Source organism: Falco cherrug, chromosome 1 (genome assembly GCF_023634085.1).
Source record: "Falco cherrug isolate bFalChe1 chromosome 1, bFalChe1.pri, whole genome shotgun sequence".
NCBI lineage: Eukaryota > Metazoa > Chordata > Aves > Falconiformes > Falconidae > Falco > Falco cherrug.
In genome coordinates, this window is record NC_073697.1 from 94,663,152 (window position 1) to 94,784,692 (window position 121,541).

The 121,541-nt window shown below is 50.6% G+C and overlaps 5 protein-coding genes across 13 annotated transcripts; 2 read left to right on the top strand and 3 right to left on the bottom strand.

The window, feature by feature from the left end:
• Positions 1–34,121: 34,121 nt before the first annotated feature.
• On the bottom strand, positions 34,122–48,070 carry MVK (mevalonate kinase). Of its 3 annotated transcripts, none has more exons than XM_055708355.1 (10): positions 47,915–48,070; positions 47,667–47,814; positions 46,516–46,663; positions 45,085–45,240; positions 42,018–42,121; positions 40,933–40,978; positions 40,058–40,148; positions 39,465–39,581; positions 36,145–36,298; positions 34,122–35,799 (listed from the first exon to the last, which is right to left on the bottom strand). In XM_055708355.1, the coding sequence occupies exons 1-10, from the start codon at positions 47,990–47,992 to the stop codon at positions 35,648–35,650; spliced, it is 1,194 nt and encodes a 397-aa protein (XP_055564330.1). In that variant the 5' UTR covers positions 47,993–48,070; the 3' UTR covers positions 34,122–35,647. The 3 variants fall into 3 exon arrangements, with proteins under 3 accessions (XP_055564330.1, XP_055564349.1, XP_055564339.1); XM_055708364.1 differs by having other exon boundaries at positions 35,719–35,843; XM_055708374.1 differs by lacking the exons at positions 45,085–45,240; positions 46,516–46,663; positions 47,667–47,814; positions 47,915–48,070 and adding an exon at positions 43,738–44,027.
• A 79-nt stretch (positions 48,071–48,149) lies between these two features.
• Positions 48,150–52,981, top strand: MMAB (metabolism of cobalamin associated B). Its single transcript, XM_055701842.1, has 9 exons — positions 48,150–48,352; positions 48,431–48,507; positions 48,620–48,713; positions 49,068–49,125; positions 49,997–50,069; positions 50,449–50,546; positions 50,874–50,938; positions 51,956–52,015; positions 52,408–52,981. Exons 1-9 carry the CDS (start codon positions 48,150–48,152, stop codon positions 52,493–52,495), a joined length of 816 nt encoding a protein of 271 aa, XP_055557817.1. The 3' UTR covers positions 52,496–52,981.
• Positions 52,982–58,113: 5,132 nt separating this feature from the next.
• On the bottom strand, positions 58,114–82,983 carry UBE3B (ubiquitin protein ligase E3B). Of its 5 annotated transcripts, XM_055708331.1 has the most exons (29): positions 82,846–82,982; positions 82,019–82,174; positions 81,850–81,954; positions 81,142–81,311; positions 80,929–81,049; positions 79,537–79,596; positions 79,044–79,148; positions 78,847–78,943; positions 78,247–78,332; positions 77,501–77,583; positions 76,467–76,572; positions 75,689–75,809; positions 74,878–75,055; positions 74,301–74,470; positions 72,546–72,713; positions 71,552–71,723; positions 70,668–70,786; positions 69,912–70,026; positions 69,409–69,508; positions 68,694–68,813; positions 68,178–68,354; positions 67,975–68,085; positions 67,240–67,377; positions 66,745–66,810; positions 64,294–64,352; positions 62,499–62,681; positions 61,966–62,077; positions 61,508–61,600; positions 58,114–61,023 (listed from the first exon to the last, which is right to left on the bottom strand). In XM_055708331.1, exons 4-29 carry the CDS (start codon positions 81,300–81,302, stop codon positions 60,832–60,834), a joined length of 3,213 nt encoding a protein of 1,070 aa, XP_055564306.1. In that variant the 5' UTR covers positions 81,303–81,311; positions 81,850–81,954; positions 82,019–82,174; positions 82,846–82,982; the 3' UTR covers positions 58,114–60,831. The 5 variants fall into 5 exon arrangements, with proteins under 5 accessions (XP_055564306.1, XP_055564291.1, XP_055564298.1 ...); XM_055708316.1 differs by lacking the exon at positions 82,019–82,174 and having other exon boundaries at positions 81,850–81,933; positions 82,846–82,983; XM_055708323.1 differs by lacking the exon at positions 82,019–82,174 and having other exon boundaries at positions 81,850–81,933; positions 82,750–82,881.
• Positions 82,984–83,011: 28 nt separating this feature from the next.
• On the top strand, positions 83,012–95,951 carry KCTD10 (potassium channel tetramerization domain containing 10). 3 transcript variants are annotated; one of them, XM_055708385.1, is made up of 7 exons: positions 83,012–83,141; positions 84,761–84,974; positions 89,470–89,639; positions 90,468–90,557; positions 91,250–91,302; positions 92,024–92,219; positions 92,811–95,951. In XM_055708385.1, the coding sequence occupies exons 1-7, from the start codon at positions 83,139–83,141 to the stop codon at positions 93,027–93,029; spliced, it is 945 nt and encodes a 314-aa protein (XP_055564360.1). In that variant the 5' UTR covers positions 83,012–83,138; the 3' UTR covers positions 93,030–95,951. The 3 variants fall into 3 exon arrangements, with proteins under 3 accessions (XP_055564360.1, XP_055564363.1, XP_014140426.1); XM_055708388.1 differs by having other exon boundaries at positions 90,471–90,557; XM_014284951.3 differs by lacking the exon at positions 83,012–83,141 and adding an exon at positions 84,062–84,215.
• A 1,103-nt stretch (positions 95,952–97,054) lies between these two features.
• On the bottom strand, positions 97,055–120,916 carry MYO1H (myosin IH). Its single transcript, XM_005445158.4, has 31 exons — positions 120,764–120,916; positions 119,674–119,789; positions 118,511–118,709; positions 117,916–117,996; positions 117,287–117,466; positions 116,147–116,245; positions 115,704–115,817; positions 115,011–115,082; positions 114,320–114,439; positions 113,901–113,968; positions 113,454–113,559; positions 112,826–112,906; positions 110,900–110,991; positions 109,259–109,353; positions 108,976–109,022; positions 108,664–108,744; positions 108,101–108,206; positions 107,721–107,838; positions 107,315–107,428; positions 106,320–106,396; positions 105,691–105,759; positions 104,959–105,043; positions 104,235–104,394; positions 103,285–103,368; positions 102,753–102,846; positions 101,888–101,943; positions 101,259–101,394; positions 100,446–100,513; positions 99,922–100,019; positions 98,843–98,942; positions 97,055–97,903 (listed from the first exon to the last, which is right to left on the bottom strand). The coding sequence occupies exons 1-31, from the start codon at positions 120,887–120,889 to the stop codon at positions 97,880–97,882; spliced, it is 3,066 nt and encodes a 1,021-aa protein (XP_005445215.2). The 5' UTR covers positions 120,890–120,916; the 3' UTR covers positions 97,055–97,879.
• Between the last annotated feature and the right edge of the window lie 625 nt (positions 120,917–121,541).

Here is a 121,541-nt window from a genome sequence, read left to right on the forward strand (position 1 = left end):
CTGGGGAGGCATGGCGATAATGATTGAAATCAATATTTTTGCAGGAGAGAAATAAAAAGCCTCATCACGGCTATCGGCCAGAACATTGCAGAGGGAAAAAGAAATAAGACATCTTGGCCGGTGGTGCCACCCACCCATGCCATCCCGGCCTTGGGCTCTGCTTCCTTTCCTGTCGCTGCTACCTGGCACTGAAACCTGCCCACATCCTCAGCAGGGTGTTCCCCGGCCTATTGCCTTCAAGGCAGGTAATGGATATAAACCAGAATTTTTCTCCTGTTTTTTTTCAAAAGCTGCTTTCTCCGCAGCACCTTGGTTTTCTCTGACAGCCCAGCCAGCAACATCGGGTGTCCCCAGCCCCCCTTGGGCTGGGATTGCCCTTGAGGGACCATCCTCACCAGCTGAGCAGGGCTGAGAAGGAGGAAGCCAAGACTCGGTGACGGAGCCAGCGCATCCATCACCACTGGCACTGCTCTGCCTTTGTGTGCTGCTGAGACCGTGCAAATCAGGCACTGTGCACCCCTGAGCCGGGCTCCACTTAGAGCTGGCCCTGAAATCCCTCCTGGAAAAGGCATAGCCCTCCTGGGCAAGAGCCTTGCTGTTCCAGGATAACTTGCCATCAGTTTGCCAGAGCCAAGGGCCTGGCGGGAGTCCTGGCTGGGGGCTGCCAAGCCTGGTGGATTGGCAGGACCACCCCACCTCCGGTAGCACCCTGCTTCTGGAATCCCACTCCCAGGACTGTGCTCCCAGCATCCCACTCCCAGCATTCTGCTTGCCACAGCCCTGTCACGCCACCACCCCTTGCCACTTTATGAGGCCAATTATCGCTCTGAAACTAGCACGATGCCCAGGTGTATGGTCCCAATTAGTCCTTGCTTAAAAACAATTTAAATGCCATTATAAGTTTTCTGTTTCGGAGCAAGTTACCATCAGCTGCCGCTGCCTGGGGATGGCTGCCTTCCCCACTGGGCACCAGGCAGGGTGGCTCAGGCCTGGGTGATGAAGGTGCTGCTGGAGCCCGTAGCTGCCTTTGCTTGGGGGAAACTTCTCCTGAACCCCACATCCTCACTGCAGGGTAGCTTCCCACCCCTGAGCCCCCATGGTGGCACCGGCCATGGTGGGTATGATGGTGCTGAGCACCAGGGTGGTGTCCTGCCTTGGACTGTCCCCATCCCCATCCCTGGGGCAGCAGGTCTCACAGGGTGAAGGAGCCAGAGCTGGTGCCGGGCACTGGGGTGCAGGGAGGACGCTGGGGGCACATGGGGACACCCTCAGTGGGCTGGTACCAGGATGGGGTGTGGGATGGCTTGGCTCCCTCTGCATGCCATGGCAGTGGGAACAGGGAGGAGGGGGCAATGCCGGTTGATGCTGGGCATCACTGGTAGCTGACAGTTAGGGGAGCTGGTGGTGTCATGGTGTTGCACATCGCTGAGCTTTCCGAGTGCTGGCAGGTGTCCTCCCCACCGTGGGGCTTTGATCCACACGCTGAAAGAGCAAAGGCAGCCGCCTTTGTGCCCTGGGAGGCTTTGAAGTCTCCCAAAACGGAGTGGGGGGCACTGGGGGGGCAGCTGGCCCTTCCCTGCCAGCCCAGCCCCCCTGCAGCCCCACTTTCTCTCCCTTTTTATTCCCTTGTTCCCAATTAGGAGCCACCTCCGGCTCATGCAATAAAACCTGCAAACTTTCCTGGAGAGCCCCAGCTGGGGCGCCAGGGGCTGTGCTGGGGACCGTACTGCTTAGGACCCCCCGGGGGTCCCAGCATGCTCCCCGACCCCCCCCCCCCATGGCCACACTTACCCACTACCCCCTGCATAGGACCCCCAATTTGGGGTTGTTGCCTGCTCCAGGGACCCCTCTCCTGGTGACAGCAGGCAGATCCCTGCCCAGGTGGGTGACAGTAATTAGCTCTGTCCTTAATTCTCAGTCCATTTTATCTTTTCCCTTCCAATGGCAGGAGAAAAGAGAAGCTCTTTTCCACCACCCACCCCCCACCCCCCACCCTTCCCTTTTTGGTGGTCTTGCTCAGACCCGGGAGGGTGAGCAGAGCCCAGCGGGTACGTGTGAGCCCGTGTTTTTTTTGTGAGAAAAATGCACATTGATCATTTCTGGGAATCAGACTGTGTTTTTTTACTCTGAAGCATCCATTATACACAGCTGCTTAATTGACGAGCGCTGCCTAGTCACCTCAGATGCCGGAGTAAAACAGCCTAAAAGCTCCAGCGCAGAGGAAGTCCGCGCTTTATAAATTGATTCAGTGGGAGAGAGAGGGAGCGAGCAAAAAAAAGCATTAATTACAGATGCTTCTGTGGGCACTGTTTTATGGCAGTGAGACCAGGATGTGGGCAATTCTCCTAAATGTGCTGATTAGACAGCACTTCATGTCTCGGAGCACATTAAATGGGCTCTGTAAAGCTATTAAAGATGCAGCGCCATAAAGAATTGACGAGAGTGAGCGGCAGCAGTGCAGCCCCGGGCTCCTGCCCAGCTCCTGGCTGCCGAGCTCGGCAGCAACAAGTCACCGACAAGTCACCAGTGAGGCCGGTGAGTACCGGAGCCAGGGTGAGCCAAGGTGGTGGGCACCGATGCTCCTCCCTGGATTTCCATCCCTGCTGACACCACCTGAGCTCCCTCTCTGGACCCTGCTAGGATCAAGGGGCTGGGGGCTGCCTGCGTCCCCCATGTGGTTCTGTGGTTCCCATCAGGTCCCATCCCTGCTCTGAATTCTTCAGCTCCCCACTCCAGGCAGCTCCTCTCCCCCAAAAGACACCTGGGGCCAGGGTGGTCCCTCTGCCAGCATGGCCAGAAGGGCAGGCACCCCAGACCCATGGTGGAAGGACTCAGGCAGAGCTGCAAGGAGGCAGGAGCTGGTGCTGCTCCACCATCACCCGGGCACTGGGGAGACTGGACTGCCTTTCCCCAGGCTGCTTCTGCCTGCTGTGGAGCTGGGCGGGCAAGGGCAGGTTTGGAGAGGTTTGCTGCCAGCCCGGGGGATGTCACACAGGGGACAGGAGAGGTGTAGGGACATCGTGCTGCATCCCAGCCACTGCGTGTTCCAAGGCCCTCTCTGACTGTCCCCATCCCTGCAGGAACAGTCCCCACTCATCCCAGTCTCAGGTGCTGGGACTGAGCCTGGCTGCACCACCCTGGCTCCCTCAGGGTCTCTCCTGGTGTGAGCCAGTAGCACTGGAGCATCGTGGCAGTGCTGGCTATCAGCAGCCCTTGGAGCATCCCTGGAGCATCCCTTCAGCCAGGCTCCTTCCCCCCTTGCCCGGCGTGCCCATGGTTGGAGGACAACAGCCCTTGAGCCCAAGTGGGATAAAACCACGGAACTTTGGGTGCTGCTCTGGCTTCACCCACAGTCTCTGGCCACCCCACTGCAGGCAGGAGCCAGCAAGGAAGGATCCATCTGTCCATGCAGCTCCGGGATCCGCATCCAGCAGGCCAGCATGGCCCCCCTGCTCGGTGGGCGCGGGGCTGGCCGGGCGTGTGATGTTAACACAGCCCCGCCGCGCAATCGCACCGGCAAATCAATTTGTCAGGACACAGCTCACCAATTAGCGTTTGCTGGGAGTATTACTCATTTGCGCACTGCAGGTTTCAGGGAATTAATCAGGGGCTCGCCGGGTAGCCAGGACAGCCAGGGTGGGAAGGGTGATGCCAGCACCCGGCACAGCCTGGCATTGCCGACAGTGCGAGCTGTGCCGGGGGTGCCAGGTGCTCTCCCTACACCCAGGGGGAATTTGGCCCATTGGAGGGGCCCTCAGAGGACACCCCAATATAACAGCAATCCTGTCCCCTGGAGCTGCACATGCCCACCAGCACCACACCAGGGCCAGATCCTAGCTGCCTTGAGGTGCTGGGAGAGCGGTGGGATGTGGAGTGGAAAGAAGTGAGCCTAAGGCAAAGCAACACTTCCCACGTCATCTTGGGGAGGTGACGCTGGACGGTGTCACCCACCCTGCACCCAGTTTGGGGAGTGGGCATGACCCCAGCCCTGCTGCACACCTGGCAGCACCGGGGCAGGCAGGTACCAGTTCTGGTGCCAGGGGCTTTCGGCAGCACATGGGCTGTCCCGGGCACGAACATGAGCCGAGCCACACACATGTGAGCAGACAGGACAAGAATTCACAATCAAGGCTATAAAATAAAAAAGTGCTGAGCCATGCTGCTCGCTGCTGCAGGGGGATGCCAGCAGCCCTGTGGGATCCCCTGGCTCCCAGCTCTCCAGCATGGGGATATGGGCACCCACTGGTCCTGGGACAGGCACCTCTGTGCCAGGGTGATGCTGGAGCCAGGCGGGGAGCCCCCAGCCCTGTCCCGGCCCCTGCCCCAGCCGGGGTTCCCCAGGCTGCCCGTGCGCGGTGTGAGCAGCGTGCCCCAGCCCAGCCGGCCCTCTGACGGATAATCGATTTCCCTGAGCCAGGGAGAGACACGCTGTCCAAACGCATCAAGCTTTAAATGCCAACTTTCTTAATACGATTTTACAATCTCCTATAATTGAGTCGCAGCAAAACTTCCCCCTTCCCCAGCACGGTGGGGGACAGGTTCAGCCCTGCCCAGCCTCCCCTCATGGGTGCATCCCTCCCTGCTGACCATGCTGTGCTCTCCATGGGGGTTGACACCCCTCTGGGATGAGCCATCACCTCAGGGTGCCCTGGGGTGTCAGTAGCCACCCTCTGCCAGCACACAGCCCCCAGGACAGATGCACACCTGCCCTGAAACAGCCACCCCCATGCGCAGTCACCCAATTCCATCTCCCTGGGGTCCGTGCAGCCAGGTGAGCACCCCCCTGCCTTCCCCATGGGGGCTGGCCTGGATCAGCCCCCAGGAATTATAAATGAAGCCCAGTGGGGAGCAGTGCCACGTCAGGGCAGCGTACCTGGGGGGGATTGTGCCCCTCCGTGGGGCTCTATGACCTCTCCTAGGGGCCAGTGGAACAGTGCAGAGCCCGTCACCAGCTGACAGTGCTGAGACCCCAACACCTTTTGTGGGGGACCAAGAGTCCTGGCAGTCCCCCGACACCATGCAAACCCCAGGCTGGGGCTGGGGGCTGCAGGGGGCCCGGCAGGGCCATGGGGCTGGGGCTATGCCATAGGGAGCCCCAGCACTGCTCAAGGTTAAAGCCAGCAATTAAGGGCTGGGATTTGCATGCAGCAAATGACTCCAGCTAATTACAGGTTTAAAAGGGAAAATAATCGGAGAGAGGATTGTTTGCAAAATTGGGGCACTGCGGAGGAGCGGGTGCTCTGCTCTGCTCTGCTCTGGAGGTTGTCAGCCTTAACCTGGCCAGCCGAGCCACCCCTACTGCACATCTGGGGGCAGCACATCTGGAGATAGCACATCTGGGTGGCCTTGGCAGGAGCCAGCAATGTCTCAATGGCCCCAGGCACTGGACTAGCAGGTCAGGTAGCCCTGAGGGGCAGAGGATGAACCCCCAGCCCTGGGGGGGGGCACTCCTTGGAGGGTCCTGGGTGCCCCCCAGCTCTGGGACAGGCACCCTGGGCATGTTGGAAGAGTGGGAAACCCAGCTATGGGGTGATCTCTGACTCACCCACCAACCCACACCCCTGCCCCCCACCCAAAAAAAAAAAAAAGGCACAAATGCCAGGGTGCTGAATTGATTCATTTAATTTTCCCTTCTCATTTGATCAAGAGCAGGGTGACATTTGGCAAAAGTTGCTGATGAGGGATTGAATGATTAATTGTCATGACAACCATTCCTGGTTAATGACAGGGATGAGATTGTGCCGGCATAAAAGACGGAGAGTGGCCTTGAGTGCCTCGGTGCTAAATTACCAGGCATGTCACTGTTTGTGCTTTTGGTAAAACGTGGCCATGCGTTTCTAATGAGAGGTTAACTGTGTCCCCAAAGTAATTACAACTGATTGAAGAGGTAGTTAGTAATTAGAGGATTAACTGTAATGAGTCTCACCTGCAGTGGTTGCCATAGTTACAGTATTTTAGATGATCGGAGTTAAAATAGGATGGAGGATGTAGTGCCAGGAGAGGTGGCTCTGCCCCCTGGGGTGCATCGGTGTGCCATGGGGTCCTCGGGGGGTGTTTGGGTGGGCGGGGTGCCCCCTGCCCCCACCACCCCACAGCACAGGGTGCCCCATGGCCTGATGCGCTGCAGCCCCATGCACTGGGCAATGGCCTGTGCATGGACCCTGTCCCCCCAAAGCCCTGGGATGCCCTGAGCAGAGCATCACTCACCAGCCCGCGGCACCTTGTGCCGTGCTGTGCCATACCCAGGCATGGCACAGCCCCACAGCAAGGCTGAGCAGCAGGTGGGAGCCCCGGGGCTAGCTCTGCCAGCAGGCAATTTCTGAGGGCAGGAAAGTCATCAAAAAAGCTTAAATCTCCAAATTCCTGACAGGCCAGGCTCATGCTATCTGGGAGCCAGGAAGAGGGGCTATGGATGGGAATACGGATGTTCCACAGCACTGCCAGCGGTGGCATCCACCAGGGTTGGTCCCATGACCCTGGATGCACTGAGGGGCTGCCTCAACTGCCCAAATTGAAGCTGTTTCAATCCTACTTATTCCCCTACATCCACTGATGACAATTTACAGGACCATGTAAAACCTCCAAGTACAGTATCTTTAATTATTCCATCCATAAATGATAAGTACCATTCATTTCAGGGCTCTCATTACGAATTTATACCCCTGTTTAATGTGCTCACTAACATCAGACATCCCACAGCTCACAGAGAAATATTGAACAATCCTTTCTGGAAGAGCCGAGCAGATACCGCCGGAGCTATTTTGGACTTGGGAAGAGAGATGGGCAAAGCGGGGGGTATTGGTTTTTGAAATGAAGAGAAAAACCCCCTCCTTGGGGGGGCAGAGGGGCTCTTGGCTGGGATCCGGGGGTGGGCAGCTCCTGGGGTTCAAAGCTTTTTGTTCCGATGCTTTCCAGGTGAAATTCTGCCACTTTTTTTTCTGAACATGCTGATGGTTGAAAACGAACTTCATTTTTAGATAAGTACAAAAATAGAGCTTCATATTTGTGTGTGTATACACACACGCATCTATGGGAAAGCTTTTGCAAAGGCTTAACTTAAAAAAGGAAATCCCCAATGTCTGCATTTCAGAGCAAACACAATGAGTTGGTTTGACCCCAAACAATTTTTTTTTCCTGGATTTTTTTCCTGTGCAAATGTCCACATGCCCCAGTGTCAGAGCAGCCCCTTCCCAGTTCTCCTTTGGGCACTAAAACACACACACACACACACACACACCCATTGCTTGCTTCCCCTGCAGGGTGGCATGACCTGGGCCAGCTCAGTGGGCATGGCCGTGGCAGTGGCAGTGGTGGTGGCATGGCCACAAGCACCGAGCAGGGGCAGGCATCACGCTCTTGGTGCTGCCAGATGGCCTTTGCATCTCTAGCTTAGCAGGCTGTGCATGACTCCCTCCCGCATGGAAAGCTGGGACTGCTAATCCAATTTGGGAAATTTTATATTTTTCTGCTCCCAGCAGCTTGCTGGGGCTCCCACTACTGTGCAGTGCAGTGCTGGTGCTGTGCAGTGCAGTGCTGGTGCTGTGCCATGCAGTGCCAAGGTCGTGCTGGAGCATCCCCAGCTGCCAGGACCCTCTCCACACGCAGGTTCCGTGGCTGTGCCAAGGCTGTACTGGGGCTGTGCTGGAGCATCCTCAGCTGCCAGGACCCTCTCCATGTGCAGGCTCCACGACTGTGCTGGGGCTGTGCTGGGGCTGTGCTGGAGCATCCCCAGCTGCCAGGACCCTCTCCATGTGCAGGCTCCATGACTGTGCTGGGGCTGTGCTGGGGCTGCGCTGGAGCATCCCCAGCTGCCAGGACCCTCTCCATGCGCAGGCTCCGTGGCTGTGCCATGCAGTGCCAAGGCTGTGCCAAGGCTGTGCTGGAGCATCCCCAGCTGCCAGGACCCTCTCCATGGCAGGCTCTGTGGCTGTGGATCCTACAGCTGAACCCCCTCTTTTGTCACCTCTCCTGGGCTCAGCTGTTGGCCGGGGCATGCGGCCGGGCTGGCTTTGCCTGCAACTCCTGTGTAATTAAAAAGGCTTAGGGAGTGCGTGCAGCCACCGGGGACAGGCCAGGCTCCAGCGTGGTAAAAGTCATGGAGATTAGGGAGATTAAAAAGAAAGTTAATCATGGATGGGCAGGAGGGGTGAGAGCAGGGATCAGCCTCCAAATTTCAGGGGAGCAGCGGGGATGGGGATGGGGATGGGGACAAGGTAACCCAGGTGCATTTGCCCAGCTCAGACTTATTGCAGGCAGCTTTTCTTTCCCACTCCAAACCTGGGGTTTATCCAACCTCCAGGGCACAATTCAGGGGAGAGCACCCTGCCCCTCTTGCACCCTGATGCCCCACCATGCTGTGAGACATCAGGTGTCCATGCCAGCATCCTCATCCCCATCTCCATCCTGGCACTGCTGCAGTGCGGGGCTGAGGACAGTGCTGAAGCCCCCGGTGTGCCACCAAGTCCCTGGCACACGTCTTGAGCATGCCAAGGCTCAGCCGCCACCGCCGCGCTCCTGCCAGCCAAGCGGCTGTGCCGCACCGGAGGCGTCACGGCAGATTTTCCTCTCGGCACGTTGAGTCTGTTTTTGTGGGTAAAACAGCAACACAGCGGGAAAAATCCGGCAGGCGGGCAGCCCCTCGCCTTGGCAGGCGGGATGGCTGCCCGCCAGTAGCGTTTTAATGCCATTACACCACAGATACAAGCTCTTAAGCATTAAAGATGGCTTTTATGGATCATAAAATCTATTATTACCGCTCGCCACAGTCACTGGAGCAGCAATTGGCAGTGCAGTGGGGTGTGGGTGCTGCGAGGACTGTCCCCTCCTGCCCTGTCCCACCGGTGGATGCGATGCCAAGTCTTACGGGTGGGACCGCAGTGATGGGGGTAAGAAGGGAGCATCATCCAGCCTCCCAAAACTCACCTCCATCAGCTGAACTGGTGTTTTCCAGCCATCAGCGATAGGTCCCCATCACCCCGCCTGGGCACAGCCCCTATCCAGCACCCTGGGGACACCACTGGGTGCTGGGAGGGGGCAGCATTCCCTGACCCCTCTGGGGCAGGGTCTTGTCCCCAAGTTTTCGGCAAGGACATGTCTTTCTGGAGATTTTCAAAGCCATCTGAAAGCTGCTGGTGAGCCTGAAGGGGAAACATGTCGCGTTTACTGCAAATTGAGCAAAACCCCCCGCTCAAACGTAAAATAATTAATGGGAATATTTGTGCAAAAGTGTTAGGTTTTTCTGCAAATCTTAAATTTAGGGGCAGATATTACCTGCCAGGGCTCCTTTAAAGAGGAATTAATAGTAGCTGTTGTAATTGCCTACGAGGAGTAGCCTTCTGTGAGAGATAAGCTTATAATAAGCTGTCATTGCTGGATGGCTTTAGAGTATTAACAGGTAAGTTAATAAACATGTATAATTGGGTGTCCCCTCGCCAGGGACACCTTGGTGCTGCTGGTCTCTGTGGTGAGTGGCTCTGTCGGGTTGGCTGGGTGAGCAGGATGGCACCTTGTACCCAGCACCCAGGACCCTGCACCCAGCACCCAGGACACTGTACCCAGCACCCAGCAGCCTGTACCTTGCACCCAGCACCCAGGACCCTGCACCCAGCACCCAGTGTGCCCACTCCACACCAAGCCTGTTAATTACCGTGCGGCTCAGGCTGTGCGAGGTACCCCTTTGGCTAAGAGGATGCTAAAATCCTAAAAAAAATATAAAAAATGTGCCGAATTTCCCTGTTCTGCCAGCTAACGGAGCACAAAGCTGGCTCCCGCGCTGCCTGGGCTGCCATGAAGGTTAGAGAGTGAATTATTGATGGTGTTTGAAAGCAGCGCGCGCTGGGCAGCCGCCAGTGCACTTTGGCTGGGCTGTGGGTGGCTGTCACCTCACCGCAGGTTGTTAACCCTTGGGGATGGGAGGGTGAGAGCCTCGGTGGGACCAAGCCAAGGCAGAAAGCCCCTGCAAGCAGCACACAGCCGTGGTGGGGGGTCAGCAGTCGCTCCTGGCTCTGCCCCGGCTCCTGCCCCGTCCTGCATCCCCAGCACAGGCTGCTCGCTGGATCTGGTGCTCACTGAGCGCAATGCTCCCGGAGATGATGCTTGCTGGATGGGTTGCTTTCCAGTCTTGGTTCTCACCTTGGTGGGTGTGATGCTGGTCAGATGCGATGCAGCGTGCCTGGCTCAGCTCTCCTCCATGGCTCAGCTCCCACCTCTGCCCCCAGCTCCCCTACCTGAGCATCCAGCACAGCTGAGGGTCTCAATTATTTTAGCAACAGTTCTCATTGAAATTAAAAATATAATTCATGAAAACCCTTCTGCTTGTGTTGGGCTTTGTAAACCCTCTGTGCTTCCTCCCCCTCCTTTTTAATAAAATCTAAACTGTGAAGCTAAACTACTTGACAGAGTTCTTTAAATATGTGCAAATATATATTTGCACTCATTTTTTTTTCCCGGAGGCTCTTCCATTAGGTAGTATTTGTTGCCAACATTAATTTCATTAGATTTTCATGGCATTTTAATAGGAGTCCCAGTGTTTTTTTGCATATATTAGCATGCACAAGGAAGCGAAGATCGACAAATTATAGTAAAGTAAAAATCCGTTTTAGAGGCAGTAAAGGGAACTTCTCGGGAGCCGCCTGTGAAGGTGGTGAGAAGGGGGAGAGTCACGCTCCCTGGCCATGCCCCATCCCTCTGTAGTATTTCGGGGCTCGTATCCCAGCTGGGCACCACGCGCTTTGCCATCGGCAACCGAACGTCGGCTCCGTAACCTGACAGCCACTTAATGAAGATATTTTCAACCTGATTGTCAGACGTGCACACGGAGCCTGATTACAGCCAGAGACCCGAGTGGAAGAGCTCACAAATTAAATATGTGTTGATTATGCAAACTTGATCTCGTGTTTATTTCTCATAAATAAAGCATGAGCCGAGGTTCAGCTCTCCCGTGCACGCTTCCGAGGGCGAAATTTATTGTATGCAAATTGGGCACGGGGCTGGGAGGAGAAGTAATCAACTGTTTATCAGATGGCATATACGATCAGCTTGGAAATAATAACCAGGGTAAGAGTTTTACATAGATTATGACGGAGATTATACGGTCATCACCTTAAATTTATGGTCCTGAGGACAGGTGGACACGTGTGGCGGATGCCACCTTCCCCGCGATGCTGGGCGAGCGCAGGATCCGACATGCCCTCAGGCATCGTGTCCCAGCAGCGAGCCCAGGATCTGCAGCAGATTTAGGTGTATTTTATTGTCCATAGGGGTATTTTAGTGTGCATAGGGGTATTTTAGTGTTCATAGAGATATTTTACTGTGCATAGGGGCATTTTATCATGCATAGGTGCATTTTGCTGTGTGCAGGGGTACTTCACTTGGTGCTGTACCATTCCCAAGGATCAGGGAGGAGGGCTGGGAGCTGGGCTCTGGTGCATCCTGTACCACCCGGTCCCTGTGGACTCCATGCAGAATGAAAAATGGCATTTAAAGTTTTCAGAAAAACCCGATCTGGCAGCCTGTGTGGTCCTGCCCGGCGGTGCCACTTCTGGGAAGGTTTGGGAAGGAACCTGTGATGATGATAAATGCATACAGGGTGATTTTTTTTTTTCTCCCCACATCATTTTATAGGAAATACATGTTGGAAATGAAATTGAAATGAAAATGAATAAATATTTCATAGAATACAATTACCGTGGCTCAGGACCAAGACAACTGCAGCAGATCCTGCTGCACACAGTGCGCTAGCAATTCAGCAGCAACGAATTGCTCTCTCGGCTTTTAATCTGCTTTTTTGCTAACACGAATGATCTCCCCAGCCCCCAGTGGGGATGTGCCCATGGTGAGAGCTGTGGCAAGGGCTGGATGTGGACATCACTCATCACCCTGGGAGCACCCTGGGTGCTGCCAGGCCGGGATGGCAGCACTGCAGGCAGACTGGCTTCACCACCAGATTAAAAAAAAATAATAATTCAAGTTAAATCCAATTCTTTGCCATAAAAGTGAGAAAGGGGGGAGGAAAACAGCAGGGGACCGGTGAGGAAGAACTCAGATTCAATAAAAGGTGACTTGCTGTCCGCCCTTTCCCTGCTGCTGCTGCTGTGGCTCCATGGGATGGTGACAAACATCCCTGCTGGGGCCAGAGGCTCCATGCTGGGGCTCTGGGACATGGCAGTTTTCAGCCACTGCTGGTCAATGGAGAAGAGAAAGGGCTTTTTCCAGAGCGCAGTGGGGAGCGAAGGATTTATAGGAAGCAATTTGGTGGCAAGGTTCTATTTTGTTTGTTTGCTTTCTTGGCCAGGGTGGGGTGAGGCTGTGAGAGCAGCCTGGGTCTGGGGAGGGTGCGATCGCCAGCATCCTGAGGGGCCCTTTTGGGACCTTCACAGACCTTCAGCTCAGCTGGGGTGACACGAGCCAGTGTCACCTATGGGTGCCCTAACCAGGGCTGGCCAGCATCCCATGGCTCCCAAAGCAGTATCCTCATCCCTCTTCCCTGGAGCCCAGGAGGGACACTCTGAGCTGTCTCCCGGACTGGACACCTTGCTCGCACATCTTCCCCATCGCCAGCCTTCAAACAGAGGGGGAACCACGGAGTCCCCCCTCCATTCCCCGGCAGGCTCCCCGAGCCAGGCCCTCCCCGTGTTCCTCGTCAGGGGTGTGCTGGGACGGATGTGGTGAGCAGACGTGGGGATCAGACGCTGCCTTTGATGCTCACGGCAGGCAGCGGCGCGGCAGCACTTTGCCTGATGGCGGGAGGCAAGTGGGAGCGTGGGGCCGGCGGCAGCGCTTTGAACAGGCATTACAGGGAAAACTCAACAAAATGGCACAGCCGCGGCAGCTCGGCAGCGTCATGTTTTCCCAAAGCAGGAATAAAACAGACGCGCAGACAGTACTTTGCAAACAATTTAATTTGCCTGATGCTTTGATATAGATGAGGATACGGCGAGGCAGGCGTGGAGAGAGATGAAAAGCTCCGCTGGATGCGGGGGGTGTCTGCACGGTGTGCAACGTGCCGGTGCATGGTGTGAGATGTGCCAGTGCACAGCGTGCGATGTGCTTGCTGGTGTATGGTGTGCGATATGCTGGTGCACAATGTGCGATGTGCTGGTGTACAGGGTGCAATGTGCTGGTGCATAGTGTGTGATGGTCCAGTGCGCAGCATGCAATGGGCTGGTGTATGGTGTGTGATGTGCTGGTGCAGAGAGTGCAATGTGCTGGTGCACGGTGTGTGATGGGCCAGGGCACAGAGTGCAATGTGCTGGTGCACATTGTGTGACATGCTGGTGTGCGATATGTGATGTGTCAGTGCACGGTGTGTGATGTGCCGGTGCATGATGTGTGACGTGCCAGTGCACGGTGTGTGATGTGCTGGTGCATGGTGTGTGGTGTGCTGGTGCACAGAGTGCAATGTGCTGGTGTATGGTGTGTGATATGCTGGTGCACGGTGTGTGACGGGCCAGTGCGCAGCATGTGGTGGGCTGGTGTATGGTGTGTGATGTGCTGGTGCACAGAGTGCAATGTGCTGGTGCACGGTGTGTGATGTGCTGGTGCATGATGTGTGACATGCCGGTGCACAACATGCAGCATGAGATGGGCGACTGCCCATCTCCATCTGACACCAGAGTGACGCCAGCATGTCCCCAAGCTCTTGCAGGACCAGGGCTGAGCCCAGCTTCACCGTGGGAGGCAACGAGCATCATGTGCTGGTGCTGGTGACCCTGCTCTGGTGCTGCTTGGGGACACCCTCTGTGTCACCCAGCCCTGCCCAAGACCCACGCTGGGCTGGGGCTGTGGGAAACCTCCTCCCCCAGCAGCCAGGGAGCTAAAGAGACAGGGCTGGGAGAGCGTGAGGAGCGCGGCTGTCAGATATGGGGCACGCTGAAATATTAATGGAACTAACATTTCAATTACCTTTTATCTGTACAGGCTCAGGCTGCGGCGAGGGGGCTGGGGCGGCCCCCCCCGTGTGCTGTCACCCAGACATTCATGCTGTGCTGGTTCTTTTTATTGGTTTTCATCACTTTTGACATTGCCAACAATGAACCTTGAAGTAAATTTTCAGTAGTGACTGTGTCAGTGGAAAACTGTCTCCCCGTCATTTTTCTAAATTAGGCAATGATTCGAGTCCTTGGGGTGGGAGCGGGAAGAGAAGTGATGGGGCTGAGGAGGAGGAGGGGGATGGCCATGGGGAGCCTCTTCCTGACCTCCCCGAGCCCAAGCCCCAGGACCCTCTCCCCAGTGGGATAAGGGGCTACTACCTCCCTGCAGCCCCCCCTCGGCTCCCTCATGATGCTGCAAAACCTGCCCTGAGCAGCACCCAGATGTGCCGCAGCACCAGATGTGCCCTGAGTAGCAACCAAATGTCCCCCAGTACCAGATGTGCCCCAGAGGTGGGGCCGGCAGCAGAGCCATGGTCCAGCCACCCACCCCGGCCCTGGTCCCCACATAGCATCTTGGAACCCCCTCCCCGCCATGCTGGCAGACGCCAGTGATCCATCACCCCCGTTAAGGTGGCAGTGCCACCCGTCACTGGGTGCGCGGCTGCTCCCCAAGCCAGGGCTGCCTCTTGGCTCTCGGCATTTTCTTGGGTGCCTGGTCCACTCTAGCTGTGGTGGCTGCTCTGCGATGCTGGGAGGGGGGCTGGGCCCTGGGGACACCGTGGGGACACACAGCCTGCCACCGGGTCTGGCCACCGGACACGCTGGGGGTACCTGCCTGCTCCCCCAGCATCTCTTACCCCCCATCTGGCTCATGATGCTCTCAGACCCTCTCCTGGGTGGTTGCTGGTCCTGGGAGCCCCCCAGCCTTCGCAGTCAAGGTCCCCCCTCTCCAGCCACACCAGTCCCCATCGAGTGCAGCATCGTGACACTGGGATCAGCCTTCCAGCCTGGCAGAGCCACTCTGGTTTCTGCGCGTGGTGCCGGCACGTGGGCACACCTCTGCTGAACCACGGCCCCTCCTCGCCCCAGGGGGAGACTAAGCAGAACTTTAATTTTAATGTTCATTGAGCATGTAAAGGGGAAAAAAAAAATCAATTTAATAACCTCTCTTCACAAACAGTGCCTGGAGGCTGCTCAGCAAACGCGGCTTTGAGAACTTCAGAAAGTCTTTTTGTGCTGTTATTTATCGCGGGGGATTAAATGGAGCCGTAAGCGGGAGCAGCACTGCTGTCACCACGGCTGAGCCGGCTGCGCTCCAGCCCCACGCTGCCGGCATGAGGCACCCGAGCCGAAGCCCAGCAGGGGCAGAAGGACACGGAGGGGTGCAAGGGCAAGTACGTATAGTCAGGAAAAACTCACTCCGAAGAGATGCTGCTCCTGCGCCACCCGGTCCCTGAAAGCATCTTCAGGGGGGGAGCTGGGGGTGTGGTGGGGACCAGTGGATCTGGCAGGAGCCACCAGCTTTGTAGACACCCAGGGGAGAATTTATTGTTGAGCTCCCTGGGGTTTTAGCAGTCGTGGTGTGGTGGGTGTCGTGGCAGTGGGATGGATGCCACGATGCTGTAGTGGGTGCCGTGGTGGCACGATGGGCGCCAAGGCAGTGTGACGGGTGCCATGGTGGTGTGATGGGCGCTGTGGCAATGTGATGGGTGCCGTGGTGGTATGATGGGTGCTCTGGCAATGTGGTGGGTGCATGGCGATGTGATGAGTGCTGTGGGATGCTGTGATGGTGTGATGAGAGCTGTGATGGGTTCCCCTCCTCCTTGGTGTCAGCAAGGTGTGCTGCCGGGTTTTATCAAAAAGAAAAAAAAGAAAAAAGAAGCCCCCCCCCCCCCCCCCCCCAATCCCTCAAACCTCCATACCAAGGAATCCTTAGTGAAGGAGCAGGGGCTGCCAGCAGCATGGCTGCGGGCCCTGGCGGTGTGGCTGGGAGGTATGGTGGAGCCCCATGCCAGGGCTAGAGCAGACAGCTGGGGACCCTCCCCGTGGCAGCCAGGACCCCGTGGGGATGGGAACCCTCCACCAATGCAGCTCTGCCAAGGAGCCCCATGGCAGGATGAGTGGTACCACAGTGGGACCAGGGCTGCCAGGAGGGGGTGGGGTGGGCAACTGGCACAGCCTTGAGCCCCTGTCTTCCACCCTGGCGAGTGCCTGAGCAAAGCAATCACTTCCTCTGGATCTGATTTGGGATGATAATGATTTTGCATTTAAATAATTCCCCCCTCTCAGTGCTGGCTCTGCTGAGTCGGGTGGAAACGTTGCATCTTATTTCTGGCTCTGGTGCTGCCTCCCTCTCCTGCTCATTAACGCCGCTTTCAGCACCCCCGGCACCGGCACCCTCCTGCCCCAAGTGCATTGTAACAACTGTTTGCGATCAGCTTTTGATTGCAACCCTTTTTATCTTTACATTTCAATATCATTACACATCCTAGCGTTATTAAAATGACATCAATTATTCAATTTCTGCTGCTGGGAGGGTGAAGGGAAGGCGTCGCCATGGCTGAGCAGCACCCACCCGGCCTCCTCGGCAGGATTTACAGTTCCCATGGGATCTGAGCCCCGTTAACCCACGCTTTTGGCCTCTATGGAACCAGTGAATTGCTCCAGTACTGCCCTCAAGTTCATTTCCAGAGACAATTTGCAGTGGGAATGATTTGAATAAACTTTCTCTTGACTTTAACAGCAATTTTTCCAGCCCAGCACCTGGCAGCCGCCCTGTTTTGTTGCTCCGACAGCGGGAGCGAGCAAAGCCCTGGGCTCCATCCTTCCCAGGCCAGCATCCAGCCCCGGCACAGGGCGATGCTGGGTGTGCTCCAGAGCTTCCCCATCACTTCCAGGGGGAAACCCCACTCCCACCTCTGTCATCCCAAGGGTCTCCACCCCACGGTGCCACCAGGAAAGGGGCTGTGGTGGATGCCACCGCCAGCCCCCCCCTCCCTGCGCTGCCCCCTCCCGCCCCCATTCCTGCCTGGCAGTTCAGCGCGGGTGACACGCAGATGGATGGTCCCTGTCATCGCCCCCGTCCTGCCCCGAGGAGGTGTCACTGTGATTTATGGCACTATCTATGGCGGGCCGCTGTGTGTGCCGGGGGCTGGCAGCCACGCTGTGCTGCAGGGTGCCCAGGGGACACTGCCAACCCAGGGACCCCGCTGGGCACTGCTTGTCCCTGGGGTCAAGTCTGGGGGCACTGTCCCTGTGGGTGCTGCAGGGACGGTGGGTGCTGGTGGCTCTTCCCGTGGGGTGGTGGATACTGGGGCCGAGATCCTGCTTGAGGTGGGGTAAATAAATCATATTTTTGGGGGAGCTAAATAAGGGAGATCATCCCTCCTCACCACTGAGCCTGCAGAGACCAGGCACTGGCTTCTCTGCTGGCTGCTATAGGGCTGAGCCCAGAACAGCCTTCCCTAGGGAAACAGACAGTCCCTGTCCTCTGTGCAGCCCCTCCATCTCACCAGCCTTTTCCACTCTCAGGGCTGAGATTCCTGGTGGAATTGAGAAGAAATAGGTGGGAATGCCACAAGGAGCTCACCCAAAGGACACACAGAGGCTGAAACATCCCCTGGATGCTCCAGCCCACGGCCAATCTCAGGCACCTCACCTGCTGCTCCTCCACATGCCCCCCATTTTATTTTATTTTTGTGACTGAAGCCGGGGGCAGGTTTGGCCGAGATCTCCGATATTGGTTCTTTCCCACTGGGAGAACATTTTGTATAAAATTCAAGAGAAATGGCTGCAGCTGGCGCTGCCAGCCGCACACCCAGGGCTACTTAGAAATTGCCTCAGTTAAATGAAATTGAAATAAGATCAGGGACGTGTTTCACATGCAAAAGGTGAGCAGCGGCATGTGGGTTCCCACCGGCCCCTTTCCACCACCCAGCTGGGGGGCAATGCTGGGGTCCTGGGGACCCCAACCCCACTCCCCGTGCCTGCTGGCTGTTGCCCCTGCATTGCCACCTCCCCCACAAAGTGGGGGCCCAGATTTCTTTGCTTTCAGTGATTTTTGCCAGGCACAAGTATGATTAATACATCAAAAGGCTGTTTTGCTTTGCTTAACAATATTATATGCTTAACCGCTTCATTAATTGAATCATGGCAGTGTTTGTTTGTTCAGGTTGGATTCATTGTACAAGTCTATTTTATTTTGACTACTTTTGTGTTTTATTAGTATCTTTTAATTCTGGCTCTGCCTTGCAGCAGGGCTAGGGAGGGAAAGCAGCTGCTGATGGACACAAAGTAGCTTTTTAGCTATGAAATCCTGGCTTCCGGGTTTGCTTTGGCACCTGAGGATGGGACTGGCCCAGCATGGCAGGGATGGGACCGCCAGCGCAGGCAGTGCCTGCTGGCACACTGCCCCTACCTGCACCGGCCTCCGCACGTGGTGCCATCCCTCCCTGTCCTGCAATTGCCAGGTGAGTGCTCTGGTCTCAGGTGCCCTCAGTGTCCCCAAGCATCCCGCTGCCCTGGGCATCTCTGAGCATCCCACTGCCCTGGGCACCCCTGAGCATCCCGCTGCCCTGGCCATCCCCAAGCATCCCACTGCCCTGGCCATCCCCAAGCATCCCACTGCCCTGGGCACTCCTGAGCATCCCACTGCCCTGGGCGTCTCCAAGCATCCCACTGCCCTGGGTGTCCCCAAGCAACCCACTGCCCTGGGTGTCCTCGAGCATCCCACTGCCCTGGGTGTGCCCGAGCATTCCACTGCCCTGGGCATCTCTGAGCATCCCACTGCCCTGGGTGTCCCCAGTCCCACTGCCGAGGGAGCTCGTGGCAGCCCCAGGTCAGGAAGATCAAGCGACTCATTTCAGCTCCTGCACCAGCTGCCAACATCCTTCTTGCCTTCACAGGTGGCAGATCCCACTCCAGGGCTGGGAGCAGGGCCAGCACGTGGTCATCCACTGGGGACATGCTGGTCAGGGTCCCCTAGAAGGGCATGGGTGGGCTGTGGGGACCACAGGGATGACTTGGGGAATGTGGGTGCCCTGTAACTCCAGTTCACTTCCCAGTGTCTCAGTCCATCTGCAGCCCTTCCATCACAGGCTGGAAACCAAGAAACTCAACCAGACTGGGCAAATGGTCCTGGGGGTCCTCCCCAGAGCACCCACTGATGTTTCCCTGCCATGGGCGCTGCAGCAGGGCCTCTGAGACCCCCCTCAAGCTCCCTCCCGCCTCCGGGCTTGCTCTCCCCCTCCTCTCCCAAGGCTCCCCTTTGCATGGCTGAGTTCCTGTGCTGAACTGCACAAAATCAGATTAAGGGCAGCAGACAAAGCTCCGTGCAGGAATAAACATGATGTGAGTGGGTCGGGGCTGCCAGAAAGTGGGAAGAGCCCCAGGAGCAGAGTGGCCGCAGCAGGAGCAGAGGCGGCTCAGCCCCACGACCCCTCACAGGTCCCCATCCCACACTGGGCAGAGTGGGGACACAGGGATAAATGCACAGAAGATGAAGGTAGAGCCTTTCCGAGTGGCTAAGTCGTTTCTGGGCCCTCCTGCCAGCCGGAGAAGATGAAGTGATCTTGTAAGAGTGATGGAGACAGGGACACAACCCTCCGTGCAAACATGCCCTGGCTGAGCCCCGAGGAGGGCAGCTGGGGACACAGCACGGGGACAGTGACCCCAGGGCAGCGCACAGTGAGCAGGATCACGTCCTCACACGCCGCAGCAAAGCGCTGCAGGCTTGGCCAAGGCGCTGCTTGGTTGGATGCTTTATCGTTCTCGTTGCAATGGGTCCCGTTACATCCCTGCTCTGGTTTTCCTCCCGCCGCCGGCATCTCAGCCGGGCTGTGGCTGGGGACAGGCTGGGACCAGGCGCCTGGCCAGGCTGGGCGATGCTGGGAAGTGGAGGGACCCCCAGCCCCGGCCCCGGGAGGAGTCGACGGGATCTCTGGAGAATCCAGACAGCAAATAATCTGGCTATGAAAAGAGCTGCTGATGCCTCATTAGCAACTTTGAAAAGCATCCGGTGTAAAAAAAACGATCTGCCCTTGTATTTGGTGTTTTCTGCTCATTCCTCCTCTTGTCCTTGATTAATAAGGACATTTGCATGTCAATTGGCTCCTGGCTCCTCCAGAGCTGGAGCTCTGGTCTGTCCCCACCTGAAGCTCCCCCAGTCTGCACCCACTGCCCTGACAGGCCTGGGTGCCAGCGCCGTGGCCCGGCATGGCCCGGCATGGCCCGGCATTGTCCAGCATGGCACACGGAGCTGGGACCCATACCTGCCCTGTGCTCTGCCGTAACTGGCTTCAGCCACCAGCATCCGCAGGGATGGGCCGTGGGGCAAGGAGAGGGGGCAGAGCCATGGGGCTGGCACATGGGGCAGGGTCATGGGGCAGGGACACGGGGGTGGGCTCCGGGGCAGGGACGTGGGAGCGCAGCACAGGGCTGGGATATATGGCAGGAACATGCAGCTGGGGCACAGGGTTGGGGCATGGCACTGGGACCCATGACAAGGACAGGGAGCTGGTACACAGGGCAGGGACACAGGGCAGGGACACAGGGCACGCCGGAGAAGCCCCCAGCCCCGCGGTGCCCGGGCTCTGGTGTGCCGCTGCTGTGTGTCGCCCGTCGGCTGTGCAACGCTCCCCTGTCAGAGCGCAAGCGGCTCTGCGACGCCGACTCTGCTGTTTATCGTACAAAGGCATTTACAATTGTTTGAACAAGTTCCCCGCTCCGCGCCTGTGCTCCCCCGGGACTTCATTTTCAAAAACAAATGCATTTGCTGAATGCATATGGAAAAGTGCCTCTCAGTCGGGCAATCCGTCTGGCTGTTTGATGTCTCGTTCCCACATCATGTCATTTTAAAAGGTAACATTTTGTTAATGGAAAACATTTTGTGGCTGTTCCCTCTCTCCCAGCCTCAGCGGATGTGGGACAGGACAGGGGACCGGCCATGTGCCACCGGGGATGACCACGTGCCACCACCATCCTCGCCTGTGCCAGGTGCTCTCACCATGATGGTGGGCTGTCCTGGCCCCGTGCACCCACGCCAGCTGGCCTTGCCTGGTGGCAAGGTGGGTATCTGGGGGGCTGGGGTGGCTGATGGCACCGCTGTCCCTGCAGACCATGGGACCCCTGCACCACGCCGCTCGGGGAATACTGTCCCACACCCCTCACCCTGCCTGGCAGGAAAGCAATGGGGGCATAGATTTCCAGCGGGGAGCAGCAGTACAGGGAAGAGAAGGAGGGGGAAGCATGGCCCTGACTGCAGGTGCCACAGGGAGCCATGTCCCCTGGCTGCAGTGTGGAAGGGTGGCTCCAGGGGACACGGTGTCACCAGCACCCTCCCACTGGGTAAGTATGAGCCCCCAGGGTACAGCCAGGGCACCTTGCGGGGGGCAGAGGGGGGCTGCTCCTTTGGTGTCCTACAGAGCTGGGGGGTCCTCACACAGGTTGTTCCCCCCAGAGGCATGGCCAGCCCCCATCTGTACCCCAACCGCTGCTGCCACCACCTGCCAGCCCTTCGGTGATGGTGGGAGCCGGCCCCAGGCACGGAGCCACTGGCCGCGGGGATGGCCGGGTGCCAGCGCTGCCGCCGCTCGGATGATGCTGATTTTAAAAACACGGCGTGTAGCAGAGGGCGATGCTATCCCAGCACAACGAATTCCCCCAGCCCCTGCTAATCGTGAGCGATTGCTTAATTGGCACATTTCTGCCTGGCTGGTGTCTCTGCCAAAGAGGGGGCCTCACCGCTCCTGGCAGCCACAGCCTGAAACCTTCCGTGCCCTCGGCTGGCAGCGCAGGTCACTGCTGCCTGGCCTTGGTCACATCACTTAGCCTTGGAAGGGTCCCTATGCCGGTGTCACCACTCCTTGCCCGCCCTATCCCCTGGATCCACTTTTCCTTGGGCACATGTGATGCCGGAGAGCCGGCAGCGGGGCTGGGCATGCCGGTGGCCAGATGCCGGCTGGGCTGCGGATGCCATGCATGGGGGTGATGCTGGCGCGAGCCCCCGTTTGTGTCGTTCCCAACCTGCCACAGTGAATCAAAGGATCTGCCACGCACGCTGCAGCCCTTTCTTCTCATATCACTCACACCACTTCCATGCTACATTGTGACAATGGGGTATAATTAAGGTGTCAGCATATCATTTAGCCTTTTCAATATAAAACCAGGAGACAGGCTGGGAAATCTGTAGTCTTCTTTAATGAGGAATGCAGGGGAAAAAATAGGAGAGGAAGAGGAGATAGCGGCTTGGCAAGGGCAAGACAAAAGGCCCCTCCATGGTGCAGGGCTTGGGAGCACGCAGTGCCACCACTGGGCACTGCCGCAGCCCCGATCCACTGCCACGGGTGCCTTTGCTCCACTGGGGCCACCCAGCCCTGTGGCCAGAGGGCAAGGGGAGAGGGGACCTTGCCAGGGTCAGGCACCCCCAGGGCTCTGGCAGCATCCCTGGGGTGGCTGCATCACCTGGAGAAGGGGGGCTGGCAGTGCCATTCAGGGCACCGGTGGCTCCCGATGCAGGGCACCGGTGATTCCCAGCAGCTCCCACCTGGAAGTCATGTTCAAATGCTGCTCCCAGCCCGCGGGGGTCCTGCAGAGACAAGGGGGACATGCAACAAGATCATGGCACGAACAAGTGCGACCAGCTCCTTGACAAGGAACAACCACGAGCTCCTGCTGGTGCCAGTGCGGCATCAGGCTTAATCAGTGCTGGATCCACCACGTTGCCGACAGTTTGCACAACCACCATCCTGGCCCCATGAGTATTTTTCCCAAATCCCAGCAGTCATTACACAGGGTGAGCCCAGCTGCATCACTGTGCCGAAAGCAGGGTGCCCTGGCTCCCCCGCACCATCCTGCGGGCACCACACCGCCCCAGGGGCTGGCTGCAATTCAGAGGGCTGGGAGCAAGTTCAACACCATCAATAATCCCGTGATGGCTATAGAAAGCACTTTCCCGAGAAATAAATTCTTGCTGCATCAAAAGCAAGCTACAAATCAATGCGCAAGTCACCCATTCCTAACGATGAGAACCCATCTCGCTACAGTGGGAGGTGCTACCCGGGCGTGGGGGGGATGTGGGGCCGGGGCTGTGCCCCCACACTCGCCCCACAGCCGTGAGCATCACCTCCCTTCGTAAGCCAGGTATCAAAAGCAATGATGGGGTGAAATGAGAGCAGGATGAAACCCAGCCAGCACAGTGGCCACGTGCCAGCCCTCGGAGCCATAGGCTGGAAGACCTGGCTTGCAAACTCTTCGTCCTGCTACTAGCTGGAGCTGGGGGTGGTTAGGGGATTTTTAATTTTTATTTATTTCTCTTGCATAACGATCCTTGTCAACTTTTCTATAGGGTGCATCCCTGCACCGGCGGCTGGGCCCCCTCCGGCCCCCGGCTGTGGTTCAAAGCGGGGCTGCGGGGCTGCCGCCACCGCCGTGGCCCCCACACCCTCCTGCCTCCATCTCGGCCTTTGTCTGTGCCGGCTCTGGCTTTCAGGGCAGTTTCGGGAGATGGATGTGCGGCCCCGCCGAGCAGACATGTTCCAGGCGAGATCCTGGGAAGAGGTTTCCTTAGCAACAATAATGAAGTGAGAGCGAGAGAAAAGCTCTCCCAGCTCCGCACCCTCCTCCGGGGACTCCTGAGCAGGTTTGGGTACCCCCGATAGCACAAGCACCGGGGCTGAGTGCCAGTGCGGGAGCAGAGCCGCCACCGTGGGTCCCAGTGGCAGGATTGGGCCAGGGGGGTCTGAGCTTTGCTGCCCAGTGTGTGCCAGTGCCACGTGTCCCGGGCAGCCAAACCGCAGTGGCCTCAGCACCACCTGAGCATCTCTGACCACGGAGCAGCTCTCGCCTCCCAAATCTCCAAGCTGTGTCAGCTCAGGAGGATGGAGATGTGCTGTGCACAGGGCCGGGGAGGAGCCGCGTGCACAAAAGCAGCTCCAGCATCCCAGCTCTGGCAGGAAACACCAAAATGTGATGGGTGACCCTGTCCCCCAGCAATACCCGGTGGCATGACCCTCCCAGCAGCTCCTGGAGGGATGCTTGGGGAAGGGGTATGTGCTGGAGCATCCTGCCAGACTCAGGGTCTCCAAGCATCCTTCACCAGTGGCCACCAGCACAGGACCAGTGGCTGTGCCAGTGGGTGCCACAGCAGTACCCAAGCGAGGATGATGGTGGGACAGGTGCTCCCCACAGCAGCCCCGGCAGCGCCTGTCAGCAGCACACCACGCCGCCTGTAATTGCTAATCTGAGTTTTTAATTATCTCATTTGAATTGTATTTCTCCCCTTTCACCTCTCCTTTAATGAAATCACAGGTGGGCCGCCCACTGATGGGATGAATCGGTGGCGGCGGGGGGTGCACAGGGGTGCCGGGGCTTCATGCAAATCCCCTCCGTTGAATTGGGGTGGTTCAATGGGGCTCAGCCAGGGGCTGCTGCACCCCAATACTTAGCCTTGCAGGGAATTCAATCAGCACCTTGTTAGTGCCGCGCTATCTCCATCCCCCACCCCCGCTCCCTGCAGCACCCCCAGCTTTTGGGGGAAAATCCAACCTCTTCGGGCTCTTGTTCAGTTTGGCATCACCAGGCTGGTGTCCATCCTCCGGGAAACTTCTGCTAAAGCAAGGGACAGGGGGTGGCTCTGCAGGGACACCCCTTGCCCTCTGCCCTGGGTCCAGTGGGACCCCTCAGATCCCACTGGGATCTTTCCCCCCACTTTGTCTGCGGCAGTTTTCCAACGTCACCGTGGAGTGGTAGCAATGCCCCCTCCTCCCAAGCCCCGCCGGCTCGCCGGGCGATGGCACTGTGCCTCGAATCACAATTACAGTAAATAAATCCTATTAGAAGGACTTTTACTACCGCATGCGCCTCATTACAATATGCCCAAACCCCCGGCTCCTGGGATCACCATTGTAATGAGGCCGCGATGGATGGATGCTGGAAAATTAATGCTTATACAAGTTAATTTGTTTTTATTAGCACGCGTCGGCTGGCAGAGGGGATGGGGGGGGGTGCCACCCTGCTGGAGTGACGCAGGGATGGGGACCCCTCCGTGGCCGTTGCTGTGAGAGCAGCATCCAGGCAGCGAGCTGGACCACTGCATGCCATCGTCCCCCCCTGCCATTGCCCGGCTGCCCTGGGCCGTGGGGACTCCCCTGTCCCACCCCGGGGTGGAACGGGCATCCTTCTGGCAGATGGTGGCGAGGAATGGTATGTCGGACGAGGTCATGTCTCATTAATAAAGGCTAATTAAGAGGAAACCATCAAAAAGAGGGGATGGATTCACACTAAATAATCCACGCCGGTGCTAGCCGGTAATTAACTCGTTAGGGCTGTGACAGCTCCTATGGCCCGTGCGGCACCAGGGCGGTCACCAGGAACTTCCCCATCCCTGTCCCCTGCCCCGCAGCTACCAAATGTCCCCTCGCCCAGCCCTGCGGCACACATATTGACAGCCATACCTGCGGGGACAGCTGGGCCTTCCTCTGGCTTGGAAAATATAGATCACACCGTTAATAATACATACATTTATTAAAATTAAACCAGCAGCAGATATTACATCCAGCAGCACTAAATTATGGATAGACCTCATCCCCAACCTTTGTTTTTAATTAAAAAGCCCCTTTCAGTAATTCCATTACAGCAGCAGCTTATGTTTTCTTTCTCTTCCCCTCTTTCAAGCGCCAATCTGGCAGCGTTTGGGTTGTGCTGATGAAACGTCTTTGAAGTTTCATGAATTGCTGATGTAATTGAATAAAAATAATATTTAGGGGGGAGAGAGGAGGGGAGGAGAGAGAGACTTTTCTCTAAACCTAAATCCTAATGAAATCACCTTACCACGCCGGGTAGAGTGACAGCGAGACGCTGGATTTGTGCATATTCCTGTAATCCTAAACCCATTAGCTGGGAGGCTCCATGCGAACCACATGTTGCGGATTATGGATGGAAAAAAGGCTCCAGCAAAAACCTGAATTCCCTTTAATTGCTGTGGGGATGCGCAAAGACGCGGGACCCCCCCCGATGGTGGGAGATGTGGGGCTCAGAACCCTCCACCTCCCTGTGGCCACACTAACAAGCCCCTCGCAAGCACTTCGTTAGCACTTTCCTGGGGAATCAGCTGGCCTGCAATTAAGGTGGAGGGCTTTTCAATTAGTTTTGCAGCATGCCGTTATTAATGGAAATATTGATTTTGCATAAGTGCATCTTTCCACCCCTTAAAAGAAGATTATCTTAAAAGAAGCTGGAAGGCAGCAGCGGGCGCCGGTGTAACTGGGAGCACCGTCACTGTCCCCGACACCCCTTGGCAGCACCGCGCCGCCTTCCCTCACCTGCTTATTAAAGGTTGATGGAACCCAGGGGCACCCACGCTCTGAGGATGCCCCTGCTCATGGGGAATGTGTCAGGGGGGTTTGGCTGGGTTCCCCCATTGCAGCTTCCACCTTGCGAGGTGACAGCCCAGCACCTCCCTGGCCTCCTGCTCCTTCGTTGTAATCGCCCTTAATGTATTGTACTGGCCGCTGTTAACCAAATGATAATTGCAACATCGATCTTGCAAATAAATCACCGCAGGAAACCCAGGCAGCTGCATCTCAGCATGGAGGTGAAGGGCAGTTCAGCCCTGTGCCGGCAGTGGGGCTGGCACAGCCACGATGCCGTCAGGGCCCCGGCCGTGCCCTGTGCTGGGCTGTGCCGGCTGCCCCTGCGCAGGGATGCCTGGCTGGAGGTGATGCTCGGGCAGGACCTGGTGCTCCAGCAGGCACCGGTGGCTCCAGCTGGCACAGAGCAGAGCCCGGGCACCGCAGCACATCCCACGAGTCCCTGTACCGGGAAGGGGACCATGCTCGCTGGGACCAGGACGACAAACTTGCCTTTCCTTTCTTCTCTCTCTCCTAATTTCTTTCTTCCCAATTTAAACTCCTCTCCAGGATAATGCAATAAAGACATGAAGCACCTAATTTTCATTGGGGGACAACAGACGCAATGGTATATTTACCCAGTCATACCATTATGAAATCCTACAATTAAGGCTTCAATCAGATAAATGCAATTACATAATACGATCTTATACGATATAATTAAAAACATCTGCAATCAAACTGAAGCCGATGGTACAGTAATCCTTAATCACAAATTACCCACCAGCAGCTCCAGTAGAGAGGCTCCATCCCGGAATCTGGTAGGATGCGGTGGCAGAGTTACGGTCCCCCCTGGGCACAGCCACCGCAGGAGGATGACAGGAGACCACGGGTGGCCGTAGGGAGCTGGCAGGATCCTCTAGGCCAGCTCATCCCATCCCAGCCTTGCCGTGCCCCAAAATTCATCCCACCTCCCATTTAATCCCATGAGCCCAGAGCCACCAGGGCTTGAAGTTCCCTGTTCCCCACCTCAGACCCAGACTGAAACCCCACCGGTGGTGGCCTGGGACACCAGCTCGGCAGGCACCATGTCACAGAGAGGATCACCTGGGGGTGTCCTCAGCCCTGCCGGAGGCTCAGGCTGGCAGCACCATGCCTGCACAGCGACTGGGGATGCTCCCTGGGATGTGCAGGTGGGAATGGGCTGGGCATCCTGTGATGGTTTTGGTTGCCCTGGCCACGCCAGCACCAGCAGCCTGGTGTTAGTGCCAGGATGGGCTGAGCCCCACTGGAGTGGGGCAGGATAGTGGCAGGGCTGCATGCCTGGCCCTGGCTGTGTCCCTGTGCCGCCGGCTGGCACCAAATGAAGACAAATGGGCTGGGTGACACATCAGCATCCATTAACAGAAGAGCCATGCCGGGGAGTGCTGGAGAGACATGCCAGCACTGGCAGGAGCAGTGGCAGCTCCCGGGCTGGTGTGAAGAGCACCGCAGCCCCAGGCCTGGCACCCCCTCTGTGGGTTCCAGGGATGCTGAAGGGCTCAGCTCCCACACCAACACCTCGGCTCTGCCCACAGCTGGAGCCCGCCCGGGGCTGTTGGCAGGGGCAGTGGGAGTTGGTTGGGGTCCCATCCCCTCCGCTCACACCTTGGCAGCAGCATCACCCCTAAGTTTTCCTTTTGGAGGTTGAAGCAAGCGTCAGCCCAGTCTGTTTCGGGGCACAGCACACCTCTCCCCCCCGGCAAGCTGTGGGAATCCCACGTGTTTTTGGCAGATGTGCACACCACGAGGGGAGTTGGGGATGAATGGAGCCCACCACAGGAGGAGAGAGAGAAGCAGGGTTTTAAAAAGCCCACAGAGTGAGCGTTGCTCTTTTGGCCCTTGCATTGGAACAGCCCCCCGTGCGAGAGGATGCCCATGGCTGTGTCTGAGCAGCCATGCCAGCTCCCCTCCGCTCCCGGCCCCGTGCCGGCGGTGGGCTGGGGGCAGCCGGAGGGGCTGCATGGTCCCAGCAGCACGGTCCTGCCACAGGTGCCCCCTACCACTCCTCTGTACCCAGCTGGATGTTAGTCCTGTTATTTAAAACAAAACAAAAAAAAAAAAAAAAAAAAAAGGAAAGATGGAGAGAGAGCATTATAGCTGTTCCTGCCTGATTGCAGCGTCAGGGACAGGGCACTTCCCATCTCCTGCCACGCTGCCCTGGCTCTGCTCCTGTGGCACCAGGCACTGGAGCTCCCTGCTCCACCGCCCGCCCCAGCTCCTGCCCTCTGCACCCCGCCTCTCGCAGGCAGATGTTTTCAGGGGTGCAGATATGCCCCCCCCCCCCCCACCCCAGTACCTGCCGCCCCATTTCCCAAGTGGCTCAGGCATCCCCAGGGCAGACCGTGGCACTTCCCAGTGTGCCCACACCGGCCGTTGGCAGCCGATATTCAGCTGATGCAGTGCCTGTGCCGCAGCTGGCCGGGGGGGTCAGGAGGAGCCGTGGGGTGAGGTAGGAGCACCGACCCTGCCAACCTTTTCCACCCCCTGACCTTTCCCGAGCCCCTCTCGGAAATGCCATGGAGCTCCTTGACCAGCCGGAATAAATGTCAGGGAAGGTGCATTGAATATTTCCAGGCGCTGCGCCGGGTGCTTGCAGGTGGGTTCCCGCAGTGCCACGGGCATCTCCAATGGGTGCGCGGTGCAGCCTGTCCCCATCCTCGTCCCTGTGCCACCCCGGTGCAGGGCTGAGCCGGGCGTGCTGCCGGGATGATCCGCGCTCGGCTGGCTGCGAGCGTTTAAGCAGAATTGAGTGTGTGTTCAGGCACTTTCAAACACAAGTAATCTTCATCTGGGAGACGGAAAGTGAAATATGTTATTGCCGGCCGCAGTAAATTACCCGTGCCAGCCCTCGCGTATAAAACATCGCAGTTGCTGGCCAGTGCACTCACTCACCCGCGCTGCGCTGGCTGCCACCCCCCATAAATTACAAAATAAATGGCTGGTGGTCAGCCCTGACGTGGCACTGGAGCTTGCGTGGCCACCCCGGCACCGGCACCCAGCCCAGCACCGGCTCCAGCACTGCACAGGCAGGTCCCGCTGGGGCAGGCAGGGTCCCGGTGCTGGGGGATGGTTTCCCCCTGGGAAGCACCAGGTCCTGCCAGCATGGCCAGCACGAACTGGGGATGGACCAGCAGCAGCACCACCATCGGCTCCCCGCACCCGCAGAGCTGCGGTGCCGGCACTGAGCAGCAGCACAGCGTGGCGGCTGGTTCATCTCCTGCTCTCCAGGACAGGGTCCCGCGTTGGGGCATCCTCAGCATCGTGGCGACGGGGCGCGTGTGTGCAGCTTCGTCAAGGCTAATGAGCCACAGTGGCAGAGGCGACAGAAGCACCCGAGGAAGGTGGGAGGGGAGCAAGCAGCTCCAGCTCTTTTTTTTTTTTTTTTTTTTTTTTTTTTTTCTGGGAAAGGCCTTTGGAAAGCCAAAGCCAAACCCGTAAAATAAATAAAATAAATTCCTGCAACTTTAACAATCATTGTGTTGGATTTGGGAGATGTTATTCCTCGTGACAGACAAGGGCAATTATCTGCTATCCGCCAGCAGTTTTAGCCTAATTTCATTACTGCTGTGCAATTCTTCCCGAGCCGCTAGTCTATCACTGTCTCACAGAAAGGATTAGCCGGCACTTTCTTCATCTTCAAATGAATTTTAGCTGTCATGCCCTTGATGAATAGAAGAGGGAGGACTGCTAACCCACGCGAGCGAGCGTGGCAGCCCGGCTGTACCACAAGCACCTGCATCAGCGCTGGGACTGGTGCTCACCACTGAGCATCACCTGTGCCGGGCACACCGGAGTCACCGGGAGCAGCAGACGGGGCTGCTGGCACGCTGCGGTGAGCAGGGCTTCCCTCCGCGCTCACCTGCTGCGTGCAGGAGGAAGAATCAGCTGCGGGGTTTTCTTTGGGGGGTACATGTGGGAAGTGGGCAGAGCTCGAAGCCGGTGCCCGGGCGCAGCCTTTCTCCTGGCATCCAGGAGGAACTAAAATGACAGCATCTGTAATGCAAGGAAATAATGAACACGCCATCTTTCTCCCTCTCCAGAAGATGCTTATCTGTCAGTCTGGGCCACTGAGGAATAGAGAAAAGCAATTTAAACTTCAAAGCTGAAACTGCAAAGGATGTTGCAGGGAGAAATGTCCAGGCGACGGTGTCCCACAGGGATCTGCCACTGTCCCGGAGCAGATGGGTGAACTGATGGTTCGCTCTCCTGGCCGAGCTGGAACAAGGTGTATGGAGCCTGGCTCGATGGCCCCATGCCCGAGCACTCAGGGGATGTGCTGAGGGGTCTGGTCCCCACCAAAGCCTCTTCCCCAAACAGCGAAGGAAACTGCTGAGCTCATCAGCGTGGCGAGCGCAGATGCACCCCAGGATGCCCGGGGCAGGACGGCGGGAGCAGGTCCCAGCCACCATCCCAGGATGCAGGATGTCACCTTGCACAAATGACAGGCTCCGGAGCCAAGTGCCAGCACTGGGGGCTGGTGGCAGCCCAGGGACTCCGTTATTTTTGTGAATGTTAATTCCCAACCGGTGCATCGTCCCAGCAGAATACGTTAGCACCTTTAATGTAATTTCCTACTCTCTCTGAAATATCATTTTAATACTACCCAGCCACACCGTATACCTGCTCCCTAATAAACCTCTGCGACTTTAATGAACTAAATAGCAAATTACTTTTTTATTCAAGAATGAAATTTCATCATATTCATAATTCATATTTTATTTCAGACATCTGCTGCTGATTACATTACATTTAACTAAAATTAGATGATGCTCAGAATGTAATTAAGCCCCTGCCAAATTCTCTGGCCCACCAATACCAGCCTCGCTCAGCGGGGGCCGCTTGGAACCTAATATGTAATTAGGAGCTATTTTCTAGCTGTTTTTAAAGTCTGAAAATTAGCTGCCTTTATTAATCACACAGACAAATATAAAGCGGAGCCAACGCTTGCTGAAATTTCTAAAAAGGATTTTTTTTTAATTATACACCACATAGCGCTGAGACTCATTTTGAATGTTGATTTGTTGTGCACTGACATTTTGACAACTAGTTCTCAATTTGTCTGTCGTAGTTAGGCAACAACAAAGCAGACGGTAATACTTAACTTTCAAAACCTTCAGCGTGCCGGGAGGGAAGAGGGAAGGGAGAGATGGGGGGGCGGGGACACACGACACGGGCTCCCCGTGGGCACTCGCCTCGCTGGGGTGCAGCTGGGTACCCCGCATGCTTGGTGCTGAGCCCCTGGGAAGGAGGAAGCGCAGAAATCCCCAGTGCCAGGGCAGCAGAGGGCACAGGGAGCAGACAACGGCAGATGTCAGATCTGCAAATCCTCCTTGAAATGGCACTGGGGGGTCCCGGCTCACCCAGGAGCCCCTGGGGACACAGGGCAGCACCCAGCTGGGGCACCCCCAGATGCCACAAGCCCTCCAGGCTCCCCGCACAGAGTCAAGCACACAAGACACAGTGCTGAGCCCCTGCTAGCTGTGCAAGGGGGGGGGGGGGGGGTGTCCCCTGGGTCCAAGAGGGACCCCAGGAGCAGCGGGGAGCCCCGAGGGTCCCAAGCAGCCCCCTGCCCGCTCTGTGGCTGCATGCTGACATTTCCTCTCTCTTATTGACCCTTTTTCTCTTCTCTCTGTTATCTCAAATAATGTCACTGCCTCTTCTGCATCTATTCACCGGAGCAGAAAGAAGCTACTGCTGACACGGATTTAAGAAAAAAAAAAATAATACCATCTGTGCCTGGCAGGGGATGGGCAGCAAGTGGTGCAGTGTCAGGTCAGGGAGAGACTCACTGGGTGGGGGGACAAGAGCGCTCCTGGGGAGATGAGAGACACCCCAGCACTGCCCACTCACTGCGGCAGTGTGGCCCCATGCACTGGCAGCATCTGCCAGCAGCGAAGGAAAAGGAAGATTTTGGAAGGATTTTTTTGTTGTTGTTTTGTTCAGGGGATTTTTGTCTGTATTTAAAAAAAAAAAATAGTGTTTTCCTTCTTGCTGACAAGAAACACCAGTGCCCCACAGCAGAGGAAAGCCCCCCCATCTCCCCTGGCCAGGCTCCCCGCAGCCCCATGCTCGCCTACACCATCCTGGCCACATGCTCCCCGATGCCTCGATGCATCTTTTCCTTTTATTATTTTTTTTTTGCAAAAGGATGGAGCACAGCTTCCCCTCCCCTTTCCCGCGCTGGCTATTAGAGGCAAATCCAGGCTCGTTAGTCTTTCTGCAAAGCTCATAATGTGAAAAATGAAGCTCAAGAAAAATTAGCCAAATTACCAGGCTAATCCTTCAGCAGCAATCGCTACGCCGCTGCACATCCGTAAAACAAGACCAGAGAGAGCAGCCGGGGCAGCGCAGCCAGGAAAGCACTCGTGTGTTTGTGGTGTGGCCGGGGAAAGGAGGGGATGACTCCGTGGGGAGAACATGCTCACTGGGCTTAAATGGTGCTTCCCTTTTGTTCCTAAAACCGCCAATTCAGGGAGAGACAGGGCTGTGCCTCCTTCTGCACCCATTGCCCCCCCATGGGGCACGAGGGTCCTGGGGGAGCAGCCGCTCCCGCTGCCCGCAGCTGCCTGAGGTGCAGGGATGGGGTGTCCTGTATCCCCCCCCATCCCCGCTGCAAGGCAGGCGTGCAAAGCTCAAGGAGTCACAGGAGGTGGTTCCTGTGTGAAAGCTGGGGTCAGGTACGTGCCAGATGTCCCTCTGGTTATCACGGTGGTTGTAGCGAGGCCCCTGTGAAGCCTCGGATGGAGCCAAGCAGGGAGGAATACGGGGAGGAGGGAGCTCACAGATGGATGTGAAATCTGTGCTTACTTCTAACAAACTGGGACTGGCTCCAGCTGCTGACTCCGGCAGTTCTGGTCCCTGTGGCACAGGGAAGGCAGAGCTCAGCTCTGGCAAAGCCCCGGCATCGGGGCAGGCAGCACCCTGCCCGGCAGCGCTCTGGCTGCCCTCATTGCCCTGGCCCGCGGGCAGCGCCCTTCCTGCAGCGGAGTGTCACAGCCCCCAGCCCCGGGTCACCCTCCTGCACCAAGGATGGGGCAGCTGCTGCCACAAAACCTCACCCAGCTTGGGAACATCGCCCACCTCCGCTTTGGCTGGGAGCAGAGCGGGACGAGCAGAGGCAGGAGGAAACCTCTGGGGGTGGCCAGAGCCTTCCCAGGAAGGGCAGCTTGCACCCACGGAGGGTGCTGCACCCCTGCACCCCACCACAATCCAGATGACTCACGCGTCTCAGCTGCCAGGCTCAGCCACCGTCTTTCTCCGTGACGCTTCATCACACCCACAAATGAACCAAAGGCTGGCAAGAGAAGGCTGGAAGTTTGCAGGCAAAAGCATCCCTGGTCACAGGAACCTGCGGCACCCGAGGCCTCCACCTTCTGCCCTGACACAGCTGGAAGAAAACCAAAGCAGGGACAGCATACTCAAACGCTCCACTGGCAGCTCAGCAACAGGAAGCCCCTGCACCGACCTGACTTGGTCAGGTGGTCTGTTTCAATCACCCATTTTAATGATGATTTACACCAGCAAATCAAAATTTTTATTCTGTTCTTTCCCTCCATATTCCTCCAGCACTTGTACTGTGACTGTGAGGCCATCTTCCAAGGAAAGCAGCTAATGAGGATCAACCCCAGACACATCGTTTTGAAGCAAAGTTTCTTCACACTGAATTTGGCATTTCTTTGTGCGAACCGCCAGCAACTACAGACACATTTAAGTGTTTACAGAGTCAACACGCTCCCAGATACTCACATTGATTACACTGTATTAGAAAATGGTAAATTATTTATCAGGCTTTCTGACTTGTGATTAGCGTAAAGCCTTTCTTGGATGCAAATTGGAATTGTAATTAGACATGTAGAAACCCAGCATCTGAAACCTGTTTTTATTGAAGCAGTGTAAGGTACTTTTTTTCCTTTTGTATCCAGCATAATTATCAAAGAACACTTTGCACGTAAAACACATCAATTTATTAAAACCAGAGACAGTTTTATGTCTGATCAGTGAACTAAAGCTGGTCATCACAATGCCAGGATTTTACAGCTAGTACATCTCAACTTCTTGCATTTGATTTTTTTTTATTTCTGTATTGGAAGAGGAATGCAAGCTCCCCCCCACCTCTGCCAATGTATTACTCAGCTTTGAATGAAGCAATTCTTGAACAGAGCTACACTTAAAAAAAAAAACAAAAACAACAAAACCAGACAAACAGAACAATGATAAAATCTCTTTGGAAGCTATAGAAGAGACCACAGTCACTAAGAGTCAGCTTATTACTTCAAGATACTCTGGCTTCAGAGACTTACCTGCCAATTTCCTTTAGTTCCATAGTACAACTCATTAAAATTTCAGAGGTAAAAAAATGCATTTACATTTGCTAATAAGTTTAAATGCATTTAGGTTTTGTAGTTTGCCAATTGCAAGTTATGGTCAGCTTTTCAGAAGGTGGTGGGTTGGTTTTTTTTTTTTTTCTACTTAAAAACAATTACTTCAAACTAAAACAAATTTGTGTTTGCTCTGTCACTGACCCCTCTCCATCCCCAGTCTCCCCCCACCCTGGCACAGTTTAAGTACCCAACAACAGGCAGCATGAAGGGCATGCTCGTTTAAGACCAAAGCGTGAGAGATCCCAGAACAGCTATTGCAAAGAGAAAATTTTAAGACTGCCCTTGCCTTCAGCCACTCTCCTTGCAGGTGACAGTACCTGTTTGAACCAGACCTTAAACATGAGTAGGACCCTACTTATCAGCCCAGGCAGAGATCATGGGAAAGTGAAAACTGGTCATATCACTAGAATTGTGCTGTATCTTCCATATTAATTATCTAATTCAATTAGTAGCAGGTAAGAGCTATTTAAGAGTATTTAAAGTTTCCTTTCCACTGTGAATTGCAGTCCAGGAGAAATGGAGACCTGAGTGTCAAGCCCTGAGCTGCCAAGACGCTTTTCACCCAAAAACGTCAAAGCGCTCTGCACATCCACCTTGCCAGCCTCCACTGCCCACCCTTGCAGGACGCCAGGGGAGAAGGGAAGAGACACCGCATGCATCTGAAGCAGCAGAACCAAGCAAAGTGTCGTTATCCATGTTGGAATCCAGCCAAGACCCTCTCTTCCTGCCCCTTGGGATTAGCACAGCAGTTGAGTAAGTAAATTCAAAACAGGATTTTCAGAGACTAGGTCAAACTTGCACCTAGCCCAAGTGCAAGCAGTTGCTGCCGGGTGCTCATGGCAGCCCGCATTCCCAGCGAGAACCAGGCCCGAAACTGGCTCTGCACCCACATCTAGATGCCCTCAGCAACACAGGAGAGCAGGAGAGAAGTTTCCAGGCATCAGGGCACATAAAACTTATCGCTCCGAGGATATGGTGCCAAAAGCTCAGTCTGGCCAGAGGCAGAAGCTTAACTCTCCAAGAGCGCGTGCAGCACTTTGGCGTTTAAAGACGAGGAGGAGTGCAGGGTCACTCCGGGGGCCCCGATATTGGTCTCCCAGCATTCAAATCCACAGGCACATAAGTCTCGCTTGGCTGCTTCCACGGTCAGCGGGGAGGTGTCTGCCAAGAGGAAGGCAAGAGCAGCCAGTTAGTCAGCTAGGCCACTGCAGGGAGACAGAAACGGGACATCGCACGTTTAAACACATGCCCCCTGGAACAGGGCCAATGCCCTGAAGGTCTGACACACATAAATGAACGCACTGAATCGCCTCTGTCTCACACACTGCAAACCACACTGCCAGGCAGCTCTGTGAGACGCCATCCCGTACTCGTGACACAGCTTCACATCCCACTACAGCCCTACGAGGGCTAGCATTGTAACCTTCTGGCTCCCAAACCTGACCCCACTGGCAGGGTCGTGTGGAACAGGGGAAAGATGCCCATGGCAAGCAGAAGGTTACTGACCTGGTCTCAGCAGGGTGATGCCACAGCCGCCCCCGCCAGCTCCAGTCAGCTTGCTGTGCAGGCCGTGGGATGCCGTCACCCGGCACAGCCTATCCAGGGAGGGATGGCCAGCTCCAATCACGTTTAAGTGGTGTTGGTTTATATCAAAGAGTTCCTAAAAGCAACCGTACACACAGGAGATGAGCATGCATTGTGACAGAGGCTCTTCACAGCTGTGGTTCCCTTCCCAGCGAGGTGCAGGGGAGCTGCCCTGCTTTCGCAGCCACCTCTACACGGCCATCTCATTTCTGCAGGGAGTTAGGCCACCAGTGTGTCTCAGGGCCCAGCAGCGCTGGGCAGCAAGATCAAAGCCAGAGTCTGAACTCTGCACTGCTCATCTGTCCCTGTCCCCCTCATGACTTGGCGCTGCTGCTGCACACCACAGTGACAGCGGTATAACAGCTTCTGGACCTCCTGAGAAAATCCTGATCACTGCAAGCTGCCAGCAGGCATTTATTTCAGGTGCTAAATCAGAACTCCCCGATGCCTCCCGACAGCTTCACCTCTCCCCTGTCACACGAGTGTTGAGCAGGAGACTGTGCAAGCCCCCTTGCTGGCCGTGGGAAGGGCACTAAGCCAGCATCTCTCATTCCTGGCTGTCACCCTGCCCTGCTCTGCAATCCATCCAGCATAACTAAATCCAGGGGACTTCTGACACAGCCAAGTCTGAACGGCATTGCTGGAGAGGGGACATGAAATTACCTCCCCCTGTTTGCATTGTGCAGCACTTCTCCCTCCTCGCGGGCAGGCCCTGGGCTGTGAGCCAAAGGGCCACTCACCAGCACCACGCTGGGAATCTGGCACCCAGCTCAAGTGGGGTCGAGAGGGTCCTCCCTGGGGGGGAAAAGCAGTGCAAACCACTCTCCAAGCAAGGCCGCCCTCCAAGCAGAGCTGCCCGGCTCTGGTGAGCTGCAAGCGCATCTCTATCACGCTGTCCCAGCCAGCCACAGACACCACTGCTCCTGGAGAAAGCTGCCACAGCAGCAAAGTCCAAATGGCCAAGGAATGGAGAACACCTCACAGAGATGGGGGTCACAGCTTCTCTCCTCCCAGTACTAGAGGTGAGGAGTTAAGGGGCAAAGGGAAGCGCTTGGGCCACCCTCAGAGTGAGCCTGGAGCAGGGCAAGGAACTGACACCAGGCCCCCAGGCACTGCAGTGCCCTTCCAGCTCATCAGCACCATCAGCAGAGAAAGTTCATTCTCAATAAGGCTGGTCTGACACCCTGACCTGATCGTCTCCCAGGCATGTGGCAGCTGCTCCTATCACTATCGCAGAGGGTGTCACAAGCAGGGAGCCAGCTGAGATGGGAGCAGTCCCAGAGAGGTTCCCTAACAGGAACCCTGTGGCTCCCTCCACCAGCCAACGCCACCAAGTGCTTCCCTGCCTGTGGCGAGCCAGGAAGAACGCTGCACACAGGGAGCAGCGGGAGCCATGCTATAGCATGGCAGGTGTCAGTCACATCACCTTCCCTCAGCTCCACACAGGTCTCCTGCCAACACTACGCAGAAATAATCCCTCTTCCCCCCTCCATTTCTGTACCCCAGAGCATTCCTGTACTGCCTTTAAACAGATGTGGGGAAGCGAATTAGCCAGTCACACGCAGAGCGCATATATCACAAGTTCTGTGCTGGGTTGGACAGACGTCCATCTAGAGCCCTCTTTATATGCCTGAGTGAGGGCACAGCACTGCCTATGATGATCCAAGACACCTGTCATCTCCTGATCCAAAATCTGCCAGGAATTGGATGACAGCTTATGACACAGTAGACTAGTTCGATGGTTCAAATACAATGCTGTCCAGAACTGCACATTTCAGAAACAGCCAAATATATATATATATATATATATGCTGCATATAATCAACTGTGCCTCTGTGGGCTCTTCAAGCACAAGACAAAACAACAGAGTCAAGACAGAAAGCTGCTCACTGCAGTGCTGCTTCCCAGGCATTGTATACAAGGCTGTTTTGACATCTTTCACGTGAGGATCTCAAAGCACACTTCAAATTAGCCCTCCTCTTCCCTGTCCCCCAACGTTTCCGACAGCCTGAGCAATACGGCATTAAGGTGGAGAAGAATTGTCTGAAGTTGTGCTGCAGACAGCCTCTGGATCTCTCCCAGCTGATGCCAGCTCAGCCCTCATTAGGGTCAGCCCACCCTGATGAGTACAGAAACCCACCACTCCCTTGGTGCAAAGGGAGCAGAAGGACTTTGCTACAAATCCCACGGAAGACCCTCCCGTGCTTGCTGCAGCCTCAGCAGCAGCTCACCCACAAGCAGTGAGGTGCAACAGCCTGAAGCAAAGAGAAGGCTGTACCAAGCATCTGCTAACAGAGTGGCCCTACGCTGCTGCCACGGATTGAGCTGGGACAGCAGCTCCCTGTCCCACCCCAGAGGCCTCTCCTGCACCTCTGCAGCATGCCACAGCTGTGGAGGGGACAACCAACCAGCAAGAGCAAGGACAAACAGAAGTCCTCACAGGAGAACCAAAGGGAGGGAGCCAGGTGCCAACAAGGAACTGCACTGCCGGTACCAAATGGTTCTCAATCGTCCAAGTCACCTGGCATCCAGAGCCAGGCCAGGTTTGCCTCAGCTGGGACACTGCCGCGCATCCTTACCCCACGGTTGCACGAATTGGTATTACAGCGCACTCAGCACTGTAAAGAACTTCTTCCACTTGGAAGCGCGTTTCTCCCCACCACAGCAGCCTCTCCTACTTTGAACAACGCCAAGACAAACACAGATCTTTGTATGCACCTCATGCATCAATGTCAGGTCAGCTCTGGGCACAACTCTGTTATTCTCTGGAGCCAGGATGAGCACAGAGCAATGGGAGCTGGCTCGTAACCAGTCCATCACAAACCAGTGGCTGCTGGGCTCTCTGCTCTTCGCTCCAGCCTTGGCAGTGACAAAGCAGTTGCTTCACAGGCAGTGACTGCCAGAACGAGCGTGCCTGGCCTGTGGTGCAGGGAGGCAGCATCTTGGCCTGAACTCACGCCACGTTTCTTAGCGAAGGGAAACAAAACCTCCAGAGCTACAGGTCCACAAAGCACCAGACCCGCTCCCTCCCTCTCTGTGCACTGCTGTGGAGAGACACCAGCAGCGTTTTCTCTCCCTTGGCTCCAGGAAGGGCATTAAAAGCAGCGCACACAGACCATGGTTTCACTGAGAACTGAACATTTCCTGCTATCAATTTTTTTCTTAGACTTAATGTTCTTTAAATGACGTTTTGATGTTCAACAGTAACAGTGTCTAAAAATACTGGTGAACAAGCCCCTTACCTCCAGCACAGGGTAATACTCTGGTGATGGATTTTCAGGCATCGCTTCCAGAACACTTTGGCACTCCTGAGAAATTGCATCAATGGAGTCCAGCACCGGGTTCATTATGGCAGGGAACTGAGAACGGGGGAAGGCAAGACATGAGAAGAGTGCTTGCTAGTCTTCCAATACCACTGTGATGAACCCAGCCCCAGCCCCTTTGAGCTAAACTATTCCTCACACCATTTGGGGCTATCCATTCACAGAAAAACCCACTGCAGAGCAGGGCAATGGTAAGTTGCTCCCACCTGCAGAAAACGGAAGAGGAGAGGGAAACAGGCCAGAGGAAGGAACTATTCTTTTTGTGGTTGCACACTGGTGATTTTTGTGGCAAGCCCTGTTAATACTGGAGAAAGGGAGGAGGTGAGCTGAAGCCCTGTTCCCAGAGCAGCTGGGATAGCAACAGATAGGAATGCAGCGATGACAGGAGGGATCTCCCAAGAGATCCCTGCAAGACCTGCAGTCCCACATGAGGAGATCTGGGCTTGTGAGGGTTATCTCCCCACCCTGCACCAGCATGCATCTCCATCCCCACGACCACGCAGGTGCTGCACCTTCAGGATCTTCTGCTTAGCACCAGCCACCAAGACCTTGGTGCTTCGAGGGACTTTTGTGTTGGTCAGCAAGATCTTCAGCATCGGCACCCTGGAAGCAACAAGAGATCTCCTTGCCTCTTTCCTTCACAGTCCCCCAGAAGCTCCCAAGGCCCAGAGAGCTACAATTTGCTCTGCCTCAAAAGACCTATTTGAGCATGACACCCAAGATAAGGAGTCCCATTAGTTTTAAAAAAGTTAAGCAGGTGCTTAAGTGCTGGCTGGGTTCAGGCTTGTTCTTCTTGGATACAAGGAACAACTGTACTAGCGCTATAAATAGGACTGTAATGTATTTACTGAAATCCATGTTTTTCAAGCAAATTTTTCCTTTGAAATACTATCTATGAGACTAGCCAGCAGTAGCCATTAACTGCTAATAGAGCAATTTCATGCACTGTGAAAGATTTTAATGGAGTCAGATTATACTTCATTGGCAGGAGGCAGAGGGAACACGCAGGACCTGGATTTGTCTCTGTAGCTTGGTTTTCACACACTCTTAGCACCAGGTAAGCAAAAAGTTCCCCCTCCCCACAATGTCATTTTCTGCCAGGAGCAGATCCGTTCCTGCTGCCCATAATGCCATGAAATTAATATTGATCCTTTGTGCTGTGTTCATCTAATGTCAGATAATGACCAAACATTTCATTGTTCCCATTTACCCCAAACCAAGACAACACTCAAGCTACCCACACCTACAGCAAAACCTGGCTACAGAGCCCTTCCGCCACACTGTTAGTGATCCCCCATCAATCTCATGCCCTACAACATCCACCCAATGCCTCTTTGACATATTCCACCCACCATATGTAAGTGTTATTTTTAAACTCGACTATTACCTCTTTAATGGTGTGATTTTTCCTGATTGGTATCTCAGGGCTCCACCTAAAGTAAAATACATGCATTGTCTCAGTACACAGCAAGCAGAGGGATAACACAGTGTCGTAAGAGACAGAAGGTCTTTCATCTTTAGAACCTCACCCAGAGCATATGACAGTAATTGCAAGAAACACTAACTAAATGAACCATGTTCTCAGACAGCATGAATCTGCCTAACCCTGCTGACTTAATGAGAGGGTCTGGCCGGACATAGTTAACCCAGTGCCTTTCCCTTTGCTCTCCTCTACTCTGGGATCACATTAAATATTTTTTAAAAGGCAAAGACTTTGGCCACCGTTAAATCTTTACTGAAAAAAAAAAAAAAGAGAATCAAGCAGTGATGCCCTGGGGCAGAGCCAAGCATACAGGTTTCAGACTGGACTGAACGTGTGCACTCACGTCAGCAGCTGTCCTTCAGTATGGAATTTCATTGTCCAGAAGGAATGTCTCACTTGGCTCCTACTTATACAGAGGCACTGCGATTAGGTCTCATTAGAAAGATTATTAAAAGTCTCCAAGGACACTTCCAAAACACTTGGAAGTCTCTGTTAATTGAAACTAAATGACAGCTGTCCAACTGCATTTTCTACTGCATTATCCTTGGGACAGGATTAGGTTTCTTTGTTCATGCCAGAATGTTTAAGTATCAGTTATTTGCAGCAGGGTCTCTGCTCCACAGCACCTGCCTGGGGGACGATCTCTGGTGTTACTGCAGCCAGTCCCCAACACCCCAGCTGGCTCCAGTCCCAGCTCACAGATGGGGCAAACCAGGACAGGGATCGAGTCCCCCTACTCAGGTCAAAATGGGGACCTGAATTTGGGAGTTTCTGGTCCCTTTGCTCTATGTACCTCAGCACAGTGAGGCAACCTGCTCCGTTCAGCGACCTGCAGCAACCCCAACCGAGCCTTATCGTCTGCAGAATTGCAGCTTCTGGGAAACTGGTGAGCAGATGCCACAGCTGATGCGCAGTCTGCAGTGCAGAATGGAAACACTCTCCTCAGCACCCATATTCAGTGCCAGGGAGCAGCAAGCACACACACATACCCCAGGTACCAACAGCATTATCCACACCCGACGGATTGCCATGGATCACCCGTTCCCCTTGGAAGGCCCAGCTGTTAATCAAAGTCAGCTCTTCTTCTGTCCACCTGAAAGGCAAGAAAATTACTCCAATACACAACCAAAATCAGCACACGCAGAGTGACAGAGAGAAGCATCAGAAGCCACAGGAGATACAAAAGCGGCAGGAACCATACAAGGTACCCAGTTGCTGTAGGAAGAGCCCCAGCACTGCACATCCCCCCTGTGCACTGCACTCTTTCAGTGGAGAGTGGGCACCGCTGTGTACAGCGCCTAACTGGCCCTCGGCACTTCTCTGCATGGCAACACGTAGAAACACATTCAGCCCTGCGAGGGGAACTGGCACTGCTCCTCGGACTGATACAGCATGGAGGGTACAACCACTACCCAGTGCTCCTGCTGCAGGCCAGCAGCGAGGGAGGGAACAGATTCAGGGAGGAGATCCTAGCCCTGGCCTAGAGAAGATCAAATTTAACTGAATGCAAGTCCAGACCCATTCCCGCCCCCCCGACACTGTGTGTTACCACACATCTTGGCCTGAAATCCTGCTCACCAACAGGCAGGATGATGTATTTGTAGATGCAGAAGGCACCATGTGAGAAAAGCATAGTAAAAGTTGCATTTCACACGTGCAAATACAGCCTCTAATTGCCAGCCGCTCAGCTGCAGAAACCTCACAAACTGGGTCAGAAGTAAATCAGTTCTAACCACACCACCTCTAGCAAAGAACTTTCATTTTTAGGGATTAACTCCGAACACTTCCAAGCTGCACCGCGTGCTGGCACTTAGAGCACAGAAGGGAACCAAATGCAGATCCAGAAGGTGTTATGCTAAAAACACAAACCCAGATCTTTGTTGTCTTAAAAGCAGCCACATAAATTGGTAAGTGCTTTGAGAGTTTAAATGCTAGCACAAAGAGTTTGGTGCTGGTCAGACTCAGCAAGGGTTGAGACCCCCAAGTGAACATGCTAATTAATGGGCTGTAGCAATACAAAAAGCAAACGCAGAGCTGCCAGTTACAAAGCAATTCACAGAATGGTCAGGGTTGGAAGGGACCTCTGGAGATGATCTAGTCCAACTGTCTAGTCTAATTGCTGGCTGCAACTTGACTGCAATTCCACCACAGCGATTTCTCTCCCAGCGCCTCTCAACACGCCACTGCTTTGGGCCTGCAAGGCATGCACCCGTGCACCCACCTTCAGAACTCACCAGTCTATTTCAAACCCACTCACTTCCACACTGAAGGACTCTCTCAAACCCTGTCACTGCAAGGGAAGCTCAACACCCACAGGGAGCCAGCCAGCCCTCCCCCTCCTTGCTGTAACAAATTTAGACTGGCACAGGCACACAAATACACATCTCTGATCCTCCCCTGCCACACCGCTCGGATTGCTCTGCGGTCCAGACACACAGCGCGTGTTCCAAGCCACCGTTCAAATGGCCTAATGTATGGTAGCATCGGATACCCCAGCATTGGGGATGCTCCACAGAGATCAGAGCTGGTGCTTGGTGCAGCGAGAATGTGCATTCGACAGGTTTTTAGAATACAGGGCCCAGAACAGGTATTACGTGACGGAGCAGAGGCACAAACATGGATTTTTGGAAAGCATCACATAGTCTTATATGAAATAATGAGAATGGTCACTGACCACTACTAAGGCAAGACAGAAGGTCTGAGAGCTACCTGGAAGCTGCTTCCTTTAACTCCCCCGCTTCCCTGGGCCTCAGCTGAATGTCTTTATCCATCTCCACACACCTTTCATTTCACTTGCCAATATTTAATCTGTGAAGCATTCAGAAAAACAGCTCACACCGCCGCTACTCAAAATAGAAGCGCAGTTTGCTGTAAACCACTTGTTTTTAATCCTCTTTGAGAGGCTGCGATTCTTCTCTACACAGGAGTCATTATATCACGCTGTTCTTTTCTTGCGACGTTAAGCAAAAACCTTCTGAAGTCTGACACCCCCATCTCTCACTTACCCTCTGCATGCCAGCTGGAAGAAAAAAAAAAAGTTACACTGTATTCAAGCTGAAGCTAAGAAGTACGAGCAGGGAATGAAGACATCCTCACTGCTCATTGCCTGGTTTGGAACTGGCCTTTTATTTCTCGTGCTGTGTGACTATTTGGGAGATTTGCCTGAGCAGGGTGTACAAACTGCTCCACTCCAAGAACGTGTTTCTGGGTCAGGCTGCAAAACTGGGTTTTGCAGCAGAACAGAGCTACTCCCTCTTGCTGTCTCACTTTTAGACCCCCACAAAAACCACAGAAGCCAACCATAAAAGGTTGCACCTGGCACGAAGCACACAATAGAGGGTTCTGCTGCTCCAGCTGTGATACGCATCTTTAAGCAGAGCCTACTTAGACACAGCAGAGCAAACCAGTTTTTCAAGACTGAACTCCACGGGAAAGCAACCCAATGGCAGGAGGAAAGAAACTCCCTTTCACCAGCCACTGATAAAGGGGAAGCTCAGGCAGGAGATCAGCAGGAAATGTACCACACGCAGAAAAAAAAATCATCATGAAAATGCACAAACCCCAGAAAGGATCAACTCCTTGAGTACTCAAAGCAAAAACTGGAAGATGCTCAGGGACAGAGAGGAAATAGAGGTTAAAAAAAATGCCACATCAGAGTATGTGTGGGTTTTTTGCTTGGCAAAATAAAGCGCTTTTTTTTTTAAAAAAAAAGTATATCTGTCTTACACTAGACAAGTGAAAGGGTGGAAGTTTTATGAAGTCTCTGCATCCAGTTGCTTTTACCAGGAGAAGCAAATTGTAAACACATGATTCACAGGTCAGAGCCCTGCGACAGGGCACGTCTCTGCTGCTGGGAACACACGGCAGCGATAGGAGAGGAAAGGAAAGGAGCTGGGCTCAGAGGGCCGCTGCTGCGGCCACAGCCCAGGAGTCGGCTAGAGAGATCAAGAGAGGTGCCAGCACCAGAATTTCTGCAGCTAGAAGGAAAGACAGAGAGCACAGCAGAGCCGCCGCAGGCCATGCAATCAAAGCAGGAACACTTCCTCAGTGCATTACCTGGCTGTGGACTCTCCCTCCTTCAGAGGGCACGAGATGGCTCCGCACACTGTCAGCAGGGCCGCTGCCAAGCAAACAGCATAGGCGGCACTTGAACCCAGCCCAGCTCCCGTGGGCAGCTCAGACCACACCAGTATGTCCACGCTCGGAACATCTCTGAAACAAAAACATACAGGATCTAACACAACGACCTTGAATTCCGTCTTGAGACAACATTTCAAAGGCAAAAGATGCCAATTAGGACTGATCGCAGGAAAAGCTAGCCAAAAACTGGCAACATCAGCACATGCATACGCATCGCATCGGAGGCACACGGGCTTCACGAGTGCTCAGTTAGCACAGCTGAGTAGCCTTGCTAAGCTATTGTACTAGAACAAAGCCTTGCTGAATTGGATCTATGATTAGCACAGCTTGTCAAGCTGCTAGCAGGGGCACTTAGTAACCAAATACTTGAGCAGCACCATAAAGAGACCCTTCAAAGATTGTTGTAAACACGATTTTAAATGTATTTCTAAATGAAGCATAAATATCCCAAATCCATAATTGCAGTTACATCCCACTGGAGCGACAAGCTGATGGGGAAGATTAAAGACGCACATATCTGTGCCCACGTGCCCCTTTTCTCCACCGAATGCATCTGGGTTGTGTTACAGACCCCAGTATCAAACCCAGGACCTTTTCACTGGCTGGTGAGTGACACTGACTACGAACTGATGTTTTTGGAGCAGGTTGATGACAGCCCCAGTGCTATCACCAAGCAACTCAGAGACTGCAAAGCAAAACACAATGCAGCTACACATGGTAATTCTTTAACCTTTGATTTCTTTGCTATGAATATTGAAATCAGGTTCTACTTGGTTTTAAATAGCAAGCAGCGCTGTATCCGACATCGCCCCAAGCACCTGTCCAGTAACTTCCACTGGTATCATCAACAGTATTGGTCAAGTTTAGAAACTGGAACAGCTCTGAGCTGCGTTTACCCCAAGTTCTCCTATTTTTAGGGAGATTCAGCCCACAGGAGCAATCAGACTTAGCTCAGACAATGAATTCACAGCTCATTTCTGCAGCAGTTTTCCTAACCTGAGCCAGGATGAAATGAGCTGTCTGCTGGAGGGAGGGATGTCTGTGCCTGCTTCTGTTGACTGTGCAGGAACAACAGGATGAACTGCTTCAACTTAAGCACCTCAAAGCCAGATGCCTAAATGAGAGCAGATGATTCCCAGCCCGCCTCCTTGGGGCACCCCAGCCACCAAACAGCTCAGCTCTGAAGAGTGTCTTCTGAGGCACTCAGAACCTAAATAAAGTGAGATTCCTTGTAATTTCTTATTTTGCCTCAAAGATTTCATTTCTTCCTGTGACCTTGTAGAAGCAATTAATGGTGAACAACACTCGAGATAACATATTTATTTTGGGGCAGGAAGATAGCCTTACCCATACTTAGCCGAAATAGCCAGGCACATATAAAGAAAGGCAAGAGTAGCAAGGCTCTCGGGAGCTGAGGCTCCAGCAGCGATTCCAGCAAACTCTTTCAGTGTATCCAGCTGTTCTATGCTGGGGGACTTAGATTCATCAAAGTCAGCTATGGAAGCAAGCAGGGAAAAATTTAACACTTAGAAACCAGGAAACTGTTAAACTTGAAAGTAGTATATAGAAGAACAACATCTCCTGTTACAGTGGGCAGAAACAGACTGAGCCAATTTCAGATTTCACCTACAAACCTTCTACCTAAGGATTCATGATAAAATAAAAGCAAAATCTCCACCAGTCACTCCGAAAACCCAGTGTTTCTACGTTTCACACCTAAGTTGTATTATAGCAACTGCCTCCTTGCCTACACTTCCCAGTGCACCCATCCATCACCAGAAGGGATATTCTGCTGTGTTTCACACAAGTCTGGACTCCAAATGGCCAGGAGCAGGCAGAGCATAAGAGAACTTTTGGTCAGTGCCGAGAGAGGTTACCAATGCTCCGACTCAGCAGACTTTGTTCTGTCTTCTGCTAAGGAAACGGTGCTCATGAGGACCACGAGTTAATGCCAGCTGCTCTGGAGGGAAACAGCACAACCACCAGTCAGGGACCGCACCCAGCATAAGATGCTGCAAAAGTTCCAGTGAGGGCTGGCAAAGGGGCAGGAAAACAGGCCCTGTATCCCTGCCTTCCCCAAGAGCTCTCAACTCAGACCAGATTTGGTAATACACCTGGATGTGGTCCCCGGCTGGCTCCTGTATGTATTACAGCACTGCCTGAGCCACAGCAGTACTAGAACAAGCCCTTAGGAACCTGAACCAGGAGGACACAGCCAGGGCAAGGGCCACTCTCGGGTCCCAGAGCATCAGGCAGGTCACAAGAGGCACAGGGAGGGAGCGTGCGTGCCTGAGCCGGCAGCGTGCAGGGACTCAGTAGTGAAACACACACTGCGCGTGGTCAGAGAGAAGGCCCAGCGACGCTCTGCAGGGGCAACAACCAACGCTGCGGGGTTCCAGCGGGGCACCCATAGGGGCCCCAGCGCAGCCAGAGGGCACCGAGCAGGCCCGGGAGCCCCACAGACACAGGGGCAGCGGCTTCCTCCTCTCAGCGCTTGCCTGCAAACCCCCTCCGCAGGGCCTGCAGGCGGGGGGTCTCCCAGCTCCTCACGACGCCGACGCCGGGCAGGCGGACGCGGACCCGGCCCTCACCGCAGGGCCGCAGGCGGAGGAAGGTCCTCAGGTCCAGCGCCACGGCCAAGGCCACCTACGGACAAGGAGGAGCGGCGTCAGGGGAGCTGAGGGGAGCCGAGCCGGAGCCAGGGGAGCCGGGCCGGAGCCCCGGGAGCCGGCGGCAGGCTCCTTACCTTGCCGTGCACCACGGCGTGCTCCCCATGGAGGATCACCTTCCCCGGGGCCGACAGCAGCAGGCTCCGCTCCCACATCGCCCGCAAAGCCGCCGCCACCGCCGCCTCAGCCGCCTAACTCCAACCACGCGGACTGACAGCCCCGCTCGCCAATGGGAGCCGCGCTCTGCCCCACCCTCCTTACCCTCGAACCAATAGTCGGGATCCTTGCGAGGGCGGGACATCGGAAAGGCCAATGGCAAGGCGGCGGTGCGGAGTGGTGCGGCGCTGGGGTGACAGCGAGCGGGGGCGAAGGGAGGGACGGCGGCCGCCGAGGGTCAGGGGGCGGCGGCGGCGGCGGCTACGGCGGCCGGGAGGGATGTTGCGGCGGGCGGCAGGCGGGGGGCTGCGGGGGCTGCTGGCGGCGGGGCGGCGGTGGCAGCACAGCGGGGCGGGCAGGTAGGTGAGCGCCGGGATGGGCCGGGGGCCCGGCGGGGGAGGGCCCGGTGCTTCCTCTCACGACCTGTGCCCCCACAGCCCCGACGGCGACCCCCCCGCCCGCGGCCCCCGCAGCGACCGGGCCCCGAAGATCTACACGAGGACGGGAGACGCAGGTAGCGCCCGGGGGCGGCGAGGGGGGGACCTCGGGCAGAAGCCCGGCCCGACCCCAGTGGCTCCGCTGGCCGGTCCTGGCCTCTGAGCGCCGCCCCCGGGCCCTTCCCAAAGGCTTCTCCAGCACCTTCACCGGCGAGCGGAGGCCGAAGGGCGACCAGATCTTCGAGGCCCTGGGAGCCACGGATGAGCTGAGCTCGGCCATCGGGTAACCCCCTGTCCCCGCAGCCCGGCCCGCCGTGGAGGCCCAGCCGTGGCCTGCCGTGCTCTGCGGGAGCCCTGGCCCCGGGCAGGCCGCACCGCTCTCCCCCCTCCCCGTGCCCAAGGGCCTGGGGACACACCCCAGCCCCCTGCTGCGGGGGGTCTTGGGGCAGCACCTCTGTTCAGAACCGCGCTCCCAGCACCCATCAGGATACGCTGTGCCCGGGTTTCTCTGGAGGGTGGCACTGACAGCCAGGAGTGGCCAAATTTCCTTAGGAAAAACACATATACAGTCATGGTCATTTTTTTAATTTTCAGCTAACTCTTCTTTTCTTTTTTTTTTTTTTTTTTTTTAACATAGGCTTGCTGGTGAATTTAGTAGTGAAAAGGGCCACACGTTTGTTGAGCAGCTTCACAAAGTGAGTATTAATGATAATCCTCACCCACTGTAGTCACATCTGTGCTATTGAAATGTATTCTTAAACTCTTTAACATTTAGACACAATGTTCCCGCTGACACGCAGGAATTTAATAAATTTAGTATTGAAAGAAATATTTAAGACTCTGACCCTTGATTGCACTCTTAAATAAATTTCTTTAACCAAGAAGTAAACTGGTAGAACAGGTAATTAGTTTGGGGCAGACAAACGTATCACTAGGTTTATTCAGACCTGTTACTATACATGGTTATGGACACAAGTCTTGTCCCATAGCCTCAGATTTGAAGTCGGGGCAAAGTAACCACGTGGGCACGAAGGCGGGTGATGTGTTCCACTGTGGCAGTCTGTGAATTTTGGTAATTAGCTGTGCTGTGCACAAGAAAGCAGAAGGAGCTATAATCAGAGATTTTAAAAAGCTTTACCAGACAGTCTCTTTAAGTATCCCAGACTATGGAGAGATGCCCATTTTGGAAGTGGATGTGACATCAAGCCAGTGCTGTCTGCAGCTGTTTGTCACTGCTTTTCTTCCAGAGGTTACTGGTTTGGTGTCCTACCAGCAAAGGGATTATGTGAGCACTCCCCAGCCTGCTTTCTGCAAAGTCAGCCAGGGTGGTTTAATGTGCCAGTGAAAACAAGTACATGTGCTAATCTGGCTTCTCATAAAGCAATTAGGGAGCACTTATCTGATCCCCCCTGCCAGCAGGCTGGGGGATGATGAACAACAAGGGTAGGATCTTCTTTAATCAGCACAACCAGCTGTCGCCTCCCAGATCTTGCTGCAGTTCTACCGGAGCATCAAAGGCTGGTTAATGAAAGCGCTTCTTATTTTTGTCCTGATTGCCACATCTAGGTCCAGTGTATGCTGCAGGATGTGGGCTCCAACATCGCGACACCTCTCTCCTCAGCCAGAGGGGCTCATTTAAGTAAGCCCCACAGTATCTTTCCTGGGATAACGTTTCTTGAATCACAGCTATCTTTCTAGACTGGCAATGGGGAGGTTGTTCCAGTATGTGGTAGGTAGAGCTACCCGAGGGCTGCTCCGCAGTGCGTGTCTGGGTGCTGAATGAAGTCACGCACGGCCCCACAGGCTGCTGCGTTCCTGTGACTCAAGCGATACAAGCTGGTCTGAGGTGCTGCCCCAACACTGACACCCATCCTCAGCTGCTGAATGGGGAGCCAGCCCTGCTGTAGCAGGAGGATTTTTTGGGGATGCTTCCTTAGGGCTTACTGATCCAAGAAATATGACAGCAGACCAAATCACTTCTGCATTTCTTTTAGTTGATTCCTCTTTTCCCTCTGTAGAACGAACGTATTTTAGTGAGAAGCCGGTTCTGGAGCTGGAGCAGTGGATTGACAGTTACTCTGAGCAGCTTCCTCCACTCAGAGCTTTCATCTTGCCAGTAGGTACTGCTTATGCCTTTTGCTGACTAGGGAAGGCTCTCTTTGTTGGGGTGAATCTGCTCTACCACTTGCTGTGGGAAAACAGGTTCTGAGACCGTTATTTGCATGGACAAACAGCAAAAGAAAAACAGAGAGAAGGACCCAGTTGAGTTAAATTTCCCCATCCTACTGCATTCAGATACCTCTTCCCAGTTGCCTAGCCGTAAGACAGGGCTCAGTTGTACGCCTGTGTGAGATGTGATAAGCTTTGCTGCAGTTACACAATAAGGTGGATGGCTGTATCTGTTGTTAGCAGACATTGATGCGCTGTTTCATTGTTGTTTCAGTCAGGAGGTAAAAGCAGTGCTGCTCTCCATTTTTCCCGAGCTGTCTGCCGCAGAGCTGAAAGGTGGTGAGTGTTGGCTGTAGTGTAACAGAATAAAATTGATAAAAGGTGATCAGAATGCTGCAATGATAGCAAGTTGTTGCAGTCAGAGCAATCAACCGTAGCTGTATTGCACTCAGCTAGAGCTCGAGTTGAGCTTTGTATGTTTGTATTAGCCAAATTCCAGGAGTGCAGTCAGCAAAAAGCAAGTCTCTCTTCCCTCCCCTGAACTGGGTCATTCCAGCTAAGAACTTCAGAAAGAACAGACAGGTTTACACTGAGATGCATCTACGTGTTCAGCTCCTATCTGGTTTGCTAAATGTATTTTGTAGGCTGGCACACATGGAAGCTGGGGCACTGGCAGGGAAGCTTGTAGTGGCTTAAGATGTTACTGCCCACACCTACCTTGTCTCACTTCTCTGTTGGAGATGAAAACTCCCCTGGTAAGGTCCATAGAAGCCAACTCTTGCCTGCTCGTTATGTAAATCACTTCCACGGAAAGTCTCTTGTCTTAGCCTGAACCTGCTCATCAGCAGTTCTAAGTTGCTGGGGATTCTTTACTGCAGCTGCTGATTTGCAGGAAGATGTTTTTGTGGATGTGCTCTGCTGTGAGAATCGCTACTCTGACAAGATACACTGGAGCAGCATGATCTTAAAAAAAACTAATCACAGTCAGTGTTTTCTTGTCAAAAGAAAGCTAGAAAGAGCTGTATACCAGTCAGGAGGCAAGGAACAGCTCTGTGCCCTCAACAAAAGGGTCCCTGTTTACCTGCAGAAAAGGACCATTATCCTGCAAACTACTCCTATTGTTGAGTGATACCCACTAATGAGTATCCTTTAGAGGAGGGGAGCCATTACAAAAATTAGTTGCATCATTTAGCCACCGCACATTCCCCTTGGGGAAGTAAACAGCGTTCACACCTGCTGTGGAGAGTTAGAATGGGGACTTCAGGTGAGGTTGCGGTGTGAAGGTTGGTGCTCCAGTGCATCGCAGTCCTTTGTGCATTCAAGAACTACAAAGCTAAAATTTTTTTCTTTTTCTAGCGTGGTTCCTTTAGTACAAGCAGGAGAAGCAGATCCAAACGTGGCCAAATATTTAAACAGGTAAAAAAAAACCAACCCAAATCCCAAAGCCTTGCTCTATACTACTGAAGCGTGCCTCATGTTGTTCCCTTAGTCTTGGGATAAAGTGGTGGGGTTTTACTTCTCAAGAAGCTTCCCTTCTAGAGTAAGATGTTTGAAGTTTCAACAAGCAGCTTGTTGAGAAGTATTCTTGCAAGGCCTGTATGTTTGCAGGCACTGCTGCAGGGCTGAGGGAGTAGTCAGCTTTCTTAACGAGGGCCATTTTGGAAATCTTTTTTCGCGTGGTCTCTGCCTTCCTTCACCTGCAGTTCTTGTGCTGTACTCAGAGTGATTTGCTGTGTAGTTGTGCATTGCTGGATACGAACACACGTGGTGTGAGAAGCGGTTTCATTGCTTTTTCCCTTGGTTTCCAGACTGAGCGACTATCTCTTCGTTTTGGCGCGTTACGCTGCAATGAAGGAAGGGAAGGAAGAGAAAATATATATAAAGCCTGAACCGTAACTGGGAGCTGGGATGTTTCTTTCCTTGATCATGGGAAGCTAAATCCAGCAGTCTGCTTTCCCCCATCAAGGAAGGGAAAGAAGGCAAGCCTGGACTGGAAATGTGAGCTGCCAAGAACTTCCAGCTTAAATAACTAGGGCCTTGTTCATAACTACTGTGAGGGACACAGCTCTTCTGTTCACTGGGCCTTGTCCTAATGCCTTTGTACGACACTGCAGTGATGGCATCAGAGTTAGCTTGCCCTGGGTTGGAGTTGAGGCAGGAGACTTCAAAGAACTACAGCTGATTTTCGAGCGATGTCTTCGTTTCCCTAGGCAGTGGCAGGTGCTGTGGAAAAGCTTTGACAGGACTCTGAGGAATGAAGAAGAGAAAACAATCAGCTTCTCTTTGTAAGTCATAATGCTCATATGGAACAGCAACTGGGTAGAGATTCAGGAACTCTGTCCACAAGCTTTGAAATAATAAATGTGATTTACTTGTACCAAAGGGCCCTTAACTGTCATACTTTAATACTGAGCCCAGCGTGCTTTTCTTTTTTAAGTTGCTTTCAATCCATCAGCTCTGGCTGAAGCTGAGCTGGGTAGATTTACAGGAATGCACTAGGAATTCTTTGGCTCTGGCTGCCTCTCTTTACACATGTGAAGAATGTCTGTGCTGACAATCCAGTGCGTCCTCTGCCAGGAACTGAGGCTCACACAGGATCGAGGGATTAAAGGAGGAAGGGCCAAATCATACAGGTCGTGTCAAGCTCAGTTTAGATAGCTGGGGCTAACTCCACACCCCTTTGAACGCACAGGTTTGGTCACAGCATCCCCCTCTGGATGCAGGTACCAGCTGATGGAGTAGAGCCCTCGTTTAGTTTGAGTATCTATCTACTAGGGGTGACTCAAGCCACTGAATTTGCAGATAAAGGGGCTGTGAGGAGTAGCAGGGGCTTGGTGCCTCCTCAGCTGACAGCTAGAGGTGGAAGAGAGAGGCTAGCACCCAAAGGGGCTCGTATCACACATGTTAGCAGCCACATTGACCTCGGGAGTGTCACTGTCACGGAGTCCTCAACAGGGTAGACTAGAGCACGTCCTAGAGCTTAGAGAATCTGGCTGCAATTGTCACGATGGCAGAATGCAGAGCTTCAGCAGAGCAGGCAGAAGACATCCTCTGTTCCAGCTTCCTGATGGACCGAAGAGTGCCAAAAAACCATATTCTCTATGTAAACAAGTGCGGTACAGCCAGCTGAATGAGTTAACACCTTGCTACCCACGCTGCCTAGAGAACACAGACATTTACAGTTTTACAGGCAGGTCCAAGCCACTTCCAGCTTGGAAATGTGCTTGGGAAGAATACGTATCAGACGGGGTCGTTTAAGTCTTCCCTGTGTATGGAGGAGCATCGTGGCAACCCGTGGGCTGTGAGGTGATCCACACGCATCAAGAGCGCTTGGCCTGCTCTGAGGGTGCCAATTTTAGTGGTGAGAGCTTTTAAGCCAGTCATGCAGCTTGCTCTGTTCAATTAGTTAAGTAGAAACAACCTGAAACTTGCTTCCCGAAAAAAGTCTCTGGCTTTTGTGTTAACTTTTTAATCAGATTGGGGTCAGAGTGAAGAATGCCCAGCACTAATAGATACCGCTGTCTCATTACTCACCCTTTTTTTTTTTTTTTAAAAAACAGATATTTCATGCCTATTGTTAATGCACATTTTTCACAGAGTAATTTTCCAAGCCTTAGCCTGTAACACATCCCAATGACAAATGCTCTTGATTTGGACTGTACCGTCAGCTGCAATGTCACATCAGACATTTTCTCAATGCCTGCTCCAGACAGGCCATCCAGTTTTATGATAGCTCTGTCTCAGTGATCACTATTGAACCTTAGGAATCTAGAGGCTTTTCAAGTTTAATTGAATAAAATTCTTTGCAATATAAATTCTTCATGAATGCTATATAAATCAGCTCCGGGATGGATTTATAGTATTTTCTTCTTTTCCAGCTGGGGGGAAGAAATCTCACTACTGTTTTGGGACCAAAGCTAGTATTGTTTTGATTGCAAAGAGAAATAAATTTAGCTACTACACTTAAACATGATATAGAGATTAAATTTATTAGGGTGCACTCAGCTTCCAGCTCCCTCCTGTTCCGTTTCTACCCAAAGACATCTGTGCAATTGTTTTTGTGGGGCTGAAACGGAGGGAGGCTGGTGTCTGGGGTGACCCTGTTGTTTCAGTTAAGCAGGCACAGTGGGCCAGGGCTTGAATTTAGGAGCGAGCAGAGCTCAGGCTGAGCGTGGTCCCAGCCCCACGCGCTGCTGCAGCTCAGCAGAGCTCTGCAGGGGCCATGCTCAGCCCTTGGAGGGGTCACAGCGCGCAGTGTTTGTCCTCTGCTTCACCACCTTGTCGTACAGTGCTCGGCAGTGTAAAAGGGACCTTTCTGTCCTGAATCCTGTCCCCGCGGTACGCAGGGGAGCTGCTTGCCATTAAGCTGCAGCAAGGCTTGGATCCTCGGGCCCCAGCGCACCCTCTGCACTGGGCTGGGAGCAGAGGCCAGGGGTGTGGGGACACTGATGCTGAAGCAGGGACCTTGTTCACCAGTTCAGTGAAGAAGTTCCAGCGTGGCCAAGTTGGCATCTCCTACCGATCACGGAGCAGCGTGCAGTAATGCGTGAGAGCCTGGTGAGACAGCAGGAGTGAAATGTCTCTGAAATGAAATACAGGCTTTAAAACAAATAAAGCTCCGTTGCTCTGGGTTTGTTTTTCCAAGTCCTTTGTCCCCACCCAGCAAATCTAGCCATACAGCATAGGGATTCCAGTGCCTGCACCTCATTAATATAATGGGAGGAAGGCAGATGCTTTGTCCATACTGACCGTATGCAGAGCCCAGATACATTCCTGCCTAGCAGGGTTCCTTATTTATGATTACGTTGGAGCTGCCAGCACAGACATATGTTGCTAAGGGTCGTTTATTCTTGTTTGTAAAATATATGGCTGCTCCTAGCTTACACACTGTCAAAACTGGAAGAACTGGCCCCAAAATCTCTTGCTGCATGATTGGATCAGACGCCTGTACATCTGTTAACGCTGTAGGAGCTGTAAAATGAAATAAGTTTCACTATAACTCAAGCACCTCTATTACCGCCACGATGTGTAAGCAGCAGAACTGGCTGCTGCTCTTGCAGAAATGACACAAACATACATTTTGCCAAGTCATATGTAAATTCATACGAGGCAGCATTTCCTCTGCTAATGCACAGAAGGAAGGACTCGCACGTGTGTGCCCCCACCTTGACAAGATGTGCTGGCCCCGCAGCATGGGGCTTGGCGTGTTTTGGGGTGCACAGCCCCAGCAATGGGGAGCCAGCAGCAGCCCTGAGCTCCTCCCTTCAAGCTGGAGGACCAGAAGGGACTACATCTGCCATCAGGCCATGTCCTCTGCAGTCGCACACTCCTGAAATACCCATTTTGCCTGGAAGTGGTCAAAGGAAAAACCTCCCCACCCAAACAGCTTGTGCTACAGCAGGACCTGGCTAGAAGCGGGCACCTCAAGGTGCCCAGAGCTACTGTGCCTGCATCAGACAGAAGCAGGGCTTGTTTGCATTGAGAATCAGCCCGGTTGCATCAAGGAAAGGGCTGTCTCGGTCCCTCAGTTCCACCTCTGCTGCAGCCTGGCAGAAAGTGCCCACCTCTGTGCCCCGTCCGTGCAGGGCATGCACGGACAGGCAGTGTGCCATAGCTAGTGCTCAAACCATGCCAGGGTGAAGCTGCAGAGGGGTCAGTATCGAAGAATTTGACCTTAGAAACAGCCACAAAAGCGTGTTTCTGAACAACCAGTGAAGTACCACTAACGCAGGAGGCAGTGGTGCCAAGCCAGTGCCACACAGGTCTGACCACTCCATCACCTGCGCAGGTTGCTGACGTGCTGCAGGAGCTGCTGCATGCCTCAGTAAACGTGAGCAAACACAAAAATAAGCCACAGGAATACCTTATCTCCTCCTGCTCAGGGATGTGGAGACCAGAGCTTGGCACACCCTCCTCCCTCTCCACCTGAACCTGCAATCAGCTGTGGCATGAAGCGCCGGCCGAGAGGTTGTACAAACCCGTGTGATCCAACAGAAGGAATACCAGTCTGGCATGAGTTGGGGGCTTAGGACAGTCTGGAGGAGCAGAAGAGGAGCAGCATGAAGAGCTACATGCTCCCCAAACACACCTGTGCCTACCTGCATGGCAGCCCCAACGGCTGGGACCCCCCAGCATCACTCCCTGCCGGCATCGCCACTGAGGGAGCACCAGCCTCCAGCGATGCTTCCCAGCTCCGTGCCCAGTGTGTGTCTGGTCCCAGCACCACGGCCATGGTCACACTTCGCCTTCAGCCAGCCCCACAGTGTGTGCAGAGCCAGCCCTGGCAAGACGGCGTGGCGCTGGCCCGCCAGGCAGAAGCAGGCATTTTGCAGGCCTGGCTGTTTGCTGCCAGCTTTCTGCCTTGGCAGCATCTGCTGTGGGGTTTCTTTTTGCTGTTTCTGACGGCGCCATATGCCTCAGTGTCAAAACAATGGCGCTTGCACACTGACTGGGAGCCCTCTCCCTCGCTCTCCCCGAGCTCCCTCTCCCTAGCAAAGCCCGGGCACCCATGGGGTGGCCCTGAGCACCATGGTCCCAGGGCGAGCGCAGCACCATCAGCGCTGCCACACACCAAACCTGAACTTGGGGGGAAGCTGGAGCAGCTGGCACAGCTCCTCACTCCTCCAAGGATGCTTACAGAGCCCGGCAAGGGGAGGAACACCATGCCTACGTTGGTATTAACAACAAACCCCATGTTGGCTCCAGTGGCTGGTCCTTAGGGCAGCTTCTACAATACAGTATTATGAAAAATAATAATAAAAAAAATATTACAAAGCACAGCCTTGCCCCACAACCTCCCATCTCCCTAAGCCTCCCCAAGCCAAAAAGCTTAAGATTCCTCGGTGTGAAGATGCAGAGTTGGCCCTGCTGGCCACCCAAGCCCAGCTCCAGTGGTTGCAGCAGAGCCTGGGGGCAGCCAGCTTCGCCACCACCCCCCAGTTCTGCCTGCAGCAGAGCTCCTGGAGAAGAGCACTCACCACACAGAGCTTCTGTGCTGCACCCAGACACATGCTGCTCTGCTCTCCTTTGCTTGGCTTTCCAGCCTGCTTCCCTCTCCACTCTTCCCATCACTGGGGGTAGAGCACCACTACCCCCAGTGCCTGCCCTGAGCCAGGCTCACCACCCGCTGCGCCCAAGGAGCACCGATATTCTTGTGCATATACCAACAACCAAAGGCACAGCAACCTCGAAGTCCAAGTAGCAACTCCCCAAGCATATTCCAAGATGCAAGAAGAAAACCTTCGAAGAACTCTGCCAGGTCCCTTCAGGCTCAGAGACACTCACAGTGCCTGAAGGAGCTCGCCTCTCAGGGACAACCGGGCACAGGCACCAGGAACCAGCCTGGCCAAAGGGATTTCCCAAGGGACCAGCCCCCTCCATCCCCTGTGTTGCAGCCTCCTGGCAGAGGTACCGGTACCCCAAAGCTCTGCTTTTCCCTCTGCTGCACGCTCTGAGCAGAAGCATTACATCCAGCAATTTCCCTGCCCCTTGGGAAAGGAAGAAGAGACATCCAATCATCTTACTCATACCAGGTTTATTTTTTCCTTTTCCCTGCATTTCTAATACAAGGGATGTAACCAAGGTCTCCACAGCAGCAAGTCTTCTATAGAAAAAATAGTCATTAATCTCCCATGGCAAACCCATCCCTGCCCTACAAAGAACACCCGTGCAGAATACAGCAGTGCAGGCAGGGACCGATACACGTTCACAGCCTTCTGCTCAGGTAAAAATGTATTAAAGCCTCCCAGTCATACAGAAATCAGCTACTCAAGAGAAATTGCTGCACACACAGCCACCAGGGCGTTTATAGACAATCACGTTTTATACGCTAGCTACAAAATTGGATGTAGTGTCTCGTAGTGCAATATTTCCCGGTTTGGAGGGACCTAGCTAAGTCTGCATTAAGATCTTTTCTAGGAATTGTACTCCTGAGGAATGAAGGAAAAAAAGGGGAGCAAAGATTTTATTTTGCTGCGTTCAACAATTCGCTTCATAGAACAATCATTGTGCTCTATTTAGACACACTGTATTTCCCTAGAAGAAAAAATGAGATTGTGTGCGATATTTTAAACTATGACTGGTACAAGTCAGTGCCTAAACCTCTCCACTACACAGTCACCAACTGGTTAATGCTGAAATGTTCTAGGTAAAAAAAGAAATTAAAAAATTTAGTATCATTAATTTCTCTAGACTCATAGTCCAGCATCTTGGATCCTCTGAATGCAGATATTCCCATCCTCACTAACACTTCTGATCAGTATTACTGAGTTGACACAGAAAAAGGATCCTGACATTGCTTTCCAGATGCATTTCCAGGCTTTGGTTCTAAAAAAAAAAAAACAAGGGTTACTTCTCTGAAAACCAGCTGAAGCAAGACAGAAGAGAAAAAGGAAGCAAAGGCCATCTCTGTACTCTTGGCTGAATGGTGCCAAATATTTTCTGGTCTGTTTGAAATGTGCAATGTATCGTGGAGAGGGTCTAAGAGCCCAGGGAGCCTTCTCTCCATGGAGACCTGTGCTTGCTGAGCACACCTGGGGATGTGAATCCCCAGGAGACGGACTGAGGCAAGCCAGAGGATGAGGTAGGGTACGGCAGCCTTGCACTCGAGCAGCTGCTGCGAGCTGACTTGTGCAGCAAGGCTCTGCAGCCAACCTGCCCGTACGGCACAGAGGGGCCAGGGCGCAGGGTCGCCACTGCCATGTCACGTAAGGAAGGGAAGTCCAGGGGAGATACTAGCAGCCTCTGCGGGAGCTTGTTTTATTAGTGAGCAGCAACAGAGCAAGGGGAGGAGATGCCCGGTTTTTAATCCTCTCCCGAACAGGAGAACATGCATGGCTTTCCTCTGTGCCAGAAACCCAGCAGGGACAGGAGAGGACAGCAGGGTCTCCTCTCACCTGGGCTGAGGCAGGACCTGCAGCAGCACGAGGGAGCAAGGCTGGGAAGCTGCAGAGACACTTTGCAAATCATGCTCTGGACTTCGTTAGAAATAGCAGGAAGGGTCCACACCTTCCCAACACACACATGTGCACCTCCCCCGCCCTTGCCTTTCGGAACAACCTGAAAAAGCTGCCTGCTACAGGCAAACATCAGCTGTTAAAAATATAAGGCTGGAGACAAAGCGACCAAAATAAATAGTTTGGCAACAAAGCAAATGCGGCTGTTACACAGAGGCCAAGTCCTGGTTTGAAACAGCACATCTCCCTAACAAAAGGGCCTGCAAGCAAAGTGAAAATTCTATCCAAGTAAGAGGAATTTTGCCAGCAGAGGTTTCCAGAGGCTCTCAGCAGGTCGACACATTCCCCTTCCAGAGATCACAGGGGGCACCTGCCCCACTTGAGCACTGTGCTGGGGGGTGAGGGCTGCTTGAGCTCTGCGCCAGCTCCTGTCCTCTGAAAACTAAATAAAATTAAACCTTTTCCGCTCCTGAGAAAAATCAGTCAACCACCCCTTTCGTCCAAAGCACAGGCCCTGGCAAGAGCTTGGCAGAAGCACAGTTGGCTCAGCACACTGACCTCCATGCCTGCTGCTCGAGCTCTTAACCTACAGCACTCTGAAACCTTCCTGAGAATGGCGGGGTCCATCTGCTTCCATTTAACCTGCTGCTTCTCAAGACTGGGCAAGTGGTTTATTCTCTGAGACAAATGCCAAGGCCTTGCAGAGAGCAAGGGCATCAGGAAGCCCCTGCGTGGTACCTGTCCTGAGTGAACGGTGCCCATTTCATGGCACATCCAACACCGCAGCCTCGTGCTCGTCTCCTCGTGGGCTCCGTCATCTTTCTGCCTTTGTGCAGCTTTCCCACAGACTGACTTCTACCCAGTAATAAACTGAACCATCTCCTGGGAAAGGAAAAAAACCACTCCCACAGCAGCAGCTGCCCAGGCTGCACAGCCTGCTGGGGGGTATTACGGTCACTAATCTGACTGGCACTTTTAATGTTCCTTTTATGCTCCCCTGGGGTTTGCTTTTTAAAGACGATTTACGTGGGTGTCAAGTGAAGTGTATTGGGTCAGGCCCATCACCTCCTTCATCCTGGAGCAGTGCCCAAGAGCCAGCCCTGTCTAGCCCAGCAGCTCTTCCCTGTAAGCCTCTATTATCAGCTGCATCTCTCCAGCCCTCGAGTGAGCAGTCACCTCCCGTGGAGCCAATCCACCCTCTGTGCACGAAGGCTTCCACCTCCAGCAGCAGTCAGCAGCTCTGAGAGCCCCCCATTGCGGAGTCCAGGGCCATGGCAACTAGGACAGCTCGAAACCAGTGTTCATGCTGATGGCGTAGCGCAGCTTCTCCCGCAGGATGCTCTTCTTGCTGTAGTTGGGAAGCTTGAGGAGGTTGAAACACGTAGAGGAGGTTGGGAGACGCCCACCTGGCTCTTTCTTGCGGATTGTGAAGAAGCCCCGTAGCACACTGCCCAGCGTGTCACCGGTGTCCTGGAAAAGGGCAGAAACACATCAGTTCTGCACTTCTCTGCTGTGCTGCTTCCAAGCGGGGTGCCTACACACAGGGCAGAGGCGCTAACACAAAACCCGTCTGCTGGGAACAGGGAGAGTCCAAACCTCCAAGCCCTGTCCCCCACGACAGCTAGAAAGGAGCTCCTCTTGTAACTGCAACCACCATTACCCCGGCAGGGCCCCTTTCCAGGGTGCACAGGGAACAGGGTAGGGGGAACGGGATGCAGGGAGGTCCCCCAGAAAACCCCACAACCCTGGAGACGGGCAAAAAGAGCCCAAGTGCTGCTGTGTGTGGGCTTGTAGGTGTGGCCATATGCATTACGATAAGGTTGTTTTCACCTTGCCCTGTAAAGCATCTGTCTTTATGCCTTAAGAGGTTCCTGGTCAGACAGAGATGAGGAATCTGGCCAGGGAAGGAGGCCTGGCAGGGGATGCATAAGACATGAGCAAGCAGGGTGCCTACCTGATCGTCAGAGACCTCCACGCAGCGGATGGAAAAAGGAGGCTTGAGGTAGGCAAAGCCCAAAAGCGGAGGCCTGGAGCAGCTGGTAACAAACTGAAAGAGTGACGGACAGTGAAAGACAGCAGCAGTGAGAGCAGCCTGGCTATATGAGACATGCAACTAACACAGTCACAGCAGACAGCTGCTCGGACTGGCATTTGAGTACCCCCCAGTGCAATACTCCTGAGCTTTCGTGCACAGCTCTGCCAGCCTTTGAAAGCCGCCACCTATGCAAGCCTATTCACGGGGACACAAGAGCGTTTCTAGGAACTCTGCTTCCAGGGCTGCCCCTCCGCTGAGAAGCAGGGTGCAGACTTTGAGGTGCCAAGCATTCTGATACTCTGTTAGTGCAGAAAGCACTCAGCTAAGTGGCCCAACCCCCCCAGATCGTAAAGCTGGGCTGAAACGACTGCATTTACCTTGAGAAACATGGCTCTCTCCTCAGGGCTGAAGTCATTAGCTAGGATGTCCCACAGCCAGATGATGACCCGGTGACTCCCGTGGAAGCCCCCATAGTACACCGTGTGTTTTCTGGGGAGAGAAATGTTGCAGCAGGCTTGTGTCCCACTGCAGCAGGAGGGTCACAGCTGCCAGCTGCCAAGCGCTGGAAGGATCAATACCTGCCATGAGTCGGGGTTCACTGCTACAGCAGACACTGCCAGTACTGAGCCCCTGCCAGTACTTACTGGGCACTCGATTAAAGGGAAGGGCAGAGAGAAATTCTGCTCTTAGGAACCAGTGGAAGAAAGGGCCCTTCCCTTTCGTTAGTACTCTGTCCAAGTTAGCTTTAAGGAGCATGTTCTTCAGCTCCATTCGTCTGCTCCTCAGTTTTCAATTAGGAGGAGCAGAAAGTTGTGAAAAAGTCAGTCTCCTGCAAACCTTCAAATAGCTCTGCAATAAAACGGCTTGGTTTGCTGAGCGAGGAGACCAGCAGACCAAGTTGCTCACTTACTTTAAGTCCTCAAGGTCAATCTCAGCGTTGTCACCGGAGATCAGCCGCTGCAACTCTGGTGCAGAAAACATACGAATCCATTCAGGCTTAATGATCGACCTGAATCCACTGATAAGCGCTGCTGTCTGACTCTTGATCTGCGTGTGCATCCGGAAGTGAGCCATGAGATGGATGTAGCTGATCCTGCGCGTGACAGGGAAGACAAGACGGCAGTGAGGGAGCTGGAACAGCAGGGGATACCCACCTCATCGGTGCAGGAACAAGGTTGGTGACCTGTCTCTTCACCCCAAAATGGACTAGCACTGCCTGGAGATTCATTATACTTTCCCTTCCAGGGCCCTGTAAGAAGAGTTGTTCTGCGAGGCTGTGCCCCCACCCGCCACCCCTGGGACTGCCTGCTCATTTCTTAGAGTTGCTTCTCAACCCAGGGACTAGCTGGTTAATGATCACTTCATCAACCTTGCCCAGACAGCAACTCAGAGGGGCGCATGCATCCAACTCCTCTTTAAAGGATGACATCCCCATTCAAGGCACTCCTCTAGGTTTGAAAAAAACCCAACTGTCTGGGCTCTGACACCACCTGCACTGAAACCCGTGGCTGCAGAATCGATACACTGAATCAACATGCCAAAAAACACTTAGGAGATTTCCACCTTCCTCCCAGGAGTATGGAAGAGGTGCACTGTTTATCAGAGGGAGGCACCATCAGGCTTCCTCTTCGCACCAACAGTCAAAACAACCCAGCTTGCTGATTCTTTCTTCATCAGCTCCTAGGCAGACACCACCACGATCACACTGACTGGGTTTTCAGCTAGGTCACCTCGCTCCGCCATTAATAGACAGGACTCTTTCTAGACTGCTCCCTCCCAACTACCAATTTGTGTGCACATCTGCACAAAAGCTTCAAAGTTTCTGCTGTAAGCGAGTGGAGCAACATGCAGGACTTTCAACTTTCTCCCTGAGCTGCCTTCTGACAAGCCAGAGAAAGATCCTTTCAAATGCAAACTCCCTGGTCAGAGCTCAGGAAGGGAAAAGACTGGGAACATCAGATTGCAGAGCACGACTAACAAAGACAAATCCTCAGGTAGGATCCAGCTTTCACTTGCCATTAAAGAGAACAACCCCCAGATTATCAGTTCAAACACACATCTGCTTAATAGATAAGATATTTTATCCTGCTTTTATGATCACTGAAGGGTATAGAGAAGAAAAAAAAATATGAAGGGAACAAAAAGGTGGGTTTGGTTTTCAGGCTGTGGAGTTGACATTTACGATAACTATCTAAAAGCTGGTTATCTGTGAAAATAGCTACAGGGCTCAGTGTCTCCTCTGATTTCCTGCGTCTAAAGTACGACTGTCGACTACATTTGAATTCACCACTGTCTCTTCTGAAGAACAGTGCTTTATACAACTGCCACATGTTATCATTCTGAGAAGATCTGTCTGCTCCAAGGTGTCTTTGAGCATCTGTGCCCTCTATGTTCACGACTGTGTGCCTGAATTGCTTTGAATCCATCTGTCTGTATCTATCACCATCATTAAATCCTGCAGAATCTCACAGACTGTGTGCCTTTGACCTCAGAAGCGCTGTTTCAAGAAGTAAATTGTCAATTTTTATTTTGCAAATCAAATTTAATACAATTTCTGCCGATGAACTGTAACCAGTAAATTCTATTAAGATATTTATGTGCTCCTTCTACTCCAGTCTATCTCAATTCATTCCAGATGCAAGCCCAAGGAACTGGAATAAAGTATTTTGCAGTGGTGACCTTAAAAATCTAATTGCTATACTTACTTATTTTCATTGGTAACAGGAATGGTCTTCCCTCCAGGAACAAGTTCATGGCAAACAAGCTGAGGGAAGAAATGATTGTATTGCTAATTACTGCCTGGAACCACAATGGAAAGAAATGCCATGCTAAGCTGTTACCTCCCCATAAAACATTTATTTTTACAATAAAACAGTAGGATTTAAAATTTAAGTAATAATCCTGCTTCTGCCTTGAACCAGTTTCACTTAACTATTAACATAGTAATTGAACAGTAGGGAACTCTGACTCTCCCACCAGTGGAGCCAGCCCCTCTTCAAGGAAGCCTCCTCTCTAGTCTGATCCATCACTGCTGAACTGCACACAAATCAATTCGAAGAGCCTTGGGGGACTGTCACAATCCCAGGATCCAGAGGCTGAACAAGCTCAGAGCCTTCACGTAGCTCAGTGTAACAGTGCAATCCAAAGCTGTCTGCTCCACAGGTCTCATCGGGGGCCACCGGAGTGACAGAGCTCCCTGGAGTTCACTGTCCCTCAAGCTGGGCACTCAAGGCGTGAAGCAGAGAGCACTCAAAAAGTGAGACAGCTGAGAAGTATCTCCTCCCTGCCCTGCCAAGGCCTGGTGCTGAGCTGACAGCGCTGCTCTGAGAGAGCGGCAGGCACCCTCTAGGTGTTTGCCACGGCAGAAGAGTCACGACTCCTCTTGCACCAATGCTACGAGGCAGAAAGTCATCACTTGTGAAGAGTGGGCTCTGCGCTCCAGTTTTCAGGTGACTTCCAAGGTCAGAAGGGAGCCCAGCACAGGGAATGAGCTCAGCTCCCCATGCCCAAACAGAGCTGTACCTTGCAGGGACACACAAGTTCATTCAGGAACCACAGGGTTACCCCACCTGGCCGCTTCGGCATGGCCAAAGCACAAGACAGACCTGGTTTGTTTGGAAGCTTTGCATGCTGCTGCCTTCAATGTCTTACTGCTGGGCTGCTTCCTACCTTTATTTTTCAGGTGGAAAAACCCCTCAAAGCTGAAATTTCAGCAACCTTGAGGCAGCAACGAGGTGTTCAGTTCAGCCCACTGTGCAGCAGATGCAGCCTCTCACTCATTCAAAGCAGGGCTGGATCAGTACTCAGCTGTCTTCCCATCCACCCTCGCAGCTTGGCGGGTGCATTTACACTGCTATCGCTGCTATCAGACATATGCAAGCTAGGCCCAAACTAGCCATTTTAGGAATAAGAAACTGCAGCATGCAAAGCTCTCAAGGACAAGCTGCCCCAGATAAACACTCTGTGACTTAGTGGTCTCGGAGCTCTGAGCCACTGGATCTACACTGCTAACAGTGCCCGGGCTTAGCACTAGCTGGAATCTCCCCACAGAATTTGCAGCAGCAACAGAGAGGGAAGGCATTTTTATCTTATCTATCCATATTTTCCAGCTATGCACACATAGCATCACAGAACCCAGGGCTCAAGTGCAACCAAGTACCTTCAAGCCTTCATAAGGGACTGACAAACAGCCTTTTCCTCTCAAGGCCAAGAGACCTCCTGACACACTTCAAGTTTCTCTGACAGAAACTGCTACGTTTGAAGAAAAGGAATTCCTCCCCACTCACACAGATTCTTCTTTTTAAAAAAAGAGGGAAACCAGTTATGCAGGGAAAGCAGAGAACAATGTTTCTCAACTAGAAAGGAAAAAAAACTGGCAATAGAAAAATTAAGGGTCAAGAAGGCAACCTTTTTCTGCGGAAAAAGCTGTTCTCTGCCCACAGCTAAATATTGAATGAAGTTAGAGAATCCTATGGCTGAGTTCAGAGAACCTCTGAAGCTGAGCCAGCCTTTCAGTGCGGGCTTTTTTTTTTTTTTGGTAAAATGAGAGCAGAGCTAAGTCCTGACCACAATCAAACACAAGGTCATTTACTATTCAGTCCCCTCAGGATTCTTGTTCAGATGGGCTACACAGAGCATCCACCTGACATACTCAGAAACACAAGTAACAGAGTCAAAAGCACTCCATGCAGCATGAGCTTGGACAGACTGCCTGACTTTCAGATGCAAAAGACCAGGTCTCAGAAAGCTCAGCAGAGAATAAATAGCTGTCTTCTGCTGGCAAGTCAGACTGCAGGTGTATTTCTCTGCTCAAAGGACGCTAATAAAAGCTACAGCACCTCTGCTCAGGAGTCAAATCTAGTTCTGCTGCCAATTGCTAATATTCACAGGCTGCCACTTCTGGCACCACAGCAGTGGGCAATGATCCTCAGGATCCCTCCCAGTGCTTCAAAGGCTCTTCCTGGTAGCATCAGCCCGACAAGCAAGGCAGATACTCCCATGGCAGAGCAGCTACGCTCTATCCAGGAGAAACAGGGACTGCCTGAGCCAGGGCTGTGGACTCTGTCAGTGCCCAGAATTCTGCTCGCCACCACCAAGCACGAAGAGGGTGTTTGGAACAAAGCAGATATAAGATCCAACACTGAATGAAAACCCACCTGACCCATCACATCTTCATCGTAGGACAACGTTAAGCCCAAGTCACTGATATCACCATCATACCGCTAGAGGAACAGAGAAAGGGAAAGAAGGTCAGTGTTCAGCAGCAGGAACAGCAGTTCTGTATTTCTGTATTACTCTAAGTAATTACTGTAAGTACACTAAGTGATCCTCAGCAGGCACCAGGCACCAAAGCATAACAAATACATGACTTGCTCTAGGTTAATGGGGAGCCTGCACAAGAACTGAGGCTAAAACTTGAGATTTCCCCGATTCCCAGTTCTCAGGTTTACACCTTCAGACTCCTTTCTCATCCCTGCTTGCCCCAGTAAAAACAGAGGATGGCCACCTCTCGACTTCCTTCAGAAAACCCAGTTACTTTCAAGGAGTTTTTAAAGATGATCGGTACCCCAAAGGCATTTGCAAATCTAGTATTTCTAGCAGCAACCAGTGATAAGGGAGTTGAACAACAATAAGAAAAGTAATGCTCAAACCTTAATTGAAGTGAGATTTTTATAGAACTCTGAGTCCAAGGAGGGAAGTTCATCTACGGAGCTGTAGAAGACACTGTGGTGGTGCCCAAGTAGCTGACTCAAAAAGAAGGAAGCAAACGGTACATCCACAACTATTCCCTACAGACAACAAAAATGCATAGGTCAGGTCCCACCGCATACTTGTTATGTGCAGCATCTTTAGTTACCTACGAGGCCTGCAGGCAGATTACATGTTGTGGAACAAGTGCAAAGATGCAAGACATCGAAATCAGCTAAGAAAACCACATCCTTTAAAAACTGATTAATTAGTGGAGCAGGTGCAAAAAGACACCAGGGGAAACTGCATGTTTCCTTTGAAAGAACTACCTTACATGGAGAGTGTCATTCCCTCCTCCATTTAGCCACATGTCCCTTCGTGTAAGGTATCAACAAATGGATACTTGTTAAGGGGGTGACACCAAAATAACTATCCCAGCTAGTGTCCCTAGCACTGAGAAAAATAATCACAGTATATGCCAAGTTTTACTGCCAAGATTATTTTTAATACATGCCAGAAGAAGTGCCAGGCTGCTCCACCATCAGTATCTTTATACAAATAATTTTTTGAAACTCACCTCTTCAGTAATACCTCTGCAAGCATCTGGCTCTCAAAGGCAAGGGGCACCATCACAGAACTGCATCTGAATAGTACTGTACCAACAGTGACAACTGCCTAATATGATGCTTTTGGCTCACCTCATATACAGCCTTCCCAAGCATCTTCCCTACAAACTCGAAGAGCTGTAGGTAGTTCTCATGAATGTAGGATGTTGGGGATGGATACAGCCTCTCATCACCACTGGTTGTCTGCACACAAAGAGAGATAACAGCACAGTGAGCCAGTCTGTTTCTGTCTGCAATGGGTCATCACGGTCAGCATCTGCAGCCCTGTGTCATACCTTGAACAAGTTGAGGGCAGGGTCAAACACTTTTTTAATTATCTCTTCCAGAAACTCTTTGAAAACACCATCTTGGTCAATACCAGCCTCATCAACTCCCAGATCATTCACAAACTTCACTCTGATCACTCCTTTCATGGCATTCTGGGAAAGCTGCCGTAGCTGTTCATATCCATCCTGCACAGACCAGAAGAGCCAGAGGACAATCACACAGAGAGACATATAGAACATCCATGCAGGCATGCAGCAGAGACAGGAGACTGAAATCTGCATTAGTCATTGAATTTTGTCTTCAAAAAGACCAGCATTTTCGTAGCCAAACCTCCAGGTTTGGAGCAGTCTGAACTGAACTAAGGTCCAGCATTTTCCTGTAACATGACTTCATACAAAAGCAGACAGAACTGACACTGGGTCCCTCAACACCCACAGAGAAGGTAGAAACGTATTCACACCCCATACTCTTATCAGGCCAAGTTACTGGCTTGCTGGTTGGCTTCTGCAAGCCAGGTCACTCACCTCCAGCATACGTGAGCGGCGGATAGTGATGTGTGTCACATGAGGTGATGCGGAGCTAGTTTCAACCAGCCCAAGCTTCTCCTTCTCCTTTGTAACCATGTTTCGGAAAAGCAGCACCCTCTTAAAAAAAAAAACCAAACAAATATAAAAGCCTTCACCTACAAGGATCCTTATCCTCCAGTGCAGCGGGGCTGCCAGATGCTCCTGACACACACCCAGAACTAGCTCCTGGCTGTCCTGTTCCCATGTAGCCCCAATAATGTCACGGCCACCTACTCATTAGAAATAGTGGGATCTACCACCTTGTTCACCAGTGGATTTGGGAAATCCTTGAAGCTCTGCTTTGGGAGGGACAGGGTATTGACCATACTGAAAACAAAAGCACCTTTCCTATCACCACATAAAAATCTGTCATTTCTGCAGATTTGCTACCTGCAAAAAGACACTCTTCTTTTTTCTCCAAAGCCATGTCACGCACTGCAGGATGACTCTATGCAGCTGCCCACACAAAATAAGCTCTTTCTCAGTGAGAGAAACCAAGACAGTTTAGAGGAAATATACTGGGGAGAGTGGAGGTGAAGGAGAGGACTTCTGTTCAACTGGCACTTCAATCACAAGCTCTGTCACAAAATGCTCAAGATGCATGTCCCTTCCATCCCATGCCACCCAGGTCACTGGCTTTTCAGCCCCCACCCTCTGCCCCTGTCCCACTCACGTTCTTGTGGGGAATGACGTGTGGGATGTACTGCAGGAGCAGCTGGGCTCGTTTCCTGTCCTTGTCCAGCTCCTGGAAGAGCACGCTGGGTTTGAGGTCCCTTTACAAAGAAAGGCACAGATTCAGAGATCCCTGAGAAATGCCCAAGTGTAGTAAATAGCTGGGGGTAGTAGAGAGAAGAAACTTGTAATGATTTCAAAAACAATTCAGGTGCTCAGGTGGATGCATCTAAGGCGGCCAGAAACACTCGAGCTGTTAGGTGCTGAGTCAATTTTCAAAGCACCACCCTCCATGAGCAGCAGCTAACCCTTACATCAGAGAAGAGAAGCACAATAGGAGAGGTATCCTTAAACGCAAACACAGGGATCTGTTCTCACCTTGATCTCAGGGGTAGGATAAGAGTCACGCAGTTTAAAGTAAGGTATCCCAAACCCTAAGGGGAGCTGGTGCACTGGGACAAGCACACAGCTACACACGATCCTTGCCTTGAGCTGGATACTTACTTGCGTAACCAGTGATCCTCGGGAGCAAAACGCCTGCGGCAGTCCCTTTCATACAAGACCATGAGCCAGCCATGGACAGAATGAAACAGCTCCAGGGTCTCCCCTCTGGCATTCTCTGAACAAAAGGAACAAAGCAGCAATGTCCAGGCACCCTAGGTAACAGGAGTGTCCAAGAGCAACACGTTGATCATCTGTCTCACACTAATAAGGCAGGTGTATTTCTCCTAATCTCCACTGCCTTCAGAGGGAAGGAAGAGATTTTGTGCCTCCCAGAAGACAGACAGCGTCGTCTTTGATCAAAGTGAAAAAAACCTCTTAGCCACATCAAAGCCATCACAACAGAAATGGACTATCTCATCTAATTATGAGAACTGAGTTGCACCCAAATTATACCAGCATACAGATCAACACTAGACGTCTAGAGACTCTAGCAAGTCTGCTCTGCTTTGTCAAAACACTATATTATTCTTATCCAATACATGGCCCAGTCATGCTAAACTTAAGTCTTTGGCAAAAAACAACATGCCCATCATGTCTGTTACACAAATTCTTACTGGAAATAGAAAAGTGTGCTGTACGCGGTGCCAAGCATGACAGTAGCATCTGGACACCAAAAGACTGGGACATATTCTCATGCCATACCACGTAATATGTTTTTTTGTGCAAAGTAATAATTAGCAGAAGCTTCACATTCCAAAATTAATGTAATTTGTTGTTCTGAGGTTAACATCAGCTCAAGCTACTAAAAGCACTTACCTACAATTCCATCCCAGATCATCTTAAATACAAAAGAATTCAGAAAAGATGAGATGGTAACAAGCTCTTCCAGTTTGAATGAAATCTGCTCTTCATAGACTTCTATGTCATCAAGAATCCTATCAGAGAAAACAAATGCAAATGTGCAAGTGTAAATTTAATTCCCTTTTGAAATTTTCATAAAGGCGCATCATCCTTTAGCAGTAGCTCTTATTTCTATGACAACTGACACCCATGAGGACCTGAAGTCATAAACAACTAAACCTTATTTATTGATTTTGATTGATATCTGATCCTAACAGAAGACAGTATGAAAGCTCCAAGACACAAGCACAGCCAGTATTTTGTAGTTAAAAGGAACTATGTACTCATCCCCAGGAAAACTTTATCATTCAAGCTAAGAAAACTGTCTCTACTGACCAGCAAGGGTAATTTTCCACCCCCTTCACATCCTTTGTGTTGTGTGAGTCTGAGCGAGACAGCAAAGGGCTTTTAAACAGAAGCACATAAGCTGGGGAGCTTTTTTGCAGCAGTATTATAACATTTTTCTTCAAAGCTTATCCGGACTCAAAGTGTTTACTTTGGACTGACACAATCGTTGCCCGTAGGCAGGAGAAGAAACGTTTCTTTCCTCTCCCTAGCCAGTGCTGTAACATTTTCTTACCAGTTCAGCCAGCTGTATATTCCTGAAGCAGCACATGATTGAAGGGGAAAGTCCTTTTGAAGTCTTTTATTTCTCAGGACTATCCAAAAAGCTTGCTGCTTTACTCTGCCTAGCTATCGTTGTGCAAAGGCAGCAATACCTTAACTATTCCTCTTAAAACTTAAGGAATGCAACAGCTTCACGGTACAAATCTAGACAGCACCCTCTGCTTGCTACCTACGTGATAAGGTGGCGGGAGCAGTCACAGAAGAGCATCAACATGGCCAGCAGCCTCTTGGATTCCTCTGTGTCATTATTCAAGCACTCCAAGAAGAGTTTTAACCCACCCTGTGGTCCCAGCTCACAGATAAAAGCCCATAATTTGGGCAACAGATCATCCAGGTAAGTGAGGCCTAGCAATGGAAAAATACAAAGCACACTCAGTAAAGCTTGCTCTGCCTGCTCATTCACGCAGGGTTAGAGAGACGAACATGACTTGGAGCCGAAAGATCCCTTTGCAAAGCAACACCTCACTTGAAGGGAAGTTAAGCGTCGCATTTGGCTCCCGAGCCTGTCTGCATTAAACAGGAGATGTATAATCACCAGGAAAGCAGAACAAAGCTTTTAACGAGACATTAACTGTTTGCACATCTGAAGCTCTTTCCCACTAATTATTTTGCAGCTTTAGAAAAGAATTAATTCCCACGATCCAATCACCATTACAGCCATCTTAAGAGATGAGAACACAAAGAACAGGGTTGTACCTGTGGTCACCATTATAGCCACAAACAAAACACCCGAGGCTCTGGACTCATTTCTCTGCTCTAGCCACCAGACCAAAACAGTGCTTATCTCCTCCTCCATCCATTCCTAAGACAGGTAATTTGTTCTTGAGACGTATGAAAGCACTCAGTGTTTCCACCACATAAAGATTAATATTGCTAGGCTTCTCAAAAACACTGACTCAGTCTTAAGTTTGATACAGAGTAAGCAAGGTTTCATTATAGGAAAACTTGCTTCAATTTGTATTCTGGAGAGTTAATGCTTGATAAAGAAGTGATGAATGTTATTGATCAGATGTACAATTCAGGATGGAACAAGCCTTCCACCCAGCTAGTCAATAAACTGTTGTCAGTAATAAAACTACCAACAAGTCAACAGAATTTAATAAGAAAAATCTATTTTTCCCCCCCTCCACATTTCAAGTGATTGGAAAAGTGCAGATGTGTCCTGACCTGTGAGTATCTGCAGGCGGATCTGCGTGAGCGTTGTGAGCGTGGTTTGGTACAGCACACAGATACTGCACACCTTCTGCACTTCTGCCGAGTCCACTCGCTTGCCTCCGACAGGCTTGAGAATGTTGCGGACAGATGCAGACTTCTGGAAAGCTCTCTTGAAAAGATCTGGTGACAGAGAAGCACAGAAGAAGTGCTATTCAAAACCATTTCTTATGCTCAGCCACTCAGCAGCCTTGCAATAAAGTGGATTTTAGCAGACTGGGTCACTCCACAGACAGGAGGTTTTGGTGGACTTTTCTCAGCACAGCGCACAGCTGCTACCAATGCAAAAGCATACTGCAGTGGGGGTCTTAGCCTAGAAACTTCACCAAAACTTGCCATCAAATTTGCCAATGACACCGACCTCTGTGGTGCAGTCAACACACCAGAGGGAAGGGGTGACATCCAGAGAAAGCTCAGCAGGCCTGAGAGCTGGGCCCATGCAAAACTCACGAAGTCCAACAAGGCCAAGTGCAAAGTCCTGCACGTGGCTCAGGGCAATCCCAAACACAAATCCAGGCTTGGCAGGGAATGGATTGACAGTATCCCTGAGGATAAGGACTTGGGGGGGGGGGGGGGGCTGGTTGACAAGAAGCTCAACACGACCTGGCACTGTGTGTCTGCAGCCCAGAAAGCCAACCAAATCCTGGGTTGCTGCAAAAGCATGGCCATAAGTTTGAGGGAGGGGATTGTCCCCCTCTGCTCCGCTCTCGTGAGACCCCACCTGCAGGACTGCATCTAGCTCTAGGGCCAACAACATAAGAAGGATGTGGACCTATTAGAGGCCAGAGGAGGCCATGAAGATGATCTGAGGGTTGGAGCACCTCTCCTACGAGGACAGGCTGAGAGAGTTGGGGTTGTTCAGCCTGGTGAAGAGAGGGCTCCGGGGAGACCTCAGAGCACCTTCCAGTACCTAAAGGGGCTGCCAAGAAAGCTAGAGAATGGCTTTTTACAGGGTGTGTAGCGACAGGACAAGGGGGAATGGCTTTATACTGGAAGAAGGCAGATTTAGATCAGATATAAGGAAGAAATTCTTTACTGTGAGGGTGGTGGGACACTGGTACAGGGTGCCCAGAGAAGCTGTGGGTGCCCCATCCCTGGCAGTGCCCAAGGCCACCCTGGATGGAGCTTGGAGCAACCTGGGCTGGTGGAAGGTGTCCCTGCCCATGGCAGGGCGTTGGAGTGAGATGGTCTTTAAGGTCCCTTCCAACCCAAACCATTCTAGGAATCTATGATTCTAACTGCAATAAGTAATGACCACAGGATCTAGTGCTACAAGCAGCAGCTAGAAAATAGCCAGATTACAACTATCTTATTCCAAATGCTCTTCTGCAGAATCACCATGCACCACAGGCCCAGGAGCCAGCTTCACCTTGCTTTTCACCTGTGAAGCTGGTCTCCCATCTTGCCTTGGGAAGTACTAAGTTATGCAGTAAGCACTTCAGCTACTTGAGAAACAATAAAAAGATCTGCTAAAATAAGCAAGTATTTTCAAAGCACAAAAGTAAGAGACTTGCCCCAGGTCACAGAGACATCCTGAGCAGGAATTACAAATAGGAGAGATCATATCCCCACCTAAGCAGCAGCAGCCGCTGCAAGTAATTACTCAAAGCTTTTAGCATAAGTGGAAAAGTCAAAGCCCTGTGACTCTCAGAGAGACAAAGACACACGTGCACGCACACACACAAAATAAAGCAACCCTCCAGAACTGACTCTTCATAGGAAGGCTGTTCTGTGGGGAAACTGGCTGTGTTGGCAGCTGAGCTATTTCCTGATTCTCCAGCAATTTCTTGCTGAGCACATCACTGAAGAGGATGCGGATCATATGGACTCCCCAGAGATGCTGCAGTTGCTTTGTCAGCAGAGGCATGGACTCATTCAATCTGAAAGACAAGTCAGAGAGACATGTTAGAAGGCAGGCTGGAATAAAACACCAGACAGTGATACTTCAGTGCATCTAGCTCACAGTCAAAAATGGGAGTATGCACCCATCATACAGCTGGTCCTCACAGAAGAGATGACACACAGGTTCTACATCAGGTGTAGCAGCATGGCCACTATTTACCAGTCTAATTATACTAAATTAATTTCCTCATGTAATAGTCTGTATATGAATGTAACAGTTTATGCTGTATAGATATAACCTGAAATACCCAAGAAGTTTTTCTGAATAGAATCATGCTGTTCATCTCAAAACCTAAGATACACTGCAGCATTTAAAAAAAAAAAAAAAAGAAAAAGAAAAACAAGAGGCTTAATCATCTGTCACCATAAGGTCCTCCTCACTTACCCATAATCCACAGTCTGTGAAAACCAGCCCAGAACAGGATGCCAGTGGGTGAGGTTGGATTTCTTTTGTGAAACGTACTTCTGGCAGTAGGAGAGCATGTGAATGAGCACACCCACAAAATGAGCTGTCTCCTCCTCAAGAACTTTATCATTCAAGGAGCCCAAGTACACAAGATTACCTGGTAGAATGACCAGCACAGCAAGACTTAAAAGAGGAACAGATGCTGCAGGACAGTGGTTACAGACATAATAGATTAAATAACTCACACTCTTTTTCAAATCCAGGAGAGGATTTCTGTGAAGAATGACTATTAGAGCTACCCTGCAGCAGCCATTTCCAGCACACACCAACCACTAAAGTGGCATGTCATTCTGGCTGCCTTCTCATCTGTACCTCACCAACACCTTCTACAAAGTACTATAAGCTACAGATGATCCATGGTTATTCCAGTGTTCCAACTGTTCCTCTTGTTACTTTTACAGAAACGTGAACTTAATATTTTAGTAGCATGTCTATTTAGGGATGTTAGATTCAAGTCTGCTACGCTACGAGACTTTGAGTCCAAGTGAAAAGCTAGTGGAGATAATACTTCACAGTTTAGGCTTGATGACATGTATGCAAGAGCAAGTCTTTCCATTTGCAAGGGCCTTAAACCATGTATGCAATATCCCAAAATACATCTCAGTTATTATTTAGAAATACCTAAATAGGGATAAAAGAATTATGATATGGAGGCAGCTTGGACCCATGGAGAGAGATCTGACTTAAGACTCTCAAGCACAGCAAAAAAAAAAGTGTTACAGGCACTCACCTAACAAACAAAGAGTGTGACTTCCTTCTAAGCACACGCAGACATCTCGGCATTGTGCTTCACGACTTAGAAATAGGATGAACTTGCGGAAAAGATCATGAGATTCTATCACTGCCAGACGCTGAAAAAACAGAATTTAACTGCCTGTGAGGCTGAGAAGCACCACACAGAACAACCACGCCTGATCTGCTTTCAGCAGTTTGGACTATCTTTTCTTCCTAAATAAAGCAGCAAGCTGAGACTGCTGCGCTGAAGAGAACAAGTGTTTGACATGAAGCTGTTCCAGGAAATAAAAAACCTTGCAGGTGAATAGGCCATGAGCTGCAGACAGACCTTTGCAATTGCCTGTCTGCAACAACACAGAACGTCCATTTGGCACAAAACTTGCCTGTCTGTATCAAGCTACACAGAGGAGCAGTCACATTAAATTGGATTAGTGGACAGCCTACTAATTAGCATCACAGATCCTCTGCCACACAACAGACCGATTTTTGCTTTTGTTCTGTCTATGGTTACAGAAATGAAAGAACAATAACATGCAAAAATATTTTATTTGTTTATTTTAGGGCAGTTCAGCCCATCATCCCACTGGTGTTAATAACTTCTGTGGTATTAGAAAGCCAGAGTATCTGGAGGATGTAAGGATCAAATGCTTCCACAACAGAGAGTTGAAACTGGCAGAGAGAGAAATGCCAACACTCCGTTCCAAGAGCTGATAAAATGGAATAACAAGGGGCCTTATGTGTGATATCCTGTGGACTTTTGGGTACTCACTTACCTCAGGTGTTAGAGTAGTAAGATGAGTCATTATAGCAGGCACAGACATAATGTGGATCAGAAACGACCTCAACAGATTGTCCGAAAACTGTGCGGCAATCACAGGGCTACAGAGAGACAGATACTTCAGTGCAAGTAATCTGACCTAGCAAAGTAAGATGCAGTCTTTAATCGAGCCGTTCAGAACTGGTTGCTGATTCTACCCTCATCAAGGGGCATCACTGGAAAAAGAACATTCACTTACGCTTCTGTTATCACAGCAAGTTCACAAAATTGCTTAGCACTCAAAGGAATACACAGCACATCCGTACCACCCAGAGCACTCTAAGGGTTACACAGTTCATCTAAGTTCCCCTTCTCCTTGCTGCTGTAAAATCAGTAATTAAATAGTTTTCCTTAAGAAATTAGGCAATGCATTCAAGGACATCCACTGCTACTCTACTGAATGTCACAACTTCACCATCCCAGCAGTGACACTACAGAAGAGAAGTGGCACACAATTAACCACTGAAGTCTTAACAGAATGCTCATTTGTGGCTGCAGATTTCCAAAGTGAAAGAGACATCAGCTCTGCAAAGATAAGGTCAGGACAATGGCATACTTCTCTTATTTTTAAGAGAACAGACTGAACCATCAGAAAGACCAGCAACCAGCTCTTGTTTCAGGGACGAACTTTGCCCCTGCAAACTGAGTAACAGGTCCAGCTGCATCAGCAGTTCATTGTGAAGAGGCACAACCATACTTACTTAGGGAACGCCAGTCCCTTCTGATGGCTCAACAGAAAGACATATCGATCTCGTACTCTGAACTGAATTGCACTCCAAAGTCTAGGCTCATACGAATACTAATTACTGACTTGAGAGCATTCTGATCTGAAAAAGGATGGCAGGAAAGCGAGCTATTTGCCTAAAGCAGCTTCTTTCACCAACGATACCCTTAATGGCACAAAGAGACTGGCAGAATGAGAAGCCTTCAAAAAACACAATAAATACAACTTTGGCTGCCTATCATCCCAAGCAGCTCTGGCTGCCTTACCGCAATGCAAGAGAGAAGATGGCAGTTAAAGAGCCTTTGGACAAGGAAGGTCTGGATCTTGCCAAGCCATTAGTTAGCAAAATCTGGAATAAAAAAAAAGAAAAAACAAGACCTCCTGCAGTACTCAAAGAATTACGATTACTCTTGAAAGACGTTAAGTTTATTTTCAGAGCAGAGAAAAAGAATGCCAAAGCAACCTAAAAACAAGTTACTACAAGTAATTTGGCAGAACCAGAAGGGCTTCAGGTTAATAATGGCATAACAGAGAAACTGCAATCAAATCAGACACTCTGCAATACTTACTTCTCTAGGACCTGTACCCAGAGGGTTCCCAGGCCTTTTAAAATTAACAGGCAAGGCTCATAGCTGCCAGTAATATAATTCTCATTTAAAAGAATAAGAAAAATTACATCAGTTCCTTTCCCCAACAGAACAGTAAACAAACCAAATCCATACAATATGTCAGTAACAGAGTTTGGAAGAAATAGTCAAGACTCTTTCCTGCCCATCTCATTATGGGATGGTTAAGTAGGATTTAGATCCAGCAGTAGCGACAAAAAGGAGACTGTGTATTTGGTCTTAGGTGGGGAGACTCTGCTTTATTGCCTTGAAGAAAAGTATGACCATACACAAATCACCAGTGTTCCACAACCAGCTTCTACCTGACACACCACCACAGAGATCATAAAAGCTTCCTCAGAACAGGGACCACAGCACAGACATAACTGTATCGGCCTAAGACTGACCTGCAGCACAGAATAAAATCCCTTCTGATTTAGATGTCCCATGATGTTTGCACAGATGTGGTTCATGGCAGGCCTCAGGGTTTCACCTTCCGGGTTAAAACACTGATGTTACTAAAACAGCATCACAGCTTCACTCTTCGCTTCCTTACACACTATAAAACAGTTTATCAGTTCATAAGCCCTTCCTGCACAAAGTCCTCGCCCTTATATGCAAAACCACCATTTTAGCAGCATTTAACGTCAAGTCTTGTTTAAGGTACGAGTCTCATTTCCTTACGATGCTCGTCTACCTTCTCTATGTGTATTTCCTACAAAACCCCAGAGCTAAAAGCGTATTCCATTACCCTCTGAACACTTCTTGTGTGTGGGATTTTGAAGCATTAGAAGAATGTTGTAACAACTGTTGCTGTTCCAAGGGAAATAGCCCGTCTAATCTCAGCGGAATCCTTGTTGCCCATTCTATGCTTTGTGCAAGCACAGAAACATAGTGAACCTTTGTGGCAAGCGTGGGGAGAAGACAAGGTGCAGAAACAGCATTCCATGGATTTTAATAGCAAGTCCTGAATCAGTGGCTTAAAGTATTAAATTGGATGCACCAACCTTTTCCCCGAAGGATTTTCCACGTAGAAGTGTCTGTGAAGGTGACAAGCATTGTGAGGTGCAAATTGACCAGTCTGGAGTCTTGTAGGATGTCAGGCTGTGATATCAAACACCAGTGTTAATAAATAAATTAGCTTTGTGCCAAACTACAGAACTGTAAATGCAGGGAGACAAAAGACCAAGAAAACGTTCCTTACCTTAAGCTGCTTGAGAAATTCACAGCAAAACCACAAAATGTCTTTGATCTGTTTGATCCATAAGAGCGTAAGATCCTTGGAGAGTGCCAGTGACACATACCACACCTGAGGAAGGCAGGATACAAACAGGAGCAGCATTAGCATTTGTGCTACAGATTGGCAGAACACATTACCAGAAGTTTTTGACAAAACAACCTCCCCAGTGTCCTACTGAACCCAGCAGTTATTTCTCTCCCCAGAATTATTCACTGGTCAAAGCATACCACCCACCACAGAAAGAAGTTGCCCTTTAACTCCTATAGCTGTACACAAAGTAAAAATATTAGAGGAATACTAAAGAACTTGTCCAAACTTCCACCGTGGAGTATCAGCAGTGTTCAGGGGCTTTTGAAAGCTAAAAATTCAAATATCGCCAACCTAAATCCCCGCACATAGAATTGAAAAAAATAAAATAACCCTCCCACCCCCAAACAAAAAAACACATCCTGCTGACCTTGGGCTCATTCTCAACATCCATACTATTAAGAATACAACGGCACAGCTTTTCAAATCTCTGGGAAAAATAAAGAAAAAAAGAAAAAAAGAAAAAAAAGGTGGCATTAGTTCTAACTCCAGGAAGGGCTATTCCGGAAAAGCACTAGGAACAGCTCAGCAGAGGGAGCAAAATATCTCAACAACAAATGCTCCAAACACATTCTCTACAGACAGTGCCGATGGCTCCTTCCCCGAGAGTGCACCTACACATCAGGCTACAGCTGTGCAGAAGAGTCTCCTTCTTGAACAGAGTTTTCATCAACAAGAAGAATTTCTGCCTTCCCTGCTGAACTGCCTCCCTCAATAGCATGGGCTGAAGCCAGGAAAAGCATCTTCCTGTTAGGGTTCAGCTCGAACAGCTTAAAGCTAATGAGTGCAGTGGTGTGCTTCAAATTCCTGACCATGACGGCTCCCAGCAGAACTCAGTGATCGCATCCACAACTCCTTAATTATTCTTTCAGTCCAGTTGTATTCGCCACATGCCTGCAAGTTATAAAGCCATTCTGAGCTACAGAATTGGCTTCTGTGGTTATGCTGAGAGCAGTGTCCAGAAATAGAGTGGAATCGAGCACAGTCTAGTCCTCTGCCCAGCAAAGGACTGACTCGCTGCGGGAAGGGGAAGAGGAAGTAGAACAGATGTATTTCAGCAATGCACCCAATTACTCTAATGCTTCGAACGGATGCCAGGCACTTGAGAAGTTTATATGTAATAATCACCTTTTTTTTTTTTTTTGATGCTGTACATACAGAATACTGCATTTGCAGCACTTGCACCATCATCAACAGGAGTTCAAGGAACAGAGATTAATAAAAACGAAAAAGTCACCCACCGCTGCTGCAATTTTAAATACAGCCTTTCATTTTCTAATTGTTTTCCTTACAATTAGCCCCGAGTTTCCTGGGGCAAATATCATCATCCATAGACACTACAGCAAAGGGCTTCACTCTGAAACCACACATTCAGGGCACGGTCAGAAAAGCAGCTGCAATACAAACAGCCTGCATGCTACACTGTGCCAGAACAGCTCTTTGTGAGTCTGCCACAATGTACCTGCCTGGGGAACCGAGGCAGCTGACAAAATCTGCTCAGTTACTGAAGTTGGCACGGTCACCAGGAAAAGCATTCATTAAACTACACCCTGAATATGGAACTGCTACTAAAAAATTCAAGGGTTCTTCTATTTCATTCCTACAGGCAGATCTCTCCAAGGACTAGGAGACAGAGATCACATTTCTGAAGCCAAAATTTATCACAGGAACCTACATGATCACTAGATACCTAATTAAACATATTTAACATGCCTAAATATGTCCTCAGAAGAAGAAAAGCACGTCAGAGTAGCAACCTTACCTCTTTGTCCTCTTTATGATTAAATACAAACAGCAGTTTCCTAGCAATTCTGAAGATAGAAAGAGCACTTCTTTTACTTGAACCAGATTCATTTGCCCCAAAGAAATCCTCTACTTCTCTCCTACCAAAGTGGGAAAAACAAGTACTGGTAGTTAAAAATCAAGCACACCTCTCCAGATAAGAGCAAAGCACAGCAGGTAGCATTTCACACACCTTATCTCCCTCTGCAGGCGGCATCGACAGAGAAATCTCCTGATCAAAGCTTGGATCTGGACTGCAGCACGCTCCCTCTCCTTCAGCTCCCTCCGCTCCTCCCGAGCCTGCCGTGCTTTGTCAAGGAACTGGGCTTTGGAGGACTGGCTCGCACTGAACATTTTTATAACCTACCAAAAGACCAACTTAAGGAAACAAAGAATCGTTGCAGGAAACACCTGGAAAACTAGGAGCACAGTGGACAAAACACACAGGCAAGCGTAATTCTTTATATTACTTCTGAACCAACTACTGCATCCAAGATTTAAGTAGGGGAAGTGGAATACCCGAAAACATAGGAAGAAGCGTGTGTAAAATACAGCCTAGGCAAAGGCAAAGTTACTTGTCAATGGGACCACAATAAGAACACACAAATACCGATACCATTTCAGCAAAGCTCACAACCTAATATGGGCAGATTTTAAGAGAAAAAAATATCAAAAAAATCAGTGTGTTGTCATTGTGTTCCACTCCTTGTACTCCAACTCCCCTTTCCAGTCTTCATTATTTTCATTTTCTTGTTTACAGATAACATACGAGAACAATTCTATAGGCAAGGATACAAGGGAAAGGGCACAAGGGATGCTCGGAAGCTAATATATTGCCACTTAACAAGACAAAATGCAGAGAGTCAACAAAAGCTTTATAAATACTTGACAACGAACTTACCTGAGGGAGTTACTTCTTCAAAAGAAGCATATGATAATCATTTATACACAAACATGATCCTCATCCACTGGCTTTGGGCAGCTCCTGCACAGATAAGCACATTACCTACAGATGATTTGAGGATTTAGTCTTTACCTCTGCAGTTCTAAGCCGTTTTGGTAAGACTTACCTCTCACTATACCCTCAAGAAAATGTTAAATCAGAAAAGCTTCAGGCAAGGACAAGTGGTACCATCGCTCAGTTGTGATCACTGGCACAGGTAGCTCCTCACACTTCAGAGTGGAGAAGAAATAATTTGATAGGTGCCAAATACAGATATTAAGGCCTGTAGGCACAGGACAAGGGGTAATGGTTTTAAACTAAAAAAGAGGGCAGATTTAGATTAGATATTAGGAAGAAATACTTTACTGTGAGGGTGGTGGGACACTGACACAGGCTGCCCAGAGCAGCTGTGGGTGCCCCATCCCTGGAGGTGCTCAAGGCCAGGCTGCATGGGGCTGGGAGCAACCTGGGCTGGTGGAAGGTGTCCTTGCCCGTGGCAGGGGGGTGGAACTAGATGAGCTTTAAGGTCCCCTCCCACCCATTCTATGATTCTCTGGAAAGCAAAGGCCAGCCTCAAGCATGCCAGGGACCTCAACACCGCCAAGACCTGAGCAGCTGCCACCCCAGAGCGAGTGTTTCCCACCTCCCCAGAGAGCAGGACCCATGAGCCACCCCCACAGCGCCAGAACCGGCCTCCAACACTTCAGGACCTGTCGCAGCTGGTAGCAAAGCGGCCACCAGAGCCCCCCCTCGGCCCCACACGCCCACCCCACAGCCCTCGCAGGCCCAAAGCGCCTGCCGCGCAGCCCCCCCCGCCGGGCCCCAGGCGCCTGCCCCCTCTCCCCACAGCCCCCTCACCCTCGGACCGAGGCATGGCCGGGCCCGGCAGCCCCGGCGCAGCTCCGCCGCCCGCCAGCCCGAGGCCCGCAGCCCCGTTGCCCGGCAGCCTCGTACCCCGTGTCCGCGCTCAGGGTCCGGCCGGCAACCCGCGCTGCCGCTGCCGTTCCGCCCGACAGCTCCACTCGGCTCGGCACAGCCCGAACAGCCGCCTCAGGGCCCGCTGCTGCCTGGCCGGGCCGCGCTGCACTCCCCCTCCGCGCTGGGCCCGGCCCGGGGAGGCCGAGCGGGACAGCGGAAGGGTTTGGCAGCGCACCCGGGCGGGGGCGGAAGTGACGCCAGCGGGACGGAAGTTCCCCCCGCCCCGGCGCTCCCGCTCGCTTGGTCCGTGGGGCTGCGCGGCACCGTTCATGGTGAGGGGGGGCCGGGGCGCTGGGGGGGGCCTGGCCCGTGGGGCTGGGGGGTCTGAGGGAGGCTGTGGGTAGCGGGGGCCTCGGGTGGGGGCCTTCGCGGGGAGCGGCGCGGGAGGGGGCGCCGGCCTTGTGCGGGGTGAGGTGAGGGAGGAGGTGGGGATGCGGCCCTCGGCGCGGGGTGCACGGGGAGGGGGGCCGGGGCGGGCTTTGGGGGCGTTCGGTCCCCGGAGGCGAGGTACTGGGAAGGGGGCGGAGGTTGCGGGGTGTGGGGGTGGTCCAGCCCCCAGGGTGGGGTGCTGAGGGAGCGGGGGGCAGGCACAGGGCTCCTGGGAGGGATTAGGCTCCCAGAAGTCGGGGTGCCAACGGTCTGGTTCTGATGTGGGGATGGTCTGGTCCTTAGCCAGAGGCCGGCATGTTGTGGAGAGGGCAGGTCAGGGGGGCTCGGGGTGCAGCCCCGGGGGGTGCCTTGGGGGTGGCAGGGTGCGGCCTGGTGCGCCGGGTCATACTGCAGGGCAGGACCCTGCTCTGGGACCCCGGGCTGGGCTCCGGGCCTGGCGGTGGGGTGTTTGGCTGCTGGAGGGATCCAGAGTGTGGAGCTGAGGCTGAGACTGGTGCCTTTGCCCTCCGGAGAGCCCAGGGCCGGCTCCGTGGCAGAGGGCATGGTCCTCTGTGGCCATCTCTGCCTGATCCGCTGCCTCACCTTCTGAAACACAATGTGGACACGTAACTACAGCTCTGTTCAGATTTGCCATATGATAGTTCTGCTTTTCATGACAAGTGGAGCAAAAATCATTCAGTACAGGAGTCGGCCAGCGTTGTCTGGAAGTTGTAGGACTTGGGTCTGCCTGGATGGCAGAGCGATAATCATCCCGTCCTGTCACGTTTTGAGGCAAAACAGTTAACTGCAGAGATGCAGCTTGATTAAGGATTTGTTAGCTGCTCTCAGAGCATTTGCGGTGCTAAGCTTATATGTTCCTGTTACAGCGTGTGACCTTGTTAGCTGACTAATTAGGAGTTAGCTGACCAAATAGGAGTACGACTGGAGTCCACTTTGTCTGGGGACTGCGAGCAGAGGTAGTAGGGAATGTTAGACATTGGGGTTTGGTGTGCTGAGAAATGTGGGAGGGCAGGGAAGAGAGTGGGAAGTTTGTGTGTGCTCTCTGTAGAGCCTCATATGCTTTAAGGAAAAAAAAAAAAGCCTTAAGAAAATCTGTGGATAGTCTTCATTTTAACACGCAGGAATCATCTGCTCAAGCTCTGCGTATTGGGAATTGCCCAATTGCATACCAGATTACTGATGAAGTAAGAGCTTAAGCTTTAGAAGTTGTGAAAGAAATGAATGCAGTTTTGGTGGGAAAGTATTGGGTTTTGCAGTGTAAAAATACTGCTCAGCATTCACAGGGTTCTTTGCTGGTCTGGGTAGTTTATGTCACTGACAGAAAGAAGACACACTTAAACATCTAAAAGATTTGAGAACTTTACAAAGAGGCACAGAGGAGCCAAGGCTGGTAATGCCCAGCACATCTATGACTACTTCTGTGTAAAATAACCAATGGTAACACGAAGTGGGGTGTCATGCAGTGGAACTGCAAGTCTAACTGGTAATTCCTTGCTTTCAGGAAGAGATGTCGGGAGAAAGTGTGGTGAGCTCAGCAGTGCCGGCGGCTGCAACTCGCACAACCTCCTTCAAAGGGACGAGTCCGAGCTCCAAGTATGTCAAGCTGAACATCGGCGGTGCTCTCTACTACACCACCATGCAGACCCTGACCAAGCAGGACACCATGCTCAAGGCCATGTTCAGCGGCCGAATGGAAGTCCTCACGGATAGTGAAGGTAAGGGGCTGTTCCCCATGTCCCTTGCACTGGCTTCCTTTTCAGTGGAAATAGGGCAGAAGGGCTTGGAGAAAAATGTTAGAGAGCAGAGAGTGGCACCTGTATATATTTCTACATCTTATTAGTGTTAAAACTCATAGCTTGTACAGCTGAGAAAAGATGTGGAACAGAAGGCACATATGACTTCAACAGTTGAGTAAACAACAAAAAGGACAGTAAGGACTCCTAAGGCTTCCCATCCAGATAGCATGGGGGATCTTTTTCTTTTGAAATAGTAACACTAAAGCTCTAGAGCATATGGAAAATGGTCGGGCTAGTGATTGAGAAACTATGAGTCAGGACTTGCGTATTTACTTTGAAACTCAGAAGTCAGTTCCCTCATCTTGTTTTCTTACTTTAAGTATAAAATTTGCCCTGAACATAGGGGAAGGGTTTATGAGGTAAAAGCTGATATTTTGAAATGAAACTCTTTTCTTGTAAGAATGTTGATTGTTAGCTTCACTAAAACAGAACCAGTTGCAAAAATTTCAGAAAGTTTGCTATAGTATTACAATAAAAGGAGAGAATGAGTAAATAGGTCTCTCCACATTATTTAAGAATGTGTCTGGAAAGAAGGAATGTGCATTATGTCAAACTACAGTCTTCTAAAGGAGCAGCTCAAATACTTCCCTACCAGATACGTTGATTTTATCTTCTGCTGACATTCTATAAAACATTGTGATTAAATTAATAACATAGCTAAAAGGTGTTTGTGGTAACTACAGCTGGTAGCATAGTTTTGTATCGGCGCTCTCATTTGTGGGAGTGTCACTGAGTTTAATTGGAAGCACAGTTTTCTATATGCACTGACGTTTTGCCCATAACTATTTTATGGACTTGGGTATCCTGTCTTTAACAAGAGCTATTGCATCGCTGAGCCTAGAGGTACAAAACACCTTTTTTGGGACTGGTTAATTATTTTAAAATTTCCTTTGAACTTGCTGAAAGCATAGGAAATGTTGTATGTGGTTAGATGACTTGGACTTAGTTTTGAGTGCTTTAGAATACTCCGTGTTTAGAGGTCATGTGGAACAAGTGATGAATTTAGTAGGGCTTTTGTGGTAAGCTTTCTTGAGATAGGAGGAGGTGGATCTGGAAGAAAAAAATGTAACAAACACAACTTAATGATCTGAATATTCCTCTTTTAGCTACAAGTCCTTATATTTAAGCTGGAAAAGAAAGAGCTGCATTGTTCCAGGTGTTATACCATGCCTTTTTAAAGTTTCAGCTGCTGGAAAGCAGTAACATTGGCACTTTGGTTTGTGGGCTCCCTCGCAGGGATCTCTGCAGGTTGCATAAAAAAGCCAGCCTGTGGGTAAAATTGCAAAAACCCCCAAAACCATCAAATGGGAATCGGCACCCTTACTGGGAAGACTGGAGGGGTGTTCTAGTGGAAAGGTTTTGAACCAGTTCATTGACCTCTCCCCTTAACTTCAGGCGACTCCAGAAGTATCCTTCTGTCTCGCCCTAAAGCTGCTGTGTGTTTCACAATTGGAAATTCCAGATTAATTTTGGAAGCCCACCCTGGTGTGGTCTCGGGGCTTCCTCTGGGCATCCTGGGCAGGTACCGCAGCAGGGCTGGTATATCGCGTTCCTAAGGCTGAATCCATGTCAGCGCAGGTACGTTTTGCTGGAGAGCAGCTGGCAATATTACAGCAAATACAAGGCTAACTGGAGTTTAATCTGCTAAAATATCATGCTTGAGACATAAAATCACTAGTTTATTTTGCTGTGAATCCCACAGTGTCTGTGTGGGATTGTTCCGTTTAGCTGGTTTGTGTTTTAATAGGAATTCGATACTTCCTGTATGTTGTAACTGAGACACTCCCATTGCAGTAGTTCTTGCTTTATCTCCCCTTGCCTGGTGTGATGCTGGAAACTAGGACAATAGCATTATAGCTGTTAAAGGAAACTCTTTTTATCTGAAATTCTTCAAAATACTGCTAACTGGTCACACCCAAAATCTGGCACAAAACAAAGTGTTTCTTAGGAAAAGCCGCCAGACTTGAAGAGAAATTGGAAGGAGTAAAGTTTTTAAACAGTCTGTGGAATGTGTCACATGGGGTCCTCCTCTTTGTTTAGATGCATTCTTCTGACCCCAGCACCGGTCTCCCCAGCTCTTTCTCAAAGCTTAACAATTACGACATGCTGCTAGTTGGGCCGCAGGAGAACAGACTGGATGGAGTTCTCTGGTGGTGGGTGGCAGATGATTATTTTCAGCTTAGAGATTGTTCATGAACTGTAGCAAATCAGCATGTTTTGAAAGTGTTATTTTTATGTTAATGAGGAGATAGAAGGATGTGAGTTTTCCAGGTGCATCTGTTTCCAATTTTCTTTTCTGCAGTCTTTTCTGATATTTTTTTTTTCACCCCCTCACTCCCCACTGCTGTTAACCAGTTGATGGGGATCATGTTTTTCATTCAGCTGCTAGTAAGACTGTTGAGCATCAGGCACTCTTCAGTGTCAGGCTACTGTTTCATCTGTCAAAGCTTGGTCAGAAAATGTAGTCTGCTTTAGTTTTGAGTGTTTGCGTGCTGTCCCTGAGATTTCTTGTAAAACAAAAGATTAGTTTCCTAGAAGTCAAATGTGTGTACATGCAGTTCCTGGGTTAGGTATTCCTGTCTCAGTAAATGGACCACGGGACATCTTTGTAACACTGCAATTAAAAAATAGCTTGAAAAGTCTATAGCTGGAACTCACTTCATAGGCTCTGCGCAGCCGTGACTGAGTGGCAGCAGGGTCGCTTTCCTGTGAGTCATCTCACTTTGGCTGTACACTTGGCTGCTTGGTTAAAACAGGAGGTTTTTTGAAAGCTGTTTTAGCAGTCACTTGTATTTTGCAATGCTGCTTGAAATATTTTCTCATCCCTCCCTTCCATGTGAAAACGAGCAATTCTGCTTTGGTTTCGCCATCTGTAAACAGAAAGTTGCAGCAGATTTTTACAGCCTACAGAGGGAATCACAGCAGCCATAATAACAAAGAAGTTTGGGGATCATAATTCTGCTCTCAGCCTGCCCTTTACTGCCTTACATCTTGGTGTACTCTAGTAAACTCTGTCAAAGGCTGCATTTGTGGAATATGGATGTCCTTGGTTATTACAGTGTCTTGTGCTCCCTCTTCTCTTGAAAATGGGAGATCTTGCTTTACATACCTCTGCATTGACAAATGGGCTGTTTTCCGCTCTGGGTGGATAGGTATGCTGTATTCATTAGCTTGGGTCAGGTCTTTCGTTCTTTGATTTCTCTGTCTCTAGTGCTCCTGCCTCCAGCTTTCTAGTTTGTTATTACACTCTGTAAAATTACAATTGCGAGCACATGTTGTGTTTCATGTAGACAGGAGGGTAATGAGAGAGATAGAAAGCCTGTAGTGAACTGCTGGAGAGTGTCTCAGTTTTCCACGGAACAGCATGAAAGGGCTGTGTTCACTTTCCAAATTAAACCAAATGTTCAGACTTTAGTAGTAATTCCATTCATGCAGAACATACAGGGTCTGCTTTAACCTACTTTCCTTATTTGTCCAAAATATGACTCCTTCCCCACAAGCGTTTCCTTGCTGCATTCCTGAGCTGCAGCCTGTAAGAGTGGCCATCTGTTCATTTATGGAAACTCAAACCTCAGCATCGCTAGCATTTCTCAGGGTCCAGCCTGATTTCAGGCAACAGACTGGCAGCAAGAGGTGAAGCGTGGATCCTTTCATCGCCAGCTAACTGGAAAGCATTTTGGTTTTAGCTCTGTTTTCTTTTCTTCACACCGTTGTCAGTACATAGTCGTTGCTGGTGAGCTCCAGGGCAGGGGGCTGTACATTACTTTCTGCTTACGCATGCTGTTGCTTCGTGCCTTTCAGCAGTTTAAGACATTATGCGAGTAACCACTTTGTTCTACCACATTAATGCACTTTGGGAATATACGGACTGAAATGGTGTTTGCCATGACACTGCCAAGTCTGTGCTGCCTTTCTCTTGCTGTGACCTTTTTGCACAATTGCTGGATCACATTGGTCCCCACATTGTGTTCAAGTACAGCAACCTTGAGATGTTCAAGTCTGGTTGGCTTTAGTAAACCGGCTGTAAGAAACAGCTACAGGTGTATGTAACAGGGCCCTAAGAGAGAAGGCAAGAAAATAACTTATCAGGACACAGAGTAGAGGGAGAACCGAGCTGGCTGGCTTGAGAATGACAAGTAGTCATTCCTCTGTTGCAGTTAATCATTTGTCAGTAACTGGGGAGCTGTGAGAAACAAGTGAGCTTCCTGCCGTACTCCCTTATACTCTGTGCTTGAAACATAGGAGGTGATAAATTCCCTGTGCTTTCTGCTGCTCTGCTCACCAGCTCAAGCAAGGAACTGGAGTTCGTCTCTCTTAGCAGGAACCTGCTTGGTACCACAGTCCCAGGGTGGTGTCAAGGCCTTTTCCACATTTGCCTCTGCTTCTTCTGTACTCTGGTCTTCCCTGTCCCTAGGTTGGATCCTGATTGACCGCTGTGGAAAACATTTTGGGACAATACTGAACTACCTGCGTGATGGGGCTGTGCCGCTCCCCGAGAGCCGCAGGGAGATAGAAGAGTTGTTGGCTGAAGCAAAGTACTACCTTGTCCAGGGGCTGGTGGACGAGTGCCAGGCAGCCTTGCAGGTAGGTCACAGTGCTAAGGAGCAGTCAGGTTAATTACTCTGGCTGCAATGATAGGTCAAGAAGAGGCGCGACTGTTGTGGGTGGGAAGCAGCATCTGGGCAGAGCAAGATTTTCTGATGGTCTCCACTTGGTGCCTTTTTGAGGCTGGGATGGAATTGAAATACTTGCTGTCATTGATCTGGAGTCTGGTCACAGCCAGGAAAACATGCTGAGTCGTTCTCAACATTTAGTGCTACCTTGTTACAGTGAGGGATAAACAGTTGCTTGGTTTCCCTCTGCTGACTCCTGGGAGTGCGCAAGGAGCTGCAACCTGGCTGCTCTGCACTTTCTTCACTTTCATCAGGGTCTTACGTGGTGAAATAGTATGTCATCAGTGTGAGCTCTGAGACAGAAGTTAGTTCTTCCCACATCAACCAAAATGGGGTAGGTCCTTTTGCCAGACCAGAGCAGCTTCTTGTATCCACAGGTTGCTGGGAGTCCAGTTTTGTTCTTCATTTTCCTCTGAGGTGCTCATCTTAGGTTTGAAGCCACTGTTACTGGTGTCCTGTCTGGAGTGAAGCCACATTCCAGATCCTGCCATTTAGATAGGTACCTAACATTCAGTCCCTGTGTTTGCAGAGTGGTAGAGAGCAGAAATGAACATCTCAGGTGGTCCCAGAGGAATGCTGCCTGGTACCTGGAGTGCCAGCCTGGTTCAGAGCATGGAGCAGTAATGGCCACTCAGTGCACACTGAACTCTTCAGCATAGATTACGCAGGATCTTCCCAGTTGCTGTGAGTGTGCCCTAAGGTCTACTTACATTCAGCTGCTGTTTGATTCTTGTTTCAGCAGAACAAAGATGCATATGAACCGTTCTGCAAGGTACCAGTCATCACATCTTCCAAAGAAGAGCAAAAACTTATAGCCACTTCTAACAAGGTAACAGAGGCCGGGCTGTGACGTGGCTTGGGCGGGTGCTGGCCTGCTGCCCAGGGCTTGCATGGGACCTTGACCAAGTATTAATGGTCTTTAGCTTTCAGCGATGGGCTTACCATGAAATACATGCCCTGCAACTGGTGAGCTACAAAGCAGTGTAAATCTACAGCAGACTAAACATTTCTTCCGAATTAAAAGCCAGTTGTTGCTCAGGCTGGGCCTGGCCGTGTATTTCTCCATGTAAGGTTTTCAAATAGAGGGTGTAGGCAGCAGCAGGCTGATAGAGCAGATCCTCAGGGCTGTTAGATCTTCCATGTATTTTGTTCACTCTGATTATTAATGACAGATGCTTTCTTTAGCTAATCAGTGAGTCCTGCTTCTGGAAGCTTGCTTGCTGTGACAGGTAGAGGGGAGAATGCTGGTAATAATGATTAGTCCTGGCAAAAAGGCAGGGGGTGGGTGAGAATAGATGATGATCTAGTCACAGGCAGGGTCAGAGGAGATTGCAGCCCCATTGCTAACCCATGCACCACAGTTTTGTAGCAACAACAGACAGAAACAACAAAATCCTGCTAGGCTTGGGCCTGGTGGTGTCGTGTCATGTTGCAGTTTCTCTGCTGTGGTGTCTTGGACTGAGCTGAGATTCCAGCCCTTACTATACTTCCTGTAACTGATACGCGGTTTGTTTTTTACAGCCAGCAGTGAAGCTGCTATATAACAGAAGCAACAACAAATATTCCTACACTAGGTAAGTGACTTCAGCTGGAGTTCTTTGAAGCTTTTTCATAGCCTAAAATCCATGGTAAGAATTTGCTTTTTCTTTGCTCAGAATCAGTGACAGATTGGTGTTGGCATGTACTCAGTTTTTTTCCCAATTAATTTCAAACTTTAGTCAGAAAGCCTACTGTCATCAATGGAGGGCTAAGCATGTGCTATTTCTGTGCCAGAGGAGTTCCTGTAATACTGAAGTGCAGCTGGCAGAGGCTCCTGGCCAACTGCTAGCTTTCATTCCCTATGGGCTAGGGCACATCAGTTGAAGATAGGAAGCCTTCCTTGGTGCAGTGTTCTCAATAAGTGGTCTGGGACCTTGTCCTCCCTTCCTTATGTCTATGTATATGTTTCATGACATAATGCTATTTCCATCCAGCTGGTGCTGAGCTTGACCTTAGGAATGGTTTTATTTGGGTGATAGCATTTTGTACACAAATGCAATGGCCTTGGACAGTATTATTCACAATACTGTTGATGTATTACTGCTTCTTCAGCAGCAGGTTTTCCTCCTTGTACTAGTCAAATGAATTATCCACTGCAGACCTGGATAACAACCGTAAACACTGCTTTGGTAGAGACACAGTAAGTCAAAGGAAGCTGCACGTATGGGTCTGTAAATACTCAGTGCCTGAACCCCCCTTCTGCTGTGTGTGCTGTCTTAATTACCCTAATGTGACTGCTGCCTCCATCTCTCACAGCAACTCTGACGACAACATGCTGAAGAACATTGAGCTATTTGATAAGCTTTCCTTGAGGTTTAATGGGAGAGTGCTCTTTATAAAAGATGTGATTGGAGATGAGATCTGCTGCTGGTCTTTTTACGGGCAGGGGCGGAAGATTGCCGAAGTCTGTTGCACTTCCATTGTTTACGCTACTGAGAAAAAACAGACAAAGGTAGGAGTAAACCCCTGAATGCTTCCAGCAACAGGCCCAGCTGCTGGCAGACCGGCATCCTGACATCTGTTCCGTTTTGAACACTTCTTTCATTGTTTAGCATCTCTGTGGAATAATCAATGCCATTCAAAGTGGGGCTCATCCTGTGGGTTCGTTAGGGCGGGGGCTGCTTGGCTGTGGCACTTAACATAGGGCAATTGTGGTATTTCATAATGCAAGTTCAGTCCAATTCTTTATCTTTAGACAAACTTGTGCCTTTAACAGCGTTTGGTTTACATCCCTGTGTAAAGACAGATCTTGGTGAGCAGTGGGGTGCCTTCCCTGTGCCACCTTTCCTTCTCCAGGAGAAATCTGAGCCTGCCCTGTGGGCAGGCCAGCTCAGAAAAAAAAAGCCACCCTGGTTGCTGGGTCTCAAAAGCGGAAAGCAAATAATAGAGCAGAAACGATTGTGCTATAAAGGATTTTTATGGCTAGAGTGCAATTAAAAAAATTTAAAAATTGGAAAGGTATCAAGAATTAAAAATGAGGTAACCTGGTGCCTGCAGTGACTGGCAGTAGGCAAGAGTGACCTTCTCTTTCTTGGGTGGGCAGGTGGAGTTCCCAGAAGCCCGCATTTACGAGGAGACACTGAACATTCTGCTGTACGAGTCCCAGGATGGGAGAGGACCTGACAACGCACTCTTGGAAGCCACAGGAGGGGCAGCTGGCCGCTCCCATCACTTAGATGAAGATGAGGAGCGAGAGCGCATCGAACGTGTGCGGAGAATTCATATTAAACGTCCAGATGACAGGGCCCATCTGCATCAGTGAGCCGAGCGACAGCCGCAGAGTCACAGCTCTGCTTGGAAGGTGCTGCCCTTCGTCTGACCCATTACCTGCAGCAGAGGACCAGGCGGTTTAACTTCTGTTCAGCAAAGTCTGTAAATTACGTTTTGTAACAAACTAGATTATTTGGGGTATTTAAATGCAGTAGTTCTAGGACAAGAATAAATAAGGTTACTGGGCATATGATAGATAATGTAAGGACCTATTGAGCATCTGGAGAAATGCCCTGAATTTTTAGCACTCTCGTTTTTGGTATTTTGTGGCTAGAGAGGAAGAGGGCTGGCTTCCTTTGGCTTTAGTAATTATCCTGCACTTTAAAAACAAAACAAAAAACAAACAAACAAAAAGGTCAGTCAGCCATATACCTTCCCTCCGGGCACTCCTTGACCCTGACTCCTCCTAGGCGTTCAGGCGTGGGAGAAATGCGTTGATCTAACCACACCAGCGCTATGCAGAGCTGCCTTTCTCCCAGGCCTGTAGGTGGTAGAGTTGGTAGCTCAGGGTTGCCTTGGTGTGACTCCTGGAAGGACAAATGACACATGCTGACTGGATTCCTGTAGTGCTGGGAGGCAGAGGGAGCCCTCTTGAAGCGGTGGGAGGGAGCTGGGGGAGCTGCGTGGGCTTGGCTGGCTGTGGCTCCCTGCAGCTTTTGGGACCTGCTCTGCAAAGAGTTCAGCGGAGCTTCTACAGCAGTGGACTGTGGAGACCCACCCCTGCTTTATCCATACAGTTCGAGGGTGGAAGACGTTAAAATTCCTCCAAAAGGAGGATCAGGAGTAAATTGTACGCGATTGCTTTTCCTTAGGGTGGTGTTGCTACCCGGTAGCTCTCAGAACTTCTGCCTGACCCTGGATCTCAGCTGGGGAGTTTATTTCCATCAGATCACAGGTCAGTAAGCTGTGTTTTCTTTACTACAGGTAAAGCAGTAGTCATAACGGGTTCAAACACTCTGTGCCAGCCTAGCCTAGGTAGGAGGCCAGCAGCCGTAGTTCAGTTCTGTAACTGATACAGGAGCATCGTCTTGCTTTGAGCAAGGGCAGTGTGAGTACCATGGGGAAGAGGAGTAGACAGTGGCCCAGAGGCAGTTATTCCTTGCTTGACTCTATCCTGAGTGTATTCCAAGTCTTTTCAGAAATGGCAGCTGTGTGTGAAAGGACAGAGCTAAAATGTTGTGTAGAGAAGACCTCTGTAGTCTAGTTTTCTAAGAGTAGTTTTCTATTATAAATGAATATTTTATCTACCTCCTCATGTCTTGTTGCCTGTTGTGGAGTCAAGTAACAATTATAGTGGAAGATGGTGTGTTATTCAATAGGACTGGATGCTAAAGGATAATGAGCAGAGCCACAGGTGTAATGGTTAATGTAACAAATACTGAGAGGGAGAGAAACCTGATGTAGGAAGTCTTAAACTTGCAGTCAGGCTGGCACCTTGGCAGACACCACAGAGTACTTTGGCCTATTCTAGCAGGTTTTTGACCTTTCATCCGGAATATCTGGCCTTAATGACTGGACATCTGACACAGAGCAGCTGCTCTGTGTTCCTGGTCCTCAGTGAGGTGGTTTTTTGCTTTTGCTCAACTTCCTGCTGCAAGGATTCCTTCTCCTGGCTCAGGGCTGCTAATGGCATGTTAACATTTTAAAAACCAAAGGTGTTGCCAGCATCACCAGCTTTGTGACTCCGATGCTTCTATTTCAAATAGCAGTTACATCCCAAACTACATTTAGCTTGTTTGTAAGGCTAAAATAAAGCATTGTTGGTTCAGTGTTGCAATTTTAGATCATCAAGTAAAGCTAAAAAGATTTCAAAGTTAGGCTGAGGTAATCTTTCTAGTAACCAAAGACTTATTCTAAGTTACAGACTGCTGCTGTCTGTGGCAGATTTGGTTGTTGTACCTGTCTCCTCCACTCATTCTTCTTCAGCTACTGATTTCTAAGAGCTCAACAGTGAACAGTTATGCTGTAGTTCAGCAGCCTCGGCTATGCCCTGACAGGTGTGGGCTTCTGTTTTAAGCTGTGCTTAAACATGTTTGTGAGAAGCCCGTAGTGCAGATTGTTGCGAAGGTCCCAGTGCCTCTCCCTTCTTACCTTCCTGATGCGATAAGCTGGGGAGTGTGGACAGAAAGCCCTCTGAATTGCTCTGCTGCTGCAGCACAGTGTACTTTGACACTTTTGGCACGTTACTGGGCTGTTTTATGGGTTTCTGAGCGTCTGTAGCAGACCTGCTGCCCTTGAAAAGGGGTCTGGGCTCCGTGCTACAGCAAAGCCATTTGAGCTTCCATCTCTCAGCAGCCCTGCTGTGCTGCTGCCAGGCGTCAGGTGAAAGGAAACACCAGCCGATTGCTGTAGAACAGGTCAATAGTCCTGCAGCAAACCCTGCTCGCTTCGTTAACGCTAGAGAGCTGGCTCTGTCCTGTGAGAGAGGAGGGACAGGCCACCTCCATCCTCAGCTGTGCTGAGCTCCCCGCTTTCCCCGTACAGTGCAGGGGAGACTCCAGCAACCCAGCACTGGCTGCTCAAAATCCAGTCACGTCCTGTGGTGCAGGTGCAGGAGCAGGTTCAGCTCCGGGAGGTGACATGTGTTGACACCAGTGCTAAGCACCTGACAGATCGCATCTATGTGATTAACTTCTCTGTAAATAGATTCTTAACTGGCTTCAGGATTTCCTCTTTCAGGTTTTGCAAACTAAGTTCTTAAAAACCAGGGGATGATTATTTTTAATCTTTGTACAGCGGTTTATATAGCTATTGATTTAGTAAGTCACTCCAGGAGAGTTTTGAGTAAGTTTCAGTTTTGTTACTGCATTTATAGGCAGACTCTGCCTTAACACACTCCTGACTTAACCCTCTGCGTGCTGTAGTTGTGTAGTAAAGTTGTACTGCTGTTGTATTAAATGTCCTTTACCTACTGGCCACTTGTCCTTGGTCTGTGGAGAGACTTTGTTAATGCCATTGCACAAATGCTCTCAGCTCTCGAGCCTTTTTATGGTAAGTGGTTTTGCCTCTACAGCTTCCAGGTGAAGGTGGGGTTACAGGGCAGCTGTCCTGGTCACAAGCAGCTCTTTAGATTATCTGGTACTGTCTTGCATTAACGGGGAGTGCAGACCTGTCCAGTTCCCTTCTCTGGCACCCCACGACAAACACTAACAGTGACAGTACAGCAGAGCAGAGCTGACTAAAAATCTTACTCGTGGAAGTGGTTTTGTCCATCAGCATAATGTACAAAAGCTGGACTAAAAATCTGCAGCTTGTAATACAGTTAGGGCTGTGTGGGGGAGGCAAGAGTGACCACCCACCCCTGGCATAAAGGTGTTTTAACAGGTCAGGGTGTTTACTTCTGCCTGGATGAGTACAGTTGTGGCACCAAAGCAGCTACTCTTGTATTTACACAAGGCAGGCTTTGGATCCTACCCCAGGCTCCACCTTAGAGCAAAGGGTAGGTAGAACCTTTCAGTCTTAATGGAGTCGTTCCATTTCATGGACAATAGCAGCAAATTCATCTGTGTTCTGTACAATCATTCCCTCCCACTTTATAATCATGCACAAAAAAAAGCTTAAGCTGGATTTCAGTGTACGGTTGGTGTTTGCAATATGTACTTTTTTAAAAAAAATGTAACACAATAAATTAGATATTTCATATTTACATGCGAGCCATTTTATTACTTGTTTCGAAGCATGCTGTCCTCGTGGTCCATGGAGCTGGAAGGAACTTTTAGGAAGAAGTACCAGGCATCATCCCTTACCTCCCTGGGTGTTAAGTTTTACCTCCTGGCACTGCTCACGGCAGAGGCACCGGGGTCTGGCTCGGGGGCCTCTGTAGACCCCAGGATTTAAAGGCAGCAAGTCAAGGATCAAGTCTAGGATTCAGCCTAGCCAGAAGCAAGCTGCAGCAGGAGCTACAAACGTTTGCCTCAACATGAGGCAGCAGAGTAAGTGCTGTGAACAGTGTCCAGGCAGGAGGCAGCAGAGAATGCCGGCCTTCCCCCCCTGCCCTCCCAGCTGCAGGGGGAACAGCAGTGCCTACCACACTCCTGAGTGAGCAGCCTCAGCTCTGTGGACAGGGATGAAGGTTCAGCAGCAGGAAACCGGCTTCTTCTGAACCAGACTGCACCAAGCCAGCACATCCCTCTTTTTAAGAGGAGGCGTTTTGGTCCTCTTTTATGGTTTTGCTTCCACTGCATTGTAGCTGCTGCACAGGGATAACCAGGACAGTGTTACTCAAAAAGCAAAAAGATCTCTGCCCATGTCAGAGCAGACAAAGCAGCTTACTGAGATTTCCAGGTGAGCAGCTTCATATGCTGATACACCGACAAAAATACCAGCACCAGCTACGTTTAACCATCTCCACATGCTGAAGGACGAGCTGCTGGTTTTAAAGGCTTTGCCAGTCTGCCCGAGGGAAAAGGTGGGTTTAGACCAGAGTTAGCTTCATTGATCAGCACTTGATGCAGGTCTGGTGAGTTGTGACTCAAAGTACAGCTAGAGAAGCCTTTTTGCTTCTATCTTAATCCTTCCTGACTGGCCAGAGCTCTCAGCTTTTAATTTAAACCAGAGATGGACATTTTAAGTGTGGAACCAACTTCTGGTATAAGCATTTCCCTGTGACTGTGTAACAAGCATCTATGCTCACTGGAACGTTACAGCAACAAAGTGGAATTTATTTAGCTATAGTTGAATAGTTTTAAACTATTAAAAAAGAGCCTAAAAGATGCAAGCAAACTCTCAAATCACAGCAGCCCTATGGCATCAGATTCCAGGGGAGATGAGTACTGGTCTCATCCTGCAGGCTCCTTTCTGTTCCCAGCCAAGACACTGACCAGGAACAGGAACTGTTTCTCATCAAAACATTGCCTGGGTTGACACCTGGTATGAGAAAAGGAAGGAGTCGTTAAATCATTAAAACAATAAGTGTTACGTCCTTGAGGTGTCCTGTTTGTGAGAAAAGAGGTTGTGGTGTTTCTGTTTTAAAAATTGGCATTGGAAGACCACTCCCTCCATCTTGGGACTGCAAGGACAGCTAACCAGTGCCCTGAGGGTGTTACATCTTGGCGTGTAATTCTTCTTGGAGCTGTCAGCTAACTACCAAACGTGGTAAGGTAACTAGTGAAGCAGCAAAGACCCACATCTTTCCTTGTTCCTCCAGCTACACTGGCTATTTGCTGCCTTGCAGCTGCAAGCTGGTGGAGGCAGGTTTAGCACACCTCCCTGCCTGACCACGAGCAAGGGCAGAAGCAGAGCTTCCCTCTTTCCCAGAGCTACGTATGGAGCCAGAATTCATTCCCCCTTCAGTGGCAGTTCTGCCCAGACTGCCACCGGCTGCGGTGGATCCTTCCTTCTCAGATAACCTGCTTGGGTGACAAGGAATGCTTTCCACCCTCCAACCCATTTCAGAAATAACTTGGTTGAGGGAGGCAACAAGAGGTGGCAAACTTCACCTGAGTCCTCATTTTGCAGGTGCACATGGAATTTGGGCTCAAGCTAGATCCTCTAAATGACCAAGCCAGGAGAAAGCCTTGCTCCCTCTCCCCATGCTAACTTGGGAGAGCAAGTAGCGGTAACAATTCACGTGCAGGGTACGGGAGCTGCAACTCCCAACACAGCGGTGACCATCTATTATGCATTCTTTTAGGTAGGTCGATATTGATGGGGTAGTTCTGTCACACACCTCTGCTCTGTAAGGGGAATCAAGTCCTCTGAACTCCTAAAGAGCCCTTGCTAGAACTGAGCTGTGCTCTCTGCGGGGGCTGAGCATCAAAAGGAGAAAGCACAAGTCGTATTCCCGGGGCTTAGATGAGGTCTTACCACAGTTAGTTGTCCATTTTTGGCTTTGAAGACCTGAGGCTCCTGCCCGACGGTAAACACCATTGTCCCTTCCTTCCCAGAGCCAATTCGGAACTGAAGACTGCAAATACAGAATGACTTGTTAGATGCTTTCCTCACAATAGGCTTTACTTTAAGCCCCCTTTATTTCTGTTCCCTTGGCAAATCTCGTTGGATTAGAAGATCAGAGCCCTCCAGCTTGGGTAAATTTCCTAAACAATTGCATTATACCACACAAAACCAGAAGGGTTTGATGAATGGAGCATGCCTGCATTTGAATTTTCCTGGCACAATTAAGCACTAGAAGATAAGCAGATCTGACCTGGAGAAAACCACTGAACATACAGAATCTAATTACAATTGAAATGCAAAGGCCAGAGAGAAAAGCTGGAGCAGAAGTCCAGCTTTCATATGCCAGTTTCAATTCACGCAGAGATTTGAAAGACAGCCTGCATCCACCTGCCATTAGCTCGGTGGCATGGCTGAGAAGGTTCCTGTGCTCAGCAATCACATTTCAGGACCTTCTCAGTCTTTTAGGGAGAGGAGCATTTATCCTGAAGTGACCCACAGGCTCAGCCCAGCAGGCTTTCCTCAGAGCTGGTGCTAATGAGATCGGTTGTGAAACCACTAAACCCACAACCTCACGCCTAGGTCACAACAGCAGAAGCCGGGGGGGGCGGGGGGGGGGCGAAGTGTTTTTAAAATACAGTCACCTATTAACAAGGCCAGGGTTTAGGCAGATGGATCATGAGCAGCACACCTAGCAAGGTGCAACTGCAGCCGTCACGGAAGCAAGCTTCATCAGCGCAGAAAAAAGGGTGTAATGATTTTTAATATATTTTCTTCTTCCAGCACATCTCCCATCTCACTTCCCTGTGCCTATGAAAGGGAGCCTTGAAAACACCCATGCTGTTGCAGTAGACCTGATCAGCTTAGGGCACTGCCTGCTGGGGTGATGTTAATAGTTTTGACCCAAGTAGTCCAGGCCTAACAGTTTTTGAAGCGGGTTCTTCCATGAAATCCAGCCCGCGCAGTTCCACCCATTCCACTTCCTTCCTTACCTTCCCTGCACAACTTTCACGAGGTTTTGCTTATTGGCCAGCATGCAGAGCTTAGTGACCGTCTCAAAGATATGCTCACACTGAAGTATCACATCTCCCTGAAAACAAAAACAAAAGAAAAAAAAAAAAAAAGAGACATAAAGTGACATGGCATCACCCCAGCACGTAAAAGCCACGCAGCCATTGTGCAGAGAAACTCCTTTCTGATGCCAGAGCAGTGACTGCTGTGCAGAGGTGACTGCCAACAACACAGTGATGACTACCACAACGTACAAGTTTGGTTTGTTAAGCATCCTTTCTAGGGACTATTTAGGATTCATAGCAACTTCGACTCTTCTAAAAAAAAAAAAAAATTCGAAGCTTTCATGGTGAGAGACAGCAAGAACGTAAAATATTAATTCTGTAATCAGCTAGACAACACCATTAATTGTGTAATCCCAGCATTTCGTAGGGAGACAGAAACATCAGCTACAAGACCTGCCTGCTGACCACAAGCTTGCAGTAGCTACATTACAATTTTCTACCTTCTGCTTGTTGTCCTCAGGAACATGAATGACCACAATCCCATCGCTCAGGTTACTGGTGGAAATACCTTCAAAAGAAATCCAAGAATTAGAGGGAAAACTACCAAAGCCAGTTCCACACCACCACCATTGCCTTCCCAGCACGAGGGTGCTGTTCCTGCAGGAACAGCCTGCAGCCCTGACTTGTTTGTGGAAGGATGCCACGTCCCTGAAGGAGGGCTCTGTACCTTATTAAGTGTGAAAAAACCGGCAACCCACTAGCTTAGAGCCAAATGCAAAGCTGCTACTTTGAAGAACTGATCTAAAGTTGTCAAAATACCTTCTGAAATCCATTTTTCTGTCATCCACTTGTCCATAACGCATTTGCAGCACTGGTTATTTAAACACAGTGCATCGGTTGTTCGCTCCATACCTTTCTGTGCTACCTTTGTTTTGGTAAGGGAGGAGGCAGAAAGCGTGTGTTCTATCCCTGGACAGTTCAGACAACGGCAGGATTAAAAAATACCTACAAAATGGGGTAGGCAAGGTGGGATGTTTTTTATTGTTTTGTTTTTTCCTCCCCTCTATTTCAGCATAAAGGGATGTCTTCCTGCATTTAAGCATTTGGAAGAGCTGTGTCCTCGTACTCATAATTTATACTTCAAGGAACCGCATGCTGGCACACAGACCTTCTATCCATCCCCCAGGAAAAAAAGCGTTCTCAGACAGATCATTGCTTCAAGTATCTTGGAAAAACCAAGTTCCAGAAGTTTGTCTTTCCACTTCCAGGGTCACTGGCAGGAAGGGAAATCCCACACCGACTTCCACCGTTACCTTTCAGAGTGGCGTAGTCAATTTTCTGCTTGATCTTGGCCATTTCTACCACGTAGGCTGAGGACTGGGTCAGAACAAGTAACCGGTCTCGCGCTTTGAACCCGTTCCTGTCGTATTTTATCACGGGGGTCACATACTGAAAACAACGAGTTGGTATCAGCATCTCCCACTCCCGCAGGATCCTGTGCTGGAAGCAGCTCAGCGGGGAGCAGACCGTACCACAGAGCTGTGGATCCCAGCTGCTGCCAACCTCTGCTTATAACCATCTGGTTTCTTTATATTTGGAAATTCAGATGGTATAATCCTGCTCTGAGAAAGACGGTTTACCTGTGCCCTCTATGCCATAACCCTGGGAAGTGCAGTGCACACACCCGCACTTCTGCCCGTTACAGCCCAAATAGGCTTAGCGATGCTTGCAAAGCTTTTGATACAAGCAATCTTCAATTATTTTTGTCCAGGTGCAATTTGAGACTTGTGTCCAATTTAAAAGCGAGGAAGTCCTCTATGCTGCTCTTCAGTCTGCCCTGCCCCGGCAGCACGGCTGCAGGACAGCCTCAGGCATCACGGATCGTGGGTGATCGAGCGAAGCTGGTTCCAGAGCGGCTGAGCTCCCCCTGTCCTTCCCTTACCTTTATCATCTCACCGTGGATGAGCTGCAGTACTTTGGGGTTTATCTCATTCTCTTCTGAAGAGCAAACCAGAAAGAGAAACTGAGTGCAGGTGACAGACAGCTGCCACCCCCACCAGCAAACCACCACAGCTGCGCGGTCTTCATCCCGTCAGTCCCCATGGTACACTCCCTTCTAAACAAGGGGTGTTCACTTCCAGCTCCTCCTAAACCCATTCCAACCATTTTTCCTGCCTATAATTCACACTGGCAGTTACTGGCTGATCTTGGTTCGGGCCCCGGCACAGAAGGATTTGTGCCGAGAACCAGGGAGAGCATTTTTCCTTCTGCGCCAGGCTCCAGCTGAAGCTCTCCAGGACCTTCCAACAACGACCCCAGCACCTCACCCACACACCACCGCACCCTGCCCAGTCACCCAGCTCCCTCGCCCTGCCAACACACTGCCAGGGCTCCCTTCTCACGTCTTTTATGTGCTTAACACCGACCACGTGGATTCCTAAGATTCCCATCTCTCCAACCCTTAGGACTGGATCCTGTCACCCCCGCTCAGCCTCCCTGCTCCATCCAGCACAGCAAGGCTGGGTCCGGACCCATCCCACCCGTGCCTGGATTTATGGCTCTGTCCCAAGGGGAATGCCAGGCACCCCCAGTTTAGGAACAGTCTGGCAGACTGATGGCCACATTTAGCATCACTAGACACGACCCAGGAAGGGCACCCCAGTGGCAGGGCCCAGGCTGGGTCTGACAGAGGCGATGCTGCCTCGGTCAGATGGGAATTTCTCTTGGAAACTTGAGTCCATTTGTCAAACGGACTTTTCCTGAGCAAGGAGCATGTGGCCGAGTCCTTCAGGGCTTTGTGTACTTACTGAGCCGGGTCTCCATGAAAGGCTGGTTGATGCTCTGCTGGTAGCCCTCCTTCTTCCCTCTGAAAACGGCGCTTGCTACCACTTTTTGCTGCAACTGTTGCAAGAAGGAACAGCCTTTACACTCCTGGAGTTTCCCCACCAGTAACACCAGCTGCTGTAACACAGGCACCGTTACTGCCACCACCATCCCTTCGCCCGCACAGCATCTCCCTGGCTTCTTCCGACAGATTTAGGGTTATCGCTGTGTTACACCAACTAATGGGGTAGTAGAGACTGAGCAGCCCTACAGATTTTTCTTATTTCTAATTACACAAAACGCTGTTTTCATGCCATAAGGTTCAGACCCACGTGTCTGTAGGAGAGCTGCGTATTGCAAGCGCCGCTGGCTCTGGGCTGTGGAATGTTTGCTCAGCGAGAGGAGCAGCGGTGTGTCAGAAGGTGCTGTCTGTGTTTTGGACAGTTCACAGACAGCAGATCTCACATGTGCACAGCGTGGTTTAACTCGAACATTTGCATTCCACGTGTGAGTTACCTGCACTTTCCTCTCGGCACTAACACCTCGGCAGTATTTCCTCACTAGGTTCCTCACGCAGATTTTCTGTAGCATCTCAGATGTCTACATTAAAAAAAATAAAAAAAAATAACAAAGTTGTGCCAACAGCTCCTGCTGCAGTCCTGACAAATACATGCCCAGTGCAAGCTGTTCTTAACATCTAGTTACAAGTCCATCCGAGCTCCCCCAGCCCCACCTTCCAAAGAGCTTTGCTACCAGGGGAGGATCAATGCCCAGCAGCAGCTGAAGGACACAGCACACAGAGCAGCTGCGTCATCGCTAGAGTTGCAAACCCCATCCGTCACCCCCAGACCAGACCGCTGGGCTGCACACACAGCACACCATCAGCATTGCTCTTCCCCTTACCTTCCCCCTGAGCTTCCCAATGTCCTGGGCCACCTCACCCACCGAGCACTGGCCACAGCCAGTGTGGGAGCGAGCTGCTCCAGTCCTGAGCCAGGCTATGGGCAGAATCAAAGGGGCTGTAACAAACGACAGCAGCTCTTCCTAAACGAGGGTTCTGCTGGCAGCAGTTTGAGTTTGGCCAATTCATGCACTGAAGCTACTTGCCCCACCAAAGAGGATGAAAGGCAGCAGGTCTGCCTGGGCTGCAAGCTTCAAACATCGGGGGATTAATTTGGGCTTTAATTGGGCTCATGAGTTCAATTTTCTGTCAGCGCATCATCTTTTCTATTGCTAAAAAGCACAGAGCTCCCTCCTTCCCCTTGGAAAAAAGCAGTGGGTTCCTCCCACCCCCATCCTCCCCCAAACACCGGGATCTCAGGATCTTCCAAAAGCTCTGCCATTGTGCCCGAACAGAGGACAAGCCAGCAGGGGATCACTTCTTTTTTCCAAGATGAAGCGTGCACGCAGGTGACCACAGAACAGAGGTCTTCTTCACCTCTCCTGAAGCCTGCAGCAGCACTCACCTCTTCCAGGATGGACGGAGGTTGGAGCCAGCTCTTGTCCAAGACATTTTTTGGAATGTGATCTCTGAGCTTCATCAAATACTTGTACTGCACAAGCCGCACAAATCTGATGTTTTCTGGGCAAAGGGGTTTCTTCCGATTGATGAAGCCGTTTATGAACCTACAAAAAAAAAAATAATATCCGGACCAGAACTTCCATGTTACCTTCAGAAATCAAGGCACAGAAGGCACTGGACAGGCTAAGGATCATTAACCTAGGTACACCCTCCCCTGGGTTACAGCAAGGGAAATCTCAAGCTTTAGAATATTATAAACATTAACACTTTTTTCCAGGTTCTGTTGGCCAAAATACAGAGTTGGAAAAGAAGTGCGCTGCTCTACATGTGATGCAGTATTCCAGAGCTGGGTTTAAGGGAGCAGAGAGTGAGGACCACCTATACGAGAAGGGACAGGCATGCAAAGATCGGTTTGGTGATCCTCTGTGCCAATCTAAATTAGCAGAGTGACAGAAATTTGTGCTGTTCAGAGAACTCACGATGAGGTGACAGGAATTTCTGATCAACCCCGTCTGACAGCTGCCCTCCTAACTGCAAGGAGGGCTTAGAAATGGGTGTGAAGAAGATGGTTTCGACTCACCGTACTGCCAGTACTCTGGACTCATTGTCCAGAGACCACCACTGCGCTGTGACCCACCACCCACAACCCTCCCCACAGTGATAATTACTGCCTGATTATCCGAACTGCCCACGTTCTCCTCTTGGCCTCCTTCCGTGCCAGCACTCCTCGCCAACAAGCCTCCAGCTTGATAGCTGCAAGAATTAATCAGGTCCTTGTATTAGCGCCAGAGGTCCCGTGCCATATGATCCTTTACATTCACGTAGCAGAAGTTGTAACTGGCTCTTCTGCAGAGCTTCCCATCAGCTGATCTTGACAGTAAGAAGTTTAGAACATTTTCTTTGCCGTCATAACAGGTTGATCCAGTACCACAAAGCTCAGCACCAAGGCAGCGCCAGACCTTGTTATCACTCAGCCTCCTGCTGTCCCCCACGCACAGCAAGCAGCCCATCGCAGAAAGCTGGCCCGGGAGCCTGGAGCAATTTATATCCACTGCAATAAGAGGGTCTGTTCCCCCAGCAGCCCACGAACAATTCCTGGGTGCCCCAGTCCGTGCCCAGATGCACAGCAGAGGGTGCTGCCGCTGCGCAGAGCTGCTCCCGCAGCCCACACCTGGGTGAGGCCAAGAGCAGCGCGTGGTATGAGGAGCTAAACAGCACTAGAGACCTCGGTGAATGCTCTTCATGCAACCCTCACCTGCACCTCACCCCAACACCCACAGCCCTGCCGGCAAGCTGCGAGCGCTACCTGCAGCAGCATGGATATGTGACCTTCCCAAGCTGCAACACCTACTGGAAAGTATAGCCCTAGGAAGAGAATTCCTCGATTCCAGAGCCCATACCTGCTCCTCTCTTCTTCACATACTCTCTTTTCCCAAGGCATCCTTTATATTTGGCTTGTAGTCTTGAAACTGGCAAAAAGAAAAGGAAAAAAAAAAAAAAGAAAATAAAAAAGGCAGAGATATTGCTCACATCTGTAGGATGATGGCATTCAGGAGCTGTGTTCCCAGCCATCAGACACCACGTGCCAAGGCACAGGAGGGGCTGCATCACCACCGAGGAACAAAGGTGCCAGAACACCAACAGGACAAAATATCACCTGCGTAGGTACACGTGCCCTGAGGCAGCCCCCTGCATTTATGCATTTCAAGCAGGTACAAAAGGTAACAGAAGGGTGAGACAGGTGGTAGCCCGATCCCAAGGGAAAGGTACTTGGCGCATCTAGGCACAGACCAACAGCCACTATCAGGACCGAGGAGCTCTAAAGGAGGTATGTGTCCAGGGCTCAAGCAATAAAGCTAGGGATTTCTCCCCACCCTGGAAAAAGAGCTGTTTTCCTTGGGCTGCCCAGACCCCAGGACAGGGGTCTCTGCTCTCACCGCAGTGCATCTGCTACGTGACCCTGGAGCCCAGGAACACAGTTCGCCAGGCTCTGCTTCTTATATACAGATAAAGGGAACCGAAACCATACCCAACACGTGCTTTCTGAATTCAAATGCATCTTCAGTAGCAAACAGAGTCTTTGGGAAACGAATGAATATTTTGGTTCTGAAAAAGAGACCATGAACAGCTTATTTGCAGCAAGCCATCGTTCCAGCTGCCCTAACGCGGCTCAGAGTCCTCCAGCTAGCTGTGACGTTAACAAGCTACACCTCCTTCCACCGCCAGATCCTCCTTTGGCTGGCTGGCACATGCTGAAAGGGTGCAGAGGGCTTGGCAAAGGGTGGCAGGGAGAGGGAAGGAAGCAAACCACCAGTTACTGCACAAGGTCCCCAGTGCCCTGGAAGAACTCGAATTCTCCATGCTGGGATTCCTGCGCGTTTCCCCAGGAGCTGTGAAGCTCAGGATAAGCAGCCAAACCCCAGTGAAAATAAGTTTCCCTGTCTTAGCCATAGGTTGAAGGTGACATTAGGGAGCCCTGCCTTGCCCCATGCCTTAGCAGGGACATCAAGGTTGCAAGTCATTGCAAATATCAGTTAAAAAACCCCAACCACCACGCCTAAGACAGAGAAGGTGCCTTGGGTTGCCCAAGCAAACGGGAAGACCTGGAGCTGAAGCAAAGCAGCCCATCTCCCCGACTCCCCTAACCCGGAGGGGCTGAAGAAAATAGGTTGGATTCAAGCTTCCATGGAAATAAAAAGGTAAAAATAAAAAGGAAATTTACGCAGCTGGGCTTTTTTGTGTCTCCTTGCTCCTGTGTGTGGTATAGCTTTGGGGGGAGGTTACTTTGGCCTGTTTTAAGGAAGTCACTAATCCAAAGCCATCAGGTTGGCAGACCCAGGCAGGTCCACCCCCTTCCCATGGCCAAGCAAGAGCCGAGCTAAAGGCACCGGTTCACACCACTATGCCTTGCAGCTCTCCGAGAAGCACTGCATGGTGGCTTGCAGTCACAGACAGGACAGAAGATCAAATATAGCAAGCACCACGCAGCTGAGCAGAGATGACAGCCAGAAAAAGGAAGTTTACCTTCCTAATTTGTATTCCTCAGGCTTGTAGCCAATATGCTTGATGAGCCTCTCCACACCCTCAGCTGCTGGCCCATGCCAATGGGGCCAGGTAGCCGGACAGAGGGATTTATATCTGAAAGATGAGCAAGACATCAGCACAAATGACTGACTTTGAGGAACCCCTTCCTGAAACTCTCCCTGCCAGATTCCTGCTGCTTTATTCAAGGCAGGAGATGCCAAGCAGACCAAAAGGGATACAGACGAAAGACACACACAAAGGTCACCTTTGGTGCAGAAGAGTGTCTGCTGACACCTCCACATTCTCCTGCTGCTGGAACTTGACATTTAAACAAACCTTGCCCTGAAGCCAGCCCTCGTGGGAGGCCAGGTCTACCTGGCTAGAGGGGTAAAATAGTTCCACTTACCTTTGCAAGAAGAGTTCGTACTTCCGCCGGTACGCAAAGCCAGCTCGTCGCACCCGCAAGTGTTCCATCAGACCCAGGTATTTCACTTGATGTCGGATCAGATAATCATCAAACTTCCCTGTAGGGAAAACACATCCACCAGTAAATACTGTCTGTGGAAGCTCACTCACTTGCCTGTGTATTGGGACAAATAAGGAAGGAATCAAGTCCACAATTACCCAGGGTGATGACTTTGCTGCTAGCTTAAATAAGATTTTTAAAAAAATATATAAATATATATATATACACACACATACATACACACACATATATATGCTGTACCTAGCTACAAGCTAAAGTCTCCCTCGCTTCTCAACTGCATCCTCAGCCCAATGCCTTACCAGGCTCCTTGTTGTCGTTGGGTTTAATGCATCGGATGTAAGACGGCTCCTTGGACATCAGGATTTCTATAAGACTCATCAGACTGTTCTTGAACTGGGTTGCAACCTAGGACAACACCGAAAGAACTTTCTCAGCTTTGGAACCCATCACCGCAGTAATCGAAATCAATTCATTCCTTGCGCTCCCTCCAAACACTCTAAGAGAAAGGCTGACGTATGCATTAGTAGCACAAAGCTTTGGAAGCCTAGTTGATCATACGTTACCCAGAATACTTGAACCCCTGCCATGCAGCAGTACACGCAAGGCAGCCCGTCAGTAAGTACCTACTGCTGGATGCTCGGCACAGGGCTCCTTGGAGAAGGATGCATGAATAACAATGCGAAGGTATGGCACGTTGCTAGCTGCTGGCTCAGCAACATCACTGTTTAACTACCAGGAAGCCAGCAGGGGTGTAACACCAGCAAAAACAGCACTGAGTTCAGGACCAGGGAAGGATCACGGTTAAATCGAGACTTGGGAAGTTGAGTTTATGTTCAAAGTTAAGACTAAAGATGCAGCTCACGGTCTCTGGTCGCCTCCTGTTGTCTAGCTCCGAGAGCAAAAAGCAGTCTCTCATGATGGCATTTTTAGAGTTGCACAGCACCTGGAAAAGGAGAAATGAAAAGCTGCCGGATTTAGCAGCCACACGATCCCTACTGTGATGCTTCCAATTCTGAGCAGCACAGCTGTGAGGACGTGCACATGGGCGCCCAAAGAACCGCGCTAAGGAGAAACATACACTCTTGTTTGCTACAGAGATTAAAGAAGTCTTCTGCAAAACATTTCTGCTTCAAGCAAGGTAACTTGAGAGAACAGCAGCCTTTTCCATTCTTACCTCTTTCAGGTTTCTGTACAGTAGATCATTATTCTTCTCCAGAAATCCTGAAGAAAAAAAAAAAAAAAGAAGAAGAAAAAAAAAGATTAATTCTTTTGGAGACTACACAAAACCGGGATGTTTATATCCTCAGAAGTCCCACTACATGCACGTTTATGAGTTCCAAGAAACGGTACCTTCAGAGGGCAGATATTTTGTAATTCATCTTCCCATCAGGTTATCACCTACCACATCGGCTTAAACGTCCAGGTAACTTCCCGGCTGGCGCTTCGCTTGCACTCACCCACAGCACAGTAAGTGACTTCTCCTGCGTAGTGAAGGAGGCGGAAATCCACCCAGTCAATGGATTTCCGTGTTTTCTGGTCTGCAAGCTTGCGACTGCAGGGGGGGAAAAACACACTAAGAAAAAGCAGCAAAAAGGCTTCCAAGGGGAAAAAGGGGAAAAAGGGCTTCCAAGGGGAAAAAGGGGAAAAAGGGCTTCCAAGGGGAAAAGGGGGAAAAAGGGCTTCCAAGGGGAAAAGGGGGAAAAAGGGCTTCCAAGGGGAAAAGGGGGAAAAAGGGCTTCCAAGGGGAAAAGGGGGAAAAGGAGAAAGAAAAAGACCTTCTAGAAAGTCACCTGCACAAAAAGCAGCTGGAAGCCTAATGTTTTCTCCTATTGATGCAGCTCTGACTGTACGGTTACAGCCCATAATCGAACCATCACCCATCTGTCCACTCTGAGCAGCCAGCAGCAGAGGATGGGAGTCAGCTACCCCAAACTGCAACCTATCCATTGCCATTTGGCAACCATCACCCTTTCCAGAAGTATTAAGAATTCTTCCCCTAACATTCATTTAAATACATTCTCATTGCCTACGTGAGGAAAAGATCACCAGCTTCCTAAATTTTGAAGGGAAACGGGGAGGGGAAGGATTTTTTGGAGATGTTTTGCCTTAGAGCAAGAACTCATGTGCAAAGGAGGAATCAAAATTTCCAAGAACAGTAGGAATATTTTAGAAAGCAAGGGCTCCTGGGGAAAAAGAAGGAAAAAAAGAAAGAGCAACTTAACAGTTTAAGTTTCAGCTTTGTAAGCAGTTGTAACACCAGAGTCGTGTGTCACAACAGCACATTAGTACATCAAAGTTCCCTTCCAAGAGCATCACCGAGTACAGATCCCCTTTAAGTAGCTCTCACACTTCTATTTAAAGCTTTTAATCAGGCAGCGCAGCATTAAGGCACATTGCGGTGACAAGGAACTTGGCTACAAATTTCCTACTTGGCTGTGATGAACTCGAGATGTAAAAACGGTGACAATCCGGCAGCGTGACTCTGAACTGATGGCTCGTCAAAGCCTTTCCTCAGGCTCCTGCTGGGACCTGCCAGCGTGTTCATATGCCACCAAACCAGGTCAGCAAATGCCACACGCTGAGTATTAACCAAAACGCTGCTCATCTGGGAGACTCCAGCAGGAGCATGTTTCCTTCCTCTTCGTAGTCAAAGCTCACACCTATCAAGATGGACTTAAATATTTATGTCCCCCTCACAGCTTAGGGCATTAGGCTCCTTTTCATGAGCTCTTCAGCTTTCCCTGGAGTCAATGGGGGACAAAGCCACCTATGGCCAAAGCCACCTAACATTCATGGGTTAAAATCACAGGCCCAAGTCATCTAATATTTAGTTCCTAATTTTAGTGTGGAGTGAAGCCAGACTCAAAGATCAGCATCACACTGCTAAAGAGACAGGAATCCCCTCCCCCCATCACCACCACCTCCCCAGTACCCCAGGTCCTACTCTACCAGCGTAGCGCATCACAGTGTTAGACAGCCGATGGGCTGCTGGGTTTTCTTTGGCAAAAAGCAACGGTTGTTCCCTCCCCAGTACTCTGTTACAGGTAAGAGGTGGGAAGAGTTTCCTCTGCGATAGGATACAGAGTGTAAATGCATACGTCACGAAGTGGGGATGATCTCCTACTTTCTCTTCCAGCTTTTCCAAGAAGCTCAAGTCGGTTGCTTCACCAGGTCGTAAGCATTCTTCATCCTGGAACAGCAGACGCTAGGTCAAACACTGCTCTGGACAGGCTGCTCCCTCCTCACTAACATTTGGTACAACTTTGTTACACAGAACCAAGGAGCTCGGTTACAATTTAAGACAAGTTCTATTTTTACACAAGCCATTTCCTAGGTAAATCTAGAGCGGTGTTTATCCGTTTTCAGTAGAACTGCCTGGACACATCAAGTTAAGTCAAATCTGGCTTTTTCTTTTAAAAATGGCAATGTCCTGCCTCATCCTTTATTATTTGTAGTTCATTTAAGCCAAACCAGTGAGAAAGATGACATCATTAGACACCAGAATCCAGAAGGACCCAAAGGACTCTCAGTCTGGATGAATTTGGATGTAATTGCAGAGTTGGAGGGGAAAGACAAGCTTACAGAATATTTTTTTCTGACCCAAGAAACACCACTCCTTCTGCTCGCCCGATTGTACTACGTGTAGAAAAGCCCTGCTTGAGAGAGCAGCCCATTGCAACGTGAAGCTAATGCTGAGCTTCAGCAGCACCTTTTCTGGATATTACTGATCCTTTGCCTCCTGTACCGAGGTGATAAAAATATTCAGCCTTGTGGACACGTCAGAGATGGTGGCAAGGGACAATTCAAGTTAACTACAAGTCTCTACAGGAAGATTATTTCTTAATTAGGGTTGGCATTCAAGGAAGCATCATCTCAGCAGCCAGCTCATGTCCTCAGCCCCATCCCCATGGAACCGCACACTTAACTGGAGCAAAAAGCTCAGCATTGCAGGACACGCTCCTGGTTAAAGGCTCTGGAGGGAGCTGCCTTCAGCCTCTCCCACATCTCCCACCATCCCTAAGAAGGCACAAAGAGGATCTCTTCTGACCAAGTGTTTTAGGAGCAGTAACAACCAAAGGGCAAGGAAGCAAGAGGAAGGCGTGCGGCTCCAGAGGAGATAGGTGGCTCCCAGGGTTCTTTCCTAGCTGGGCCCTTCTGCAGCGTCCGACATCCAGGCTAGTGAGTCATGGGAGCAGATAGACGGGATGAATTGTCCTCTTTCATCTTCACCAGCATGTGGACATCAAGGACATCAAGGCTACAGAGAAGCATCCCGGCGTTCCGCAGCCTCCCTAACGGTACTGGGAAGAAGCCTGGCTCCCATGGCTGGTGTTGGCCACAGCCAGCTAGGTGACTGCAGGTACCTTCTTGCCCTTCCATGCCTCAGAGGCTCCAGGCAGTAAGTGGAGACAACAGTCAAGCTCTGCCTTCCTGAGCACTCGGAGTCTCAGCGGAGGCAGCACACAGCCTTTAAAACCCACAGCTTGCCAGCAAACAGATCTTCTGCATTAATCTGGGTCTTTGTTTACTGTTGCGACGGAAGGAAGACACAGTCACTCAATATGAGTGATCAGCAGACTTCGTTTATTGTCTCTTACAGTCACCTTTTATGCCTTCTTATAATTAGCTCATACATATTACAAAAGTTAAGCTCATTATTGGTTAGTTGCCTAAATACCAAGCCCGCCCCTAGTTTCTCTTCTGTAGTTTTCTGTTCCCACCTGCAACACTCTTTTCCCACCGAAATCTTCCTGTTATTGTGTAACAAGAACAGCCAAAGACACTGTATTTTTGCTTTACTTCAGATAAGCTGAGAGCGATGTGCATTTTTGTCCAGCCAGCTGGACTATGTCTATGTGACCCTTTTCAGCTAGCCAGTTATCCACAGTTTACAAGGTCTGTTTGCTCACATTCTGAATAATGTGGACCCATCACGTAATTAGAGGTAAAAAATATGATTATGGACCATTACAGTAGGGCATAGGCAAGCGTTTTAATTTAACTAGCACAAACTCTGCTCTTACCAGAATGGAGATTATTCCTTTGTGTTTCTGCTCAACCAAGTCGCAGATGATCTTGTTGTTAAAATATGGAATGGGTTCCCACTGGAAAAGGGAAGAAAGGAAGAACAACTTTAGAGGAAGGTCTTTTCTTTGCAGTTTTTATGTTTTTATGTTCTTTGGAGCCAGGCTCCAATCCCACTAAAGATCAGCTTGGTGAATTGGGACCAGCTGAGCTGCTGGGGAAAACGTGACAGCACAGTGATCCATCCCACACTACAGCCTTCCCACTTCCAGCGGCACAGACCATCCTTTTATTCTCTACATGAACACACTCCATCTTCCAGTGCCCGACACTGTTGTACTTCTTCATTTCTACAGGGACACTGTCACTGGGGTCCTTCTGAGTGTTGGGGAAAGCTCTACTCCTTTCTTAAAAGATGAAAATTAAGTCCAGGCTAAATTAAACTGCAGAAGGGTTACACAACAAGACCCGTGGCTGTTCACATGGGAAGTATAAGACAATGCAAACCAAAAGCAAATAAAAAAAAAAAAAAAAAAAGCAAGCAGGACGCCTTCTTCATTGAAGACCAAAAGGATCCTGCGTAATGGTAGTTCAAAGAGAAAAGGGAAGGGGAAAATAGTAAGTTACCTCTATTCCTTCCACTTCATATTCCTCCTGCTCTGCTTTTAAGGTCATCTCAATCAACAGCTGCTGGAGCTTCTCATTGCAGTAATTAATGCAGAACTGCTCAAAGCTTCAGAGTGGTTAAACAAGCATTAGTTTTCATCTATTTCACGGACTGTTCTACTTCTCCCACCACTACCTGGTGTCTTGAAGCCAAACAACCCATTCCCAGACAGATCAAACCCATACATTCCCCCCACGCTGCTGTACCAACAGCTCAAATCCAGGCAAGAAGTCCAAGCTAAAGCTTTCCCCGAGGGCTCAGCTAAGCCGGCACACTTGGATTTTGCCGTCACCCGTAGCTTGCCTTGCTGGGATAAGAGTACACCCAAGAAGCCATGTAGAACTTCAGCACATGCCCCCGCCTAGCATGAGGGCAGGTCACCCCCAAGCCTCAGGGACAGCTGTTACCTGTTTGTGTCCAGCACTTCAAACCCATAGATATCCAGCAGGCCAATAACTGTTTTCCGAGTTGAATCCTGTTGAAGACACCATTGCTCTGTAACTGCTGCTTCAGCTGATGCTTCTGCCCTGCACATTTCATGTCATTTTCTTCACCTACATTCTCAACTTTCCCTTTGAGAGCTTCGTGTTGCATGCCAACGCAGTGGCCACTTTAAAGCTGGTAATGAACTGCTAAAACTAATTAACATACCACCTTCCACACCTAACTAAACAGTTTTCTAGCCCGGTGCTGCAGGGTGCCCCTCCGTAAATGATCAAGCACGCCAGATAATTGGTGAGGAGCGCTGTAGGACCTCGCTGGAGAAACTCAGCTCAGCCTGTTGGGAGCACTCTGCATCTAGGAGGACACTCAACAAGAGACCAACCTTGTTGGCTAGAGAGCCGTTAATTTTGTTGACTAGCCAAGTGAAAGTTCGTCCATAAATCGCTTTCGCTACAGCATCCCGAGCGTAGAATGCCAGATCCACGTTCAACGGGCTTAGGACCTAAAAATAAAGATACGCCAGAGATGATAAATGTTATAGATGATCAGAACAAACTTCTCCAAAGCCAGTTCACGTTTGTGGCTTGGAGAACCAGCCATATGGTCGTATGTCAGCGCTCAGCCTATGCGAACCGAAGCCACCTACAGCCTGACTCCCCATCAGAGTTGCTCCAGCCTGGTGTATCACTACACGCCAGCAGTGCTGGGGTACTATGTTTTGTAGACTACTAATTTAGACAAGAATTTAGAAAAGAACAGTTTTTACCAGGGCTTCCCGCTGTTTATCCAGCCCAGTTTCCCAGGAAGCACCCTAGGGTCCAAACAAAAGGAAATTGTTTGGCTCAAACAAATTTGACTCCCAAACTGTTTGGGAGTAAAACTCTTAATACTGGGAGTATGTTTAATGCCTCCGGCTAGAAGAGGAAGGCGATAACGGAGGGGGAGACAGACAGAGCAATCTGTTTTTACTGGAACACAGCTAAGAACAGAGCTCCTCATCTGGCACCATTGCTAGCTGGGGCGGGGCGGGGAAGGGTCCCAGCTTCCTGGGGTCACACAGGACTGCTCCGTACCTCTTCGGATCTGGCTTCAATCTTGCGATGGGTGAGAGCTTCCTGCAGAATGGACAAGTGCGCGCCCAGCAGCTATAGAAAAAAATAAATATTTGCACTCAAGAGCATGGCTGGGAGGAAACTGTTTAAATCAGCAGTGTTGCATGGTCAGTAGGGCATAACCCCCCAGTCCCTTCCCAGTTATACTCATCTTTGAGCAGCAATAAGGAAGTTTCAGGGAGATGTGCTACAGAGAAGAGGGGCCCTACAAGTCCGAACAATTTATAACACAAGCTGGGTATTTATATAGCAACCTTTCTGCTTTTGGGAACAGAAGTTTTTGTCCTTAAGAGAAAAACACAGTGCAGAGGAATGAAGCTGGGTTAATTAGAATTGATAAAATACAGCTGTGGGTTGGCTTCAGGGGCAGCGGGTTGGCTGATGTAGATAAGGTGCAGCTGTGGCTGGTTCTGTTAAGTGGTTGAGAGCCAGTGAAGAGAGAGCAGCTGAGGAAGAAGCAAGAGGAGAGAGAATGCATGCTCTGGATGAGGTGAGATGAGAAGGCAGCAGAGGGAGTGGCATGAAGAGTGTGGTGGTATGAGATGGTAAAAGACCTTGTTGCAGCTTGATAGTTTGGAGAGTGCTGTGACAACACAGAAAGATTAAGGTTCCTTCACAGAGCTTGTGGCGCTGCCGTTATCTCAGATAAGATACCTTTGAAATCCATTTGATCTGCATGCCGTCACGAATGATGGCATGTCCATTGCTATCTTCTTCAAACTGAATGTTCCCAAGGTGCAAGACACTAGCAACAATTCCAAAGAGGTGCTAGTAATGAGAAATAGACCATTAGCAAGGGTTCCCACAGCTCTGGGGGGTGATACTAATCTTTCCTACGTGGGCTAATAAACAGAATATTGGCTAGGCTGAGGGAGGGGAGTCAGGCGACCTGCTGCAGAGACCTGCTGTCATCAACTGCCGTTGTGCTGGACCAAGCGGGAGAGATCATCACCCACCCCTCAATCCCCCCCAAATGATGTCCTATTCCATCCTTAATGGCTCTCCCAAGTAAGTCTGCTTCCATCACTTTGAAGGAAAGACAGCAGTGCACTCCTTAAATTCACTTTGGCAGGCTCAGTCCCTTTTCATGTGCATACCTCTATATCTTTTTCAGTGAAGTCAATGATAGAAAAAGCTTTGCGGACTATTTTCCAGTCATTCTTGTCATTAATAGAAAACACTTTGGCACATCGACCCTATACAGCAAAACAAAGATTAATTAGCACAATGGATTGGCAAAGCAATTTTATTATCAGCAAGAGATAGCATACTACTGGGCATACTGCTTTCATTTCCAGTTTCTTCATCCTGTATAGATGCAGCCTGCAAGTAGCTAGCAAGTTTATTTCACTGCTGCTCATCCTGAAAGTGGCTCATTTGATCAGATCTTTTGGCTTATATTTAAAACTTAAATGATTTAAAGCGCTGAGCTTGGATGGTGGTTACCATAAGTGCCTAAGTCCCGTGAAGAGCTTGAGCTTGCAGCCTTCTGCCCGAGAATTCTTCACTACCAAGGAAGAAAGGAAACAGCAGTACCATGAAGCGAGCTGTATACTGCACAACCATACCTATGGACCTCTATAGTATAGGGTCCATAAATGCCATGAAACTCATTTTATAGCAGGTTCTGACACAGGAGCCTTAGAAGAGATGCCTTTATCCACAGTGTAACTTGCAGAGAGTACTCTGCTGTTCAGTAGCTCAGACCACTCTTCTCAATGAATCAAAAAGTGTCTCGACCACACTAGGGGGACCCAGGGTCATCAAATGGTTTGGTGAAACCTGCCTAAGAGTGTTTACATTCTCACAGCAGCAGTACCTATGGCAGCAGTAAGCTCTTCTGCACACACAGAAGCTGGGGAATTCACCAGGATTCTTGCTCGTGGCGTAAGTGTCTTTTTAAAAATACCGATGGCTTTGCTGTCACTGGGTCGTGTTGCCCAAAAGCTTGTTTCTGCCCCCACAACTATTATCAGCTGATCCATTAAGTTATGTTATCCCTTATAAGCCACTTCTCACGTGCAACCTTAGGCCATCCCAGCTAGAACTGTTCCTGCTACAAAAGTGCGCAGGGTAGAACGGTGTATGACAGCCCCAGGGGAAATATCCTGTAAGTTTTGCTGTAACAAAGTTTGCTTAACAGCTCGGCAGCGCACTCAGCACATGAGGAAAGCTGCTTTTCACATCCCTACAATTCTAGATGTAAGATGCAGCGAGAGGGACAAACTGGCACTCACCTGGATGAGATACGCGTACTTCTGGGGGTTGCGCTCCAGCCCAAGCCAGCAAAGAAGATCCTTGTCTCCACCCTCTAATAACTGGTAGAAAATATGGAAATTCCTTTCTCCGTGGTTTTGGTGGACAACCCTGGATTTCTCAATTAGGTAACTGAGGATGTGCCCTCCTACTGGAGCTCCCTGCCAGAACAAAGCAGCCCGATATACCGACACCGCCAAAAGAGATAAACAACATCACTGTGATGGCTGATTCCTTACACCTAGGAACAAGCAGCAGCATCAGGAGAAACGTGTTTCCGCCGTTATTTACCAGCCATCTTTTGTTTAAGGGTTAGTATCCCATAACAGGACAAGCTGCACCTAAAGAGCTTGCTGTTGTCCTTCTGGTGCAGCTTGTGCTTTACAACAATCTACATTAGCTTTCCACAGAGCGCTGATAGCATTGCCAGTAATGTAGGAAGCTTTCAGGATGTATAACTAGTCACCTTACTTGCAAAATGCAAGGCCTGTAAAAATAGGGTCAGAAATCTGCAGTGTAAGTTTTAATAAATCCTGTGCTGCCTGGTAAGCGTCCAAGAGGTTCACTGATACAGCTTGTTTTAATAGCGGTCCATTAAGTTTGTTCTCACCTTAAAATCAAATTGGATATCCATGTATTTCCCAAATCGGCTTGAGTTGTCATTACGCAGAGTTTTTGCATTTCCAAAAGCCTACGGATAAACAGATAGATTAAGTCACATCTCATCTTACCCAGATCGTGGGTGGCCAGGCAGGACAAAATCCCAGTAACAAAGATTCACTGCGTCAGCTGAGTCCTACTCCTGAATTTAGTGGGATTAAAGAAACACAGAGCAATGTATTCCCCTACCTTTAACGTGGAATTCAGCTAAACAGATTATCGCCCTTTCTTATATGGCCTATAACTGAAGCCACGAGGAGCTGTTGTACGGTGTACAGTTTTCTTGTACTCCCAGGTTTCAGCTAGCCTCCACCCCAAACCCCAAGTTTACATTTCTAAATATTAAGTGTTATTAAGTCTCAAGCATTCTTTTGGAGGCTGGGCTGCCAAGAGGCCAAATGGATGTTATTTACATTACACATGCCCATGCAAACACATGGAAAACAGGATCACAGGTGTGGGTGTGTGGGCTTGCACGAAAGCCTTGTGCAGCGATGCCAGTGACGCCAACTCTTTTGCGTTTTTTACCTGTATTTAGGTTTTACCTCGAGAACAGGATTGGAGAGTAGCAGGCGATCACGGACGATCTGCAGCTGCTCCGTAGTTGGACAAGTTACTGCGTAGTACTGCAAGATCTTCTTGGATGCTTCGGTCTTCCCGGCTCCACTCTCCCCAGAGATGAGGATGAAATGGTTGTTGTACTCGCTGCACATCACCCGGTAGGCGTTGTCAGCTATGGCATAGCTGAGCAAGGATCACAAGGAGCGTTCAGAGGAGAAGCATCCGTTAGAAATGGCAACGGGAGGCAGAGTACCAAAGGTTTTTCAGAAGTACTTACTCCTCATCTAACATTACAAGCGTCAGACACGATGGGAAAGCAGAGCTCGAAGTGTCTGACTCAAGGTCTCACAGAAAAAAAAACAGTCTGTGTTTGAGGGGCAAACGGGGCTTGTTCTTTTTCCCCCACTGTTGCTAAGGTCTTACACGGGCTGCATGTATGTATTCCTGGGGAATACGGTTTGTACACAGCAGGGATCTATACACACACTGGCTCCTCTTCCAAAGCAGAGGAGCTAGCTTTGCTTCCAGCAAAGAGAAGATCTCCACTTCTCCTGATGGAGACAGAAACAAAGACCACTGTTCTTTTATGCCGCTTCAGGAAGGGAACAAAAAAAAAAGAAATCAGAAAAAAACTATTTGGCAAACTAACCAGCAACTTCCCACCATCAAAAATAATTCCAGCTCAGAGTTGGGAAGTTCAAGTTTCTTTTCCTCCGGGGAAGTCCCAGTGGAGGCTGAGTACCAGCACGCTGCTGGTCCTTTGGTTGCCTGCACAGAAACGGGGCCTCAGAGGACAAGGCAAGATGACCAGAGTGTTTTGGACAACTGAAGGGAGAGATGCTGACCGACTGGCACATGGACATGGTCAGGCAGTGCCCCGACTAGACCATGTGCAATGAGGAGGACACCCTGAGCACTAGCCTGCATGGTTATCTTCAAGACAACTCTTCCCCTACCGTTTCCCCAACATCACTTCTGCAGTCCCTTTTATTCTCCCAGACAAACACATCCTTACCTGCAGGAAGAGAAGAATATCAACACTCACCCAACCCAGTGACTATGGGTACACAACCTCGCTGCTAGTACACAGCATTACAGAGAAAAGCCGATTTATTAACATCAACTGAATCCTATGGGTTCTACTTACAGATGTGGTGGCAGTTCAAAAAAGTTTACCCCTCGATAAAGCTGCATCTGCGTCACTGTGTAGATATCCAGCTCTTTGTAAGGGTTGACAGATACAAGGAGAGTACCAATGTATGTCTGCAGGGAGAAAGAATGCATACAGGTGGGAAATCTGCTCCATCAATGGCTCCCAAAAGAGGAGTCAAGCACTCGAAGCACTTTTTTTTTTTTGCAAGAAAACTGAAAAGGATGGCGCAGAGTTTGTTATGAGAGAAGGAAAGGGGAAAAAACCCAAAAGCAAATAAAACCCACAAAAAAGCCCCTTCCACAGGCTTCGCTATTTCAAAACTGACACCAAACTTCTCCAAATATCTACCTAATTAAGAGTAGAGCAGAACAATGACAGCCAGCTTAAAGCCTGACATTTTATAGACAAGGTTTTGATAATCATGACGCTTATGGGATTTTTTTCCCCTGCTTAAATTAAAGTTAACATAATAACGCATTTACTATCGCAGCTCTGTGTCACCACATCTTTGGAAGTGACGGATAGGTAATGCTCTGAAGAAAAGCCAAACGGGGTGTCCCACAGACAGCAGCTCAGCACAGAAAACTCCTTGACCGTGAAAGATGAACAAATAACTTATTTTAGCACAAGTTCCCTTTCCCCTGATTTGTACACATCTTCAGCACATCCAAATGCCCTGTTCACCTTCTTTTCAATTCTTTCCCTGAGTGCTATGTGAGGATCGGCCCTCATCTGGCAAAGCATGTATTTGGATACCACTTGCCGTAAGCCAACGTACAACCCCCAGGAGACACGACTACAAAGCCTCCTTCGTTTGCACCAGCGCTTCTCAGACCAGCCAGGTGTCACATCCAGTGCTGCCGTGCCTTCAAGGACAGCCTTTCACTTTCCCATTCCCTTACTCTTTACTGCAAGTCTGAAACTGCGTAAGGTAACTCAGAGCAAGCCCAGGCTGTTACTTTCATTAGCTAAAGCAGACAAACTACTGCTGGGTGACAGCTCTGCTGGGTCCTGCTAACACCTGGCAGGGTCTGTTGTTAGGTACAGACACATGTGCACAGCTCTTCTTTCCAGAAGAACTTACGTAGATGAGGTTCTCCTGGTACCGCTTGCGCAGGTTGCTGAGGAAAGCGGCCTCGCTGGTGTGGGAGTCCAGGAGCACAAAGTCCTGCACCCCGACCCTGTCCCGGGCTATCAGAGCCCCTTCCATGTTGGCGTCAGCGTTATCTTCCACTTCTTCTTTCTACAAGACAAAAGGTGTAGGATAGAATTAGGAGAGAGCAGGCAAGGACCCTAAGGGCCAGCCAAGTCCTTCCCCACATCACGATGACCCCAGGGCCACATCAACCTCACAGGGCTAACGCCAAGGGATTATTATCCAACTGTTCTTAACACCTTGCCCAAAGGTGGCCGTTCCGTACCACGCGAGCCTGCGCTCCTGCTCCGCCACCGTCGAGACATCTGAGGCTCACGACTGCGGTCCGAGAGGAAGAGCAAGGTTTGCAGGCAGCCCTCGCTAACAGGGCAGCTGTGGGAGGCAAACCTGGCAGCCAAGATGCCGTCGCAATCTGGGATGCTTCACCGACCCAGTCTCGATAAAGCACTCGCCAGCACAAAGTTGGAAGTTAACAGTGGAAGATACCAGACAAGCAGTTTCTACACCACCTGCACCTACTTTATACAGATAAAACTAGAAAAACGGAGACTCTCTGGAAAAGGCTGCATTGGACTTGACCTTTTCTTTTTTTTTTTTTTGGGGGGGGCGAAACTAAATAATTAATGCTACAATACTATTCTGCACAAGACTGCTTCATTATTCCTCCACTTCTGATTCTCTATCGTGGGAATTGACTTTATATTGA

Excerpts from the sequence above, each read along its gene's own strand:
- KCTD10 (XM_055708385.1), top strand. Across the intron at positions 91,303-92,023 it reads AACAAATATTCCTACACTAG|CAACTCTGACGACAACATGC; the intron begins GTAAGTGACTTC and ends CATCTCTCACAG. Across the intron at positions 92,220-92,810 it reads CTGAGAAAAAACAGACAAAG|GTGGAGTTCCCAGAAGCCCG; the intron begins GTAGGAGTAAAC and ends TTGGGTGGGCAG.
- UBE3B (XM_055708316.1), bottom strand. The coding sequence starts at position 81,302 with ATGTTCAGTGCGAGCCAGTCCTCCAAAGCCCAGTTCCTTGACAAAGCA. Across the intron at positions 78,333-78,846 it reads GAAAATCCTTCGGGGAAAAG|GTGAAACCCTGAGGCCTGCC; the intron begins GTTGGTGCATCC and ends TTAACCCGGAAG. Across the intron at positions 66,811-67,239 it reads AAAATCTCACTTCAATTAAG|CGGTATGATGGTGATATCAG; the intron begins GTTTGAGCATTA and ends CTGTTCCTCTAG.
- MVK (XM_055708355.1), bottom strand. The coding sequence starts at position 47,992 with ATGTGGGAGCGGAGCCTGCTGCTGTCGGCCCCGGGGAAGGTGATCCTC. Across the intron at positions 36,299-39,464 it reads AGTATTACCCTGTGCTGGAG|GAACTCTTTGATATAAACCA; the intron begins GTAAGGGGCTTG and ends GGTTGCTTTTAG. Across the intron at positions 35,800-36,144 it reads CATCACCCTGCTGAGACCAG|ACACCTCCCCGCTGACCGTG; the intron begins GTCAGTAACCTT and ends TCCTCTTGGCAG.
- MYO1H (XM_005445158.4), bottom strand. The coding sequence starts at position 120,889 with ATGGAAGGGGCTCTGATAGCCCGGGACAGGGTCGGGGTGCAGGACTTT. Across the intron at positions 115,818-116,146 it reads TCACTGAAAAAGATATAGAG|CACCTCTTTGGAATTGTTGC; the intron begins GTATGCACATGA and ends TCTCATTACTAG. Across the intron at positions 103,369-104,234 it reads CTCCGTCCATCCTGGAAGAG|ACATCTGAGATGCTACAGAA; the intron begins GTGAGTGCTGCT and ends TTTTTAATGTAG.
- MMAB (XM_055701842.1), top strand. The coding sequence starts at position 48,150 with ATGGCAAGGCGGCGGTGCGGAGTGGTGCGGCGCTGGGGTGACAGCGAG. Across the intron at positions 50,070-50,448 it reads AGCCAGAGGGGCTCATTTAA|AACGAACGTATTTTAGTGAG; the intron begins GTAAGCCCCACA and ends TTCCCTCTGTAG. Across the intron at positions 52,016-52,407 it reads GTGGCCAAATATTTAAACAG|ACTGAGCGACTATCTCTTCG; the intron begins GTAAAAAAAAAC and ends CTTGGTTTCCAG.